The following is a 144,179-nucleotide window of genomic DNA, read 5'->3' on the forward strand; positions in this document are numbered from 1 at the left end:
AATAACTCCAAAGATAAATTTAGGACCTCCCCTCAACCTCTGCATAAAGAAAGTTCCTTTAAGTCCACCATAAGTGTCAGTCAATACGAAAAGCTTGCCACAGAATGGCCCAAAGACCTTGAAGTTATCAATCCTAACATGGACAGAAACCTTGTTTGTAAAGAGGATGGTGTCACCCTCATGCCAAATCATAAGACAAAGAAAGTTGTTGCTTACCAAGCAAAACAAAGCAAAAAGAAAAGACCAAGGGGCCATCCACTGAATTGTCAAGTTGCTAGTTGGCCAAAATGTACCAAGGCCATAAGAGTTAAGAGTTGGGTTACAAAAGGCCAAAATGTGCCCAAGTGTAAATCCTAAGCATAGCACGACATATTATTCACAAAAAAATTTCGGCCGAGTCACTTGTCCTGGAGAGACAAGAATAACGGTCAAGGTATAAGGGTCAAAGTCCGAGTTTAGGCCGACGGAGTGAAGGAGTAAGTCCCACTCACCCACTAGTGACAGACTACAATCAAGTAAGACCTCAACTCCAAGAGCCTCTCAGGTACATTCTTGGATATGGGGAGGCATTAGCGAGAGGACGGAAGGCAAATTGTCCTCTGCTTGGTCTAGTGTACAATCCATTGCCTAAGAATTCCATGACTAAATCCCCTTTTCTGTTATGACAACATCTCCAAGGTAAAAACTTGTCATCGATAGCCCATCAACCCTCTTGACTAATCTTGCACCGCATGTTTTATGCATTCATAGGTGTGCAAACACATGCATTTAGAACCTTGATTTTGTTGCTACCCTTGATCTTCGGGAAAAAATACAACAGCCAAGTTTCGAATCGCCCATCCGTACCGATTCAGTGATTCTACCATTTGGATCGCAATTGGCTTTTCCCGAAGATTGCTGATGATCTGATCTAAACTCCAAATAGAATTGGCAAAGGAGAGTACACAAGAACCCGCACGCCCAGACTCTACACAGTCGGCATGATGGACCATGCAGAGATGTGGAACCATGAAGAAGGCCTAGCTGACATGAGGGCTACTTATTATAAGGCTTTGAGAGCTAGCCCATTGGCTAACACATATGACCCAATCGGCATGGTAATCCTCTATTGCCCCATTGTGGTGCAAATAGAAGAACAAAAGGTAACCAACGTATTATTTTTCACTACATTGTAGGTGACCCCACTTTTAGACAAATGGAGGGTGATGAAGCATTAGAATTTATTGATGAACTCGAGAGATGAAACTATATGTATTACAGAACCAAGGTACATGGAGAATTGATTAATTTACAAATTAATAAATAACAAAAATAAACCATAGATACCATAACATAACTCAAGAGCATAAAATCAGAGAACACAAGATTGGGTGTAATCTCCCCCCTCATGCGTGTAGCTCTCTTCCACGACATGAGTATTTTGAGATTTCTATTCAATAAATAGTCCAAGGTGCTTGTGCGTACAAAATTGGGCTTGCTTTTTCACTTTTACAAAAATAGCTCAAACACTAGAGCTTGTTCACACACTAAGTGTAAATAATCAAAAATCTTCTAAAATATGTGCTAACAATATAGTAACGCCATGCACACCATTAGGGGAATTTTGGACTCTACTTTGAGCCTTTTTCCTCTAGAGAGAGAAAGGCTTTCGACCAATAGAAAGAGAGCCACCTCAACGGAACTTTTGATAATTAGACGTTTGTCATATATTCTTTATATGAATATATTGTTATTAAAGAAATACGAAATGCATTTGACCACACTTTATAATGTCATTTCTTTAATATATATAAAAATTAGAGTGTTATCAGCTCATTTAATAAATGGCAGCTCATTTAATGAACGGTTTTTAATCTAAAAATTTTCCTCGTTCAGCTCATTTAATAAAAGTGCTTTTTTCCTCTAAAAATTTAAAATGTTCTCTTCGAAGTTCCTAGCTCATTTAATGAATGGATTTCCCTCTAAAAATTTTGCACATTTTGGAGGTTATCTCTTCTTCCATCTCATCTTCTTCCATCTTCTTAAATCTGCTTTTATTTTCTATTTGCTTCCATGGAAACCACACGTCCTAGGCGTCACTGCTCCTCTACTAGAGCTATTATAGTATACAACAGTTTTGATATGGATAATCAAAGGTGGATTCCTACCACAATCTCTATTGGTAGTTGGATTATGTTGTAGATGAGGAAGTGAAAAAAACAAAGAATGAGTTCATCGACACTTACAAAGACAGAGTTCAAGATTTCAAACTCTCTAACACAGGAAGGAGCATTAAGGAAGTCCTTATACAACATGCCCACATGCACTTAGAATTGCGTTTGCAACGTTTGCCTAATGGAATCCCACTCCATAGACCAAACTGTAAGTAAATATTTTTACATTATGTTTATGTAATGTGTTTCATTTCTATACTTATGCTTCTCTTGTATTCATCTGTATAGATATATATCCTTCAAACTTGGTTGACTAGCAGCCTATAGATAGTATTATGGGAATCTTCGATGTTTTTCATACATCTATTGGTGAGCAGCTATACAAAGAAACATCAAGCAGGTCTTTGGTAGAGAGAGGAGTTTTCTTTTATAATGAATTTTACACGACACCTCATAGTGTTACAGGTTATGGATCTTTGAAAGCATTACCACTGCCTTCATTCGACAGTCCAGAATGGCTAGTACCAATAGCAGAAACAAGTGAGTGCTTTAAAGATATACCAAGATGTGCAAAGGTGTATAAGACCAAATGTAGCAAGTCGTCAGGTGAAAATCATTGTCTTTATGCCATTGCATGTTTTTGTCGACTTCTTTTATGTGACAAGGAGGTCAAAAAAACATCGTCAATGTTTATCTGTAAATCATAGAAACGCTTGGATTTCTTAGGTCAAAATCGGGATGTGAAAGAATTAAATGGGATTACCTGCAAAATCCATAGGAAATCTATTGTCTGTAAATTGTGCAGTAAGAACCGAGGAAAGGAGGGAATCTACAATATATACACGATTTTAAACATCGAATGGGAGATTTGATATAGCTGCACAATAAAATTACATTATATTAGTTACTTTGGACAAGCAAACCACTTTACACTCAAGATGATGATAAGGACGTAGCAAACCTTAGAACTGCTATGATAATTCTATCGTTGACCTCCCTTGAAACATTGGATAAAACATCAATCTCCTCTCCATCGAAAGGGAAAAATTGCGTGGTGCCTCGCACCAGAAGTCTAACATGAAATGAGGGGACAAAATAACTCAAAACTCTAACATTCGACTTATGCATTTCCCGAATAGCCGCTTTCTTCAACCGCAATTCTTGGAGCTCCTGCATCCTGGCTTGGTCTCCAATCCTTTGTGCGTTGAGCCTTGTGTCACAAGAATGACTAGGCTCTGTCATGTCGACGACTGGACTACGTGCTGGAATGGCAACTTTGGAATGTCGACTGGACTACGTGCTGGAATGGCAACTTTGGAACCGCGCAATGCATATGTTTCTTGACCTTCCTTAGTTCAAGAAGGACGAATCTATGTTGGTCGTATATGCGTCTCCTCATTGAACGCAGTGCAAACATTTTCTTTCCCGAACTAGCTTCTTTACCTACTTTAGGATCATTTGTAGATGAGAGCCTTGCGGTCTTCTTCGTACGCGCCATTTGAAAATAGTCATAATGTTACATGATAAGTTTCTCAATAAATACATAGGACAATAAAATAACAATAAATCACTACAACGCGATTTGGGTATATCAGATACAATCACAACACAATCCTCGCGTTGTAGTGATTTATCACGCTTAGCGCTTCAAAACACAAAATAATACAAAAACTACTGAAAAAGTTAACTTGGATAACAAAATAGCTTCAAAAATCACTACAATGCAATATGGATACATCAGACAAAATCTACATCAACTCCTTGCGTTGTAGTGATTTCTCAAATAGACCCTTTCATTTGACAAAATAACACATGAACAATACACCTAACAATACCTACTATGATGATAAAAATAGTGATTTCTCAAATAGACCCTTTCATTTGACAAAATACACCTAACAATACCTACCATGATGATAAAATAGGTTCAAATCACTACAACGCGATATAGGCACATCAGACCTAATCGTCATACCCTCCTCGCGTTGTAGTGATTTCTTGCACAAAGCGTTTCATTTCACAAAGTAAGTCATGAAAATAATTCATAGATAACATACACGACACAGATTAATGCATAGGAGAAGAAAGTATGTCCAAAACACTATAACGCGATATGGCTACATTAAAAAAAAATTGTAATTCATTCTTTGCATCGTAGTGATTTGTCAAGCATTGTCTTTCATTTGACCCAATATCTAATGAACGTAGGTAAAACATGATATATATGATTGAATATAACATTTAAGACCAGTAGTGATTGCTTGATAACTCACCAAAGAATCACGTAAGAAAAATGTTGAATAGATGTACACTTGCTTGATAACTCACCAAAGAATCACGTAAGAAAAATGTTGAACAGATGTACACTTGCTTGATAAATCGCAGAGATGGTGTAGATGAAGCACGGCAGAGGAATACACGCAGCTGAAGAAGGCAAAACGAAATGGGGGCAAAGAAAAGGACACTTGACATTTACCGAGGACAAGTACCACATTTACCAAGGACAAGTACGACACACGTGCAAAAGAGCATGTCAACACGTGCAAAGGAGGACGTGGGGCCGTACTCATTAAATAGATAATGATTACGATCAATCCATTTTTGACACGTGTCATCATATGTGCGCAGAGCATGTGATCTGTCATCATGCATGTCTGCCACATGTACAGACCATTAGTTTCCGTGAATAAATCTGACCCACATTCATTATTCGTTACTTCTTGCTCTCCTGCAATTTTTCTTGCAGTCGGCACGTTGCTTCTTGCTCTCATACAGTCTCATACAGTCAACTTCATTGGTTGCTTTATAAATATTACATCAAAGATTTTTGCTTTTAGATTTTTAAGAATTTAATTTATTTCTCACAAATATTTCATCAAATCACTACAACGCGAAGAGGGATCTTGGTGAGAACTACCGTATCCATATCGCGTTGTAGTGATTTTGCCTACAATGATAATTTGCTTGCATAAATTTCTTCAAATCACTACAACGCGAGAAGAGGTCTCGGTGTGCGAACTCTCTCAAGCATATCGCGTTATAGTGATTTGTTCTACTGCCATTCTTTTTTTGCTTTTTCAAAGATTTCGGCGTTTAGATTTTTAAGAAATTGATTTGTTTCTTACAAATATTTGATCAAATTACTATAGCGCGAAGAGGGAGCTCGATGAGAACTCTCCTACCCATATCGCGTTATAGTGATTTGTCCTACTGTTGTTCTTGTAGTGAGTTTTCTTACAATCGTTATTGGCTTTGAAATATTGCATCAAATCACTATAACGTGAAGAGAGGGCTCGGTGGTGGGAATTCTCCCACACATATCGCGTTGTAGTGATTTTGGCACATTTTTCTTTACAATTTCATTTCCTCACTAATATTTCATCAAATCACTACAACGTGACTAGAGATCTCGGTGTGAGGGTTCTCCTACGCTTATCACATTATACTGACCTTGCCTAATCCTTTATTATCTTACACAGAACTTGCGTTTCGTGACATATTTCCTAGCTTGTAGATGGATCCTTTCGGGATTGAGGCTGATGCTGGTCTTCAAGAAACCCCAGATGAAAAGTAGTTCGATTTCCTTTATAAAGTTTGACAACATCATCGCCATCCTGAAATCTCACACAGGTTTAATTTCAATTTCTCCATCGAAGACATGATCGTTTCTGCTCGTTCGTATCTTGAGGAGAAAGAGTAGCAATTTTAGTAGATCACTTCAAGTGGTACAGTCATGTTTGACGGCGTTCAGTACATGCACGTGAATGATATTGAGCCTTCAACAACCCTAAGACAAAAGTTAAACAGGGATGTCTTAAAGGTGCCAGATGATAAGAAGAAGACACACAGTGCCCCACTCACAATCGCAAGTGTCGTCTCGTTGCCTACCACTATGGATTTATCTGCTACCTGCATGTGCTGCTTGAGGATGAAAAAGTTACAAATGAAGAAATTGAGGAGAAGGCAGAGGAACCTCCAAGAGCAGAAGATGAAGTTCAAGAGATTGTGGAGGAGATAAACTTGGCTACTGCGGGAGAGGGACTTAAGTGAGTAGTTGGATATTGACGCGCTCAGAAGAGAAGACACCTTAGTGGTTACAGGTGACGAGGAGCCCTTTATGATAGAGGAAGCAGGGGACATTCCAACCCCACTACTCCCCACATTTCCTATTGGTGGTGACAAAGAATATTTGTTAACTATAGATATTCAAGCTGTGTTTGACATAAGAGAAGACTACTATTTGGCCATCATTGCACAGAATCTTGAGGAAGAGTTGGTTTGCAATGCTTGAAACCCTTTGAAGTGAAGCTTTTTAATATTAAGCCTTTCAGCTTTAAATTTTTAAAGCTTTTAAATAGAAACTTCAATTAAAGCTTTACTAAGCTTTGAACCAAAGCTATAAGCTTTGTAAAAAGCTTCACTGCTCACAATTGTAAACGGCACACCAGGGAAGCTCCACAACAGTGTGTAGCCCGCCATGGAGAAGAATTGCCGCTGCCATGGAGGAGGAGGCGCTCTCGCCGATCGAATCGTGGAGGGAAAAGGTGGGGAGGAAAATTTTATTTGAAATTAGATCAACTGCTCTAAAGAACAGCTAAAGGACACCAAAGCTTTCCAAGAAACAGTGACAAAGAAAGGGGATCATCCCCAAGGAATGAAATTTCTAGATCTCAATGTTAAGGCGCCATAGAAACCACCACAACTGCAAGAGGTAGAAAACTGCAAGAACAAGGAGAGGTTCGGCCTGCCGACATAGATCAGAGAACCATGCCACAATGGGTACATGACCCTCTACCTGGTTAGTTTAACCCCAGAAAGTTTTTCTTTGAGGTGGAGGAACGATTACAAGAAGAGATTCCATGGAATCTTTCCCACCCCTCCTAGATCCATGACTATGATGAAGTCATTCACAGGCTGGCCAAAAATCTTCCTTGCAACAAGGAGCCCATACATGGAGTGCATAGACTCAAGGTCCCGTGCTCACATGGCTTTACCTCAAGGATCCTTTAAACAGTGGATGCAAAATATGCCAAGTTGAAGAGCATGGGAGCTATAGAAGGCCAACAAAGGAGAGAACATTCAACAATGCAGAGATTGCAGAGATGAAGAACCATCCAAAGTGGCGACTCTGATGTCTCGGCAATCCTGATTGCCAGGACACGTATTGTGCTACGCTAGTAATCAATACGATGTACATGCCATTGTGATGTTCTCTTTAGAGTTCATCCTCTCAGTCTACAATTTTGTGTTCACACTCAATAATGGCAATCCACTCCACCATGTAAAGGCAAGTGCAACACTTCCACCTGATGTGGTCATCACGAACATGAAGTGAAGATCCTCACATCAATGTATCCATCTTTCTCACCTTTTGAGGACAAAAGTAGGTCTAGGCGGGAGGAGGAGAAGTTAACTTTTCTGTACACCCAAAATCTTGGCCTCTAGCCTAAGATGTATTCACATTATGTATAGGTCGTGAGCCATTGACGTATCAAATCTAGCCACAACAACAAGACTTGTACATATGGATAGAGATAGGAATTGGGCACCCACTTGCTCAACTTAAGTTGGACTTAAGTTGTGAGCAACCAGCCCAAGCCCTTTTATATGTACAACTTTTGATAATGTGAATGGAAAAACTATATCATTTCTCAAGTGCAAAGCTTTCTTCTTGTCTTGAACTCTTGCTTCTTGCTTACTTGATTATAGGGTGATTGCTTTTGTGTTGATGGAGTGTGTTAAGCGAGCATGCCTGCTTGCTTGAGTGAGAGTGTGATTGAGCATAATTGGAGAAGAAGGTGGTTCAAGCTTTCTAAATTAACCTTTGCCTTTTGGAAGTATCAGTTAGTTGATTAGAGAGTAGAGGAAGGACTTAAGCAAGATGTATTGACACACCTCTTGGCCTCTTTAGCCTCTCCAAAAAGGGACTTCCATAGTCCAAGACAAGTGGTCTAACCACTACTAGCACTATGATTCCTTGATAGAGAGCAATAAAGTTCTTGACATGAACATAAGTTCTCTACAAATTTGAATCATATGTATCTCTGTCTCTACAAAAGCTAGAAATACAAGGGAAATATATGTATGGACCTCTCTAGTATTTCTAGGCATTAAGACACCTAGACATGCAAAAAGACCCAACACAAGGGAGGGGGGGTGGGGAGGGAAGACAACACGAGAGCCAAGCCATCCAACCCAATACTAATGAAGGAGCATCTCACCCACCATCTTGTTCTTGCCAACAACCTCTGACAAATACTTCTTTCTCTAACCTTGATTTTTTTCCTTTCCCCCTCCAAAAAGTAGTGAAAAGAGCCCCATGAGAATCATGTTCCTGCTCTACCTACTATCACAAAGTTTCAAGTCCATATCCTCATCACCTTTAAGGACATGTTTGAGATGGACCTTTTAGAAGCTGTTCTCACCCTTCAAGACAACCACACACAATGTCTTCTTAAGGCATCTTATCAATCTCAGCATGTCCATTGGTGGCCCTTCGGCAAAGACAAACTTGAGGATGGGATGGGATCAAGGAGGGAAGTATGTTAACTCCTATGGTTAACGTGACTTTAAACATTTGTAGGGTGCACCCAAAGCTCTCATTTTATATCGCTACACAAATGTGCTTCATGTTAATGCAACAATGGGAAGTCATACTTACCAAGTTAATGTAACAATAGCCAACAATATAATGTAAATAGAGTAGATTAGTCTTCTAGTGAGAATACGACACCCCAAACACCCTATGGGCAACCAAATGTATAAACCAAGGCCATGTATATAAATCATTTCACAATAATAAGAATGAGGTTCCCCACTATAAAAATTGAGTCTCTACTCTTTGTGCTTTATTGCTTTAAAGGTCGCTTGCTTCTCTACGCTTGTATGTGAGTTGGATTTGGTATCCTCTTGAGAGTGTATATTTTCCTTCCTCTTCTCCATCTCCATCTCCTCCTCTACAAATTCTTGATCTAAAGAGAAAGAAAAGAAAGAAATATATATTAAGCGTCTACTAAAGGTCCAATGGGCCTATGAGACCAAAGTGATACAATAATGTCCATGGCATATCTCGTCATGGAATGGAAAATAAAACAGAAACAAAACATAAACATAGCTATCTCACTAAGGTGATACAAAATTGTCTATGGAAACTCATTATATAATACTAGGAACATAGAAACATGAGAGGAGCATCAGTCCCTATAGTAGATGGTATACCACTCTCCAAAATATCAAGCATGGGACTAGTGAGTATGGCCAAGAGGTCTCCCTCAACAACGTTATGTGGAAAGGTAGCTCAATGGCGGTGGAGCATGCCATGGATCTGGAGCTAATGAGGGGATTATGGCCAACGTCTGGGGGGGGCGGGGGCATCAAGCACGTTGGAATGCGAAGGCCCGGTCCAACGTAACTCCTCTCGGGCGAGGTGTGTCTGAAGCCACTCAAGAGGAATAGTGTGGTAGTGGGGGGGGGAGTTGAGAGAAGATTTGCATAGCTCCAACTCCCTATAGTACACACAAGCTATCGAATCCTAGACTTTGACAATGTGGCAACATTGAGGAGTGATTTATGACTAGATTTTACCAATATGGAGGTTGGACAACAAGCTAAACGATAAGCCTCGTGCAAAGAATGTTAAACCCAGAATTGAATAAATCTACCTCCTAATCTAATGTAATACTCCTAATTTCAACATATTACTATTCAAGCTACCCTATGCAATAATCTATAAACTCTAGCAGTGTCAGATAGAGAAAATATAAACAATGATGCAATTGAATAAATCTATCTCCTAATCTAATATAATACTCCTAATTTAAACATATTACTATTCTATATCTCCCTAGTTACCCTATGCAACAATCTATAAACTCTAGCAGAGTCAAATAGAGAAACTATAACTCATCCACAATAAGCTATACATCCTCTACATTGTATCATATTTTCAAATTTGAAAGACAGTCAATGCACATAGATTGACCATTTCAAATGGCTACATATAATAAAGAAATTCAGCACACGAGAGATATACTAGCGGGAAAATTGGTTACCATGGCTAAACGTCTCATTATTTTCCCACATTGGATGACCTCTCATAGAATCTCTATGGATGTATTGGCACATGCTCCCATCAAGAATGAATTTATACATAGATCACATTCTCATGTTAACATAGAAGGGATTTATTGAGATACTCAGATACTTACAAATCGTGTATCACATGCATTGAGGATTTTCAAGCGATAATTTGCACAAGAATCACAGATGCTAAAAGCATTGAAAAAACAATGCCAATTGGCCATCATCTATGTGATCTAGGTGGATGGAATTCAACAAAGGCTGATGCAAGGATCGACGAAAGTAAGAATAGCGTTCAATCCTTTTAGAATGGAAAACAATTGATTTCTTGCATGCCAAATTGTCTACAAGGCCCAATATCTAGTCCAAATTAGAAAGGACTGAGCATGATCCAACGTAGTAGAAGGCCATCTACCAAAGAGCCAGAAAAATCTGGAGAAGGAATACCTTGGAAATCTGAGCCATAGAAAATGAGAAATTTGGCAAAGGAAACTTTTGGTCTATGGACAAGACCAAAGAAGATGCATCATTGTTTCCTTTATGCAAGGGCAAGAAGGACATTTCAGTGCAACAATGTGTCTTTTTTCAAGAAGCTCTCCAACTAGGAGCACTCCCAACAAGCATCACCATTAAAAAAATCTACATTTGAGCGATAGTTTACTATGCCAACTTTTCCTCGGGTTTTGTTTCCACCAATGATTTGTCTCGGGTGAGAAGCCAAATCTTAATAACTTGATCAACAAACCAAGGTGCAAAAATAATCAACCCGTAGATCAAAGCAACATGAGGGGAAGAGAATCTAGGATAAGATCCAAGATCTATCCTATGAAAAATCAAATCCTCCACTCTTTCATAAGAGGAGTAAAAGGCTACAATTGTGCCCGTAACATACACCATAAAAGTATGCAATGCATACCTAAGTGCCAACAGCTTTGAGCTTGAGGAAAGGACAAAACATTTCGTTCAGCATCAACAATATCTTGGCAAACCTGAATCACTTTTGTAGAAAGAAAGTAAGCTTGCCGAGGGGAACGGAGAGCCAAAGGAGTAGGAAATGCATGGCTCCAAAAGATATTTTCTTGCCTCAAAATGTTACCAATCTCAAGACGTCTATTTGACCACTTAATATATTGCAGAACAAGATTCCAATCTGCAAGGAGACGACACACATAAGGGCATCAAGCAATTATGCCCTCCACATAGCCAAATAGAAGTTCCCAGTGAGTTAGCTGCCATTTGCCAAATGCATATGTATTCGTATCAAAGCAAAGAGCTGCAATCATAAGTGTCCAAGGTTATTGCTACGCAATAAAAGTCGAAAGCAGAGTGGCTTTGTGTGCCAAAACATGATAAATGGATATTCAGAATATTAAGCCCTCCATGCATTTTCAGTAAGCATATAAACTCATACTTGAGGAGTCGAAAGGCCTTCTTATATCGAGAATTATGCCAAAAGAGTTCAATGCTTTTTGTCATGAAACCAGAGATTTGGTTTAGACCATACCATAAGAAGAAGAAAAAACTAAATGTATGCCATCAAAATCGATTAAACTATTCTCAATTTGACATGAAGTGGCTAAGCAGAGACCTTCCAATATTCCAATTTAATCATAAGTTTTTGTAACACCCAATCTGTAGCATCAAGAAGTGAAAGATTCCATCCCACAAGATATCCCAGATGTCTGACATGTTGTGTAGGTGATATGATTTGCCCAGGTCATAGAATGTTGCACCATTTAACTTCATTGAGAGGCAACAATTTTGATTTTTTGAAATTGATATAAGACATGCTGCCAATCCAAACATATGCAAAGTGTTCGTGAGACATTGCAGATCTGATTGCATATTCAGCATATGCCTAATCAACCATCAGGGAGACGAAGCCCATGTAAGTTGCCAGTTTCAGTAAGCTTATCCATATATGTCGAGAAGGAATGAGTAGCAATAGCATAAAGCAAAGCCAACTTGAGAGAGAAACCTTGTCGAACAGATGTACCCAAAACCCATGGAGAGGATAAGCTCAATACAGCCAATAAATTATGTTTTGCATTTTTGGACCGTAGTCCAATTTTGCCATAACTTTTGCAATGCAATCCCATTGGACTATATCAAAAGCCTTAGCAACATCAATCTGCAATAAGAGCACATCCTGCTTGGTATATTTTGCATATTCTATGCCAACGAAGACATTAGCAATGTTATTGTTATTTGTCTATAGACACAAAACCATATTGTGTTGGATGGATACCCCTCTTTAAAATGTTTCTGAGTCGATCAATTTATAGATTACTGGCATCAAGGTAATAGGACGCCAGTCAAAGAGTTTTTGACACATACCCTTTTTTGGCACCAATCCCTCCTACCAATCAGAAGGCATGATGCTAGAATTCCAAGCCTCATTGATCATAAGCAAAAGTGATTCTTCAAGCATAGGCCAGAACTGCAAAAAGAACTCCACAATTAATCCATCCCATCCTAGAGTCTTCCAAAGTGCCTTTAGTGCCCTGTTTAGTTCCACAGCTGAAAACATGGGCTCCAAAGCAGCCGGTTCATCCATATCCACAATGTTAGAAATAGGAGATAGAAGCTCTTGCCTAGCCCTACAAATATCAGAAGTCATCTGGGGTGGTGTTGCAAAAACACGCTGAAAATGCATAACACGTTCATGCTCTAGCTGATATATATCATGTGTCCAATTGCTATCCTCTTTCATCACTCTAGATATACATTGTTTGTATGGAGACATGCAAGCTTTTGAAGAAAGCTTTGGACGAACAACCCTTATCCAAAAGGAATTTTTGGCATGATCTAACTTGCCATTTCTGAAATTTTTATCAATCATTGAGAGCTAATGCACGCTTTGCATGAGCAATGTGATCCTCCTCTTGCCAAGATGCCATGCGAATATGACTAGTTTCCTCCACAAAACTGCAACATATTCTTTAAAGATAACCATTTGTAAATAGGCAACAAAATGATACCATGCAATGTCTATGTTCTCATACATTTGTAAACAGGCAACAAAATGATACCATGCAATGTCTATGTTCTCATACATTTTACACACACGTGTGTGTGTGTGTGTGTGTGTGTATACATACATACATACATACACGTACGTAGGTACGTACGTTTGTATGTATGCATGTACAGACATACATACACATACATAGGTACATATGTTTGTATGTATGTATGTACATACATACATACATGTACATATATATGTGTGTGTGTGTGTGTGTGTGTGTACATATATTCAAATATGTGTGTATATATATCTATCTATCTATCTACACACACACACACACTCATATCTATATATATATTTATACACATATATCTATACGTATACATCTATACATACATACATATATGTATTTATGTATGTATGTATGCATGCGCGTGTGTATGTGTGTGTGTGTGTGTAAATGTAAATGCACATGTATATTTATGTGTGCGCGCGCATACATGTATGTATGTATGCATGCATGCACATACGTAGACATGCATACACTTATACTCTCTCTCTCTCCTCTCTCCTCTCTCCACACACACACACACACACATACATATATGCCAGCAAGTCCCACAGTACCTAGACTCTGTAATGGGAGTTACTTGGTCTCTGTCACGCCTAGACATATGATGCTAGGTCTTCTAGGGTCTTATCCTAAGGAAGTAGATTAGTCTTTCTGGTGTGAGCACACATATAAAACTAGTGAAAAGTGTTTTCCTTATGAGTTTACATGACACATTTTGTGCCATGTAAACCCCGGCTCGTAAAACAAAATAAATATATTTACAGAGACACGCGCGTGCGCGCATGCACACACACACACACACACACATATACATGCATACATACATACAATATATATACACACACACACTTTTTTTTTTTGGTAATATCCAGTGCAGTATATTTATATGTATATGTATATGTACACACACACACACACACACACACACACACACACATATATACATACATATGTATGTATATATACATATATATGTATACATATATACATACACATGTATATGTATATGTATATGTATATGTATATGTATGTGTGTGTGTGTGTGTGTGTGTGTGTGTGTCCTGACTCGTACAAGTTTGGGTGTGGACTTGCATTCAAAACGATTCTCATTAGGCCTGGCTTCCCATTTTGCAAAATGTTTCTATAATGTATTTGTATGTATGTAAGTATGCATCCATGTATGTGTGTGTATACGTATGCGTGCGTATGCATGTAATGACATTGGATATATGTAGACATATCTGTACACACACATACATATACATACACATATATATATGTATGTGTGTGTGTGTGTGTGCACATATCTATGTATATAAAAATGTATGTATGTGTGTGTGTATGAAAATACTTCCCCATCCTCCCAACTATAATCACACGCCTTTAGCCTCCACAAAGGCAACGATTGGAGACTGCCTGAATGGAAAAGAGGGTGGAAGTTTGTGGGGAAAATGCCTTTATAACCATCATGGAGAGCCTATCACACAACAAAGCAGGCCTTGTTGGATTTTCAAGCTTCTGCATTACAAGAATAAGGTAGGCGTGTTTCTAGACAAGAAAATGATAAAATATATATACTTTGAACTGCTGCAATAAACATTATAAATTGATTCAATCTGTTTTTTATTTTCTTTGGCATGCGATGACGAGTCCTGAATGACTGTCAAGCAACCCAAAATATGATCTGGTGAATGTGAGATCTTCCATCTTAATAAAGGCAGGGGAAGAACACCTTGGAAGCCTGCAGAGTGCCAGTCCAAAGGAGTGCCATGCTTTGTTTTCATCCCATTAAGATTTCACTAATCAGCTGAACCTTTTCACAATGCCATGCTCAGGGAAGCTTTGCAAGAAGCTTGTCAACATGGATAATGACGTCTTCAATAGTAGGACGAAGCTCGACCAGTGGTTTGAGCATCCATGTCACAAATTGATGCAGTGATTCTGGATACGGTTTCTTCAGGCCTTCAGGCCATTTTATTTGCCCACTCATTGCTGCTAGCTGCAAGCTTCCCCCCGACTCACCAAGAGAGTACTCAAAAGGAGACACCCCGTACCTGGAAATAAGAGACACAATTTTGACTATTTCGGTTTTTCACTGCACAAACATGTCACTCCCAATCACAACAAAAGGGGAGAGAGAGAGAGAGAGAGAGAGAGAGAGAGAGAGAGAAAGAGAGAGAGAGAGAAATGAAATGAAATGTTATATTAACGTCTTCAAAAGGCCAAAGTGACCTATGAGACCAAAGTTACAACCATGTGACATCTGATACACTGTCTGGGAAAGAAAAGAAAGAACTGAAGGTAAGTATCTAGCCCTACAATACATCAGTAGGGAGCATCCGGAAGCAGCAACTAGGGAGAGTGGGAAGCTAATGCTACTAGTCTATCTCCTTGAGTCAAACTCCACCATTTTATTTGCTTTAGTTGCACTAGGTTTGAGAGAGAGAAGCTGAGGGTGGAAGCAGAGCTCAGAAGCAGCGTAGTTCAGAATGCAAGGTAGAAATAACTCATTGAACAATAATTTTAGAATTGGGCTTTTTCGAGACGGAGAGGCGGTCGTTCTAGTGCATGCTTTCCCTGGGTACCACCATAATAACTGCCTAACTTCTCCATAATTTTTCCAAATCGCTTTCACAATCTGGCCGTGAGTGCTTGCGGCACATTTTGCGAGGTCATTAATTGGTAGGATAACTGCTCTATCAGTGGTGACTCCCTAGGAGCATGGTCGGTGCCCTGATGGCCCAATGGAGGAGGTATCAGGAGGGGTGGGCCCGGTTGCTGGTGCTGGTGCCGAAGAAATCTGTCAGGGTCCTCTATCTAGGTACATCATGGCTCGGCCTCCTGTCTGCCAAGAGGGTCTCTTTGTGTCTCCTGAGCTCAAGTAGAAACAATCCCAGGCATCTCTGATCCTCAAACTCCATGACCCTGCGTAACGGCCCAAAACCCTCTCGGAAGAGGCAGCGATATCTCCCTCGGATCTCATAATAGACTGTACATTGGCAAATGTAGTGTTCTTCTGTAGAGAGAGAGAGAGAGAGAGAGAGAGAGAGAGAGAGAGAGAGATTTTGAAGTCTGCTAATGGTGGAAGTGGCCTATGAGACCAAAATAGTAGTGTGAATAGTCTTTGCAAAGGAATCCCCTAAAACTACCAATACACACAGAAAAAGAAAGAAAGAAAGAAAGAAAGTTCTATTAAAGTTTAAACGTCTTTAAAAGGCCACACAAGTCTATAAGACAATAACTCCCCGTAGGCCTGTGTTCATCATAGATAGTCTTTAAAAGACCATAAAGGTCTATGAGACAATAATTCCCCATGGGCATGTCCTCATCATCATAAAGGCAGGTGTGCCTGGGCTGAATATCCTCCTGCTCATGGGCATGCCATCTGGCCACCTCCTGTGGTGTCTGGGTAATGTACTCTGAGTAGCCTCTGTGATGTGTCTCCTCATGATCTCTGTGCTCAGCATAGTCTCTCTCGGTGGCGACGCATCCCCAAGAGAAATAGGCATAGACATCACTGGTCCTCATAGTCCATGATCCTAGAGAGTGGGCCAAGGCCCAAACCACCCCCCCTGAATAGGCAGTGGTATCTGCCTCATATCTCATAGGACACTTGGGCATATGCATATGTACTGCTCCTCTGTCTCTACCTCCCCCATGGTACATCTTTTGCAAATCCTTTTCTCCTCCTCCATGCCCTCGTCTCTCCATGTCTATCCTCAACCTGTGAGATGATACCCGAATTTGGTCACTGGCTAGCCTCATAGCATGTGACGTGCGTCTCTGTAGGTAGCTTGGACTCTGTATGAATAATCTGGTGTGAGCTTGAGCAAGTGCTCTTTGTAGAAGCAGGATTTAGGGGGTAGCTCCTGTGGACCTAACCATGTGGTGTGGGTGTCTAATCTAATCAAATCTGTGCAGATGAGGTGATTGATCTCTCTGTGGGAGAGGGGTAGAAGAGGGCATCAAGACTGTAATCAAAAGGTGGCGAGTCATCAATGTTCAAGGTATGTGAGGCAAACCAGCTCCTAACCCGTGCATATCATGACCATGTCGCACCCACTGCTTCCAACCTCCGCAACGACTCCAAGGCTAATCTGGGAAGGCAACCACTGCCTAGTGTATATATCCCATGTAGGTATATCACTGTTTGGAAGAGCACATACAAGGTTGGTGGTGCAGCACAGCAGAGAGAGCAGCCCCCAGGGCGCCCACCGGATATGTGCCAGGGCAGAGACAGCACTGCTGTGCGCTGACAGACCCTGGGGCGCCAGAAGATATTGGGCGCTGGCTGGCTGCCATGAGAGAAAAGCGGGACCTAGATATTTTTGGAGGGTTGTCTAAAAACACCCTCAAACAGAAAGCATCCTGTTTGTTTTTAGCAACCTTCTAAAAAAAAGTCCTTGGCCACTTTTAGGGAGTTCTAGAAAGGGGCACCCATATTTTTAAAGCAAAAAGCACTAAGTTTTTTTTTTTAACGCTTGGGTTGCCACCTATTTAAAAGAGCACATAGCCCTTCTTCAATCATAAAACCTTGAAGTTTCCTTACGTTCGGCATGGGACAAAGCAGTGAGGAGCAAACTATGCAACTCTCTTCTTGTACAAGGAGCTCAGGAAACCTTTGGTAACTGATTTCACGCGATATTCTCAAGTTTTTTTACCTATGGTTCAAGCTTTTCTTCCCTTGCTTTTCTTTTTTTTTTCCAGAAAGGAGACTTCTATTAAGTATGAAAAAATTTTACAAAATGGAGATTTCACACCAAGCAAACCAATCAAGAGCCCTATGCTGCCAATAGAGTTCTGAATGAGAGGATGTGAAAAGGATACCAATGTCCCACTCTCTCATAAACTGGCCGCACTTCCTCTCCGCCGCCCTCGAAGATCCCTGGACTCTGGCCCAGGTAGGCATAATGGTGTGAATAATATCACTCCAAATCCTGCAAAGACACTGAGAAACAAGAACGGGAGTACCCTCAATGGCCTCAGTGCATCTAGCCTTCCAGATATTCTAGGCTGAGATGCTAGCAATAATCTCCCAAGAGCTGTCTAACCTCTGTGCCGGAGGGACAAAGTGTGAAAGTGGCAAATCCTGAAGACAACACTGCCGAGCAACTCCTTGCCTAACCATAATGGCCAAGCTCCTGTCAGTCCCCTCGAATCTCAGCTGAGGCCCAAACTATGTCAACCAAATGATAGAACCAAAAGAAATGATAGCATCCCTCTTAATCCTATCAAAGAGGTGTGCAATCGCAGACCAAACCCTCTGTGCTTCCGAGCATTCCCATAAACAATGGTAAACTGACTCCAAAACTCCTACACATCTAGGGCATGCTGGGCAAGCACTAGTAACAGACCTCCACTGATTGGTGGCCAAACCACCATGAAGAGAAACCCAGATAAAGGAGGAAATCTATGGCTTCCTATAAGAATGCCACAATCTCCGCCAAAATACACTCTGAATGTCAGTCGAAATGCCGTAAGATTCCCAATGGGTTCTAAGAGTAGACACTCAGATTGTGTCCCAAGATAAGATGTCTGGCATTCCGCACCGTATAACTGAAAAAAGGCATGCTTTTCAAAGGGTTACAAGCATCCTTCCACTCCCACTCACCGGGGTCCCAATGCAAATGTCTGATAGGGTAGCCACCATACAACCAAAGGCTAACACTCTTTGTGATCATCCCGGGGGGGGGGGGGGGGGGGGGGGGGGGGTCAACAACTCTGACTGGACGAATCTGGGGGCCCTCAATAAGGTCCTGCACGTCACATCTCTCCAGCTGCCATCCATCCTATATAGAAAAAAAGACCGGTACATCATCCTCCCTAGGCAAGGGGAGAGCCATAACCTGAGGAGGAACACCTGTGCCAGAAAAAACCCCAAACCAAGAATGATGACGGCCATCCAAGAAAGATCCAGTAATCCAGTGGTTGGGAATGGTTACATCAATCTGTGCAATCCTCCGGCTAGAGCCTCTCAAATGTTGCGTGAAATCCAATCTCTGTACCTCGGTGAGGCTCTGAAGCCTCTTCCAAGCTAGCACTGTGGGGCATAGGGTCTCCCACCCAGCCCAAAGAATATACATAGCTGCCCCAAGAGGCCTACCATGCACATCTAAGATCAAATCCATGTATAGGCAGGACACCCCTCTGATCCAGTTTTGGGAAAACCCCATGTGTGCCATAGTGCCCTCCAAAAAATCCCAATCCACTCTGTCACAAGCTTTTTCAAAATCAAGCAAAAGAATGGCAAGAGGCTGCTTACTAGACTTTGCCCACTCGATAGCTTCCCAGAAAGAAAAGATGTTATCAAATATACTCCTTCCTTGGAGGAACCCATTCTGTGTATCATGGATAGTCCTTTGGAGAATCGGCTGCAACCTTACACTCAAGGCTTTAGCTAAGATTTTATATGCAGATCCAAGGAGGGTGATGGGCCTCCATTGCTTGATGTCAGTCTTGTCCCCACTCTTGGGGATAAGGTGAATCAGCCCCTCTATGAGGTATGGCGGCATCATACCCGACAAGAACATTTCCTGAAGGGCAACAGTGATAGCATCTCCAATATGATCCCAAAAAAGAATAAAGAAGGCGAGAGAAAGACCATCATCCCCTGGGCATGAACCACTGGAAAGAGCATGCAGTGCGTGAAGGAATTCATCCTTCGAGAAAGGGGCATCCAGAGAAGAACACACAGCATCTGTAATGAGCCTGGGCATGCACTCCCAAACTTTCTGCTGTGCCACATCTCTCTGAGGAGAGGGCACCTCTGCAGTCAACAAAGACCAATAAAAATCTAAAGCAATACCCCTCACCTTATCATGCTCAATTTGAACCTCACCCTGTGAATCCTGCAAGTACCTCACAGAATCGCTACTATGGGAAGGCCTGTGTGCTGAGAAAAACTCTTTCTTGCATCTACCACCCATCTGAGTCCAAAAAGCCTCGTTCGCATGAAATGCGAACTCAGTCCTCCTGTCCATGGCCAACTGCAGCTCTGCTCTAACTATGGTCAAGAGGTCTGTAATCCAAGACGCATGTGTTCCCTTGCTTTTCTGAAAATTCAGAATCAGCACATGTTCATCTCCATGTTTTTTGGCACTGACAGAGATACACCCTTGCTTTTTTCTCTCTTCCATTCATACCCATGGAGCCCCTCTCCTTTACCAATGATTTATTGGATCATGAGAGGAACAGGAAGATACAAGGGCAGATGTTGGGGAACCTGGCCATGATCCTGAGTTTGGCCACCATACCAACGCTTCGGAACAAGCCTACTGCTTGGGCTAGTTTCGGGCACATGTTTAGGGATGAGTTCCTCTAGGCACAAGATGAGTATGCTGTGGTATCCAGGTTTACACAGCTGGATATGAAGACCACATGTCCTTTGACACCTTTTTTGCACAAGTTTAGAGAGTTGCAGGCGAACACAACGCGTATGGATGCAGTCACCTGGCGTGGTTTCTTTATGTGGGATTTGTCCCTGGATCATAAGTTGTAGGTGAGGAACAATAATTGCAAAACACTCGAGGATGCGATCCGTTTTGCAAAGGTTTATGAAGAAACACTTGCCGGTAAGAGTAAGAAGAATGTTCCTCAGAAGCAGAAAAGCTCAGTCAACTCTGAACCAAAATCCAAACGTAAACGTAAGTTTAGGTTTGTGAAGGCTTCCACAACTCAGACTTCCGGAATCGGGTCAACCCAATTCCAAGAAGACTCAGAGGACCGAGCAGAGCCTCCAGAACATTCGAGAGGGCCGGTGCTTTACTTGTGGCCAAACAAGCCATTGGAAAGGGAGCTACCCTCGAGCGCAGAAAGAGCAGATGCCTAAGGGAGCTCAGTTAACCCTAAGATTACTTTTGTTTATACCACAATTCTTGATCATAGTTCTTGCATGGATTGTAACTTCAGCTAGAAAGTTTTTTAGGCATCTCATAATTCACAAAGTGCTGAAGAACTCCAAGGGCCAGGACAGCCAAAGGGAGCCTAAAGCTAAGGTGAAGTTTGAAGGTCAAGAACCATATCATCTACAGGCTGAAGGTTTACAGCCAAGGAAAGATCTACAGTCGAGAGAGATTTGGACCTCCCTCTAGGATCATGGATTTTCTAGACCAGAGATGTCCGCAGACACAGGGAATCCCAACTGCGGCCCAGATCAGCTGCACCCGCCCGAGGACTAGCACAAAGAGCTCTCACTGACTTCTTCCAGACTAGAGCGCCGAGTGCAGACCCACCTGCTCCCCTCGACCTCTAGGCTGATGCAGGAGCCAGGCTGAGAAGAGTAACATTAGATAGTGCCACTGAGCTATGCAGAGCCTAACACCCCTGACATAGTTTCTGCTGCCCACGCTCACGTCACCTTAGAAGGATCAGAGCCATCATTTCCCACCACGGTAGGACTTTCTCCCACCCTGTCAGCCTCATTACATAAGGTACCATGTTGCAGCGCCAGATATTCTTGGCTGATGCAAGAGCTTGGGGCTCTTTGTTGTTTTTTTTTTCGGATATTTTCTTTTAGTTTTACTTTCAATACCATGATGATGTATTCCATGGACATGATGTAACATTTTGGTTTCATAGGTCATTTTGGCCATTTGAAGACGTTAATACAACTTTCTTTCTTTCTTTTTCCATCTCTCTCGGACTCTTACTTCCGCTACATTGTGTAAATCGTCAAGAACCAAGGTGCTAAATATTCGTTAGCCGAAGTATAATCCTGTATGTAAGCTTCCACAAGTTATAGTGGAATCAGAGCTTTTCCTTATGGTAACGAGATTCAACCAAGAAAAAAAGAAGATTTCTTTTTTTCGTTTGTGTGGTTGGTTTTGAGACACTGGTTGCACTGACATTCTAGTGTGACTCCTGTCCCTCGAAGGACAGTCGGTTTATAGCCTCCGAAAGAGACCGGGAACGTCTCCCACACACACAGTGGATGGTATTGTTGCAGTCCGGGAAAATCCCGACCACTTCCACTATGGCGAATTTCGACGATGAGAGAGAATACCAGATTCCTACAGAAACTATTTTCTCGACAACGACTGCTTCCACAAGCCAGGTCATCATTGATGACACGAACGCCATGTTCCGGGAATTTATGCGCATCATAGCACAACAAGGGAAACACATGCAAGCATGGCTTCTATACATGCCTTGGAGAAACGGATACCTCTTCAAGAAGCCTCGAAACCCATTCTCCTCCGCGAGTCATCACCAAGATCCCCTCCCAGAACCCTTCCCAGATCCATGCTTCGGCTATCTCCCTTGAGGAGTCAACACAACATTCCCGTGCGTTATATGAAATGCAAGTACAGGGGGTAGAGCTTTGAGCACAAGCAGTAGCCCACACTGCCACACTAGACGACCAACGACGACACATGGAGCACAAGCGATACCTTGCACTTCTCGATGCAAGGTCAGTACCCGCGACTTCTCCGACTCATCTTAGGGAGAAGGTGAATTTCAGCAAGTTATAACGGTAAACTCGATCCCACAACTCTACATTCTTGGATTCATCAGTTTGAAGCCTACTTGGCCATTGGTAGGAAGTCAAATACAGAGAAGGTGGTGTTAGCTAGTTGCTACATCGAAGGGAAGACGTCTCATGGTAGACTCATTGGGCCCAATTCAATTCCAACTATGGAGTTGCTGACTACAAGTGGGACCAATTTGTCACTGACCTCAAGAAGTGGTTTCTATCGCCTCATTATCTTGAACGACTTAAGGACGAGTATAGGAGTTTGTGCCAGAACGCGCTACTTGTCCTACAATTTGCAAATAAAGTAACTCACCTGGCTTTATAATTGCAGAAATCAGACGTAGACAAAAGAGGACAATTCCTCTACGATTTGGACAAGCAAACCCAATGGGACGTACGCATGTTTGAACCCAAAGCTTTTAATCAGGCAGTTTCGCTTGCACAAAGTGCCAAGATGAAGTACAACAACAGGAAACAGAAGACCTCCTATCCCGGAGTAGCCAAGGCAACCCACTGTCTCTAGCAAGGGCTAGAACTAGACCCACTCAGGGTCTACTTCCGGAGCATGTGGCTCCAAGAACTCAAACAATGGACCTCGCCTTACTCCAGACTAGAAGGCTCTGGCCGACAAGATAGGTGGTAAGATCAGTCCTGACAAGAAGGAACAATACAAGGAGGAGGGGCAATGTTTCTTGTGTCATACGAAAGGACACACTTCAAGGGCTTGCCCTAGGAAGATCCCTGCTCAGACCACCACCCGACCTCAACGGTTGCCGTGGTGAGCCAGCCTCCAACATCAACCCCCCAGGTTGTTGCTAGTCCTCGCGCTCCTACACCTTCAGTTGGCGCCATTGTCAGCCGAGCTCAAAGATAGGCAGAAGGGCAACCATGACCCAAAGAATGAGTGAAATGAATTGCTCAAGACTCAAACCCATCCGGCATTCAATGGGGGTGAAACTTTGCGAGTGGGTCCATGGGACTGCTCCCCCCCCCCATTGGACGCCGAATGGGCATGATGGTGTGTTGCCACCCGCTCTTTTTTGCATTGCACCCAAGGGATCCCCTAAGCAAAAAATCTTAACTTGAGTTATAGAGTAAGTTTTACGTGTAATTTGGTAAGGTGTACAAGTCCCGTACATGGTCTTGGTCAGGTGTGCAAGTCCCGCACATGAAGCATTGCTAGTCCGTACTGTCAGTCACCCTCTAGAATGATGACAAGTGTTCCGGGTGTTCGGCTTGTAGCCAGACACCAAGCATCTAAGGAATAGCATGTAGTTGCATGTAGGTAGAAGGGGCAGCCCTGTGGGCCACCCCAGAAAGGGTTTAAGACCATTGCCTACAAAGGGGGTAGCCCTTGTGGGCCACCCTAGGGGCCAAGCAGACCCATGGCCAAGCCCAACAGCCACCACATGGCTGAGTATGCTGTCAACCAGGCCTAGAGGGCCTCGGTAGCAAGGTGGCCAGGCCTAAATGGGCTATGGGCCAAGTCGGCCAGCCCACAAGGCATAGTCACAGGAAACGGCCGTTTCAATCCCTAGAAACGCGTTTCTCTGTTTCAGGACCCCATCCGTTTCCATGGCCGTTTCTCGTTTCCCAAACGATCTTGTCACAGGAACAGGCCGTTTCCACCCCTAAAAACTCGGTTCCGCGTTTCCATTCCTCGAACGTTTCCGTTCCCATTTCCCGTTTCTGGTGACTATGCCACAAGGCCTTGACCAACCTGTCAGCCAGCACCCACGCAGCCTGGACAGCAAGGCAGGCCAGCCAGCATATGAAAAGCAAGGCGGCCAAGTTCATGTGAAAGGCGCCTAGAATATGGCATATAAACAGGTCGTGTGAATATTCAGCGGGCCAACTGCCTCCTAGAGCAAACCGACCCCAACAGATTTGAGACTATAAAAGCATTGGCTAGAAAGTCTTTTAGGCATCTCATAATTCACAAAGTGCTGAAGAACTCCAAGGGCCAGGACAGCCAAAGGGAGCCAAAAGCAAAGATGAAGATTGAAGGTCAAGAATCAGATTATCTGTACAGGCTGAAGGTTTACAGTCGAGGGAAGACCCACAGATTTGAGTCTTTTTCTCATCATTCAATAAAGCAACTACACAATCCTTGGTGGGAGCCCTGTAGAGGATTTGGGACCTAATCGGGTGTATTGTCTTTATAGTGATCCTTTCCGAGGGGAGCTGGTAGAGTACGTCAGGTCATATGTCTACTTGGGAGTTACTTTCATAGGACCACGTTTCTCCCTGAAGGAGGCAGCAGCAGCTAGATTAGCTCGAGGGCATGCAGCCTTGGGGGCACTTGAGAGGCAATGTGCACACATACAGTTTCAGGAGCCACGCACCAAATCGTGGCTATTTGATACGCGCTTCACACCCACCCTCCTGTACGGAGCTCCAATTTGGGGGCCGAGTATACATCACAAATCTCAGAGGGACAGATGAGGGATGGAGGCAAATGGAGAGACCACTGATTATGATGATTGCCCGCATGATTCGGAGCAAATCATCAGTACCACACGAGATTGTTCAGGCTGAGCTGGGTGCCCCACCAGTAGTAACCGGGGCCCTATTCCAGGCAGTTACCTTTTTACAGCGGCTATGGGAGCTCCCTCAGCAGAGGTACTCCCGATTGGCATTGCCCTCATCCATACAGTTGGCAGAGGATGGAGATACTCATTGTTGGTACGCTCAGATGAGATCATGGTTTGACCTACATGGTTTGCACTGCCACCCTTTCAGTACAGTCTGGATTGTCCATTTTTGGATCTCACCCGCTCAGAGCAAAATCGCGTGATCAGGATGGATATCATCAGAGTGGACACAGAGAGGACATGGACTAGCCCCTTGAGCCCTTGGGCACGAAAATGGCTCATTACAAGAGCCATTTTCTACACCTCTCACCGCATGATTTTATCACCCGTCCGGCGTACATGAATGTACACCTATCACATGGGATACGTTGTGCCATTGGACAGATCTGGACCTCATCACACCAGCTGCGGATTGAGACAGGGCGATATGTGCATCAGATCGTGGATGACCGCATTTGTCAGCTATGCTACCAGAAGGTAGAGACAGAGGAACACTACATTTGCCGATGTACAGTCTATTATGAGATCCGAGGGAGATATCACTGCCTCTTCCGAGAGAGTTTTGGGCCGTTACGCAGGGTCATGGAGTTTGAGGATCAAAGATGCCTTGGATTGTTTCTACTTGAGCTCACGAGACACAGAGAGACCCTCTTGGCAGACATGATGTACCTAGACAGAGGACCCTGACAGATTTCTTCGGCACCAGCACCAGCAACCCAACCACACCTCCTAATACCTCCTCCATTGGGCCATCAGGGCTCCGACCACGCTCCCAAGGAGTCACCACTGATAGAGCAGTTATCTTATGTCGTGCTCGTCGGCCACGCCCACCAGGATCCCGACCACGGCATCCTCACCATCGCCAGATCAGAGCCATTATTGCTCGGCATCGGAGGCGCCTACCTCGCTTCTATGACCTCTCCATTCTAGACAGCCCCATGGCGGAGATACTTGATCTAAGGAGAGGGCAACACTTCAACTGATCAACATACATGGATCTACCTGATATACATTTTTTAGTATTTTCCAGTATTTTCTACAGTTCTGTTCTTATAACTGTAGGACAATCAGTTTATTGTACTTTTTAGTCTCATTTAGTTGTTCTCTTTGATGAGACACCAACTTCAGATGTATTCTCAGTTTTGGTCTCATAGGCCACTATGGCTTCTAAGAGACGTTAATATATCATTTCATTTCTCTCTCTCTCTCTCTCTCTCTCTCTCTCTCTCTCTCTCTCTTGCACTCTTACTTACGCTACATTGTGCAAATCGTCAGGAACCAAGGTGCTGAATATTCGTTATCCGAAGTATAATCCTATCTGTAAGCTTCCGCATGTTACAAGTTATCACTATATAAGTGATGCCTTGGATTACTATTTGTGAGTCAGTTGTGCAGTGCACTTTTGATGGGTCTGTGCCTGACCAAAGTTTTTACTCCCGCCGTGGACATGGAAGATCACAGATAGTCTTGCCGCCGAGGGTCCCTATGGGCAGGCGCTAGTGGTATGGGACGCCTATGCTGACTAGCATGTATTTGTGGAGTGGGACCTTAGCCCCTGGCTCAGGGGTGGATCGACGTACTAATCCTACGGTTGGGTGGTGAGATTGTCTGCACCCCTTCTATTTGGTTTCTCTAACCTTGTGTTGGACTGTGTTTAGGAGATCTTGGTTGGATAGGCCTAGAAGGTCTCTTACAATATGTAAATGTATGTCCTTTTGCTGCTGCCCTGGAGGTGTTGAATAGCATGACTTTGGTTTTCCCTAGGTTTACCGTGAGGTCTCACTCAACACAAAAGGCTCGCAAAGCCTCCAGATGCCTTTGTAGCCCATCCTTTGAATCTGAAATTAGGACTGTCATCGGCATAGAGGAGGATAGGTATTAATGTATCAGCTAGTGCAGATCCAAGCCCTCTTAGCCTGTCAATGAAGCTCTCAATCTCGTCAATGTAGAGGCCAAAGAGGGTGGGTGATAGCAGGCAGCCTTGATTCACCCAATGGTGCTCCTCATCTGCTCTGGCATACCTCCAGGTGCCCGAACTCTCCCTGTCACAGACTCGTATAATGTGAGGACCCCCCATATCATATCTGCTGCGAGAGCAAGCTCCTGGAGCCTTTTGAATAGAGGAGCCCGTGGGACACTGTGAAATGCTTTGTAGAAGTCCACAAAACAACAATAGACATGCCTGCCCCTATGCTTGGTCTCCTCAACAAGAGCTCTGAGAGTGAAGATGTGGTCTAATGTCGAGAACGATCTCCTAAATCCCGCCTGCCCCTTGGCTTGTTGCTTGTGTCTCTCTACATGGTGCTGATTTCTGCCTCTAGGACTGAACCAAAGACTTTGGGTAAGGTATGCCCAATCATGATGGTGCGCTAATTGGTGGCGTCAAACGCATCCCCGGCTTTGTGGATCAGAATTACAGTGTTGGTGGCCGAAGATGAAGGAAGACCTTGGCATATGGCAATGTTGAGAAGTTCAGCCAGGAAGGGTGCCGATGTGTCACATGCATGTATAATGTGCTCAGCTTGGAGATCATCATGGTCCTTGGCCTTCCCGTTTTTATGCTTGTGTATGGCCCTAGTGACATCGGCCACACAGAAGAGAGAGGCTCTGGTTGGTCAGGATAGCTGAGATGTGTCAAAGGTGGGCTGGGCTGGGGGCTGGGACATCATAGAGTCTTTGTGCATACGCATGCCATGAAGCTGGGCCTGTGATGGGAATGGGAGGTCTCCTATCCTCCAGCATCTGCCATGCCTTGGAACTATCTATACTTAGAAACAATCTGTAAAACAACTCCTCCCGCTTAGCCAAGAAAGCCCTCTTCTTGCGCCAGGTAAACCATTGAGACCTTCTCTGTGCTTGGTGTGCCGCCGTGATGATTCCCCTTGCTTGATCTTGGCAAAGTTGCAAGGGGTAGGTTTTACGTTCCTCGTCATACCAACTGTTTTGAGTCATGGATCCAATGTGGGGCTCGATTTTGTTGGTGAGTAGTGCAAGAGTATGTGGCTTGGGCTGATTCATGGAGGATAGATGAGAGCTGAGTGGTGATAGTAGCTAGGGGGATAGTGTGCAGGTTAATACTTGAGAGGGTGCCATATGTGATCCCCATATAAGTCATGGTGGAACTGGACCTTTGTGTAAGGAGAGGTTGGAGTGGGGCAGGGTACTGAATAGGGCAGTCCTGAAATTGTGAAAGCAAGGTATGTGTGGTCAGCCCCAATGGGGGGAGGGGGTATAATAAAGACCTTTATGTGGGATGTGAAGGCTGGGGATCCAATCAAGTAGTCGACTGTACTACTCCCTCCTCCATGAGGGAAGCATGTGAATGCTCCAGAATCTGGCCATCTAGATATGCCATTGTAAATGAACAAGTTATGTGCCGCACCCATGTCTAGTAAGGCTCTGCCCACTGCTGTGAATCCCATGTCCTTTGAGGTCCTGTTGATGCCCATTTCAGTGGTGCCCATTTGAGTGGGTCAAGCTCATACATGATGGTTGGGTCCGATCAAAATCATATGGCCAAGATTGGTAGCTCTATGTCTGCATTGAAATCTCCCACAATAGGATATCTCCCTGTGGGGAAAAATCTGTAATGTCACTGTAAAGTGGCATGTACAAGGAAGAGTCCTGCAAGGAGAATCTCAATGTGTTTGGTGGGAAGTAGCATACAGCAATGTATAAGCTCCACCTTTTCGGAAAGCTGAGCTTGACCCAGATGAATCTAGCTTCCTCGTCCCTTGACCATGTGGCTGAGATGGTCTCTATACAGTACCGCCACTCCCCCCTGATCCTCGAACCCCTCCATCAGTTCTGGTTTCAGCTCTATATGCAGACTCCCATGTTGTTCCATTGACCGCCGGAAGACCTCTCTCCAAACTCTGATGAGTCTCAGTGTAGAAGACCAGTTGTCTCACTGTATGTCCCCATAAAACCGCCGGGATCAAACACCAATGTCACATTGCAATTCCAAACTGCTTATTTTCAGAATGTCCTTCGTCCCATAACCTTGCACCATCATTGGTGCCTTTCAGTGATGATTACCCTTCCATCTCTATAGACCACCCATTTACTTTGAGCTTGTGCTTTTTGGACCTCAGCCATGTGCTCTTTCCTATGTGCCACCTGTAGGGGGGTTAAGTCATCTCCTGTATAGATCTTTGTTCCTCGCAGGAGAGGTCTCTTCCTCAGAGAGAGAGAGAGAGAGAGAGAGAGAGAGAGAGAGAGAGAGAGATTGTATATACATATACATACATACTCTTTAGTGCAAATGTCACAGTGAATTACTGACTCCTGCCCAAATTACTCTGCTGTTGCGGCTGCAAGTTCACTATATGTATAGACCATGGAATTACACGGCAGGTGAGGACTCTGTCCTCTGAAGGTTATGTGGTGAAGTGTTCTCTGGGGTGCTCCACAGGAGCTTGTTGGGAGGTGAGGAGGTGAGCTGCGTGCACCATTATCTGTGTTTGTGTGTGTGTTTGTACATAGGGGATGCTCGGGAGATCAAGCGGTAGTTTCAGTTGCGAGCCCTAGTCCAAAGACGAGTCGCCGATGTAATGCTTCGGAGTGGTCAGAGTCACTTGTGCATGTCCCGCACATGTCAGTCATGCCATCCCTACACAAGATTGTAACCCTTTCAAGTGATGGAATGGTGTCAAGGTGCCGCGTACACTTCCTAGGCTACTTGGCTCGATGGATGAGCACTGGTTGTAGTCAGATCATTGTCAGAGTATGTGCCTAGGTGTATATGTAACCATTGTCTATAGTACTAGTGACATAAAGATCAAGTGGGCACTTGGTAGGGAACTTTTCTAAGGTTTAGGATATCCTAAATAGGAGGCAATGGACCCACGCCCAAGGGCACCTCGACTAGAGCGGGACCTCCTGTGAAATGATTGCATCGAAGGCTTTTTGCTTTAGTCATGTCCAAGTCACTGCCCAGCCCTACTCAATTTCATCCTAGAGAGGGCACCCTAGGGTAGACTCATCAGGTTTCAAGAGCAGGGGAGGAGCCTTCACAGGGAGCCTAGCCTCTCTTCAAAGAATGCAGGAGCAAACCCTAGATAGCCCATGACTGGAGTCACAGCTCGAGACAGCCCTCACGGCGGAGATATGTTCGATTGAGGAGAGGAGCATGGAGTTCAGGTATCATGCCCTTGGCACAAGGCTTGCTCGGTCTTTGCTCCCCCCAGAGACCCAGGACAGATGCCACCTCACTGGGATCCGGGGCTGAGAGCTGATCATCCTCGCCCCATCAACTCAGTCATCCCCCCGATTGGCAGACCCCTCTACAGGATCTCTCCCCCCTGGAGTGGTCTTCACTCACCATGATATCCCCCTAGCCGTCCTCGGTCCAAACCATGGGCCTGCACTCATTTTTTCGGCAAGCCCCCAGGGCTGGCTGATTCTCTCCCCCACTAAGCATTTTAGTGGCAGGTCTTGTCAGTGGGTGAGGATTATTGGTTTCCACGATCACCAGTGAAACATTAACCTTCCTCCGGCCAAGGTGGCCCATGACAGATCTTGGCGACTTTGGCTTTGGGAGAGCTGATCTCTAACGTGTGTCCAATGGGACTCAAGCAAGTGGAAGTGGCACGACCTTTTCAGCCTAGGGGGGCCTGACCACCCCCTTCTTTCATTACACAGCGAGGATGGGTCGCGGGATGTCACCATTTGGCCACCCAATTGGTCCACCCGTGTTTTCTAATTGTGTATGTACATTTGACTGATGTCCATGGCAGTTGCATATGCCGGGGATTGATGCCACTCATGTGATACTGTGGACTAAGCTTTCCGCTGGGACTTGTACCTGTGTATACATGCCCGGAAATGCCTATAGGATTGGTGTTTCATTGGGTTTGGTACCTCGTGTACTTGCCTGGAGCACGTCTATTTTGGTATAGTTTCATGAACGGGGATTGTCCATACCAATGTTGCATTGCATAGCATCTTTATGTGCTTGCTTGCAATTGAAATTGCATGTTGTTTTCATGCAATTGAAATTGCATGTTGTTTTCATGCTTGCCTAACCAATGTGTAGTTCAAGGTAAGGGGACGCTCGCCCGTGAACCGTGCGTGTAACTGTCTGCAAACATGGTTTTGTGGCATGTGATAGGTGGTAAGTATTGGTCATAAACCTAGCTTTAGGAATTAGCACTAATTTATAAGTGGGTGTGTACACACTTCATTAAGTTTTGGGCGACCAAAACTTACTTATAAGTTATGACCTCTGTGTTCGCACACATTAATGTCCCGAGGTGGATATAACCCAATATCCACCGCCGAGACCTTATCCCCTTTGTACAAAGGGAGCAACCAGCCATGTGTCTGCTCTAGCTTGCACCACAAGCCACTTGTCCTCTCTACCTGACACCTAGAGTGGACAACTCACTATCTCTCTTCCCACTCTCTCTAGAAGTAGGCGCCCCCTTCATGAGGCCTCTTTGGCTGTCTTTTCTGCACTTTCTCCTTAGCAACTCCACTAGAAGCAGGCGCCCCCTTCATGAGGCCTCTTTGGCTGTATTTTCTGCACTTTCTCCTTCCCAACTCCATATCCAAGCTTTCTAGTGTGTTTTCCAAGCTTCCAAGTGTGTTTCCAGGTGGTGTACACTCTTCCACACACTCCCAATAACTGAAATTCAGCAAAACAGCTCTTATTTTTGCTGTAATTTCTTGTCTTTCTGCTGAAAACCCTAATTTCAGTCCTCCTTTCTCATCGTGAAGACTTCCACTGTCAGCAACTCTACTTGCAATTTGGTAAGCTTTGATACTTAAATATGGAAGCAAGTAGCAGGAGGGTCCAGGGAGGAACCGGACTCCATGTTCACATACCCTATGTAGTGTTCTCGTCTTACGTGCTCTCTTGTAGATTGTTGTTACCATGTGTTGGTGGAACAATAGAGAGCAGATGGTAGGGAACATGGGCACTTGAGAAGGTAGTGTGAGTTACAAGTCTATACCGACAACCACATTGTTTGCAATACTAGTTTCATATGCATTGGTATGGAAATCTGGTCATAAATGCATATGTCAAATGCCATTGCGGGCTGAAAATATGCATGCACAACACGTGCAACATGGGCTGCAATTTTCTGTTGGTGCAGGTATTCCACGTATATCTCATGCCACTCATGCCTTCGAGTGTGCGCGTAAGGGAGAAGCAATGGGTGAAAATGCACCAATATGTGTTGAGGGGCCAGCCATGCCTCATGCCTTCAAGTGTTCTCGTGAGGGAGAAGCTATGGGTGAAAATGCACCAATGTGTGTTGAGGGGCCAGCCATGCCTCATGCTTACAAGGCACATGTATCCATGCCTAATGCATCACTTTTTGTTCCTAAAATGATGCCAGTCCCCACAGGGGCTGTCCCAATGGACAAACATGCGAGAAAACATGTTGAGATGAAGGCTAATGCATCAAAGTCTCGTCACTTCAAAGCCGGAGACAAATCTGTGAAGTTTGACACATATCATGGGAAATATAATACATCAAAGGCACTTGCTTTTATTGCCCAGTTTTATATTGCTTTCAGTGATGAGGATTTCACTCAAAAATCCATGATCCGACATGTAAGCATGTTCATGAAAGGCACTTCTGCCCATCGGTGGCTCATGGAGAAGCTCTCACCGAATCCTGTTAGATCATGGGAAGAGTTCAAGGAGAGGTTCTATGCACAATTCTTGTCTCCCAATGCATTGAATGAGATAACAATGAAGTGGGATTGGGTGAAGCAGAACGAGACAAAACTGTAAAAGAGAGGTGTGCACATCTGACACCACATATAGGCCGACGCACACCTCCCCCCCCCCTTGGAGTATTTTACTACCCAAGGAGAAAAATATCATGTACAAGCTTTGAGGGCCTTACTCTCCCCACAGGAGATGCTAGATTATCCATATACAACAATCATTCGACCATACACACACGCTCATCAAAAGAAGCCCCAAAATACCATGAATGTGTATAAACCACCTCTTCCCGTGAGGTACTAATCTTCCCCATCACCATGGGTCTTCGGGTAGCTATTAAACCGGTGTAGAAAAAAGAAACACCAAAGCTTAGCAAGGAGAGTCGTCCCCCCCCCCGCCCCCCCCCCATGTTGTTGCGTGAAGCTTCGCCAGGCCTCCGTCTTGCCCCAGCCTAGCCCCCACCGCTCCCCCCACTTCACCTTTTCCTTCTTCCCCCCCCCCCCCAATAGAGCTAGGAAAGCTGCAACTGTTACTGGTGGCCCATTGAGTGATAGAGGCCTTACCCAAGACTACCCAACAGAAGATCCGGGAAAGTAGGGCAGCACCAACCACCTTGCTAGAGTTCCAAGATCTAGCTTCTCAACTAGAGAATGCACGCCTAATGCTCGAACGTGAGGTGAGCTCGGCACCTTCTCCAACCACATCACTAGATGACCCCGTGACTCAACTGAAGAGGGAACTGGAGGCTCTGAGACTGAGTGAGAAGTCCCAAAATGAAGAGAGCACCCTGCCCCAACTCAAAAAAGAGATCGAAGAATTGAAGACCCGGCAAGAGGCTAAGAAGAGGTTGTGGTGTGCCATATGCCAGTCTCCTAGGCACACCGTCAATGAGTGCCCGAGGAGACAGTACTGCTTCTGCTGTGAGAAGGGTGGGCATGAAGATAAAGATTGTTACCATCTAAAGGGGCTCCGCCCACTTCATCACCAGCAAACCCCAAATCCCGCTGCACCAGCTTCCAACCCTAGCCACTATGCCACCACTTCCCTTCGTACCCTGCCAACCTTCCAAGCTGTCACACCTTCCTTTGCCAACCTTCTCCTCAGGTAACTTACCTTTCCACCACTCATCCCCAACCACTTGCACCCACCACCCTGGTAGCCGCTCCCACCAACCACCCTCCTCGTCGTCCCCCTCCACCCTGCAATCAGCCGGTAATGGGTTACAGACACGGGGAGTATGGTCACTACCAAAACCAGCACCCCCAACCTGAAGGAACACCACCACGTCAGCACTGCCCGGAATCCAAGGATCATTATACCCAGGATTGCCCCAAGCAATGGGCATCCACCTCAACTAACTTCACCTTCCAAGGAGCCCTAGCCACCCATTTGGTCTCAATGGGAATTCCACCAACCACTTCCTCCACTGTACCTACCCCATCTTATTCCACCCTGAGTGTCCCCCACTCCCGTACCATCCATCTAGTGAACCCACCAACGGCCACAGTGGTAACCCGTGCACAGAAGAAGGCCATGCTGAATGCAAACCCTCTGGAGGATGAGCAAGAAGATGCCACTGTCCCGGTCCCCCACAATGTCATAGATTGGTCCTTCTTGCAAGCTTTCAGGGATCTCCAAGGCCTTCCTCCATCATCTAACAAACCAGCTTCATCTTCCTTCTGGCAACCCAAGCCACTGTCACCAGCCTTTTCCATTCACAATCTGCTAAGGGACTGTAAGGTGGCGGTGAACCTTTTTGATCTTCTGCAGATGAGCCCCAGTGTGCGACAACTCTATGCCCTTCTGGAGGAGCGAGACTGCACCGCCTCATAGTGGTGGGCCATCTCTTCTTGAGGGTGTACGCATTGCGGGATGCAAGGGTATCATCCATACCAACCCCTCTCACAGATTACCGGAGGGTGGGCCATCTCTTCTTGAGGGTGTACGCATTGCGCTCACCTTGGTGGATCCAATTCGACTGTCAAGGTTAGCAACATGCTCTTCTGTCCACCATCACCAAGGCCACCAGCCAACCAAGAGAACGCCATGCACCCTGCAACAACAAGATAAGAAGGAGATGTATGCACTTCTAACCTTGGTGCATGTGACATTTTTACAAAAAGTATTCAACAAAATCTTGATTTAAAAAACACAAATCCCCATATAATCTTGCTTATTCAAAAAATGTGAAGAAGGAGAGCAGTAAAATGAGAAAGTGTGTTCACTTTGTTTATTCCACACAGCAAGGCATTTCAATTCAGCATATGAGTTTCAAATCGGTCTCACATGATGGCATATAGAGTGCATCCAAGAGACCAAACGTCTGTTCTTTCATCAATATCACAATGGCTTGGACAATCCCATAGCTCAGGAGCTCTATATGGAGCCGAACAATGTTCGGAGGCCCATTCCTGCAAATCAACCAACAAATTACCAAATTCAAACAAAACCAGAGGAAAGCACATAAGGGAATCATGCACACACACATGAATACGCGCATGCACGTGCACACACACACACACACACTTGTGTTGCCTTTTTTACATGCATAAGGATTTTATTGCGAAAGAGCAATAGTAAGATCTTACTAAGAACTATGTTATCTGTATATAGGAGGCAGGGCACTATCATCTGAGCTAGCCATGAGCCTCCGTTTGATGCCATCACTCCCCACAACATTGCTGCTGGAAAAAGCTGCTCCCGCAAATGGCCCAAAAGCCACAATCTTGAGACTGAGTCAAAAGCTTTTTAGAAATCCATACAGCAACAATAGACCCACACTTGTGTGTCCTCACCTCCTCAAAATGAAAGCCCCAAGAGTGAATATGTGATCCAATGTCAAATATTTCCACTTGAATCCTCTCAAACTTGTGCCCTCTATCGTTGTATTTCTCCCAAGGAGCAACTTCCTATTAAAGATCTGCACTAGGATGGCAGCCACAATGTTGCATCCATGCGTAAAGTGCTCCATGCAGAGATCCTCATGATCCTTAGCTTTACTATTGTGAAGCTTTAATAGGACTTGGGTGCCAGAGCCATGGTGAAAAGGGTTGCCGATGTGGAGTTCTTCAACATGTTAGAGGACCCAGAGGACAGGCAGGAAGGAGGACTCAACACTATTTCTAGGGCTGAGTACTCCGCTTCGGAGGAGTTGGATACTCACCACGAGAGAACCTGACCCATGGCAAGCCAATGTTTGGTTGCATCCACGGAAGCCTCCACTTCTCTAGATCAGACAGGAGGATGCACGAACCGAACCTTTCACACATTGACAGATTATGTGGATGAGTCGGCTTGCAGCCGCAGGGGCATGATTGGCATCATTGCAGGCACCACTCTCTCAGACCATTCCCCTGTCCTCCTCCACCTAGAGGACCCCTGGAGACCAGAGAGGCTGCAGAGGACCCCTGGAGACCAGAGAGGCCGCAGAGTGCATGCATCCCTGGGACCTTGATTCAGGACATCAAGATAGGCAGGCAGGTGTCAAGGAGATCTGGGAAGCATCAACCGGAGATTGCAGCCCTCCCTCCCCGACTTGATTCGTGGTACACAGACCGGTTTCGTTCAGGATCAGAGTATCCTAGACAAAATCTTCACCTTTTGCCGACCGCGTCGGCTAGATCTGATTGTGCTCCTTAAGTTCGAGAAAGCCTATAACAAAGTAGATTGGAGCTTCCTAGAGGGAACGATGTGCAGGATGGGTTTATGTGGGTCCGAGGTGTATCAAGACTCTACTCGCCTTCTCATAGCCACGTTCTTATTCAAGGTGCTAGAGGTGACACATTTCTACTTTCACGATCAGTCCAATCAGTCCAGCAAGGGTGCCCTCAAGCACCTTATCCATTCCTTTCCGTTGTTGAGGCCATGAGCAGCTTTCTCGCCGCCCAAGATACCGGACACCAGGGACTGCGTCTCCCCATCCAAGTGCAGGGAGCTTCTTGCTTCCGAGTTCACTGCCAGCATAGCCAACATACCTGTCGGGGGGCGAGGGGAACCTTGAGAGATTCGCTGAGGCAATTGAGATTTTTTGTGGTGCATCCGGAGCACAGATCAACCGGCACCAGTCGTGTGGATTTTGGGTTGGCTCGTCGCCTGCCCTGACTTGGCATCCAGTCAGTGGGTCTTGAGGGGAACTCCAGTTGATTACCTTGGATGCAGGTTGGCATTGACATCTCCGTCGAGCAGCAACTCACCCCCCTTCTTCTGAGCATTCAGAAGAAGCTGTTATACTAGAGTTCGGCTAGGCTTTCCCTAGCCGGCCAGGCAATGGTGGCAAGCCATGTTCTTTTTGCCACCATGTGGTACAATGCTGGTCTTTCTCCCGAGCAATGGGAGATCGGTCAAAGCCAAGGTGCCTAGAGAGTGATCATTCAACCGCGACGCAGAGGGGGCCTAGGCATCATCAACCCCTCCATTCAGAGCAATGCCCTGCTAAGCAAGTTGATTGTTCAAGGTCTTCTTCCGGGCGGCAAGCGCATTCTAGCGTGCCAACGCCCCCGGCCCCTGGGCGTCGGCCATGATCCTCATCAACTCCACATCCAAGACATGCTCCACTGCCATCGAGCTACCTTTCCACATGACGTAGCTGAGGGAGACCTCTCGGCCATACTCATTAGCTCCATGCTTGATATTTTGAAGATTGGTATACCATCTATTCGGAGCTGATGCTCCTCTCATGTTTCAAGTTTCATGCTTCATGATCTTGGTATTCCAGGATGAGATTTCCATGGACAAGTTTTGTACCTAGTGAGATAGTTTTGATTTGTTCTATTTCATTTTCCGTTTCACAATGAGACATGCCATGCACGTTACTTTTTCACTTTGGTCTCATAGGCCCATTGGGTCCTTAGTAGATAATATATCTTTCTTTCTTTCTCTATCTCTCACTGTGCATCTGTCATCCTCAAAGTTAACTACATAACCTCTTTTGGCAAAACAGGAGACTAGCAACAGGTTCTTCTTTGTCCCTAGCACATAAAGTACATATGAAATGCTTAGGTCAGCACAATCTGCAACTGTGAGTATGATCTCATCAATGCCTTAGATAGGATAAGAAGAGTTATTTAATTAAACACGTGACTTTCTTCCCTTCTTCTCAAGTTCTTTCTTGAGGTATGCAACTCTGGCCTCATTCTTTGCTTGATACATAGTTTTAAGAACATCCCATGCACATTGTGAAGTCTTGCATAACCGAGAGATCAAAGCTATGGCCTGCGCATCACATGCATCCCATCTTCTCTCTTCCTGAGTGGAAAGGGCAGGTGCCAGAGCTTGCTGAGCACCTCTGCCAAGAGTGGCAAGTGCAATGTCTGCAAGATGGGGCACTTATGTGCACAGCCATGCACAATGAGCACAAACTGCCACCAAATGCAATCACCTGTACTTGTCCTATGCAAAACTGTTGCAAGAAACGGAAGCCCCAAATTCTGGTAACTTTTGCAGCTTCAACTTTGTGTGTGCAGGTACAAAATGCCACGCCAGCACTAAACAACCACCTTCGAACATGTTCAGGTTAGCATGAAACCTTTGCTCTGATACTGAAAGTTGGCACACAAGAGCTTAGTGTTAGGGCTTGTGGGCTTTCTTCCTTCATGGATATCGGCCCGCAGCCCCTCTCAATGGCCCTTGGACCCTAGTGTGCGGTGGTGGATCTTCACGAAGGTCAGTTCTCAGCTCCTCTTTCAAGAACCGATTTGCAGCCAGTTTGATCAGAGCTTGGGGTCATCACAAGCTTGCCCTCACCTCGACCACAAATGAGGAGAGACTCCACCAACCCTTGATTTGGAACCCCCCTGCAGGACGCTCACTCTCACATTGCCTCCGGGCCCCTTAGCACTGGTCCCGCTCAGTCTATGGTAGAGTGGGCCAACTTCATGAGACTTTCCCCAAAGACGCAGCACGGACGCCTCGCTAGGATCCGGGGCAGAGAGCAGATTATCCTCGCCATCGATTCACCATCCCTCTCGACTGGCAGACCCCCCTCCCCCCCAAACATGCGATGGCTCGAAGCCTTCACTCGTCATGATATCCCTCTAGCAGGCTTCAATGCAGATAGGAGGCCCGCGCTCATTTTCTCCTAGAATGGAGGAAGTGCCTCCATCTGCATGCCATGCATACCAAACCAAGTGCTCACCTCGGTATACCAACACTGTGTGTCTCTGTCTAGTGCCAGCTGTCTCAAGGACTCTAGGGCGGCCTGGGGTATCTGTCTGGCTGGAGCTCCCATAATCTGTGCAAGTACATCACTGTCTGGAAAATAGCCTCTGTCACAATCGCTACAGCCCCTATCTCCGCCCGCACAATCTCGTGCGTGAGATCATGATCACTAGTGGGCTCTCCATCAGCTTCCACCCATCATATACATCCTCCCTGTCTCGGCTCTTGAAACTGTATCTGTGAGCACTGCCTCTCAAGTGAGCCCAAGGCTGCATAGCCACGGATCAATTTGGTTTCGGCTGCCATCCACATAGAGAAACACAATCCAATAAAAGTGATCCCAAGGTATACATAAGAGGTCACATGCTCCACTGGCTCCCCAATATATGTAAATTGTTGTGCAGATCTGTGTATCCACTGCGAGGAGGAGTTAAAGATCATAACCTTGGTCTTCCCAAAGGTTTACAATGAGGTCCCGATCCTTGCAAAAGACCTGTAATACATCCAAGTGTCTCTACAGCCCCTCTGATGAGTCAAATGAGGACAATGTCATCTGCATACAATAGAATGGGTATAAAAACTCCTGCCAAAAGTGCTCCTAAACCTCCGCGTCTGTCTATGTAGTCAACACCTCATCAATGTAGAGCCCAAATAGAGTGGGAGATAAGGGACAGCCCTGTTTCACCCAATAGTGCTATGTATGTCCTCTGATTCTTCCCCTAGGGCCCGCACTCTGCCAATGACAGACTCATAGAGTGTGAGGATCCACCAAAGCATCTCTGTCGGTACTCCCATGTCCTGCAGTCTCCTCATCAATCTGGCCCATGGGACTGTGTCAAAAACCTTGCGGAAATCCACAAAGCAACGGTATATCCGGTGCCCGTGTGCTCTCCCCTCCTCAATGATACCCCGTAATGTGAAGGTGTGGTCCAGTGTGGAGTGCCCTCTCTGAAAACCTGCCTGCCCTAGTGCTCTAAGTCTCTGCTCCTCCGCCCATCTGCTGAGCTCATGCTCCAAGATCGATCCATAAATCTTGGCCTATGTGTGACCAATCATAACAGTCTTGTAGTTACCAGGATCCATGGGGTCACCTACTTTCAGAATGGGCACAATGATATTAGAAGACCAACTGGCGGGGAAACCGTCACATAGGGCCCTGTTAAACATATGAACCAGAAGTGGAGCCAATACATCCCTCACATGTGAGAAGTGCTTGGCAATCAGCCCATCATGATCCTGTACTCTCCCATTCTGCAACCTGTCAATAGCATCTCTCACCATGCTCAAGTGGAAGGAGGTGTGGGGGGACGAGGCTCGGGAGGGTGGGGGAGAGGTGGTTGTCCGGGGACATGGTAAAGGGCATGCCATATGTCGAGTGAGGTGATCAGGATCGGTGGGCAACAATCCTGGAAGAGCCTCCAAGCCTCCTTACACTACCGCCCCAAAAACAACCGGTATAGCTCCTGCTCGAGGTGAGCTAGGTAGGCTCGCTTCTTCCTCCGTACGAGACAGCAGATGATCTGTTGTGCCCGCTAGTGAGTGGTGGAGCCCAGAGCGACCTCCCGCTGTAAGTGGGCACAGGTCTCACGCCACTCTTGGAACAATCCCTCTAGGTGGTCCGGGGGTGGCTCTAGTGTGAGGGAAAGTGGCTCCGGTGGATGTGTGAAGGGTGGCTGCAAGCTGTGTGGTAAGCTCATCAAGTGGGATGTGTGGGTCGAGGTCGGAGAGGGTGCGGAAAATGTGGTCAGAGTAGACGGAAGAGGTATCCCTGGTGAAGTGGTATCTTGGGTGGCGGTGGTGTGGTAAGACCAGTGTGGCTGGATGGTGTATTGGCATGTGAGGGAGAAAGCTAAGTATGCACGATCAGCTGCAACATCAATGGGGCGGGGCGAAATGGTAAAATCCAAGATGAGGGGTATCAAGGAGAGAGAGCCCACCAAGTAGCCCACCGTACTAGCTCCATGTCCAAAGGGGTAGCAAGTGAAGGCGCTAGAGCCAGGCCACCAGGCAAGGCCATTATAAATGGCTAATCCATGAACTCCTCCAAGGGCTAGGAGGTACTTCCCATAGTCTGTAAGGGCTTTCATGTCCTGTGATGTCCGCTCGAGATCTGTGCCCATGGTGTCAATCCCCTGGTACATGGGATCCTCTGTCTCAAAGAAAGGTACCTGTGCACCAGCAGCACGGGCGTTGAAGTCTCCAGCAAGGAGGATATCCCCTAGATTGGAGAACTTCAAAATTTCCTCAGAGTGGTAGGTATGGAGACTCCCCACGGGTGGCATATTTGGATGTGGATGGTGCAAAGTAGCACACTGCAAGGTTGCCCTCTCCGTCCTGATCCTCACCCACATGAACTGTGCCTCTAGTGCCGCCTACTGTGCTTGGTTATGGGCGGTGGACGGACTCCCATCTATATCCCCGCACCTCACATAAACGGCTTCCCTGGCACTGATGTGTCTCTGTATAAAAGACCATGTCACGACCTCTAAATATTGCTTCGAACAGACCTGCATCTATTCGTAGACCGCCATTGCAGTTCCAGACCGCAATCTCTAGTGTGGTCCCATAGGTCACGCACCGTCATGGAGAGCGCCGCTCGGTGATAATCACCCTCCCTTCTCTGTACACTGCCCACTTTCGTGCCCTACACGCTTCCAGTATGCGAGGCATGCACTCCCTCTTGTGTGCCACCTGGGCTGGTGTAAGGTCATCCTTAAGGTAAATCTTTTCCCCTTTTAATGTCCATCTTTTGGCAAGGAATGCCTGCCTCGCCTGTACCCCCTCAAACTTGAGGATGAGTGCACGCTCCTTTGTGGTGTCAGGAATCTCCATCTTCCTGCATAGAGCTACGGTGTCTTCCTTCGGCGAGACCCCTTCCTTCCATCCCACCACTCTTGCATTGAGTGCTCGGATCTTCCTTCTCTTCTCTTCTCTTCTTCAAGCGTGTCGTTGATGATATTCGGGATTGATGGTGGGTTTCATTGCCTCTTGGCAACCTCAATCCAATTGCCCGCTTCTTTGACTTGTTGCTGCGTCTTCTTGATCATTTCAGCCCATGTATCTCCTTTATTGGCCTTCTTCTCCTCTTGGGCTTGGAGGGTCTGTAATTGCTCCCTAACTGTATTCAGCTCCTCATTGAGGGATGGCTGAATTTCACTTCTTCATATTGGGTGTGTGCCCTCAAGTGGTGGTTTTCCTCTTTAACTATGGCTACTTGAGCCTCTAAATCCGAGATTAGGGAGGCTTGGTGGCTGGTTTTATCCCCTTTTTTTCATTACACCGCGAGGATGGGATGCCGGATTTAGATTCATGTGATAGACACACCCCGGCAGCAACAGACCCCCTTCAGCCCGGAGAGCCTGACCGCCCCCTTTTTTCATTACATGGCAAGGATGGGATGCCGGATTCAGATGCATGTGATAAACGTACCCCGGCAGCAGCAGACCATTGGCCTCCCCGGGCATATTCCCCCCCGCTTCCTCGGAGTTTTTGGGAAGCGTTTGTGGGACAGGTTTCAGCCAAGGAAAGTACACTTTTCCTCTCGCAGTTAGCCCACCGCAGTCTCGTTGTCAGCACTAGGTTGGCCATCAGAGGATGACTTGCACAATGTGTGCATTGCACCAACCCCACGGAGTCACAGAGCAACAAGTTTGGCAAAGGATTCTTCACCTTTACACGATGGTACAAGATACCCCGCACATTATCAACTGGGGGCAATAGCATGGGTTACAGAGACCGGCCCCACCCTCTCTTATGAGGAGGCTGCAGGGGGCAAGCTCTACGATTATCCTACTGCAAGATAGAGTCAATTCCTACTCCCGACTTATCTTCAGAGACTTGGACTCCCAGCACTTGTCAGAGATGGGAGATCATCACTAGCATTGCTGCTTGGCATATATGGTCGGCCAGTTGCAGTGAGGATGTTGAGGGCAGTCACACCCCCCTAGGCATGCATGAGGAGGATCTAAGTTCATATATGAGCATCTTTCGCAATGTAAATGAGATTAGGTTAACATCTTTTGTTTCCCTCTTCTCATATGTGGTTTGCTACTTCATCAGGATTAGCATTATCTAGATTGCTTAGCATTAAACATGTGTTTGTCTTCCATCGTTAGCACTCATGTGACATAGGTATACCTATGGAGGTCAACCAAAAGCTATCTATAAAGGAATCTTCAATGCTCACGGATAAGAATTATCTACAAAGGCTTGTCAGGAGTCTCATATCAATAGCCAAAACTCGGCCCAACATCAAACTTTGTTGTTAGTATTATGAAACGATTCTCAAATCAGCTTTATTAGAACCATCAAAAGGCAGAAACCTGTACTGCTACTGCTTCCGGCTTCTAAAACAGAAACCATCATAAGAATGTAAGGCTAAAATCTTGATTCGAGCGTGGATCTGCGAGCTTCCCCCCTCCTGGGTTTTCTCGCTGCCTGCACCCTTCCCCCCATCGCTATCGCCCCCCCTCCCCCTCTCTACCCACCCCCCTTGCCCCCCCTCGCCCCCTGTTTCCGCCTGCACATCCCGCTTCCATCCCCCGCATTGCCCCCCTCTCCCCCCCGCTGTCTGCTCCTGTTGCGCACCCCCGCACAACACCCCCCCCCCCGGGCAGCTCTCTCTCCTTTCCCTCCTCGTCTCTCGAACGGGCGGCCGGAATTCCATCCCTTCGCATTTGTATTGCCTTGCCGGAGACAGTGCCGCATGTCATATCTATCTCGTGCCTTCAGGGCGACCCCATCATTCAGCAAGTGGAGTACTCAGGCCTTCCCGGCCAATGTTCTATTTGCAGACAGATGGGCCACCTCACCCGAGCTTGCCCTCGGCGCCGGTCCAAGAGAACCACCCCCCCCCCCTCCCCAACAACCGGCAGTCCCCATTCAGATCCTCATCAGGGGATAGAGAGAGAGGCAGGCTCTCAAACAGCTAAGCACCAGAACCCGACCGTGGACAACCCTACTGCCGGAGAGTGGTAGACCATTGGCCCTCGCCACGGCTGTCAACAGACTACCAGAGCTGAACCCCGCCACCGCGTGCGCAAGGCTAGCAGAGTACAGGAGGATTCGGTTCTATCAGAGAACCATTTTGAGCATTTATCGCAGCACCCACCCGTCAGCAATGGCCCCCTCCAGTCACTACGAGGGTCCCTCCGGGCCCGCCAGTTTGGCGGCTGCTTCCCTGCCAAGATTCCTCCTTCGGTTCTCAGTTTCTAGTAAGGCCAGCTGGCCCCACAGAGCCCCCGACGAGCCCTTCCCAACAGCCTCCCTCTCTGATGGATCACTCCCATCCGCTCCCTTCTCCTTCCTCTCTGCCTCCCCAACCCCCTCTGCCCCTCCCCCCCCCTCTCTCCATCCTCGCCTCCGACTCTCCCCGCAGCAGTCACCTCTACCCCATCCTCTTCCTTTGAGCCCGCACTCCCCCCTCCCTCCGCCTCTCCAGAGCACTCTCATCGCCCTCGCTGATTTTTGCACAAGGCAGCTCAGAGAAGATTGCAGGGATTTCAAGAGCACGAGAGGAGCCTGAGGGGGGGTCTTGTTTCTCTTCAACGTCTTCAGGAGAGTTCCCCCGCAGCCCGTGGATTGAGAGTCAGCTTGTTGCCGCCCGTACAGAGATCAAATCTATCAAGGAGAGGAGGGTGGAGTACAGGTACCATGCCAAAGCTTCCTTTTGGCGGCGGTAGAGTCACAGGGGACTTCTTTGAGATAGCAGGCCCTCACAGGTGGAGAGATGGTATTCGTGTGAGGTGAAGAGATGGTATTCGCAGGTTGCGTGGCCAAGATGCAGCTATTGTTTCTAACCCGTTCTCCCCCCCCCCCCCCCCATGTGAGAGCCATCGCCACTGATTTTTTTCAATCTCTCCTCGTGGGTGCCCCATTATCCCCTCAGGTGATGGACGTCCACAAGAGGGTCTAGCGGCACACGAGAGAGGTGGTTCCCCCCGCTTTTTGGTCCTCCTTATTGACTCCCCTCACCGCAAAGGAGCTGGCGCAGGCATTGACGGCTCTTCCTAGGGGCAAATGCTCGGGGGTCGTACAAGCTTCCAGTCTCCTTCTTTCTTCGCCACTAGGACCTCATGAAGGCGACCTTCAGGCAGCCTTCAATGTGATTATGACCACAGGTGGCATGCCAGAGAGGCTTTCAGAGGGTTTGATACACTTGTTTATTAGAACCATCGGAAGGCAGAAACCTGTCACACTGCTGCTGCTTCTAGCTTCTGAAAAAGAAACCATCGTAAGAACGTAAGGCTAACAAAAGCTTTGTATTTCCTACATCACATCCAAGCATACCCATCCACATCATTATCAAGCACTCCCCTTCATGTGCTATCAAGGGCCTAAATGTTAGCCACCTTTGCACACCACCAAGGGCATCCACAGCATCATCCAACAGATAATCAGAAACCTTCACCAAGAGAAAGAGCAACATCATCTCAATGCAACATTTTTGCTTTAAATGCCTTTTTCTAGTTATACATATACACACGTGAGCGTACATGTATCAATGCATGTTTGTGTGTGTGCAACTAAACAGACATGTGTGCTTAGTATATACAAAACATGGTGTATTGTTTTAGGCTCACCTGCACTGCAAGAGCTTCAGAACGTGACCGAACAGACCTCCGTGCAGGTGCTGCACTACCAAAATCCATTATCACTGCAACTGGAGTTTCATCTTTTCGGTTCAAAATTAATACATTGCCTGGCTTGAGATCGTTGTGTGCATAAGGGGGATCCAATGTATGCATGTATTTCAAACCTGCACAGATCTGCTATCAGCACAGCCATCAGTCAAAGGAGCTTATAATTGACTTTATTCAAAGCACACTATAGAACAACACAACAAGCTTCAAATCTTAGCAAACCCTTTCAGCTTAAAATTTTCCAGATATTACCAAAGCATAACAACCAAATTTCTATCCCATGAGCCAGGTCTATATCTTTGATTGGCTGTCCAGCGGCACAAATCATAGCCTGTGGGAAAAAAGCTGGTGAGCTTGCTCTTAAATAAAGAGATCTTGCCATCTCCAGCTCAGCTCTTAAATAAAGAGATCTTGCCATATCACTTAGGGACTGCTATGTAACTTACAAAGAAATAAGACTTGATAAAGGACTTTGTCTCCTCTATCCAATGATCATATGGGGAGGGCCACCACACGGCGTTGTGATGCAAGTTGTCCAGCTTGGTATTATATATATATACCTAGATGAATCGAGGAACATGCCCAAATTCATCTTATAAGAAAGTGCAATTTATAACCTCATGGTAGTCATCCAAAAGACAATAAACCATCAACCCCATCATGCATAGTATGGACTAGATACTATGACATCCCCACTAACGTCATCAGTGCCCAATAGTGGGTGTAGAACTTGGTATCAATATATGCTCCCCCACACACACACCCCATGCACACACACACACACACACAGCATATATTCATACAAAGTTCTGTGTACTGAGTTTCTGTCAAAGCTCTGGAGATACAGGACAGACTCGGCCATAGCCTAGCACCAAGGATCATAACCAATAGAAAGAATTATTACAACAAAAAGGTAGTTGATAGGGCATATGCACCACTAAAGATAGAAAGAATTAACACAATATCAACTGGCTGCACCTTGGACGAAAACTTCACAATGTGAAATTTGCATGTCCGCTAATACAGCATAAAGATATACCTAGATGAATCGAGGATGCCCAAATTCACCTTATAAGAAAGTGCAATTTATAAGCTCATGGTAGTCATCCACAAGACAATAAACCATCAACTCCATCATGCATAGTATGGACTAGATACTATGACATCGCCACTAACGTCATCAGTGCCCAATGGTGGGTGTAGAACTTGGTATCAATATATGCTCCCACACACACACCCCCCACGCACGCGCACACAGCATGCATTCATACAAAGTTCGATGTACTAAGTTTCTCTCAGAGCTCCAAAGATACAGGGCAGACTCAGCCATAATGAAGCCTAGCACCAAGGATCATAACCAATAGAAAGAATTATTACAACAAAAAGGTAGTTGATAGGGCATATGCACCACTAAAGATAGAAAGAATTAACTGTCACGTGCACACCCGTCAGGTGTACAAGTGGCATGGCATCATCAACCATTAATCAGGACATTTAAACATTATTCAGGCATTTTCAGGACATTTAAACATTATTCAGGCATTTTCAGCATATGCAAACATATGTTTGGGGCTGTTTTTAGTACCAACATCAGTACATTAGCCATCTTCAGCACATAAAGGCATTTAGAGCATTTATGGCATGTAGTCGGGGCTGTTATGATAAGCCAACAGCACCTCTACAGCAGCTGACAACATCCATAAGCATTTGTTGCATTTATTGCAGGTCGTGAGCATCTAGGAGCTGGCCGACAGCAGCAAGGCTGGCCGACCAGCAGCTCACCATATATATAGAAGCGCATTATTCTTCAGCAGGGAGGCACCTTTCTCTCAGCGTTTCCACCTTGGGAATATAGGGAGTCTCCAGCATCAGCATATATTCAGCGTTAAGGCAATTTCCAGCACATCATCATCATCAAGCATCAGATTCAGTCCATCATCTCAGCTTCTCTTTAGCGTTTCCTTCCCAGGAGACAAGGGAAGTCAACAGGACAGCAGTTCACTCAGCATATAGTCATCATAGGCAGCATATTCAGTCCATGATCTCATCTCTCCTCAGCGTTTCTTATCCATGGAGCAAGGGAGAAGCAGATCAGCAGTTTAGCCAACATATTCAGCACATAGTTCATCATTCCTACCTCCTACATAGAGGGAAGCCGGCATCGAAGGGTGGACCTCGGCATTGGAGCAAGGAACAGTCCTCATCATCAGCATTCACCATATCCCTCTCATCCCGAGAAGGATCTTCATCTAGGACAGCATCATAGATCTATTTAGATCTCATTGTAACCCATTCATCTAATATAGCTGCATTGCATTGCAATGACACTATTTGTCTATCTCTTAAACATCATTAAGTGAAGTTTAGTTAGCCTAAGGTTGTGATTACTACGATCAATCTCTCACATGTCACATTAACACAATATCAACTGGCTGCAACTTGGACGAAAACTTCACAATATGAAATTTGCATGTCCGCTAATACAGCATAAAGATATACCCAGATGAATCAAGGAACATGCCCAAATTCACCTTATAAGAAAGTGCAATTTATAACCTCATGGTAGTCATCCACAAGACAATAAACCATCAACTCCATCATGCATAGTATGGACTAGATACTACGACATCCCCACTAATGTCATTAGTGCTGCCCAGTAGTGGAATTAGAACTTGGTATCAATATATGCTCCCACACGCACACCCCCCATGCACACACACACAGCATACATTCATACAAAGTTTTGTGTACTGAGTTTCTGTCAAAGCTCCCCATGCACACACACACACAGCATACATTCATACAAAGTTTTGTGTACTGAGTTTCTATCAAAGCTCCGGAGATATAGGGCAACTTGGTATTCACAAACCTAAGGTAAAGTTATTTCCTCCATAGCAAAAAGGAAAGCAACAATTCATTGCCCAACTCAAGTGCTTGGCCACCACACCAACTGTCCAGCCGCCCAAACCTAGTGTGAAGCTATTTTCTCCTTAGTGAAAAGAGAAAACAAAGAGAACAAACGTGCCCTTGCAAGTGTTGGGATTCTCAAAGCCAAAGGAGGAAGAGGGTGTTGCCTTCTATCCCATTCAATCTATGGAGAGATGCGAGGTACATGTCATCCCTATCTATATTATTTGGGGTGCTATTGCATGGTTGACTCAATCTAGCCCACATACGATTGGTTGCATCAATCCACTCCCACTCACGACGACGAGGATCCAATGAAGATATCCAATAGGAAATCCACCATACAACCATAAGCACCATTAGGCGGAGGGTCAGCATGCCAGTGCTTCCTTGAGCAACTAACTACTATCACTGGATGAAGGAAACTGCCAAGAATAATCTCCTCGATGTCACATTTTAACAATCTCCATCCTGGATAGATAGAATAAAAAACATGATCTCCCTCCTCATCCTGATCCAGCAATGCTAACACCTGTAATGGCAAGGATGATGTTGATCGTGAAATGTGCCAGTAATCCACTCATGAGGTATAGCTGCATCAATTTGATCGATTCCTCTAAGACTCCCTCTGAGGCGCTGGGTGTATACAAGTCTCCAATCCATAGGAAGATTTTTAAAAGTTTTCCAAGAAATAACTATCAATACACATCTCTCCCAACCTGGCCACTACATATATCCACACGCAAAGGTCGCCCAACCTCATCTCTAATTAGGTCATTTCACATAATGGGCTATCTGTCAGCCTCATCCTATGATCTAGGAACCCTCATCTCATGTTTCTCCAGGCTCTAATAATGGCGGCTGTAAGTGGAGAGAAAGGTGCCCTATACTATGCCTCACTAAAGATGAAATGTGAATTGAGCATCCAATCTCCACCATCACGAGGTGTACAACAGAAAATGTGAAACATAAAGAAATTCTTCCAATGCTTAGTGCCTAAACGAAACCTCTGACCATTGACTTGCAAAGCAAAACTCTACGTTGTATATCCGGATCTACAATATTGCCCTTTCTTTTCTCGAGTGTGTGTCTAATGTACCATTCAAGCCTCGTCAGAGAAAGTTGTGAGCTAATCTCCAATGCATCCATGAGAGAAGCACCAACATGAGGCAATGAACCAGGCCGAGGCAAGCAATACTTGGTTAACTACCAATCTAGAGGCCAGATCCAAACTCCTAGAACTCCAATGAAGAAGCTTTTTTCTTATGCTCATAAGTACTGGTGCAAACAGTTGTGCCTTGACACCCCAAATATATGGCAATACAACACCCCAGACCTATGCCAATTAATGAGCCCCCGCAAAACTCCTCCAATGCAATCCGAAAGGAACATAAACATGTGTGAGGCCTCGATGTTATGTACCTAGCACTAACCCTTGGGGCTAGGGACTAATCTAGCAAGGCTAGGAGAGACCTAGGAATAGCGAAAGCAAGCGGTTTCAGGTGGCTAGTGTTCAAATTTAATAAATCCAAGGTTACTGGCTATTTATGACTGGATTGTTATTTATAGCAATAAGCACTATATAAGTGAGTCTTGGGTTATTATTGATTCATTGTGGTCTGGACCTAGACTAGAGACTTACTCATGCCATGGACATGGCGGATCAAAGGTAGTCTTGCCGAAGGCCCTTGTGGGCAGGCACTCATGGTATGGGACGCCAAGGCTGACTCGCATGGACCTGTGGGAATGGAACCTTAGCCCCTAGCTCGAGGGTGGTTCGCAGTCACGAACCTACGGTTGGGTGGTGAGCTTGCTTGCACCCCTTCTATTTGGTTTGTACTAATCTTGTTTTGGCCTGTGTATTAGGGTTGTCTATGGGAGGATCTTGCACTTGACGGAGGCGGAAGCAAAGCAAGGTTTGCGTGCCTTTGGCGTCATAGGAAATCATGTCGTGAAGCCCTGGTATTCTTCGTGATGTTGTTTTTATGGTTTGAGCGTTGGTGCTTTTATGATCTTCTATCATGTATGGTTTTGAGGGTAAGAGGGATGTGCGAGGAGAAGGTGTATGCGTGCTGATTTTCTGGAGATGCAAAGCATGGGCATAGCCATGTGCATAAGACCCTCGTGTAGCGCTCTCTCTTGGGCAAACCAACTCGTGTATATTATGCTTTCTCTAGACTACATAGGCTGGATGTACTATTTGCACAACCAATGCCTACAGTCACATAAGCAGGTGTGTAGGGAGAGGGCCCGGGCATCAGCATGTGTGGGAATCTCCATAAGGCGGGTACAACAGAAGCGCAAGGCTGTGGGGCCAATATGGCCGCATGTGATGTGCAGGTAAGTACCCGGGTCAGGCCATGAGCAAGGGGTAGGGTGAAGCTTGTGTGCAGGGCGACCCGATCCACAAGAAAAGGCCACCGTTTTTTCCCAGAAAAACTCATGTATAGATAAACGTACACAGGCCATTTTGGCAAAATGGGCGCCATTTTTTAAATCGAAAAAAACATACGCAAGGATTCTGGGGAAAAAAAACACAAGCGGAAAAAAAAGGGCATTGGTTTTTTTTGTTCAAATGCATGCGCAGGCCTTTTTTTCTCCGGAAACTAGCGCTGTTTTTTTTATTTTAAAAAAACCATGCGCAAGTACCTTATGGGTGTGTTTTTATCTTAAACGGGTATGCTACTTTTATGAAAGCAAGTTAAAAAAACGTTTCCTTTTAAAGCAAGCATACAGATCATTTTTTAAGAGAAACATGTGCTATTTTTTGGGAAAAAGCAGTATAGTGTAACAAGACCTGGTTGGGAAAGGACTGATCACACTGACTCAGCTTTGTGGTCTCAAGGAAATTTTATATGGTGTGTACCCTAGTTGGTATAGGATGCTAGGATCTGCAGCATGTAGAGTTTCTAGGTGTGTGTATATTTTCTTACCTTGCTATGTCCTATCCATCGAGAATAGTTACCTACAATAGACAGAGTGTACACAAGACTCTAACAAGGAAATCGAAAGGGTAAATTGAATGGGGTTGCTACGATTGGGTAGGTGAATCTTTCGCCCAAGTTTAGTGCTGACTCAAGATCTACAACATGTAGAGTTTATGGGTGTGTCTATATTTTCTTACCTTGCTATGTCCTATCCATTGAGAATAGTTACCTACGGTAGACAGAGTGTACACAAGACTCTAACAAGGAAATCGGAAGGGTAAATTGGATGGGGTTGCTACAATTGGGTAGGTGAAACTTTCGCCCAAGTTTAGTGCTAACTCGGATGATTCCCTGAGAGGGTTATATTGGGCCGATGGGCATTTCATTCAGTATGGCAATAGGTCCAAGCGGGAGCTCCATTGATTTAGACTAGGACTCAGGGGTCATTCCACCAGTTAGGTGGAGGTAGTCACTACCATTTACGGAACTAGTTGTTGCTCCGAGATTATAGAGTCTGTGTGCCAGATTTTGCTGAGGTTAGGGGAGGAATTCCTTAAGATGGTCATAACACTCCTACAGCAGGTCATCTGGAGGATTCGACGTAGTTGTGGTTTTCTGATCATACTCTGTCCAATGGGCAGACGAAGAGGGTGGAATCACGGTTTGCAGGTTATGTTTTGTGCATACGGCTCCAAGCGACCATTTTATTGGAGGCGGTACATCCCTATTGTCGAGTTTGCCTATGATACTACTGAGCATATGGTTCTAGCAATAGCTAGAATATGTTTGGTAGGAGTTGGGTTAAAACTGAGATTCCCTAAGAGCTTGACAGCTTGAAGAGGCCCAGTTGTGGTGCCAGATACTTAGGAGACTTTGAGATGGTATGATATCCCCTAGGTACGAGGATTTACCAGATCTTGAAAAGGATGGGCATTATGTTGCAGCTAGCAGATATTTGTCTTCGCGATTTCAAGTTTCCAATTCCATGAGGAGTTGGAGGATTAAAGGATGGGTTATATTCTTCAGGAACCTGAGAAGGTTCTATTTTTCTGTCTTGTTCCCGCGGTCATTGGTTGCAAAAACAGCAGCTTTAGTCAAGCCAGTTCCTTCATGCATGTATAACCTAATTTGATAAACAAGTATAACTTGATTTCAAAGACAGTTGATGCAAGTAGCTAGTTTTCTTCTCCATTTATTTCCAAGAGTGGAAATGTTGTAAGTGGGAAGAAACGTTATGTTCTTGGCATTAACCCTTGGGATTAGAGACTAATTCAACAGGGTTAGGGGAGCCCTTGGATTAGGGAAAGCAAGCAAATTTAGGTGGCTAGGGTTCAAATTTAATAAATCCAAGGTTATTGGCTACTTATGGCTGGACTGTTATTTATAGCAACAATAAGGACTAAATAGGTGAGTCTTGGTTATTATTGATTTATTGTGTTCTGCACCTGGACCAAGAGGCTTACTCATGCCATGGACATGGCGGATCACGGATAGTCTTGCCGAAGGCCCCTTTGGGTAGGCACCGGTGGTATGGGATGCTAGGGCTGAGTGGCATCTGGCTCGCTGGTGGTTCGCAGCGCGAACCTATTGTTGGGTGGTGAGCTTGCTTACACCCCTTCTATTTGGTTTATACTAATCTTGTTTTGGCCTGTGTATTAGCATTGATCTATGGGAGGATCTCACACTCGAGGAACATAGTAATATCATCAGCAAGCTCAGAGTCCAATAGCTTGTCCTTACTACGCAAGTGCACACTCAAACCAGAAACTCTAGTAGTGGAGCAAAGAAAGATGTTCATAGCCTCAGCAACAATGAGATATAACATGGGGGGCTAAGTGTTCGGTATTCAGAGTCTCGTGTATGTGAACCAGCATGTCCCATCATCTGCGTGTGTACCCCTGTTTATGTGTCCTTATATGTGTGTGTGTGAACAGCCCTTAAAGGGGTGAACACTCACTTCTCTAGTTGTGTGTGTGTGTGTGTGTGTGAATCCACTCTTAGAGTGGTAAGCATAATCTCTAGATATTTTGTGTGTTTGACATAAGCAATGATGTCATGAGCTGAAACCTTTATACCTATAAATGTATTGTACTTGATTGAAGAAATACAACATCATTTGAGTCGTGCATTACTGCTTCCTTCTTGAGCATTATTCTCTCTCTAGCATTCTCTCTCTTCTCTCTCTCTATTTCTCTGCATTGTTAAAATCATGGATACCATGTGTATGTGCATGGCTATGGTGATTAATAGTAATCTTACATTAATCTAGTGATTATGTTAATCTGGTGAAGGGCAGACTCGGCCATAGTGAAGACAATTTAACCTAGTATTAACTATTGGACACTCTTTCCAGACACTAACCTGCCTGAAGATACGAAGTACTGTTACCGAAGTAAAAAACTCCTTCTTCCCTTGCATTGTTGTCAAAACATCAAGCAAAGTGCCCTCCAAACATACTGGAAACAGCAGATATGCTTCTTGATTCCACGTCCCTTCTTGCGGACCCTGTATCAAAAGAAGACCTGATGACAGCATGAGAATCACAGCAATTATCCTTTGAAATCACCCAAATATACCTCATGTCATATTATCACTAACTGATCCCAATTAACCTTTCTTAATGCAGATCCGCTCCCTTAGCGAGTCTTTGATTAATTATCCTCAAACCATCCTTTATACAAAAATCCTAAACATCTTTCCAAATTCACCTTAGTCCTTTGCTTTTTATTCCCATGCCAACACCAAGAAAACATGCAGCTTTGTGAAGCTCCGAGGAAAGGAATGCTTCAAACATCACCTTTACGGAGATTATGGCATGGTCTATCAGGGGTAATAAGTTGGGGTGGTTGAAGAGAGAAGTCACATGTATCTCCTTTTTCACCAACTCCAACTGCTCTCCTGTTTGAATCACTACTTTCTTCAAAGCATACAGGCCATCATCTGCAGCAAAATTTGGTTGTTTTATTAGCACCTGTAGGTTTTTACTTTGCAAGAGGATAATGTCATCCCTACTATACCAGCAAGAAAACATCAATTCAGAAACAAGATTTTGAACAAGCATGATGATAACAAGCATCCTCTAGCTCCTTGTGGCAGTAGATTCTTTTAGAATCTCGATCAAGTTGGAGGCACTTTATGCATTACGATGTAATATAGAACTTTATGATATTTTGAGAACATGAGATTAAGACTTGGAAATTTGATTGGAGGGGTTGAAACTTTCATCATGCTATGATGAAGTGTCACATGTGCAGAAGCTCTGTGTCTTCTTTCAGCCCTAAACACCTTTCACACAGGAACAAGTAGATGGAAAACACAAGCAGAGATGCAGAGAAGAGAGAAAGAGAGAGAGCTGTATTTTCAGTATATTAATAATGTACAAAAAGGTACAGATTCTTGGCAAACCATAGGCTGCCCATGAAAAGGTAATCTGCCACTATGAAGTCTTATTCTATGATTCAAATCCCCAAAGGAATGAATGACTAATGATTCTTGGCTGAGCCTTTTTATAGGCCAAGAGACACCCTCATATGCTGGCCGACTGCTTTCGGCCAGCAGAAAAAATACATAAAAATAGTAACTCTGCTGCCGACCAGCTGTGTGGTACTCTAGTTCTCTGCCGACCAGGCCCTGATCAAAAAAATATCATTTCTGGTGTCCTCCAGTGCCCTGCTCAAGCCTTAAAATTTCGGTTTATCTGCTGCCCTTCAGGGATTAGCCCTGGGATGAGCATGTCCATGTGCATGCACATGACATGAAGCTTTTGTAGTGCCATAATGACATTCGATTAGATGAATCCCTACCTAGTATAGGGCTCTGAAAGGGCGAATGTCTCTATTATATCAGGGAAGAGCAGTTATGTCTTTAAAAATTCACTTGATAGAGAAATGACAAAAAAAAAGGAAGACATAATGACAAAAAGAGAAAAATGAGCTCCGCCTCCATCCTCCCCCAACAAAACCCTCTTTGTGCAAAGCCAGGTGGATGTTGTTGGCCCCTTGTGCTACCTTTGATTCCCATCGGGATCGCCCTCAAACAGACCCTCACCTCTACAAGTCCCATATGATTTCAATGATTGCTACAATGCTCCAACATGTAATCCACACGCCTGATTCAATTACAGTTGTTAGCTGGCTCACCAGCCAACCATAGCTCCGGCTAAAGCAACATCAAGCTTGAGGCTAGACTCAACCGTCATCAGACCGATCACAGTGCCATACCAAACCATGGCGTGCCATACCATTGCACCTCAACATCCAGTTGTTGGGCTAGCACTGACAGGGTCTTGATCCTCCCACTTGGAGACTCCTAATTGTGAGCACTTACTTATATAGGCATAGAGTCCTAGTGAAAGCTCCCTATTATTGTAATAGGCCCTTCGCACGCATTTGAACCTAGGTGTGACAAGGTCTTTATCTATCGGAAGTCCTACCACTTAGAGACCCCTGATTATAAGCACTCAACTAAACAGGTATAGAGATTCAGTAAGAGCACACCCCTATCATTGTAATAGGTCCTTTACACACAGGGTGCACCCAAGGCACATCTGGCCTGGCCTCAATAATAGAGTCGTCTCATTATGATCTTTTGGGCTCATAGCATATTCCCTCCTTTAAACTAGACCTCCCCGTCAAATGTTGAGGTTTCCAGCAAGGAAATTGAAATACCGCTCCCATAACAACCATCCAATGCTCTTTCTCTCTCTTTGGAAAATCTGCAATCCAAGAACATTTCTAATCCTTCATGCACGCTCTCTGTAGAGAACTTCCAAAGTTATCACTGGAAACAGACTATCAAATGTTCTTCAACAGAACAAGTTCACAACATGACCTTACCTATGAGCATGCTCGTCTTATACTGTTGATTTCCAAACTCGGCAAATGGAAGAGAATCTTCCTAACCAAACGATTTCCCACAAACATAAGTTTGTACATCCATACAAACGTCTGTTTTTTCCACTCCATCAAATTTACAAATTCTACGCGATCCACCTTATTGCTCAGTTCAGTATCCACATCCATAAAAATTTAATGCCAAAAGAATCCAACAACCTTACTCTCTATCCTAACCTAGTTATCTAGCGAGTTTAAACTTCCCCTCAAACAAATAAACTAATTGTAATGCCTTAGTGTCCAGGAGCTGTGAAGCCTCCGCTTAGCTGAGGGTTGCCACCCCCCCCCCCAACCACCACCCCAGTCCTCCCCCCGTGCTTTCCTCCTCCCTCTTTTGCTTTATTTCTCCTCTACTCCCCACACCTCTCCTCCCCCGCATCGCCTCTGCTCCCCATGCTGTTTGCCCAAGACCAGCCCCAGCACATCCTCACCCCCTTTTTTCTTTTTTATATGCTTTTTATGCTGTGCCCCATTCTCTCCTGTTGGCTGTGTTTTCCCCCCTTTTGTTTCTGAGTTTTCCTTCTGCGCACACCCCTCCATCCACCCCCTTTCCCACACCCATTTTCCCCCTTTTTTCTCTGCTTTTATTCTGTGCCCTTTCTTTTTCTTTCTTCTTCTGTGTTCTGTGTTGGCTTCCTTCTCACCTTTTCTTTGTTTTCTCCAACGCTTCCCACTACTCTGTTTAGTACATGTTTTGCTTGAGGTAGCTGTGAGTGCTTCTTAGCTTTCCACCTTCAAGGGACTCCATGGCAGCCGCTCCACCTTCCCCAAATGAGGCCTCCCTAAACTATCATTTTTCTGATGCAGACCTCCAGAGCTGCTGTCCTTGATTATGCCCTCTGTCATGTACATGCTAATCCCAAGACTAAACAGATAAAGAACAACATTAGAGCCAGAGTTAGGAGCTGGTGCAGCTTGTATGAGCAAGGAATACCTTGTGGAGGACTCAGGAGGCTGTCGGCCAGCACATAGATGTTATGCTTCTGTCAGTTGCAGTTGCAGCAAGAATTTGTCCATGGACTGACCGACAGCAGGTCGGCCAGTCAATAAGGTGTTCCATGGCCTATATAAGGCACCAATTGCTCATTGTTAGGATCACTCACTCCTCTAGGGAGTAGGGTCATTAGACTAGAGTTATATTAGGTGTGTTTACCAGCTTTTGAGGGGCAGCCAAGGGCTTGCCAGATGTATCCTTTTTGTATACTATGAATATACTGAAACTCAGCTCTCTCTCTCTCTTCTCTCCATCTCTCTTGTGTTTACCAGCTTTTGAGGGGCAGCCAAGGACTTGCCAGATGTATCCTTTTTGTATACTATGAATATATTGAAACTCAGCTCTCTCTCTCTCTCTTCTCTCCATCTCTCTTGCTTGCGTTTTGCATCAGGTTGTTCCAGTATGGTGTTTAGGGCTGAAAGAAGACTCCCAGAGCTTCCGCATGTGACATTGGTATCAGAGCATCAGGCTCAGCAAGGCTAAACACTGATTCAGTCCCGATGAAGGTGCACAATCCAAGGAGAGTAACACAAGACATGGAAGAAGTTCCCAGGAGGTTGGTTGGTGGTGTTCCAAGGGGAATGGCAGTCCTATGAGTCGGGTGCCACTTGGGGCATACCAAGAAAGGCTTTCAGGCAACGGTTCCAAGAAGGGAGGATAATCCTCCAAGGGGTGGAGTGAGAGTGCCAGACTCAATATCCAAACTCAGCTCTCTCTCTCTCTGTGATATGCAGCGGAAGTCTTTGTAATGGAAGATCCTGTCACACAAATGCTCACACCGTCTTCTGTATCCTGAGTTTCGTGAGTTTAGCAATCCATTTCAATACTTCAAACTTTAAAGAGATGAGAGAGAGATATGAGAACTGTACACCAGATTGGGTCCCGAATTACCCCCACTGAAGGGCCCCCTATCCCGATAAGACAGTATTTGCTTTATTTCTTTAGAGAGAATGACTGTGGACTGTAGATAAGCCAAACGCAAGATCTCGGAGGATCGGAGAGTGGCTGATCTGTACACTGCTGTAGAAACACCTCGATGACTTGATCTCGAGCCTATGCACTCTTCCCAAGGGCATGAGGAAGGGCTGCACACCTGAGGCTGAGAGAAGAAGAAGGTGGACTATTCTACACTATGTTAGAATGCTGAAAACACTTATGAATGCTGTGTTACCTTCACCAGATGACTGCTGCATGTGTGGATGATGCATAGAAGGCTGGACACTGATGCAAACAGCAGATTCAGGGCTGGAAACTGCTGTAGACTGAATCTCCAAGGCTGGAAACTGCTGTGGACAGAAACGCTAGCCTGTAGGAGATGCTGTGGACTGAAACGCATGAGAAACAGGGCTGCAAACTGCTGTTGTACGGCTGGAACAGAAACGCTGGACTGCTGTACGGCTGTGCAAAAACGCAGGGTTGCTGAAGCTGCTGAATCTGGCGTTGAACTGGGCTGAATGGTATGCTGAATCTGGGCCTGAACTGAGGCTGAATCAGGGCTGAATGATGCTGAAGGCAGGCACCTAGGGCTGACTAAAGCTATGGTTCTCAAGGGGCTGGAGAAGAAAGCTTATGGGCTCTAGGGCTGGATTAGTCTTGGGCTGAAAGCAAGGAGGAGGAGAGCTCTTAGCACAATGAAGACTGAATGAGAAAAGAGCCTCTAGGCAAGCCTATTTATACTAACTGGAGGTTGGTCATTTAATAAAGTTAATATTTATAAATGCCCAATAATGCAAATAATGCTAAATAAATACTAATAAATATGGAAAAAATACCAGATAAATCCCAGTAAATTCCCTAAGGCTTCGGGGATGTTCTAAATGATGCACACGCATATGAATGCATATTATGCAGGATGCAGAGTGCTTTCTGATGCAAACCCTAAGGCTTCTACTGACTCTACATGCATGAATGATTCTCTCCAAGTGGGTTAAGGGACTTGACTGACTGATTGACCCGCTAAGGCTGAGGAATGACCTACGTAGCTCGTGCCTGACTTATCCTGGACTAAGGATGTACAATGGGGTCACGGCGTACGACAATTATCATCCTATTGGGTTCTAAAACTGTACAACTGTTGCACTTCTGATGATGAGCCATCTTGTCACCATGCACTGAGTGCAGAGTGCATGTGACATTCCCTCCTGATTAGCTTGGCGGCAGGTTCATGGCTTCCAAGTAGTTCGCCAATAACTGGGGGTACTCCTGGAAGAACTCCTCGTCGAGCCATACGGCTTCGTGGGTGCCTCGATCTCGGAATTTCGTATAGAACTGACGAATCCGTCGACCGGAACCATGCTTCCATCGATGAAGAAGGATCTGCTCAGGCTCAATCACTTCTGCCTCGTCTACCACGTCTGGCTGCTGTTCATCTGAAACATCAAACACTTCTGGACCAATATATGGTTTTAGCCAAGAAACATGGAAAACATCATGCATTGTCCAACTGGCAGGCAATTTTAACTTCATTGAGACATCACTTATCTTCTTAACTATTGGAAAAGGACCAAAACTACGGAATGAAAGCTTGGGACAACGTTTGCCCACTTGTTTCAATCTCTGCTTCATGATACGCAAATAGACCCAATCCCCTTCCTTGAAGTGGACATCTCGTCTAGACTTATTTGCCTGTCTGCTATATGCTTCCTGAGCTTTGGTCAAGCGGTCCTTGACTGACTCAATGATCTCGGAAAATGCTTCCGTGGTTTTATTAGCCTCTAAAGATGGAGACACCATTCTCGTCAAAAGAGAAGAAAAACGGAGACCAAAGGTTGCTTCATATGGAGTCCGTCCGACACTGGATGAATGCGTGTCGTTCAAGATAGCTTGGACCAATGGAAGATAGTGCTCCCATTTGGACTGCTGGTCATGACAGTATGACTTGAGGACATCAAAGGCCAACTGGTTATAAATTTCTGTCTGGCCATCTGTCTGGGGATGGAATGCACTAGACAACTGCAACTTAGTTCCAAAGTTTTCAAATAATGCCCTCCAGAAATGCGAGGTAAACTTGGAATCTCTGTCTGATGTTATGGTGCTAGGCAAACCACAAATTGGATACCAATGCTTGAGAAACAGACGGGCTACGTCCTCGGCTGTGGCCGTATGCTTGCATGGGATGAGCATGCAGAATTTACTAAAGCGATCCACAATGGTAAAACACTGAGTGTTACGGGATCCAGTGGATGCTGGTAGAGGCCCTACAAAGTCCATAGATATGTCGATGAAAGGTCTGTCCGGGATAGGCAAAGGTTGAAGTAAACCTGCCTTCTTTGTATGGGGAACCTTGACTTTTTGACAAATCTTACAGGCTTGTACATGTGCATAGACATCACGCCTCATCTTTGGCCAATAAAAGGACCGTTCTAATTTCTCGAGGGTACTGTTGATACCCCTATGTCCTCCAACTAAGGAGTCATGGGCATCATGGAGAAGAGCAGAACGCTTTTCCCGAGTAACACAGAGACGGTTCTTGTAGAACAACCAACCGTTCTGTACTGAATAGTGGCCAGGCTCAGAAGTGAGGGCCAAACTATACTGAGTACCAAACTCAGGGGAGTCGACATATTGGTCTTTCATACTATCCAAGTCCTTCCCCGTGATTTCGAGAATGGTAGCTTCTTGGACTGCCTGGATGCTGGACTTTCGACTAAGAGCATCTGCTACTGGGTTATGCTTATAAGGGATATATTCAATCATACCTCCAAACTGTTGGAAGATTTGACTCCACCTGGCCTGTCGATCACTCCACTGGGCACTTGGCATAGTCTGAAGCCACTTAAGTGCTTGGTGGTCTGTTTTCACTGTGAAAGCCTGTCCATAAAGAAAAGGCTTCCAATGTTTGAGCGCTGTGATCACACCCAAAAGCTCTTTGTCATATACCGAATAATTCTTTTCGGCGACATCCAACTTTCTGCTGTAATATGCCACGGGTCTATTGTCATGCTGGAGGACTGCACCTATGGCTACATTGCTGGCATCGGTGATGACCTCGAAAGGTTCGTCCCATGATGCTAACTTTAATACAGGTGCTTCTGAGGCAGCTTTCTGGAGTGCACGGAATGCATCAAGTGCCTCGCCTGTATGTAACTGAGACTTTCTGCTTGCGAGTCTTCACCCCCTTGAGCAAGTCAGTAAGAGGTGCTGCAAGGTTGGAAAACTGATGGACATGTGTGCTATAGGCCTGACAAAGACCTACGAATGAACGGATTTCTTGGGCGGTCTTAGGAATGTCCCAATCTAAGATCTCCTGAACCGTTGATGGGTCCAGTCTAATCCCATCGGAACCATGATGTAGCCCAAATACTGAACTTCCTTAACACCAAAGATAGACTTTTTGGCATTTATGTAGAGCTGATTATCTCGCAAAAGTTGCAAGACTTTCTCCACATCTTTCTCATGCTGCTCCGCAGTGGCTGAGAAGACTAGTATGTCATCAAGGAATATGAAAACACACTTCCCAATGTGGACTGCGAAAATCCTAGACATCATCTTATTGAACGTTGCTGGTGCATTTGTAAGCCCAAAAGACATGACTACGAGCTCGTAGTGACCACGCTCTGTCCTGAAAGCTGTTTTTGGAATGTCAGCTTCAAAAATGCGGACCTGATGGTAACCACTCTTGAGGTTGATCTTAGTGAAAAACTTAGCACCGTCTAAACGCTCCAAAATGTACTCTATCCTGGGCATAGGAAACTTATTCTTGATAGTGAGTTTGTTTAATGTCCTGTAGTCTACACAAAGGCGTGCAGACTTGTCCTTCTTTTGGACAAATAGGATAGGTGCAGCAAATGGGGAGGAAGAAGGCCGAATGAATCCGGCTCGGAGAAGCTCAGATAACTGTTTTTCCAACTCGCCCTCTAAAGTCTTGGAAAGACGATAGGGAAACCTGCTAGGAGGATCTGATCCAGGGACCAAATCAATGTGATGGTCCTCAAGGCGAGAGGGTGGGAGACTGGGCGGGAGATCGTCCCTAAGCATAATGTCCTGGTGTCTAGATAGGAGGTCTGCTAACTGAGGGACTGAAGATGTAAGGGATGCTACTAATGAGGGAGGGATTGTTTGAGCACGAACATAAAGGAGTGCTCCTTCTGCTCCCTTGCGGATAGCTCGTCTGGCTTGGAGATGTGAAATCAATGGGATGCCAAGAATGCTTCTATCCCCACGAATCATGACAGGCTCAAGAAAACCTTTACAAATAGTAAAAGTGTCCTGCCCCCAATCGGGAATAGGCTCATACTGACGGAACCACTGAATTCCTAAGATCATGTCACACCCTAACAGAGGGGAGACGATGAAATCTCGTTGAAATGACGCCTTCTGAACTTCAAAGGCAAACTGCTATGCCTTCTAGGAAATGTGGGTGCAAAGACCAAGTGTAAACCCGTCCACATCCAGATGATATGGGACTAATGTGTAGTTCAATTTATTAGCCAACTGGGGAGAGATGGCGTCTTCAGAACTACCCATATCGAAAAGGACTACAAACTGTCGGCCCTAGGCAGAGCCATAAGCTCGGATAAGGCTCTTCTGAGCAGCATCGCTCTCACCCTCCTGCTTAGCATCAAATACCACGGATGGCATAGGATGCATGGAAGGTAAAAGTTGAACTGCATTTGAGGTAGTAGGCGGGGCTGGAGGAGCTGGGGAGGCTGTGGCAACTGTGGCAGAAGGAGCTTTGGCAGCTTGTGCCGCTTGCCATTTGTGGCAATTCTTCTTACCATACCCTATAATATGACAGAAAAAACATCTATTTTCTGACTGGTACTTCCTTTGCTCCTCTGGAGGAAGATAACCTCCAGTAATGCCTGCTTTAGCCTTTTCATCAGGGGTTTTCTTAGGTTCTTTATCCTTCTTACCCCCTGAACTGGAGCTATTACTGCTGTCCTTCTTAGCATCTTTAGAAGATGCGTTACCTTTCCCTGTCTGTGCAGCTGATTGCTGCTGCTGGGGTTTGGTACTGGACTGAGATGCCTGCTTGGGCTTGCCCCCGTTGAGCTTCATTTCTTCATTCTGAGCGAGAGTCAAAGCCCGGTCATAAGTACTTGGTTCAAAGTTACGAACTGTGAACCGAATGTTGGAGTCCAATCCACAAATGAATTGCTCCATCTTGGCCTGCTCAGATAACCCTAACTGATGTGCTAAAGTAATAACCTTACCAGAAAACTAAAGCACTGGGGATCCGTTATGTCTGAGTCCATAGAACTCGTCTTTCAGACCGGTCATGTACTGGGGCGGGAGAAATCTGGTCTTCAGGTCATGGACAAAGATGTCCCAGTCAAAGGCTGTGACACCTGTGGCCTGGTCTGTATGAATACTAGACCAATGCTGCCATCAAGTGACTGCCTCACCAGTGAGATGGGGAGCCGCTAAGTGGACTTTGTCTTGTGGGTCTGTGATCTTAGCTAAAGGAAAATGAGCATTAAATTGATGAACAAATTGATTAACTGAAGAATGATCACACTTACCATCATACTTACTGAAATTTGGTTGACTGCGAATGATGGTGGTTGATGCTGCTGCGGGATGCTGGCTGGTGACACCTATGACTGGGGAGACTGAGGAGAGCTGCTGATACCTCAAGTGTATGGCCTCCTTTTCCCGTTGGTGTTCGAGCAACATACGTTCTCGATCAAGCTCACGTTGGTGTTCCCGAGCGGCGAGTTCAGCCTGACGTCGGTCTTCGTCGATCCTGCGTTGGGCTTCCTCATAGTCCCGTCGTTCTTCTTTTTCTCTTCTCCTTCAGGCCTCGTCCTCTCTCCTTTGTTGTTCCATCTAAAAGAAGAGGGAGATGTAGTCAGGTGTTGCTGGAGGTGTAGAAGGACGTGCTGCTGCTGCCTCCAATAGTTGGAGACGCTCCATGAGTAGCTGGTTCTGAGCTCTAAGAAGAGCTATGGTGTGTGCTGTAGGCGGAAGAACAAGGTCTCCTTCGGGGGAGACGTCTTCCGGCTGATGAGTACTCTCCTGTAGACATGATGCTGAAGTCGGTGGTCGTGCCGGAACGCAATCTAAGCATCCAAGGATGCCCCCACGCTAGGATACGGTGTGTGTGGACTATCTGAATCTGATACCAATGTGATATGCAGCGGAAGTCTTTGTATTGGAAGATCCTGTCACACAAATGCTCACACCGTCTTCTGTATCCTGAGTTTCGTGAGTTTAGCAATCCATTTCAATACTTCAAACTTTAAAGAGATGAGAGAGAGATATGAGAACTGTACACCAGATTGGGTCCCGAATTACCCCCACTGAAGGGCCCCCTATCCCGATAAGACAGTATTTGCTTTATTTCTTTAGAGAGAATGACTGTGGACTGTAGATAAGCCAAACGCAAGATCTCGGAGGATCGGAGAGTGGCTGATCTGTACACTGCTGTAGAAACACCTCGATGACTTGATCTCGAGCCTATGCACTCTTCCCAAGGGCATGAGGAAGGGCTGCACACCTGAGGCTGAGAGAAGAAGAAGGTGGACTATTCTACACTATGTTAGAATGCTGAAAACACTTATGAATGCTGTGTTACCTTCACCAGATGACTGCTGCATGTGTGGATGATGCATAGAAGGCTGGACACTGATGCAAACAGCAGATTCAGGGCTGGAAACTGCTGTAGACTGAATCTCCAGGGCTGGAAACTGCTGTGGACAGAAACGCTAGCCTGTAGGAGATGCTGTGGACTGAAACGCATGAGAAACAGGGCTGCAAACTGCTGCTGTACGGCTGGAACAGAAACGCTGGGCTGCTGTACGGCTATGCAAAAACGCAGGGCTGCTGAAACTGCTGAATCTGGCGTTGAACTGGGCTGAATGGTATGCTGAATCTGGGCCTGAACTGAGGCTGAATCAGGACTGAATGATGCTGAAGGCAGGCGCCTAGGGCTGACTGAAGCTATGGTTCTCAAGGGGCTGGAGAAGAAAGCTTATGGGCTCTAGGGCTGGATTAGTCTTGGGCTGAAAGCAAGGAGGAGGAGAGCTCTTAGCACAATGAAGACTGAATGAGAAAAGAGCCTCTAGGCAAGCCTATTTATACTAACTGGAGGTTGGTCATTTAATAAAGTTAATATTTATAAATGCCCAATAATGCAAATAATGCTAAATAAATACTAATAAATATGGAAAAAATACCAGATAAATCCCAGTAAATTCCCTAAGGCTTCGGGGATGTTCTAAATGAGGCACAGGCATATGAATGCATATTATGCAGGATGCAGAGTGCTTTCTGATGCAAACCCTAAGGCTTCTACTGACTCTACATGCATGAATGATTCTCTCCAAGTGGGTTAAGGGACTTGACTGACTGACTAACCCGCTAAGGCTGAGGAATGACCTACGTAGCTCGTGCCTGACTTATCCTGGACTGAGGATGTACAATGGGGTCACGGCGTACGACAATTATCATCCTATTGGGTTCTAAAACTGTACAACTGTTGCACTTCTGATGATGAGCCATCTTGTCACCATGCACTAAGTGCAGAGTGCATGTGACACTCTCTCTCTTCTCTCCATCTCTCTTGCTTGCGTTTTGCATCAGGTTGTTCTAGATGGTGTTTAGGACTGAAAGAAGACTCCCAGAGCTTCCACATGTGACAGCCTCTCTGGAGGCCACCATCTTGGTGGTCAAGTTTACTGTGGCTGTTGTCACTTACAAGTACCATGCTGTTCTTCAAGAACTCTAGTTGAATGCTGTGTGGGGAAAATCAGTACTCACAACAAATAGAAGCTTCACAATATTTTTGTACTTTGGAATATTCATGTAATTTAAAATATTGAAAGTTGTTTATGGATTATGGATAATCTGGCTTGTTCTAGTGAAGGAAAGCCCTCATAGCTTATACTTGAAAAAAAGTACTCCTTGAATAATAAAGTCTCTAAGAAAGAAGGCGGGGGGTGCAATGTGGTGTCTACAACATTGTTATCTTTCCAGTTGATGTGATAATTGTGCCTTTGCCATTTCATAAAGTGCTTGATCGCATTAGAGTAAAGGAGCTTTATATGTATATACCTAGATGAATCCAGGAACATGCCCGAATTCACCTTATAAGAAAGTGCAATTCATAACCTCATGGTAGTCATCCACAAGACGATAAACCATAAACTCCATCATGCATAGTATGGACTAGATACTACGACATCCCCACTAATGTCATCAATGCCCAATAGTGGGTGTAGAACTTGGTATCAATATATGCTCCCTCACACACACACACACACCCCCACGTGCGCACACATGCAGACACACACATAGGAGCATACATTCATAAGAGCTTTATATGAGTTTATTATCAGATGAATTCACACCATTTTAAAATGGATGGACATTTTATAAACGGGTGGGCATGTCAGAATATGGGCATTCATTAATACGTATGAAAGGGGAAGAAACACGCACCTGCATGAAGTGTGGCCACATTTGTGGTGTGCATGGCTTCCCACACTTGGCACCTGATTAACCACCACATGGGGCCTGGGGCCTTTCTGTGCACCACCTTAATGGACTGTGGATGCACTGTATCGAGCTACCTGTGGTCGAGTTGCTACCGTTGATCACCATCAAACTGTCACCCTTGTACTTGACATACCTCTCGTTTGGTGGTGCCATCCACTGTATGGGTTGTTCCATCTGTTATACATCTATTGTACGGGCTGCTCCATCTACTGTACAGTTTGCCCCAATATTGTGCTTGTTGCACCTCTGTACCTACCATACAGATTGATCCCATGCGCTGTACCTACCATGCAGATTGATCCCATGAGCTGTACCTGCCACTGCACCAGGCGGTATCTTCTAAACAATCTTCCCACGTTACCTGCTGCACGGGCTGCTGCTAGTGCTGTGTACTTTGCCGTACATCTCTTGTACTAATTACTGTGGCACCGGAAGTTCCTATTGTTCTACAAGAACTACGATTGAAGGCCTGTGTGGGAAAGATCAGCAATCACAAGTAGAAGCTTCAAGATATTTTGTATTTTGAAGCATTGGAAGTTGTATATGAACAATCTATTAGGTTTAGGGTTAGCAGCCTGGAGACAAGGCACACGTAGGGTGCAGCAGATACAGTCATGAAGCTCTTGGAAGAAGAGAAACGTACCACTCGATAATGATAAGTGTGCTTAAAAAAGAAAATACAAAGGATAATAAGTACACCCAATAATAAGAGATGGAGGGTGTTCCCATGCCAAGACAGAAAACCTCCTAGTGAGGGAAAAAGTGCCCCAACTAGTCCTAGAGCGTTCACGCACCATTGCCCATGACATAGATGTCTACAAAACCCCCTGGGGTGATGATGTGAACATGTACAAGGATATGGCTCATCAATCCCCAAAAGGCAATAAGCTTAAAGCTTTGTGGAAAGCTTCAAGCTTTTCACAAGGAAGAGCCTTTGTAAATAAATCTGCCACATTGTCACGTGTAGAGACATAAACCAAGCTGGTCTATCCTGCATGGAGCCTCTCCTTGACATAATGATAATGCACCACAATGTGCTTCGTGCGAGCATGAAACACTAAGTTCCTCGCAACTACCAATGCACTCTGAGAGTCAGTGTAGATAGGAGTGGAGGGCTGTTGTGTCATACCTCCATGCAAGGCAACCAAGGTCTCTGTATCTTGCCTCATGCAAAAAACGTGAGAGAGAAGAAGATGAACTCAAGAATAGCCAAAACAAACCTAGCTTGGCATACCATGTTTAACCACCCAACAATTATATATCCCAATGACCCCGGGCGTCTAGTGTGTACCTAACCGGCCCCACACTATACTCACGCGCCCCTTGTGTCCCCGCGGGTACCTCCATGCTATACATCGCTGCATCTTTGGCCTACAACCGTCACCCACGAACGTTACCCGTTCACACTTATTATTACAAGCAATGATGTGCAATCGTATGCCGCCATTGGTTTTCCCATGCATTACTGGCGTGTAAATCCTGCGTATTAATGTGTGCACGTCCCACGTGTTGCCACATGTAAGGGTCGTAACATTCTTTCCCCCTTTTAGAAATCATCATCCTCAATGACAAACTGAGGATAACGCTTACGAAACCGAAACTCCGTTTTCCAAGTTGCATCTGTCAAGGGATGTCCTTTCCATTTTACAAGAAACTCGCAAACAGTACAATTTCGCAATCGTCTTTCTCTTCGTTCCAGGATCTGTTCTAGTCCATGATCTTCTTGATGAAGTTCCTGCAAAGCTATCATACCATCAACTAAATTATCACCGTCGTGAAGATAACGCTTCAATCGAATACTAGGTGGACACGACAATCTTGTGGTAAGTCTAACTTATAAGCCACATCTCTGACTCGTTTCAAAATCGTCCACGGCCCACAATATCTAGGTGACAACTTAGTAGATTTACCCGCACAAAGTGTCTCAGTTCTCCAAGAAACAAGTAGAAACACTTTCTTCCCTTCTTTAAAAGAACCAGCTATCCGCATAGGATTAGCATACTTAGCAACTCGATTCGTAGCTTGACGGATATAATCTCAAGCTCTAGATAAATTTAACTACATCTGAGACAAAAATTCAGTTGCACTGGGTGTCTTCTGAGGTAATCCAATTGTACCTGGCATCAATGGATTATAGTCATAATTCAATTCAAATGGAGAAAAGTTTGTAGAGGAATGCTTGTGCAAATTATAAGCAAGCTCCAATAAAGGCAAATACTTTTTCCAATCGCTCTGTCGTTCGGTGACATAAGCTCTTCACATATCCTCCAAGACTTGATTGACTCTCTTGGTCTAACCATCTCACTATGAATGATCTCCGCTACTCATGGAGAGTTGTGTGCCAAGTTTACTAAAAACATGCTGCCAAAAATCACCTATAAACCACGGATCTCTATTCGACACAATGGATTCTAGTAAGCCATGTAATCTAAACACATTGGCAATAAATAATTCCACCACTTGCAAAGCTTCAACCTTGTTCGAAGCAGGAACAAAATGTGCCATCTTAGATAATCTGTCCATAATGACAAAGATAGCATTACCTTTCCTGGTTCTGGGCCAAAATCCATGAAAATACTCCCATTTCCTCTCTAGAATAGACACACGCTCGAATTTAGTAACCTGACACTGTAAACAATGTGTCACATAATGATTGACATGTTTATTTAACTGTGGCCACCAGTAGAAATGTCTAATGAGCTCAATTGTTTTCTTTATTCTCGGGTGTCCAACACATGGACTATCGTGGCATTCTCGCATCACTAATACCCTCAAATTATCTGAGTCCGGAACTCATACCTTGTTGTTCCTCTTGAGAATTCCATTCTCAATGGTAAATCTACATTTACCAGACAATAAATCAGACGGATTTGATTCCTCATCTACTTGGCTAGCCTTATTCCATAACGATTGACCATACGGATCCGTCTTTTGAGCTTCACGTATTTTACGAATGATCTCATTCTCGACTATACTGAAACTCATCTGATACATTATACGAGACAATACATCGGTAACAACATTTTCTTTTCCTCGTCCACATAGGATTTCCATGTGAAACTCTTGCTTCAATTCGGCCCATCTTGCCTGACGGCCTCTTAAATCCGACTGGTTACAAAAATACTTCAGTGTATCATGATCCGTGTATACCTTAAACTCAGCTCCATACAAGTAATGCTCCAAACCTTGAGTGCATGTATAACTACATACAATTCAAGCTCATGAGTGGACCACTTGCATTCCGAACTATTGAGTTTCTTACTTTAAAAGCGCCTTTTTGGCTCAACATAGCTCCTATGGCAATACCACTGGCATCTATCTCAACGACAAAAGGTAATGATGAATCCACAATCTTCAACACAGGTGTAGTTGCAACCGCCTACTTTAACTTATCAAAACTTTGTTGTCGAATGTCGGTCCAGACATACATAGCGGTAACTTGTAATAAGTCAATCAATGGTGTTGCTATTTCATGATAGAAAATAATAAACTTTCTATAAAAACCAGATAGTCCTAAGAAATATCTGAGCACAGTAATGTCCTGTGGAACAGGCCAAGCCAAGATTACTGCTACTTTCTTCGGATCCATCTTTATGCCTAGCGCCGATATAATGTGTCCCAAATACTCAACTTCCTCTTGATATAGGAAAGTCTTTTGTTTATTGGCATACAACACATTTTCCCTAAGCACGCCAACTACTATAAAAACAAGTGTGGTTCATGCTTAAGTAAAGATTTACTATAAACCAAAATGTCACAATAAAATCCACCACAAATTTGCCCCATGAATGGCCTAAAGACATCATTCATTAGCATTATGAATGTGGCTGGCACATTAGTAAGCCCAAATTGCATTACAAGGTGCTCATAATGACCAAAACGAGTACAAAAAGCAGTCTTAGATACATCTTTGTCTTTAATACAAATCTGATGATATCCACTTTTTAAATCTATCTTACTGGAGACCTTAGCTCCACCTAGAGCATCTATCAAATCATCGATCCTTGGCATTGGATATCAATGTTTTACAGTAAGTTTATTTAAGGCTCTATAATCAATACACATTCGATAAGAACCATCTTTCTTCTTAACTAGTAAAACCGGAGAAGCCAATTTTGCTAGGTACTCCTCAATCACCTTCGACAACTCGTTCTCCTCGACCAAACTCATCCGGTACAGAGGTCTATTGACCGCAGTTACACTAGGCACAAGCTCTATTCAATGCTCCACATTTCTATGCGGAGACAAAGAAGAGGGCAACTCAGATTTGAAAACATCCAAAAATTCTATCAGAATTTTTTGGTTGAAGTTTATCATTTAACCACAAAGCAAATTTACGAACCTATATGAAATCTAGTAAAATTTGGGGTACTGTCATAAGCACTTCTCGATTCTTGTCTACATACTCTTGAACTGTAAGATTCTTCTAAGAGATAAAAAACCAAGTATCAAGTGCCCTACTCTGCTCATCTAGTGACACAAAATTCTGAATAAACATATCTTTATACTCCTCCCAAGTATTCGGGATTGCCTTGTCCTTTTGAATTTTCCTCCACCAACAATGAGCCACATCTTGTAAATTATATACAACGTGCTGGATTCTAATGTGCTGATCTGTGATATCACATAAAGAAAAACATTGTTCCCACTTAGAAAGCCACTGATCTACTACATCAGCCATATGAGAAGGGAAAGTGACAGTGTACTTTGGTGGTTTCAATCTTTTAATGCAAGTTTTGGCTTTAATCCCTTTTTCGGAGTACCCTCACGATTACCCAAGGGATGGGTATCCAAAGGCGGCAGCGGCGGCTAAGGTACTATAGGTGTTACCGCCACCATTAGTTTTCCCACACAATGTCCGTGTGTCCCACACATTATTGGCATGTAAATCCCGTGTATTAATGTGTACACGTTCCACGTGTAAGTCCCATGTGTTGCCACATGTAAAGGTCGTAACATATTGTCCAACACTAAGATCTACCAAAAGGCGTCTAAACCACACACTCAATGGTAACTATAAATGCTGCCATGTACTCAGCTTCGCAGCTAGATGTGGCCACTAGCAATTGTTTCTTGCTAAGCCATGAAATGCATGAACCACCAAGCCTTGAATCTCCAACACAGTGGACTCTTCCAATGTCTGAATGGTGGCCTTCCAACGAAGAGCCTTACCAAGGACATTCTCATTCATGCCTCCTCCAAACTATTGGAAAAGTTGACTCCACCTGGCTTGCCTATCAGTCCATTGGGCACTAGGCATGGTCTGCAACCATTTAAGTAGCTAGTGGTTGGTTTTTCACTCTGAATTTCCTCCCATAAGAGGAAAGGTTTCCAATGCCTGAGTGTTGTGATCACTCCTAATAGCTCCTTGTCATACACCAAATAGTTTCTCGAGGCGGCATTCAACTTCTGGCTATAATAAGCCGCTGGTTTGCCGTCTTGCTATAAAACAGTGCCAATGGCGAGATTGTTAGCGTCAGTCAAGTGGTCATCCCATGACACCACCTTACGAACTAGTGCTTCTGAGGCCAATTTCTTCAATGCATGGAAGGCCGCAAGAGCCTTGTCCAACACATATTCACTACCTACCAGGGATCCTCCCAAGGATTGTCTAATACACACGCATAAACAAGATTAGAGAAACCAAATAAAAGGGATGCAGCCAAGCTCACCACCCAACCATATGTTCACGTCCACAAACCTTCTCCAAGCCAAGGGCTAAGGTTTCACCTCCAGGGGTCCATGCCAATCAGCCCTAGCGTTCCATAACACCAGTGCCTGCCCACAGGGGCTCTCGGGAAGACTACCCGTGATCAACCATATCCATGGCAAAAGTAAGCCACTTGGTCCAGGTCCAGACCACAATGAATCAATAATAACCCAAGACTCGCTTATAGAGTGCTTATTGCTGCTATAAATAGCAATTCAGTCATAGATAGCCAATAAGCTTGGATTTATTAAATCTGAACCTTAGCCACCCGAATCCACCTGCTTTTCGAGCTCCCCTGACTTGCTAGATTAGTCCCTAACCCTTGGATTTAGTGCTAGGTACGTAACATTCCATCCCACTTGTGGGACATTTCCACTCTTGGAAAAAATGAAGGAGAATCCAGCTACTTACATAAACTGTCGTTGAAATCAAGTTTATACCTGTCTATCAAATCCATATAGGAACCACCTCGATTGAAGCTGTTCTTCCTCCAACATATGACTGTGGGAACAAGACAAAAAGGCCAAACCTGCTCAGGTCCTTGAAGAACATAAACCATCTTTCAATCCTCCAAGTACTCGTGGAATTGGAAACCTAAAATCGCAAGACAATTATCTGCTTGCTACAGCATAATACCCATCCTTTTCAAGATCTGGTAAATCCTCGTACCTAGGGGATATCATGCATCTCTCTCAAAGACCCCTAAAACTATCAGGCACCACAACTGTGTTTCCACCAAGCTATTAAAGTCTCAGGGAATCTGGGTTTTAACCCAACTCCTACCAAACATAATCTAGTTGTTGCCATAACTATATGCTCAGTAGTATCATAGGCAAACTCGACCATAGGGATGTACCTCTCGCAATAAAATGGTCACCTGGAGCTATATAACCAAAGCATAACCTCCAAAACATGATCCCATCCTCCACTAGGATAAACACCATATAAAATTTCTGTAAGACTTTTAAAGTAGAGTAAGGGTGATCAATCCTTTCCCAACTAAGTCTTGGTGCACTAAATCTCCACCCCATGTCACGGTCCACCCTTCAGGTAAACCACAAGAATAAACAGTGAAATAATTCATACATGTCCACACGGCCAACAACTCTCGTCCTAATGGAGCACCCACAGGGAAATATACCATGCAATATGTCTCAATCCTGAGATATTCCGACTCCTGTTAGGCAATCTTGTCCTCCCCCAGTTGGCTCGTCATGTAAGATGCAATACACTGGTTGAGACCCTGGGATCCAACAATCCTGTGTGATCAACCCACCATCTAGCTAGAAGACCACAAACTAACTCAACAGAGAAAACATCCGTGAATCCTTGCACTGATGCTTCCTAAACCAGTGTCCCCCAAACGTCTAGTTTAACCGTTATCAACTGCAATTAAACTTCGGATGAAAGGGTACAAACACAATGAAACACTTCATAAAATGTCCCAATAAGTTACAAAATAGAGGGTGGGATTGCAAAATCACCCTTCGAACATATTGGAGCGTCTTCCATTACAAAGGACAAAACATGAGCTTTCCAATCTACATGCATGTATAACTTTGAATAGATACCAGTTAACTGAGACACACACCTGTCCCAAATTTGTCCATATCCCGCCGCCAAGTTCACACAATATATGCGATCGCTCGGTTGCATCTGCACTCCCAACTTCTGACAAGTTTAGCATTAACGAAGTCGTGAGTGCTACTAGGATCAAAAAGGATGTGCACTCTCTCCCCTTACACCAACCCATACATACATTTAGGACCAAAGTCTGCCATGCTGAACACACATTCCATGCAAGCACTCTGACCTAAATCAAGAGTATCCACGGAAGAAATTTGAGGGTTGCGTGTTACTTCGGTCAAATGAGCTGCCTTGCTCTTGGTCTTCGGACAACGCACCTTCATATGGCCCTTCTGACCGCAAAAGAAACAACTGTCCTTCCTAATGTTCTAGAGGGTTTGCTGGCACTTTTGATCCTTCTTCAGATTGGGTTCACTCAAAGACTAGGTTTGGTTCTTTGATGAAACGAGACCCAAGCAGGGGTCACCCCTTCCTGGACTCACTTCTCCAATTAGCACTTTAATATACACTCTTAAAAGACAATAGCACAAGACAAAGTAGCAATAAAAAGTAATTAACAACTCTGAGCATAGATAGATGACACCACACTGAGGCCAGAACGGCCGCCCCCCCCCCAAGGATTGATATTATTACTTGGGAGAATTTGTTACAAGTACACGGGCCCAAGGCCAGATTTCCAATAAGCAATGCACGATGAAAAACAAAGTATCAAACCCAAACATGTTTGTTGATGCCGAGTCTGCAGTCACCAAGGGCTGCCCCGTCCATAGCACCTTCCAGAGTCACACTCCGCGTGCAATCCACCCGTCCCTGGCACTACGGATCACGCCGTGCCAGTCCTAGCGATGGGGCACCCTCACGGAGTTGACTCGGTGAATGGAAGAGGAGTCCAGACATAGGAGAGCAGGAGAATTCCTCATTCTTCGCGATGAAAATCTTTTGGAGCCACCGTACAGCCAGTAGGAAGAGTGAAACAACTTGGGCCACTTGTAGGGAATGCGTATGACCTAAATCCACGCGGATTACCCCAATGGTCTGACCTGAATCACACGTGGGAGTGAAGAGGGCTCCTGCTAACTGTTTTGAGTACACACGTGAGAGAAAAAGAGAGCTGTCCAGACCTGAATCCACGCGTGGAAGTGAAAAGAGAGAAACTGTACCATTCAGTCCATGGGAAAAGGGTTCCAAGGCTGCTGTACGGCCAGAATCAACAGGCAATGATGATTTTTGTACTTCCTGTACCTGCTGTACCTACTGTACGACCAAAATCAGCAAGAAATGAGGGTAATATACCTGCTGTACCTGCTGTGTGGTTCAGTCCTCAAGCAATAGATGGAATAGGAGCTGTACGACCTGTTTCATGAGAATATTGAGTGCTCCAGCTGCTGTACAACCTGTTTTTCCCTAAATCCCAGCAAGCAGTTGTGTTTTTCTCCTTCAAAATGCAAGGGAGAGGGCTGGAAGTGAGGCGCCTTCCTCCCATGCAAAGGATTGGGTGTGGTAGGTGGGGTAGGTGGCCAACCCCCACCCCACATGCTATAAAAGGGTGCCCAGGCCAAAAGAAGGTGCCCACACTTATAAAGTGTCCACCTACTTTTAATGAAGTATGAAACCTGTAAGTTATAAGACTTATAACTTAAAACTCTTATTAAAATAAGGATTTCCCACCTGTTCACACGCCACAAAACCTGTCAGAAGACAAGGCATTCCACGGCTCACGGGAGGGCGTCCCCGACCCCTGAGCTAGACACACATGTCAAGCATGCAAACGAAACCAGTTCACGCGAAAACATTTCAAAGGCAGGCAAACATGAGTGCACAATGCAACATTGTTAAAGGATAATCTCCGTTCATGTACTTGCACAATACTTGACATTTCCGGGCACAAACAGGCCCACCGGAAAGTCAATTCCAGGTACACACACAGTGTACAATCCACCCGTCCCTGGCACTACGAATCACGCCGTGCCAGTCCTAGCGGTGGTAATCCAGAAACATACACCGTGTGCAATCCACCCGTCCCTGGCACTACGAATCACGCCGTGCCAGTCCTAGCGATGGAGCACCACTACGGAGTATGCTCATCCAGAGCCCAAAGCTCACACAAGAAGATAAGAGGACCATTAGATAGCTCAATGGTGACATTTGAAGCCTTCTCAGAATTAAATTTCGTTTACGCCTAGAAGCCTACTCACGGGTTTCTGTGGTTTGAGGTTTCTGAGAGACATCTTTTTGAGTCTGGCCAGCCATCATCTCTTCATAAATCTTAGCATACCGGATGGCATCCTCCAGTGTCTTACTATGATTATTCTTTACCTAGAGCTTGTGTTCCCGTGCCAACCCACAGATAAAGAGCCCACACAATGTTGTGGCGTCCATGTGTGGCGGCACTCGGGAGTGCAACTCTCTAGATCTCTGGAAGTACGTGTTGAAAGATAGGTCCTTCATATCCAAGTCCGTAAACTTGGCCACGATATCAAACTCATGCTCTGCCTAGAGAAACTCATCTTGAAACACCGTCTCGAACTCCGCCCAAGTACTCAGTTTATTCCTAAGTTCTCTCCACCATGTCAGAGCTTTCCTCTTCAAGAAACCCTAACCATCTAAGCTTCTCGGCTGGCGAGAATGGGTGGAACTCGAAGTGTACGTTCCAGTAGCGGTTGAGCCAAGAATTGACCACCTCATGGGTCCTCTCCTTTTTCTCACCCGCAAAAGCCTTGGGTGTGAAAGAACGAGCTACTGCTACCGGCCCCACAGTAGCCACTACACCATCGCCCACGTTGAAGGACATCATTGTGCGCGAACACAAGACTAGTCAATGAGTTCTGATCGCCCAAAACTTATCTAGAAAATGTTGGATCTCTTCCCGAAACTTTGTCTGGAGTTGTGCCATCTTCTCCTCAAAGTAAGTTTTCTCGCCCTATCCTACCACGTCCTGCTGCACTTCCATGTGTTCCCCTGACCCTTGAGAATGATCTTCCTCGTGGTCAGAAACCTCATCAACGAAGTGGAGTTGTGCCGCCATGGTAAAGGGAGAAATAGGAGGGAAGGAAGGTCTGCTACTGCAAGATACCCAATGAAGTAACAATTTTTGAAATAATAAGATATCTTATTTAAGAGAGATTTTTTTAAAATATGAAAGAGTTTATCTTTTCCAAGATGATAAAAATCCTTATTTGAAATTTCAGGAGAGAAATTATGCCTCAACATATAAATCGTGAATTATTGAACGATGAAATTGACGAGTCTTACATAATCTCAACCTGCATCCTTCCAAGGAGACGGGAATAACTTGGCTGAGAATGTGCGCAATCAGGTCGATGCAATGGATGATTTTTTTTACATAGCTAGTTAATGAGCGTAGTAAGATGGATTCAACTCATTTAAAGCTTGCTAGTGCATGATCTGGATGGAAGAACCATGTTGAATCTAACCATATGAATCAAGACCAATTAAGATGGGATAACTTGAAGATGTACTTATTTCAGAGATATTGTCCACCAAAGTATGAGAGCACAGGATGAATGAATTCCTAGAACTCGCATAGGGAAGGGAAGTCTATTAAAACCTATCATCATGCTTATACAAATCTTATGCACTTCGCCCTGCCTATGAATGATGCTACCCACCTTGATAGATTTGTTAGGAAGTTGGATTCTATCCTGCCAACAAAACCTTAAAAAATCCTATCCTACCAGCAAAACCTAAAAAAGCACCTACTTCTTGCAGATCAAATACACGTATGGTGACCACGAGATACCTCGCTCAGGTGACCTTGAAAAACACAAACGACATGCAATCCTTCCTTTTCCCCACCTCCGCGATTAGGTAAGCTCTGATACCAACTATGAGGGGCTCCTCCCAAGGATCACCTCATACACAGGCATAAACAAGATTAGAGAAACAAAATAAAAGGGGTGCAAGCAAGCTCACCACCCAACCATAGGTTCACATCCGCAACCCTTCCCTGAGCCAGGGGCGAAGGTTCCACTTCCAAGAGTCCATGCTAATCAGCCAATAGGGACCCTCGACAAGGCTACCCGTGATCCACAATGTCCATGGCAAGAGTAAGCCTCATGGTCCAAGTCCAAACCACGATGAATCAAAAATAACCCAAGACTCATTTATATAGTGCTTATTGCTGCTATAAATAACAATCCAATCATAAATAGCCAATAGCCTTTGATTTATTAAATATGAACCTTAGCCACCCAAATCCGCCTGTTATTCCTAATCCCAAGACTCCAAAAACCCAGCCGGATTAGTCCCTAACCCTTGGGTTTAGTGCTAGGTACATAACACTCCCTTGACCAGATCTTTGAGAGGTCTACAAGTTTGGACAACTTGTCCATTTGGGTATTGTAGGCTTGGCAAGCAAAGACCCACAAATGACCTAATTTCCTGAGCAATCTTGGGAATATCCCAGTCCAATATAGCATGCACCTTTTCAAGGTCAAGGCAAATACTGGAACGAATGATAACGTATCCCGGTCTAGTATAGCATGCACCTTTTCAAGGTCAAGGCAAATACCAGAAGCACCAATAATGTATCTGTAAGAGGCCTCCCAGACCTGTCCAATCAAGATCTCTTAAACACAATCCAACACACGATTAGAGAAAACCAAATAGAAGGGGTGCAAGCAAGCTCGCCACCCAACCATAGGATTAGTACTTTGATCCACCCCCGAGCCAAGGGCTAAGGTCCCACTCCATAGATACATGCCAGTCCACACTGGCATCCCATACCACCAGCGCTTGGCCACAGGGGCCCTCAGCAAGACTATCTGTGATCTTTCATTTCTACAGCAAGAGCAAAAACTCTAGTCCACGCACAGACCCACCAGAAGTGCACCCCACAACTAACACACGAATAATAACCCAAGGCACCACTTATATAGTGATAACTGCCGCTATAAATAACTAACCTCCTATAAATAGTCAGTAGCCTAGTTTATTAATTCTGAACCTTAGCCCACTGTATCTACTTGCTATCTCCTAATCCCAGGGCCGCCTAATCCTACTGGATTAGACTTGCTAATCCAAGGATTAGCTCTAGGTACATAACATACTTCCCCTCCTAAATGTTTCCACTCTTGGAAACAGAATCTATCTAATAAGAAATCCAAGGAACCAATATTCTATACTAGTAACTCTCTCCCAAGTTGAGTTCTCTGTCCTATCTTTCCACTTACTTTTATACTCAGGCATCAACTTATTCCTAAGTTGCTTTTCCTTCAAATCAATCACTACTTCTAGTTAATGTGGAACATAGGGCAAGTCCTCAACCTCCACAAGTTCCTGAGAAGTCACAACGCTATCCTCAACTCCCAGCGTCTCTTTCTGTCTATTGACATGAAAGATTGGATAAACTTTCACATTATGAGGCAATTCTAGTCTATAGGCTATCTCTCCAATCTTTTTAAGGATCCTGAAAGGTCCACAGTACCTCGTGATACCTTTCCCATCCTAACGTCTTTGAACTCGTGGGTACTTGCAAATACACCAACATTCCCTCGGATAACTCCCTCGGCCAACACTGCCTATCAGCAAAAAACCATGCTCTATCTTGAACACTCTTGATAGAATCTCTATCTCTGGCTAACATCTCTTGCATATCAACCAAGGAATCCCTAGCCGCATCATTCTAAATACCCTTGAGTCCCTAGCTACCGGAGATCTTGGTTGGTATCTGTACATCAACATAAACGGACTATAACCAATGGCCGCATGCTTAGCACTGTTATGGGCAAACTCAACCATCGGGATGTACCTCTGCGAGTATGATGGTCTCTTGGAGACATATTCACAAAGCATATCCTCCAAAACCAGATTCACCCTCTCCGTCTGCTCGTCAGTCTAAGGATGATCAAAGAAACTCAAACTCAGCTTGGTCTCCCATTTTTGGAAGCCTAGTTGCCAGAAGTGTCAAGTAAACTTCGAGTCCCTATCACTCACTATATCACAAGGTAAACCATATAACCTGAAAAGTTGCTCAACAAATTGTTGTGCCAATTCAGGAGTTGTTACTGTTTTCCTTGTGGGTAAAAATCTTGCCATCTTTGTCAATCTGTCTACCACCACCCAAATGGGATCATGCCCTCTGCGAGTGCATGGTAAACCGGTGATAAAATCCATGGATATACTCTCCCATTTACTGAAAGGAATCTCGAGAGGATGTGGCAGTCCTCCAACCCTAAGGCACTGAGCCTTGTTCACCTAACATTGACGACACTTTACCACTAGTCCTAGACGCCTGCCCTCATCTTGGGCCAATAAAACATACATTTTACTACATCATATGTTCAGTGTATGTCATAGGCTTGTTGTACACCCAGATGACCTATTGTAGGAGCGTTGTGACAATCAAAGGATCCTCCTCCTAATCTCAGCACTATCCGACACGCAAACTCTATCGTTTCAAAACAACAATCCATTCCGAATAAGATAGTCACCACCTGCTACCAAAACCGACCAAAATATCTATCAGTCTCACATAGCTCTCTCCAGGAATTATAAAGGTCAGCTTGAATCTCGATGAAACTCAACAGATTGACCTCCCCAATCCGACTCAAAGCATCTACAACCTAGTTCAAGCTACCTAAGGCAGCCCCAATCGCAAAATCACTCGCATCAGTCTCAACCCCGAATGGTTCGCTAGGATCTGGTATGACTAGAACTAGTGCATCTCTCACCATCAGCTTGATCCGGTATGACTAGAATTGGTGCATTTGTCAGAATACGTAGCGGAGATGATGACCAGATCTGGGAACACAAGAGCAAAACGCATGCAGAAAAAATACAGCACAAGAGAGAGAGAGATGTAGGCGTGTAACTCTGCTCTATATACACAAGAAAATCCCGGGTATGATACACAATGGTATGGGGGGCTGGGGGCCTATTTATATGCCCCCACATCAGCAGTCGGCCTGCTGTAGGGCAGCCCACGACTGTATCAACAGTCGGCCAGCAGCAAATGAGGCCCACGACTGCATACATCCAATCGGCCAGCATCCTGAAGTCCACGACTGATGTCTGGGCAGTCGGCCAGCTACTGGTCCTCCAGCCGCCTCAGGGCTACCTCCCAAGCCACAGAAAAAATGGGAAAAATAGGGGAAAAATGCGGAGAGTGGGGAAAAATGATAAAAACACCTCATAAGGGCGGGCACACCCACAACAAAGGCCCTGGTGTATAAAACTAGACACAAGATGACTTCTAACACCCCCTTTCAGCTCCTGGCTGTGAAACCAACCACAGGGAGCTGGGGTGCCGCCTGAGCAAATCCTGAGATAGCGACTTCGTGAAGAGGTCCATCGTAATGTCCTCTGTCGAACAGAACTCTAGCAAGATGTCATCAGCAACGATCTGTTCACGAACAAAGTGCCTCTTGATGACCATGGGTTCCTCCAGTGGAAGCCCAAACCTGCACTGCAACCTCTGCATCCTCACCACCTCACAAGCAGCAGCACTAGCAGCCCGGTACTCTGCCTCTGTGCTCGACAAGGCAAATGATGACTGCATCTTACTGCTCCATAAAACTGCTCCTGGGCCTGAAGTAGATCTCCTGGTGTCACGTGCATCCCGCACTTGGATGCCACGTGGACATTCTGTACAGAAGGTGCAGGACCTGGGATGGTGAACTGGTCCCATGTGAGCCCAGTCCGGGACGAGTCAGCCAGGGATCCATCTCAGTCGTCCGAGGTCACGTGTGCATTGTCCTGCACATGAAGCAGTGCCAGTCCGCGCTGTGAGTCTCCCTCTGGAATGATGTCAGATGTGCTGTGTATCTGGTTTGCAACTGGATGCCAGGCCTCTGTAGGCATGTAGTTTGCATGTAGAGATGGGGCCAGCCCATAGGGCTACCCCAGTGTAGGTATTTGCATGTGCATACTTAGATGGGCATGGGGGGGTGTAGAACCACCCCCAAGGGGCCAGGAGGGCCCAAGACTTTGCCCACCAGCCAAGGCAAGGGCTGGAGGGGCAGTCGGCCAGCTCCAGAGTCTCTGGACAGGCAGCCGACAGAGGGTTTAAGCCCTAGACAGTAGGCAGCCAGGTGTAGGGGCAGTCCCCACACCTATGCGCAGCATGCCCAGCAGCCAGGGGCTGTCCCAGAGTCATGCGCAGGCTGGACAGGTGTGAAAACACTTAATTATGGTGTGAAAATCATTTATTGCACAAGACTCAGTCGTGGGTGCTTCCTGAAGCCAGCCGACTGGATGCAAGAGGGGGTATAAATACCCCAGCCCATAATCCCATTATTCATCTCATAATTCACCAAGAGCCTCAAGCATTCAAGGGCCAGGACAGCCAAGGGTTTGCTAAAGCTAAGGGGTGAAGGACTGAAGGTCAAGGGCAGGTTTTCCAGCCAAGAAAAGGTCAAGTACTTTGTATTTGTTTTCAGATTTACATCATTCTAATAAAGCAAATACACCATCCGTGGTGGGGGCCCTACAGAGGGTAATTGGGACCCAATACTGTGTCCTCTCCATCTCCCCTTTCTCTCTCTATTTTCTGCACATCGTCTTTCAGTTTGTGCGTTAATTCCGTCGCGAAAAGAGTGCTGTTTTCTGAGTTTTGAAGTACCGATCCTTCTCCGAAGCTTCCGCACATTACAGTGGTATCAGAGCCTACTTCAAGGACGAAGATTCAGCAAAGAAAACCAGAAAATTTTTTCGCTCGTGTGGTTGGTTTTTAGACGCCGGTGGACTACCCCTTTCGGAGTGACTCCTGTCCCTCGAAGGACGGTTGGTTTTTAGCCTCCGGAAGCCTCCGGAAGTCTCCCACACAGATAGTGGATGGTCAGATTGCGTTCCGGAAAGGAACTGCATTTTCCCGCTATGGCGAACTTCGGTGACGAGAGAGAACCAGAACCATGGGACCAGAGTGCACCAGGCAGCCCAGCTAGGGCACCCGGCTTGAGTGTACAAGACATGTTCCAGCAGATGATGCGAGCAATCGCCGACCAGACAACCAAGTTGGACGAGCAGAAGGCGCGGATTTTGGCTCTGGAGGAGCGTTCTCGCTCTCCAGCGTCGCGTTTTCCATCTCCTCCTCCCTCTCCTTCCGTACCCCAGATACCAGATCCTCGTCACAGGGACCCTCTCGAGGGGTCACAGCCGCAATCAAGCTCCTTGCTTGAGATGCAGATACGGGCATTGGAGATTCGACAACGAGAAGACGAAGCCATGCGACGAGTGGAACACGAGCGTTACCTCCGAGCTTTGGACGCCAGATTGACACCGGCGGCGCCCTCGAATCATTTTCCCGAGAAAATGAACTTCAGTAAGTATAATGGTAAACTCGATCCCACTACTCTGTATTCATGGTTACATCAATTTGAAGCTTACTTTGCCGCAGTTAGGAAATCAGATATTGACAAAGTGATCTTAGCCAGTTGGTATTTGGAAGGTGAGGCCATTCCTTGGTGGACTCAGTGGGCTCATGCCCACACCAGATCAGGCATGGCAGCTTATGGGTGGGACGAGTTCGTCCGTGACCTTAAGCAGCGGTTTTTACCGCCCCACTACCTTGAGCGACTCGAAGACGAGTTCAGGGGAGCGCGTCAGAACGCGCAACCAGTCCTTCAGTTTGCCAATAGAATTTCGACCTTGTGTCTACAATTAGGCTTATCTGATGCGGACAAGAAAGGGCAGTTTTTGTATGGCCTGGACACGCACATCCAATGGGAGGTGCGTATGTTTAGACCAGCCACCTTTGAGGACGCACTCTCGCTTGCGCAGAGTGCAGAAATGAAACACAATGGTGGCAAGCCCAAGACTTCCCAGCCGGCTTCTCCCAAGGCTAACACCTCGGGGGGCAAAAGCCAGAACCAGACGGGGTCTTCCCCAGGACAGAGCCCGGGAGCCTCTGGCTCCAAGAACTCGAACAATGCGTCTAAGCTTACTCCAGACCAGAAAGCGGAGGCAGGCAAGACAGGTGGCAAGTTGAGTGCTGAGGAGCTTGCTCAGTACAGGAAGGAGGGTAGATGTTACTTTTGTCACACAAAAGGACATACTTCTCGGGATTGTCCGAAGAAGCCTCCAAAGGCCGCCGCCGCCTCCACAGCTTCCGTGGTGAGCACAGCTCCCACACAGACCCCAACGGCTACCCCTAGTTCTTCAACCCCCGGTGCTTCAGTTGGAGCAATTATTAGCCGGGAGCTCGAAGATAAGCAGAAGGGCGCCCATGACCAGGAGTATGAGCGCAACGAATTGCTCAAGTCCTTTGGCTACATAGGTGGCCAGAGAGTCGTTGTCTTGTTTGACAGCGGCAGCACGGAGGATGTGATCACGGAAGAGGCCGCTAGGCGTGCCCGTTTCGAGCTAACTCCGGTTGACAAACAAGTTGAGGGTTTTAGCACAGGTATGACTACGAGCGTCAAGTATGAAGCTCTAGGTGCTAAATTAGTGATTCAAGGCATAGAGTTTGTGCGTGACTTTATGGTTGCCCCTCTTGTAGGAGCAGACATAATTTTGGGTATCCAGTGGTTTCACAAGTTCCTTCCTGATGTCAAGTGGGACAAGCACACGTTCCAGATCGATCGGAATGTGTCAAACACCCCTGTGACCATTAAGTGTGAGCCAGGTATTCCAAACTTTCCGCTCATAAGCCACTTGCAGGCTAAGCGAGCAGTCCGGAAAGGCGCACAGTGTGCGATGATTTACATCCAGACAGCCCAGACGGTGGCCAGTGCTTCCGAGAAGTACTCGGTTCTCCATGAAAAGTTCCAGAAGATTTTTCTTCGGGACAGTCTCCCTCCCCAGCTTCCCCCGTCCAGACCGGAGGATCACAAGATTGACCTCCTCCCAGGCTCGGAACCCCCGAGCAAGTTTCCGTATCGCCTTTCTAAGGCAATGGAATCGGAGTTGGACCGCCAACTCCAAGAATTGTTGCAAGCTGGCTTCATCCGCCCCAGCGTGTCGCCGTTTGCAGCACCGATCTTATTTGTCAAGAAGAAAGATGGGTCTTCTCGGTTGTGTGTCGATTATCGTGCACTCAACAAGCTGACTATCAAGAGCAGATTCCCGATGCCTCGAATTGATTATATTCTCGAGAGGCTGAATGGAGCTAAGGTGTTCTCTAAATTGGATTTAAAGAGTGGGTACCACCAGGTTCGGATTGTTGAGGGGGACATCCCCAAGACAGCTTTCCGTACAGAACGGGCCCACTATGAATTTGTGGTCATGCCATTTGGTTTGACGAACGCCCCAGCTACATTTAACCGCATGATGATGCGTATTTTCCGGGAGTTGATTGGAGTGTGTGTGTTCATATTTTTGGACGACATACTCATATTTTCAGCTACAGTTGAGCAGCATGACATTGATGTGGAGAAAGTCCTTAGGTTGCTGGAAAGCAACGAGCTCTATGTCAATGAAAAGAAGTCAGAATTTTATCTGTTCCAGGTGCATTACTTGGGATATATAATCAGTGCCGAAGGCATTCGACTTGATCCGGCTAAAGTGGCCGAGATTGTTAACTGGGAAGTACCTCACACTGCTTATGACATTAGATCATTTGTGGGTATATGCCAGGCGTATTCCACCCACATTGACAAGTTTTCTGATCTCTCGGCAGACCTCACCGATCTGCTAAAGGGAGTGAAAACAAGGAGGCAAAAGATTCGAATGACTCCACGAGCGTTGGAGGCATTCCAGAACCTCAAGGTGGCTTTGTCAGAAGCGCCTTGTCTAGCCCTTGCCTCGTGGGACGAACCATTTCAGGTGATCACCGATGCGAGTAACATCGCAATTGGAGGTGTGTTGCAACAGAATGGTCATCCAGTAGCTTACATGTCTCGTAAGTTACTGCCCGCCGAAAAGAATTACTCAGTCTACGATCGTGAACTCCTAGCAGTCATTCAGGCCTTGAAACATTGGAAACATTTTCTATATGGCCGTGAATTCGAGGTTCGCACTGACCATCAGGCATTGCGCTGGATTCAGACGATGCCCAGTGCACAGTGGAGTGATCGACAGCACCGCTGGAGTCAAATATTCCAGCAGTTTGGTGGCATGATTGAGTACCTTCCAGGAAAGGCCAATCCAGTGGCCGATGCTTTGAGCAGGAAGGGACAAGTATCTACGATTCAGACCACTAGACTAGACCTTGTTGGTACAGGACTAGAAGACATGAAGCACACGTACGCGGATTCCGAGGAATTCGGTACACAGTGGGAACAGGCATTGGATGCCACAGGACCATGCCATTTTCTGATACGCGATGGTTGGCTTTACTACAAAGGCCGACTGTGTGTCATGAAATCATTCCGGGCAGCTCTTCTCCATGATGCCCATGACGCCATTACAGGTGGTCATAGGGGCATGAATTCGACTCTGGAGAAGTTAGAACAGCAATACTATTGGCCAAAGATGAGGCGTGATGTGTTTACTTATGTACAACGCTGTGACATTTGTCAAAAGGTGAAAGCTCCTCGTGGAAAGAAGATAGGGTTGTTACAGCCTTTGCCGATGGACTTTGTCACAAATCTGCCTCCCAGTCCGAGGTAGCGTAATACACAGTGTTTGACTATTGTTGACAGGTTCAGCAAATTTGTGATGCTTATTCCTTGCAGGGCCAATGTGACCGCCGAGGATGTTGCCCAACTATTCATTCGGCATTGGTACCCGATTGGTGGGATTCCTAGGACCATAGTGTCAGACCGAGATGCCAAGTTTACCAGTCATTTTTGGAGGGCATTGTTTGATAATTTTGGTACTAAGTTGAATTTTTCCAGTGCATTCCACCCACAGACAGATGGCCAGACAGAGATATACAACCAGTTGGCCTTTGATGTGCTGAAGTGTTATGTCCACGATCAGCAAGGTAAGTGGGAATCGTTTCTGCCTTTAGTTCAAGCTGTTTTGAATGACTCTTTTTCTTCAGCTATTGGCAGGACTCCATATGAGGCAGCGTTTGGAAGGCCTTTCCAGTCGTTGTTAACCAGGATATCGTCTTCAGTACCGGAGGCGAACAGAGTGACGGAGTCTTACCAGGAGATCTTAGAGTCCGTCAAAGACAGATTAGCTAAAGCGCAAGAGGCCTACACTCGACAGGCCAATAAAGACCGAAGGGACATGAAGTTTTCGGAAGGAGATTGGGTATATCTTCGGATTATGAAGCAAAGATTAAAGCAGGTGGGCAAGCGATGCCCAAAGTTGTCTTTCAGGAGCTTCGGACCATTCCCCATCCGGAAAAAGATTAATGAGGTGTCTATGCAGTTAAAGCTACCTCCGAGTTGGACTATGCACGATGTATTTCATGTCAGTTGGTTGAAGCCATATGCAGGTCCACCCCCTTCAGCGGTCAAAGACGAAGCGGAACCAGACATCATTGATGAAGCCGAAGTAATGGTTCCAGAACAGATCCTTCTGCACCGTTTCAAGCATGGTTCAGGCCGAAGACTACGACAGTTCCTCACGAAGTTTCAGGACCGAGGAACTCATGAAGCGGTATGGCTCGACAAAGAATTTTTCGAAGACTATCCGGCTTTATTGACGGATTATTTGGAGGCTATGCAGCTTCCGTCAAGTTAAGCAGAAGGGGATGTCACGTGCATCCCGCACTTGGATGCCACGTGGACATTCTGTACAGAAGGTGCAGGACCTGGGATGGTGAACTGGTCCCATGTGAGCCCAGTCCGGGACGAGTCAGCCAGGGATCCATCTCAGTCGTCCGAGGTCAGGTGTGCATTGTCCTGCACATGAAGCAGTGCCAGTCCGCGCTGTGAGTCTCCCTCTGGAATGATGTCAGATGTGCTGTGTATCTGGTTTGCAACTGGATGCCAGGCCTCTGTAGGCATGTAGTTTGCATGTAGAGATGGGGCCAGCCCATAGGGCTACCCCAGTGTAGGTATTTGCATGTGCATACTTAGATGGGCATGGGGGGGTGTAGAACCACCCCCAAGGGGCCAGGAGGGCCCAAGACTTTGCCCACCAGCCAAGGCAAGGGCTGGAGGGGCAGTCGGCCAGCTCCAGAGTCTCTGGACAGGCAGCCGACAGAGGGTTTAAGCCCTAGACAGTAGGCAGCCAGGTGTAGGGGCAGTCCCCACACCTATGCGCAGCATGCCCAGCAGCCAGGGGCTGTCCCAGAGTCATGCGCAGGCTGGACAGGTGTGAAAACACTTAATTATGGTGTGAAAATCATTTATTGCACAAGACTCAGTCGTGGGTGCTTCCTGAAGCCAGCCGACTGGATGCAAGAGGGGGTATAAATACCCCAGCCCATAATCCCATTATTCATCTCATAATTCACCAAGAGCCTCAAGCATTCAAGGGCCAGGACAGCCAAGGGTTTGCTAAAGCTAAGGGGTGAAGGACTGAAGGTCAAGGGCAGGTTTTCCAGCCAAGAAAAGGTCAAGTACTTTGTATTTGTTTTCAGATTTACATCATTCTAATAAAGCAAATACACCATCCGTGGTGGGGGCCCTACAGAGGGTAATTGGGACCCAATACTGTGTCCTCTCCATCTCCCCTTTCTCTCTCTATTTTTTGCACATCGTCTTTCAGTTTGTGCGTTAATTCCGTCGCGAAAAGAGTGCTGTTTTCTGAGTTTTGAAGTACCGATCCTTCTCCGAAGCTTCCGCACATTACACCTGGTGTCCAGATCTCCTCCCCAAACTGAGTCACTCCAACCGTGGAGTCGGACTCCATCCAACAATCCCTCTCCTGTGTACAAGAGTCCATGATCCTTCGCATGCCGCAGAAACCACAGGAAACGCAATCCTGCCTCCCAAAGAGTCATCCGCAACCATGAGCTCAACTGCCTCATCAGGAAGCTCCCGTCCAATCTGGTGTCCATCAACCAGATCAATGAACCATTCTGTTTCTGAGTCAAAGAGGCATCACACAGCCCACAAGGATCAACACCTGTTACGGTGCACAAGCAAGTCCTGGAAACCTGCTGAAGACCATTCAAGGCCTTCTGAAACCTGTCAACCACCCCCTCTGAATCCGGAACCACAAAGCCTGGAGAAACCACCTCCTTCTGCAAGTAATCATCTGCCACCTGCCTGGCTTTCCGAAAGGTCCCCGTAGAAGGAACATCCTCAACTATTGGAGATTCTCTGTCCCGAATACGACGAGACATCAGAGCATAAGTGACCTGTTCAGTTTCCTCTGATTGACGAACACAAGAACTACCAGCATCAGTACTGGAGAGAGGCAACTGCTGCCACTCATCACAAACCTGAGGACCTGGGAGAGAGAGTGCTGAAAGCTTGTAAACTCCATTCTCCACTCCGCCTTCCCAAACCACTTGGCCTGTTGCTTTGTCCCGGAGAGCAACAAAATGCTCATCAAACTCCACCCGTACGCCAGTCTTGCAAACCTGATGCACTGACAACAGATGAAAACCAAGTGCCGGAACATACAACACCTGGGAGGAATGCTTCCCCCCTCTGCCATCGGGAACTATCTCCATCCTGCCCTCACTGTGAACTGGGATAGTGGATGTATCCCCAGTAAGTATGTGACCAGAAAGCTTGCAGAGATCCTGTAAACCGGAACGGGAAGGAGTCATGTGCCTTGAAGCACCACTATCTAGAATCCACTCCCGAGTATCCGTTGCGGAGAGTCCCAATCTCCTCCCTGCCTGAAGAAAATGAAACATCGGTGTCCACCACCTCCAGGTGCACAAAAGCCGGAGTCTTCATGATTGCTACTGAGGAATCTTCACCCTTCTCGGTCTTCCGCTTGGGACACTGCCTCCAATAGTGGCCTTGCTCGCCACAATCATTACAGGTCCTCTCTGCCTTCAGTTTCTCGCGGTCAGCATCGGACTTCTTCTCAGAAGACTTCTCCGATGAAGCCTTCCCTTTGCCCGAGTTACGGCCTTTCGACCATTGGCCAGTTAAGGCCTCCGAACCTCCACCCTGAGGAGGGTTCGTGAATCGTTCCTTCTGGTCCAGGACCATGGGTACAAGCTCCTCCCACGTGATGGTGCTGAGCCTGCCACTAGTAATCAAAGACGAGTAAAATGCTGAGTATGAAGAGGGCAAGTGCGACAGCAACGTTATGGCCATGTCCTCTGACGATATCTCCTTCCCAGCCTGAAGAACTTCCTGCTGAAGAGCCTGCAGCTTGTTAATATCCTCCCGCATCGTCGACGACTTTGCAGGGATCATAACCCGCATCTGTACTTCCAAGGAAATCCTCTTCATGGGCGATACCCTATTGTAAAGTGAGGCCAAATGCTGCCATATACCTCTGGCCAGCGTCATATGCTTTACATGATTGATTACCTATGGTGTGCAGTTGAGAAAGATAAACGAACGGACCCTGGCGTTGACACGATCCCACATCCGTGTCTGAGCCTCCCGGTCCTTTCGGATCAACAGTAACTCCCCTTCCTCTACTTTCGGCCGTGGAACACCAACAACGACGAAATCGGCGAGGTCGTAAGACTTCAGAACAGATTCCATCATAACCTTCCATATGCCGTAGTTACTCCCGTCCAACTGACGGTCCACCGGGAACGTGGAGAGTGTCGGGATCTTCACATGTCTCTCAGCCATCTCAAACAGATCTGCCATTGCGGGGATGTCCTCTGAAAAGGGTGGGTGGATAGGAACAAAGAAGAACTAATACCTGCAAGTGGCTGTCCAGCAAATCAGCCCGCCGTCCTCTTGCTTCTCCTCTTCCCGAACAGTCCAAAACAGTCCACCAATCAGCCACACAACAGTCCCCCTCTTGCTCACAAAAATCCCAAGAACTATCTAGAGCCTAGGGCTCTGATACCATGTCAGAATACGCAGCGGAGATGATGACCAAATCTGGGAACACGAGAGCAAAACGCATGCAAAAAAAATACAGCACAAGAGAGAGAGAGATGTAGGCGTGTAACTCTGCTCTATATACACAAGAAAATCCCGGGTATGATACACAATGGTATGGGGGGCTGGGGGCCTATTTATATGCCCCCACATCAGCAGTCGGCCTGCTGTAGGGCAGCCCACGACTGTATCAACAGTCGGCCAGCAGCAAATGAGGCCCACGACTGCATACATCCAGTCGGCCAGCATCAAGAAGTCCACGACTGATGTCTGGGCAGTCGGCCAGCTACTGGTCCTCCAGAAGGCTGAATGCTGAAGAAGACTTCGGGATGCCTTGGACTGAAGGACAATGAAGTGCTTGGCTGTAGATATGTATGCACAAGTCAAAGACCCAAGCACACATGTCTCTGCTCTTGTTTACTACTAAAGATGTGTGAGAATGAGATGATTTTAGCATGGGACTAAAGGCGCCTTATATATGCCTACCCACATGCTGGTCGGTTTCTAGAAGCTGATATCGGACTGTTTTAATCAGCTCATGACTAGATTTAAATTAGTGTGATGCAAGCGCTTCACACGTGTGGTGCTGGGCTTTACTTGCTGCTAACCGCTGCTGCTGCTATGCTGAATGTGCTGCTTATGCTGGCCGACATGCCTCTCCTAGGCTGGCCATGCTGTGCCAAAAGCTGGCCACTATGCCAAGGCCCCTTTGTGGCTCTTAGGCAACCCTTATGGGTGCCTTAATATGGCTGGCCCTAAGGCTAGCCAAGCCTATGAAACCTACATGCCTCTACAATGCTTCTACCCTAGGATGACTTACATGCTCTGTTCTCCAAGTGGGTTAAGTGACAGACTCCAACACCTAAGGCTTGGAAAGACCTACATAGCTCGTGCCTTGCATGTTCCTGGACTAGGGCTCACAATGAGGTCACGGCGTACGACACATAATCCTAAAAAGGTTCTAAATCTGTACAAGTATGGCAATGATGAAGAGCCAGTGTGTCACATGGCACCTCACTGCATGGGTGCATGTGACAGCCCAAGCACCTATCAAAGGGACTCATCCATTTGATCCCGAAGGAGTGTGGGGATAGAGTCAAGATTTGTCATTGGTGCCCGTTTCCCCCTCCCAAGCACAACTTACAAAATCTCGGTCAAAGCCATCAGCCTCCAACTCTAACCTTACTTTCCAGACATTATTCATGGCACGTAGATTAGATGGACTTTATCGAAGGGGGGAAGGGCCAGGGGAGGGGGGAGGGGGGGGAGGGGGGGGAGATGGGGGTGTTTCATCTTGGATAACCTCTTCACCTTTTGAGAGGCCACTGTAGCAGCTGAGACCCCATGGTCATGAGGCAATGCTATTTCTGGACTTCAAGAAGGCCTACACCAGAGGGGATTGGGCCTTCTTGAAGCGCAGATACACAAGGGAGCGCTTCGCCATTTCCGCTCAGTTCGTCACAGCTTCCCCTTTGCCCCTACCTGTTCTTCGTGAATAGATACACAAGGGGAGCGCTTCGCCGTTTCCCGCTCAGTTCGTCACAGCTTCCCCTTTGCCCCTACCTGTTCTTGACTGTGGCAGAGGCCAAGAGCAGCTTCCTCATGGGTCAGCATAGGTTGAAAAACAGACCCCAAACCGCATGTTGAAATCTGCCTGTTTTTGCTGTCCAAAGCTTTGCCCCATCTATTCCCAGCCTGCCATTCTCATGCCCTGAGGTCTCAGAGAATGTGCCTTCCCATCTGCAGCAGGAGAAGCTCCTCCCTTCTGGGTCTACGAAGGGGCAACCTATGGGTTATAAGCAGGCCCCAAACTTGCACTTCTTTGCCCGTGCTGAAATCTGCCTGTCTCTGCTGTCCAAAGCTTTGCCCCATCTATTCCCAGCCTGCCCTTCTCATAGGGCCTTTGCAGCCGAGATTTGGAAACCCTGTACCTATGTGCAACCCTAGTCCTCAGTGTCACTCCAGCCTGTGTCTTTCACAAATGGCCAACATTCATCCACTCTCTCATAGTTCCCCAGTAGTATGAACCATGCACCCATGCTGGAAATGATGCATGTGCCAACAAACAGTCTTTGGCCACCTGTAAACTAGAGGTCTCATCTGGCTTGTTTGTAGCTAATCTCATATATGCTTGGGCACCTTGACATGTCACTTGTGGGAGCTGAAAGGCCAACAGCACCGATACACTTGCAATCTGTAGGTCACGTCATATTAACACTGAAACATCATCATCACATTGGTAATCCAAAGCATGCTGATGCCAATCCATCTGAGGATCACATTATGGCCCTCGGTCTTCAAGTCCACTTTCTTCTAGTCTTCAAAACCACTCCTCAATGACAACACATTTTCAAATCTTGATTCAAAGATGAAGCCATGGGTTCTTGATACAAATGGTGTTTAGAACACACCTTTTTCTTCTAATAGGGCCTCATTTGCATGCTTTAAATGTATCATCATTTGCAGAACAAGGGAGCACTTTATACATTTTCCATAGAAAGCCACAGAGAAGTCACAGTTTCCACTTGATTGAATGGCAAAAGTGGTTTTTGAGGGTTTATTTCTTTTCAAAATGCCAAGGCTCGATCTTTGATACCTACATCAGCAGGCCAACTCAAAACCAATCAGCCAATAGGCTAGAGCCAGCTGCTTTTTGTGTTTTTATAAGATGACCGACCACTTTTTATTGCATGTTAAAATGTTTTTTAATGTTTCACAATTGGCCTGAAAGGTCATGTGCAAGGGGTACCTAATTTATATCAGTCACCCAGGATTTGTACTCAACTCCGTCCATGCTGCATATGATTTGACAAATAAGCAGGCCACCATCTTTGTTGAAAGCAAGGAGCCTTCCACACTTGGCAAGCCAGGCTATGACCATGGCTATCTTAGCCACACCCATGGGTGATAATACTTATAAATAAATCATTTGCTAGCTCTGCCCTGATAAGCCCTTAGTAGGACTGCTTCAATAGTATGTGGTTAGGGTTTGTATGATTAAAATCCATCGAAAAGCTTGACAAAATTTTCAATAAGTGTGTTCTAGATTTCTTCTCATATTTTTTTCTTTATTAAAATATGCATAGTGATGAATTTCGCCAGTAGATCCCATGGACTAAATTCCAAAATTGAACAAATGCCAATGAGTGTGCAGCCTAGCGGTGTGGTTTTGTGATCAGGAACGGGGAGTTCCCCAGTTCAAATCCCCGCAGGTTCCCAGCAGCACCCAGGCTGATTGTGGCCATAATTGTACCACCATTGACGACAGACCAAGGCATCTTCAGGTGGGCACTCAAGCTGCTACTACAGATGGATCTCCTGAAGGGGGGGAAAATGAACATACCAAACAAAACAGTAATTAAAGAAGAATCATCCGATCAGAAGATTTAAGGTTTAGGGATCCACCCAAAAGCTTCACCAATTTCCCTCTTTGGATTTACCAGATCTACTAATGCTTGAAAAGGATATGCATAACAAAAAATTATTTCCAGAAAATTTTGGGGAATACATGGAATTGCACTAACCAGCGGTCAAGGAAGGGTGGGTCGGTTGCTTGCCAGGGCGCCCACCAGGCTGCTCTTTTACAAGATAAACAAAAGAGAACCCTCCTTCTCCTAATGTACGGACAATTCTGAATCGTCTCTCATTGATCCATACATCCGAGCCTCCACTGACCGCATCGTAGAGAGCATTCAAGCCCGAAAATGTGCAGCCCATCTTGCTTGGAGATGTGGGTTTTTTATGCCGCCATAAAGCTTGTGGACACAATTCTACACTGATGTGGCCACAGATCCGAGCACACTTCTGCTGCTATATAGTCAAATTGCAGAGAAGAAGGTGAGCTGGGCGCAGATCAGGACTAGACTGCGAAGAGATCATGCATGGGGTCCAACGTATGATATTATTATTAGTACTTGCTAGCACCTTGAGAGTTATATGCACTCATGATATGATCATCTGTACATATATATATATATATGTATCTATATATATATATGTATATATAGATATATATACATATATATCTATATATATATGTATATATACATATATATCTATATGTATGTATGTATGTATGTATGTATATTTGCACACACAAGGAATTGTGTGCATGTGCTTGCTTGCCTCTCCAGAGTGGTGGACGTGCATATGGTGATCAGATGTACTTTCTTACATACACGAGAGCTTACTCATGTTTGCAACACATCAAGAAGTGTATGCTCATGCTAACTCCTTATAGGAAGCACGTACCTGTGTTTGATTGTTTCTGGAAGGGCTTTGTGGGGTGGCAATGGCACAAACACACAGTTACTTAAGATTATGAGAAAACAAAATATATATATGCATCCGTATGTGCATGGTGTGTTTACTTATGTACACTTTATCAATGTGAGAGGTATAGGTAATTTTGCTTAATTAGTATAGGTAATTAGGAAGTTTAAAGTTTGAAAGATTCAGTGATTATGTTAACTTATTACTTAATTATATTTAAAATTTTGATTTTATCTATAACTTGTTGCTTATATTAAAATTTTGCTTTTTCTTGATAGGATTCATAATAGTTTTCAATTTATGTAAGAAATCTAATTTGTTCTCGTTAATTAGATTAATTTTGGGGTAGATTCAAGAATTGGAATTTTGTGCTTGATTGGGACTATGAATCAATTATGGAATTTCTTAATCAATTGCATTGATTAGACCCATGATTTGCTCCAAATATACCTTAGGACTTGCTAGATTAGTTGAATATTTGTAAGTAAATAAGTAATTCATAATTGGAATTAATTAAGGCTAAATGTATACCTAATTAAGAGGGTAATTATATCTAAATATTCATTGAAGGGCTTGGTTTAATTTCCTAGCAAGTCAAAAGCTGGTGATTAGGTGTGGACTAATGCTCTAATTGTAACTATTGGCACCCGTAGACCCTTAATAAAGTTGGTGATTAATGTTTAATACCTATTTAAAGCTATGATTGAAGCTTGAAGAGCCACATGATTAGCAGAAATACCCACATTCAATCATACTAATGATCTCTCCAAATTAAGGGGGGATGTCACCAAGGGAGCTTGGTGGAGGGAGTTTTTCTCGGCTACCCTCTCTCTCTACTTTGAACACTCTCTCTTACTCTCCCCACCACCTCCCAGCCAAGCCCAGCTCCTCCTCTCCAACCTTGCTCCTCTCTCTCTCCCTCCCCCCTACCATCTCTTTCCCTCTCTCTTCCGTCTCTCTCTTCTAGCACACTCTCCCTCTCCTCTCTCTCTCTTCAACCGTCTCACATCTCTTCGTCTCTTCCCTCTCTCTCCTCTAGCACACTCTCTTCTCTCCCTCTCTCAAATCAAAAAGTAAATTCTATGCTTGTCAAATTAGAGGCCAAAGAAGTGGCTTTTTAATGCTTTTATGCTATTTAAATTATGAAAAACTTAGGAATCAAGTCCATAATTGGATATTGATCCAAATGATAGTTATTCTATCATATTGTATTACTAAAACTAAGAGATGGTTGGAGAGAGAGAGAGAGAGAGAGAGAGAGAGAGAGAGAGATATGAGGGTGGGAGAGAGGGCAAGGGAAAGAGATAGAGAGAGAGAAAAAAGAGTGAAGGGAGAGAGAGGATGGAGAGATGTGAGATCATTGGAGAGAGAGATAGCTTAAAAAACATTTTAAAATAAGCATAAATGTAAACTTTATGTGTTTAATTACTAAAATTCATTAGAGAGCTTCAATTGCATTAAAGAGCCATTCAATTGAATACTTGTCAAGCTTGAGAGGGGTTGAGAAGTGAGAAACATTTAGAGATTAAGAAAAAGACCATAAAATCACTCTTTACCTCTTGTTTTGCTTGATTCTTTAGTCATTGGAGAGGCCCCCAACCAATCAATTGGTTTAGTATGTTGATGAAGAATCCAAAGAAGGTTGAAGAGAGAGAGAAGCTCCAATCTCTCCAAATTATAGAGGATTTTTAGAGGATAATAAAAAGTATCATTATTTCAGTACAATACTGGCATGGTATAGTTCACATATTTTTTTACAAAGGACAAGATTTGGACCAGTTTGGCTCCCTTTTTGATCCAGGAGAGATAAAAATATCGTATTATTTTTTAGTTTAAAACTCCTCCACACATGTAAAATAGGCGCCTCCTTGAAGAGGCCCCTTCTCCTTACCAAGGTGTCAAAAATGTATCATTATACCCAAAATATCTCATTTTTTTAGTAATATTCATAGTTTTTTACTAATAAAACGTTGTACTCAGTCAACTCTTCATCTTATGTGGGCATTTACTCATTTTTGGGTATTTTTCTTTTATAAATTGGATTTATCTCCTCCCTACACTTGGATTAATCCTATTGGCCCATAGGAACCCTAATTGGACCATAATCCAAAAATTTCTGAAAATCTAGCCCTTAGGCTAAGGTCCTTTATACCTATTTTCAATTAATTCCAATTGCACATTGGAAAGTTCTTTTTGAATTTCTGTTTCAGGGGAAACCATTTTAGACACTAGAAGGATTTTTATATCCAAAAATATCTCAATTTTGGATTACCTCCCTCTAGACATTTTCTCTCTCTAGGCCAAAACAGGGTAAAATAGAATCTTTCTTTTATTTCAGAGAGGGGAATAATTATAAGATTAGAAGGGAAGGTTCTTACACCTGTACACCTCAAAAGCTGGAAGAAGGAATCCAGGCTCAAAATTCGCACTATTCTGGCACTGCTCCCCCAGCCACTCAGAATCATTTCTGATGCATTTAATCACGTTGAGTACATTGATTATGAGAAACAGTGATTTACAAGATAAAAATACGTTTAATCATGTGTAAAATACATTATTTGTCATCCAATCCATCAGAATTGCTCCTGAAGGGCTAGGGAAGTTGTGCCAAAACAGTGCGAATTTGGGCTCTACAGCAGCGGTGCAGGCTCAAAATTTGCACTGTTCTGGCACTGCTCCCCTAGGCTCCCAGGGTCATTTCTGATGCATTCACAAAAACATTGATGGTATAAACTAGAAAAAACAATGATATACTTAATGAAAATAAGTTTGTAAAAATTGTATTGTATTCATAATAAGAAGTGTATTGTATTCATAAGTTTGCAAAAATTGTATTGTATTCATAATAAGAAGTGATACATCATCTTTACAAAAGCTTTCTTACAATATTGAGCTTCCTTCTCTTGTTATTGGGAAGAGTGTGCTCAAGGAGTGATTGGGCTATCTCTTGAGGATCCTCTATGCCTATGCTTTTGGCTATACCTATACGAGCAAGAAGCTTACCCCTAAATCCAGAACCAAAAACATCGAAGGCAAGGGATTTTTTAATCAGAACTATACATTTGGTGCGTTCAAGGCGTTGGATGTAGGGGCGGGCATATTGTTGAATGTACTTAAGCAGCTCAACAGGCACCCATCGATCATTGAGGCAATGGAAAATGAGATGGAGTGGGGAGAGCCACGTATTGCTCCATGTATGCAATCTGCGTCTCATAATGTTGGGACGCAAGGGCGAGCGACTTTTCAAAGTCGACTTCCTCACGAGAGAACATGACAAAGAGCTCGCTCTTTCCTGCCCACGGGGTGGTGGAGAGGAACTCACAGAAGTTGTCAAAGTGGGTAGCCATGTGAATGCAAAGAGATAGTGTGAGCTCGTGCTTGGTTTCTATCGCGTGAAAATGAGAAAGAAGGCACCTTTATAGTTAAAACTTAAAGTTTGGCCTTTTCACACTAGACTGCTAGACAAAAAAATTACACTTTGTAAAAATATTAAGATTTTAATTAAATAAAGATTGGTTTAAAAACAGCCTGCTACAAAATTACAAGCATCTCATCTAATCTAAAATTGTTATAATGTCTTCATTTTTTACCCCTCTTGTGACATTTACTTCATGTTGATCTCCATCTCCTTGTTGACTTGAAGCTTGTCATTGCCTTCACCTCGATCCTGAAACTCTTGCCCCTCACGTGCATCAAAACAAAGGCTATTTTCCCATATACTCAGTTCATCTTCAAGCTCTTCCACATGCCTACTATGTGTTGGTAGGGCTATGCACCTTGCTGCTGAAAATTCAAGGTCCCCCATTTGCCATGATTTTGAGACCATGGTTGTCCCCTCCTTACGCTTCCCAATCTGTAAAAATATAGAATGTGGCACAATAACCAGAAAGTGTAAGGGTTAATTCTAGACATGTAGTGGAATCAGATATGCCTTTCTTCTCATCAACTTGAAACTTGACTCTTCCACATTGTCAAAGCCCATGATGCTAAAGTGTTGATGCAGGTCTGCTAGACTCCAATGCTTGCTTGTTGTGCCACTCGCTCAATCCATCCATTTTGCATCATCACAGCTACCTCAATAGGCATAATTTCTTCTTCTAAGGCTTGAAGTGGGATCCATGTCCCGTGCTTTTGCATCCATCTTTGGTAGTGCTTGCAGACGCATGTACAAAATAGAGCATGCCTTCAAGAACCTGAAAGACACTGTAGAATCTACTATATTACACTTAAACACATCACCTTGATGTGACCCCTCATTAACCTCCCAACCCTTGATGTGATCCCTCATTAACCTCCCAACCCTCTCCTAGCAATCCTTGAATGAGGTCAGACCATACCTCCTTACAAATATACATTGTTTTTGTTTGGTGCATTGGCATGGAATTGAACATGTGCACAAAAACATGTAAAGGACAAAACCAATTTAGCCCTACTGACCTAGATGCCTTTGAAAACTTGAGTGATGTCTTGATATCACTTACCATCTTAAACTTTAAGCATAAGATGGCCCAAGCATCAGGTTTGGGCCATTCAGGATTGTTAAGAGGGGGGTTGGGGATCTCTTCTAGCTTGCCAAATAAACCTGGTTTTTTATCTACAAAATATGAGTGAGAAAAGAAAAAGATATTGTTATGTACAAGATCACTTGGGCTTTGAGATACAAACATTGCCTCTCTAATGGATGCATGCATAGCATAGAAAACTCCAGTGAGGCTTTAGAGGAGTGGTTGTTCCTCAACATAATTAGAGGGGAAAATATCTGTAGAGAGACATAAGAAAATGGAGAATCATAAGAAAATTTGAAAGAAAAAATCCAATATTAGCATGTTGTTAAATCTGTGTTTATGTTACACTAACAATTTAAAGGAAACCTTGGTCGTTGGCCTTGAATGTACAGGTCTCCAAGGGTATACACATGTTGCACTATGGCAACCAATCCTTCCTTCTTAGTATGCTTGAAGCCTTGTAGCCGCCCCTTCCACCAATGATGTAGCATATTCCCCAGTAGTTGACGCACTCGATGTGGCCCCTTAGAGCTTGGCTGCATGTAGACCCAAGCCCCAACCCTGAATCTTGTTGGAGCCCAAACTCCATCCTCATCTCTTGTGTTATGCAGCACAAGCTCTTCCACCTTCTCCCTAGGTCTTCTCACATTACTGGAAGACGCCATGATGGTAAGAAAAGAGAAGAAGGGAAAAGAAAAGCTTGTTTTACAACAGAGGAGTGGAGAGGAGAGAAAGTTCAGGGTTTTCAGTGTAGCAATGGAAAGCTTAAAAGAGGGTTAAAGTTTGAGAATAGGCTTCCTGAACCTAGAGTAGACTAAAGAGAGGGATAGAGTTTCTGCAGCAATGGAGAGGGAGGGAGCTTGAGAGAGAGAGAGAGAGAGAGAGAGAGAGAGAGAGATTGAGAGGGAGGGAGCTTGAGAAGGAGGGAGAGCTTGAGAGGGATGGAGTTTCTGAAGCAATGGAGAGCTTAAAAAAGGAAGAAAGAGGGAGAGGGAGCTTGAGACTGAGGGAGCTTGACAAGGAGGGAGAGCTTGAGACTGAGGGAGCTTGACAAGGAGGGAGAGCTTGAGAGGTATGGAGTTTCTGTAGCAATGGAGAGCTTAGAAGAGGAAGAAAGAGGTTCAAAATGAGCTTTTCAATCCTAGAGTATGTTGGGGGAAAGTTTAAGAGGGAAAACACACTTTTGGGAAAAAATTGAAAATTTTCAATTTTTAGGGTTTTTAATCTGCGCGATTTTAGGTGGGGGGACCTCTAAGTTTGGGCCCAAGAGGTAGGGAGACAAGAGTAGTAATTAGGCCCCATTAGCAAACCAAATCCTAGGCCCCCTAGGGTCAAAGAAGTCAAAAATGTGCACCCAGCCCTCTTCCTATTGGTCCATTCCTAATCAAAAGTTAATCCAAGAGGCTCCAGTCTGAGCATTTTCTATCATCTGAGTCATATTAATGACCTTTGTTTTGATGCAATAATCTCGAAGCTCCTTGGGTAACCCACAACAATAAGTCTCTATCTGCTCAACCAGTGACACGGGCCTAAAGGATGTGACTGGTAGCAGAGCATCCCAATTTTTCTTGTTATATTCTTCCAGATTGTTACAATCTCTGGGATCTAGTCGATGCCAAGCTATCATAACATCCACCTCAAAAGTCGGTGTCAACCATAAGGAAGAGAAGATTTGCTCAAGTGCTAGGTGCTATTCCTTGATGAAGAAGTGTCGACCACCATTGAAGAGCATTACCCTTTAGGAAAGAAGCTACCTTTCGTACCGTAGATGCCTCTGTGAAGTTACCACCAGAAATGAATCCAAAAAACTCCTAATGGATGTGCATGTGTATGTGAAAGAATGGATGTGGATGTGATGTAAAGGGATGTGGATGTGTATGTGAAAGAATGGATGTGATGTAAAGAGATGTGATGTGACCTAAATACATGTGGATGTGAAGTGATAGATATAAATGTATGGATAGATGTGGGTAGTCATACATGTGAACAATTGGATGGATGTGGATGAATGAGATGGATGTGGATGAATGAGATGAGATGTGTATAAATGAGACATGATGTAGATAGATGTGATGTGATGTAATGTGGATAGAATGCATGTGATAGGATGGCGATGAGAATGAATGTGATGGATATGAATGAATGTGATGTGATGGATGTAAATGGATGTGATGTAAATGAATGTGACGGACGTGAATAGATGTGATGTGATGCGAATCGGGATGTGAATGAATGAGATGTGATGTTATGTGAATCGGGATGTGAATGAATCATGTATGTGAATGAATGAGATATGATGTCATGTGAATCGGGATGTGAATGAATGAGATGTGACATCATGTGAATTGCGATGTGAATGAATAATATGGGATGTGAATGGATGAGAGGTGATGTGATGTGAATGGATGAGAGGTGATGTGATGTGAATCAGGATGTGAATGAATGAGATGTGATGTGAAATGGATGTGATGAGATGTGATGTAAATTAGGATAGATGTGAATGGATGATATGTGATGTGAATGAATGTGATGTGAAACGGGATAGATGTGAATGAATATGATGTGATGAGATGTGGATATGAGTAGATGCGAGTGGATGAGATCTGATGAGGATAAATGAGGAAAGATGTGAGGAAATACAAAATGATGTGATGAGAATGGGAATACATATAAAATGAATGTGGATTAAGTAATGTGGATTAATGTGGAACAATGTGGAAAGACGTGAGTTCATTATAGAAACTGCATTTATGACCTGTTTTTAAATGATTGTTTTATGTCAAGAATGCTGGGGTAGCATTTTGACCGTCTTGTGAATAAGGTCGTGGGAGACCTAACTGATAAAGTTACAACAACTGAGGGAGAGTCAACGGAGGATGTCTCGCGTAGCAAGGTCGACCGACTAGCCTCCGATCGATTTAAATGGTGAGCTTCTGGTACAGTGGATGAGGGACCAAGGAAACGGCCTATGAGTGAAGCGCTAGGTGACCTGCGAAGGATCCTAGAGGGTGCTGACCATACGGTGCTCGGGCTCTGGGTCACCGAAGATACCCACACGTGCGTCGAGGAAGATATTGGAACAAGGAGTAAGAGTTGTTTTCTGAAACCGGGCATGGATCTGGTTGATTGACCTTGCTGGTCTTCAACGGATGAGTTCATGGCTCTTTTATATGGATCTGTTGGTTGATCTTGTTGATCTTCAACGAAGATTCCATCTGGATTTTTATAAGTGAATATATTGCCGGGTACTATGAGCTAGGAACTATCGAAAAGGCCCCTGAGTGGACAAGTGCTGAGCATTCTAGTTACCAATGATGCCATAGGTACACCGATGAAAGAATGATTGGATCAACCGGATATTTTGGAGGATTATCAGTGATGCTATGATTTCATTAAAAGATTGTTCTTTCATAGATACACCGATGAAAGAATGATTGGATCAACCGGATATTTTGAAGGATTATCAGTGATGCTATGATTTCATTAAAAGATTGTTTTAAATTCAGCCGAATCTATGAAACATGAAATTTCATATTGGGTGTGTAAGTGGTATAACTAGCTTGAAGTTTGCATGAAGTTCTAGCTAGGGAGCCTCGAAACTCTTTTCCCTGGTACCCGGGACAAAACCTAACCAAATTCCTAATTGGATCCCATCACTACAGTGGTTGGGCAGTTGGCTAAACCATGGGACTCAATGGGGTTAAGCTGGACTGATGGATTCCTAAAATGAGACTCAATTATGTTATGGTACGATAGACGAAGTAAATCCCATAGAAATTGTTCTATGGAAAAGAATAGTTTTTCTCGGTTCGATTTTGGAAGAACCGACGGACTAGTTTCTTGTTCGGATATCCTTGGGCGAGGCCCTAAGTGAGGGACCCTGCCCCACGCGAGAATTGCTACTTCAGCAGCTAGCACCCCCGAATTTGTTGGCCGGAGGGGGCAGGGATCTTTCAGCTGGTATCTGAGAGAATTGGCTGAAGTGGATCAACCGAGAAGCCAGAAATGTCAAAAATTTATGAAGTAGCAGTAAAAGGTTACAATTGTGTGATGAAATTCATACAAATAGATATTTAGAATGAAATTCATAAATTGATAATTGGGTCTTCAAATGGAAGTATCGCAATTGTATGAAATCCCTGACTTGCTCGAGACCTAGACATGATGGTATTTACCTTATATGTCCAAGGACCATGACTACCCGTATATACCGAGGGTATAACTGCAGCTCTTTACTGGCAGTATATACGAGTAAATCTAAGACCTTGAAAGTATAAGCAAAAATGCTATCCAGATGATAAATTCGAATGTGGTTCATATAATTTCAAAATTTTGGTTGAGAATTGATGAGTTGATTTGGATTCTGATTGAAAAATGACGATTCCTAAATTTTGGTTGAAAAGTGATAAGTTAAACAAATCCACAATGAGGATGAATGGGACGAATCCCAGTAATGATGTTAATAACTGGAATGGCGATAATGACTTCAGCAAATCACTATGAGATTAGTTGATTGTGCTGGGTGACAGATTGCTGCCATTAACCTTTGAACTCAGTAGCTCAAATTAAGGGATGACAAATTGAGACCTGCATAACTGAAATTCTCGTGGAGGAATGTTCAGGTCTGATGGGACAATTATTGTGTTAAGGATATGAATGATATTTTCTGAATAAATTGTTATCTGATAATGAGTTCTATATGTTCTTCTCATAGAAGGGATCTTTATCCCATGATTCTGTTGGGGTGACCAGACTATAAAGAACCCCATAATTAGTTGGATCTAAGAGTTGTCCTCCCCAATTTGCGAGATAAGGACATCTCGCGTTTTTTAGGTGGGGTAGGATGTACCGTTGTTGTAGAGCCCAAATTCGCACTGTTCTGGCATAGCTTCCCCGGTCCTCCAGGAGTAATTCTGATGCATTGGATGACAAATAATGTATTTTTACACATGATTAAAGGTATTTTTATTTTATAAATTACTGTTTTTATAATTAATATACTTAGCTTCATTATCAATGCATCAGAAATGATCCTGAGTGGCCGGGGGAGCAGTGCCAGAACAATGCGAATTTTGAGCCTGCACCGTCTCGCTGCTGCAAAGCCTAAATTCGCACTATTTTGGCATAGCTTTCCCAGTCCTCCAGGAGCAATTATGATGCATTGGATGACAAACAATGTAATTTTACACATGATTAAAGTTGTTTTTATCATATAAACTATTGTTTCTCACAATTAGTGTACTCAACTTCATTTAAATGCATAAAAAATGATCCTGAGTGGCTGGGGGAGCAATGCCAAAATAGTACAAATTTTGAGCCTGCACCGCCGCTCTGCAGAGCCTAAATTCGCACTGTTCTGGCATAGCTTCCCCAGTCCTCCAGGAGCAATTCTGATGCATTGGATGACAAACAATGTAGTTTTGATTAAAGCTGTTTTTATCTTATAAACTATTATTTCTCACAATTAGTGTACATGCATCAGAAATGATCCTGAGTGGCTAGGAGAGCAGTGCCAGAATAGTGCGAATTTTAAGCATGCATCGCTGTGCAGAGCTTAAATTCGCAATGTTCTGGCATAGTTTCCCCAGTCCTCCAGGAGCAATTCTGATGCATTGGATGATAAACACTATATTTTTACACATGATAAAAGGTGTTTTTATCTTATAAACTAATGTTTCTCATAATTAGTGTGCTCAACTTCATTATGCATCAGAAATGATCCTGAGTGGCCAGGGAAAAAGTGCCAGAACAGTGCGAATTTTGAGCCTACATCGCCGTTGTGGAGGCCAAATTCGCACTGTTCTGGCACAGCTTCCTCAGTCCTCCAGGAGCATTTCTGATGCCTTGGGTGACAAACTGGCACATGATAGACACTCCATGTACAAACATGATGACACCGAGACATTGTAAGAGAAACTTAAAATTTTAATTATCAGAAGGTTACAAATGAAAGCCAGATAGGCTTGTTACAAAGGGGGCTTTGAAACAAAAGAGTTGCTTCAAAAAAAAGGTTAACATCTAAGATCTCTAGATCGTGTCTCGCTCACCTCGAAGGCGCCGAGCTAGTTGCATGTCCTTAGCAGATATGGTAATCCTCTTTGCATGTATTGCAAGGAGGTTGGTGTCTTCAAAAAGCCCAACAAGGTAAGCCTCGGAGGCTTCTTGCAATGTTTCAAGGGCAATCCCCTGCACACGGAACTCTGTTCTATATCGTTGGAGAATCTCCTTGACTGTGCAAGCGAAAGGGGCTCTTCTTATCAGCAACTCAGTGTTCCTCTGATAAAACTTGATTTCTTGTAGAGCCCTATGCCCTTGGCGCATCCTTCTCCTTGGAGCTCTCTGTGTTGTGATAGTGCGCTGGCGAGGTTGGGACTTCCTTAGCTTGAAGAGCTTGACCTTTCTACGCTTGCGTGCACTTGCAGGAACCTCCTCTTGGTCTCTCTCATAGTCTAAATCCTCCTCCTCCTCCTCCTCTTGCTGTGGTACCTGTGTATCAAGTTCTTACCGCGCGGGTAGGTAGGGGACCCCGTCCTGGTAGTAGGGTCTTGCCACCTATGGTGTTGCGCAATAATGTAGGAATGCTTTCACCAACCCAGTCGAACTGCTCATCATCGACCTCTCTGTCTTGATCTCTGAGGTGGTTGCATTGTGGGGTCTTCTTCACACGCTGGTTCCCACTAAAAGGGCCGTGTGCGTTGGTGTTGCTATGGGAGAAGGGTTGGACTCTGGTGATCCCATTGAGCGTGTCCTAGAATCCAAGGGGTCACTCTCTTCCGTGGTGTTGCCAGTATGTGGTGGTTGGGTGCCTTGCACTATGTTTTGTGAAGGCATGGTAACACGTGCGGTGTTCTTGGTGCATGCCATATCTATGTACGACTATGCTAACGTGGTGATGTGCTGGTGTCCTTACGTGGGTGTCTACGTAGATCTTGAGCTCAAGCTCTCTAAAAAAGTGAAATGAAAATGAAGTGAGAGAAGGAACTATTAATAGTTTTTTTTAAGGGTAAAAAAAACCTAACTAAACTTATTTTCTTAGCCTAATTACATCTAGATTTATGCTGGTGCGTGCACAACCCAACGCCTCCCTTGTCTTCTCATTCATGTATGCCAAGCACCATGCCTATGGGGAGCATTGGTCTGCAAGCATTCAAGCTGAGCATGACTTTTTGCAGCCTTGCGTGCCTCTTGCGCAAGCTTAGATTGTTGGTCCCTCTCCCTAACCAATACCCTTCCAAAGGTTGTGCGATAAAACCAATTGAACATCTCTTGTAGATAGTTTGTACGTATTCCTCCTGCAGAAGCTCCACCTCCATGTCTTGTATTTTTGAAATAAACCCCTCTTGCTTTATAATGTGATTTCTCCATCCCTTGGGTACTCCACATGTCGAGCGATCCATACTTGTTCATGAAATAAGCACCATACGCATAAACTATGTGCTGTACACATGACAATAGAATTTAATTAGAAAACGTCAAGGTTAAAACACCAGTTTATTTTTTTACTATACAACTTACCATATAGTGTGTTACTTTACTCTCTCCCCCCAAGCACCTAGCACACTTTTGGTGAATTCTATGATATGTTGTTGGAATGATGCTCGTTCTTGGGGAGTTGTGCTACTTTGATTCATAATGCGAACCATGTTATTGAAATTTATCCAAAGCTGTTTGCGCATATTTACAAGACTGGCATTGGACAATCTACATTTGTGGTGATTGCACACAGGTCTCTCCAGAGTCCCCAAGTCTTCTTTGAATTCTCTATGTTTGCTGGCTTCTCCAAAAATCTCCTTGCCTTTGATCCAATCATGGAGACCTTTTGAGCAACCTCGTATGACATACCAGAGGCCTGCTTATTCATCTCACTGAGATGATGTTTTAAGTCCTTCTTGACATTGTAAAAGGCTGAATTGTGATGCTTGCAATTGAGATTGGAGAATATGGGTTTGCCAAGCTCCACTTGTAGTCAATCTTCTGCAGTATCCTAACAAGCCAAGCTCTCCTTCACCAACAAATTGCATAAAAGATGATAAATTGCAGAAAGAAGGGTTTGCTCTTAATGGAGGGTCAACTGGATAGAGATGCCCATCAACCCAAATATCTACATTTTTCTCCTTAGCTATCCTACGAGCTTGGACAGATTGTGCATCAGTAGGATGGGTTTTTTTAGAGCTGCCATACTCTTCAGGAATACGAATGTGTAAATCAACCTTCCGTTTTCTAGCTTCACAAGGGGCTACACACACAGCTTGCAAAGGCTCCATAGCTGAGCAGAAGGGCTACACACACCGCTTGCAAAGGCTCCATAGCTAAGCAGAGGAAGAAGCTAAAGCAGAGAGATCCTTAGAGGGAGAGAGAGAGAGAGCGAGAGAGAGAGAGAGAGAGAGAGAGAGAGAGAGAGAGAGAGGGAGTGAGTGAGAGAGACTGTTAAAACTTTGTTGTTGCAGGTTTAACACAAATTCGTTTTTCTAAGTAGAAAATGATATTTTTGATATACAAATATACTAACATGGAGTTTTTCATCAATAAATTACATTTATGAGAAAATTTAAAAAATAATAGTTTTTGGGGTCCCCACAATTTCGGGATCTCATGGATGTAGTGGTTCCTGACAGTTAGTTATGTTTATAGGGTTGTGGGGACCTGACAGTTAGTTATGGATGTACTGACTCCTGACAGGCTTCTGACGTGACCCTTGAATTACAAGCTTTTTGGAGGGAAAATTTTATTTTCATCATACATATTGGTTGGGTGGTGTTTTTTCCACCTCAAAATGTAAAAAAATAAAAAATAAAAAATTTTCACTTTTTGGGACCCACCTAAATACGAGAATGTTTTGCTGATGTGGAAGGGAGATATGGTGGGAGTTAATGAGAAAGGAGATTTCAAACTGATAAGAAAGATTCAATTTGTAGAGAGTGAAGATAAAAAATTCAAAAAGTAAGAGAGAAAGTATGAGAAAAGTCAAAAAGTAAGAGAGAGAGTATGAGAATATTCCCTTTAAAAAGTGAAACTAGTGGGGTATGGCTGATGTGGCAAGGCAAGAAATAGGGGTCATCATAACCTTTGTGTCCCTTAAGCTCTGCTTTTTAAGCTCTAATCCCTTAAAATTAGAAATCCTTAGGAGGCCCTTTTTGGGTCCTTAAAATTAGGAATCCTTAGGAGGCCCTTTTGGATCCTTAAAATTAGGAATCCTTAAGGAGGCCCTTTTTGGGTCCAAAAAATTCCTAATGCCCTTCTTTCACATACATAACCACATCCATTCTTTCACATACACATCCACATCCATTCTTTCACATACACATCCACATCCATTATTTCACATATACATGGACATCCACATCCATATCCATTCTTTCACATACACATCCACATCCATTCTTTTACATACACATCCACATCCATTCTTTCACATACACATCCACATCCATGTACTTCTCATCTCACCCTTTCATATTTCCTCTCATATCATTCTCATCTTATCATTCACATTCACATCCACATCCACATCCACATCCATTTTCATTACATCACATCTTATCACATCCATTCACATCCTATCGCATAACATTTTCATCTTATCACATCCTATTACTTTACATCTTATCACATCCGTTCCACATCCTATTCCCATTTAGTAGTTTTTACTACTTTGATACCGATAATGGGACTTTTTCTAAATTTCTGCCAATTGCTTGGCCTAGATAAAGGTTCTTTTTCTCGATGACTATTTCCATATTCTTTCTCAATTCCTCAAATGAATTATATTCAATATTCCTCTTTTGGAATAGAAGAATTCATGGGATTTACAGAAATCAATTCTACCCATATTTTCACTTTTGATAAATAATCATAAATTGAATTATACTAAGAATTTCTATTTTTCCCATTTAATTTCTTGGACCTCAAATATCATGGGCATTCCTCTTTTTGCATTTGATTATTTGCATTCCAATGTCATGGGAACTCCTCTTTTATCATCAAATATTTCTCATAAAATAAATTCATATAAAATAAAATATCCATTATTTCAACATGCTAGGAATTTCTCTTTTCCCATTTAAATGACTAAATTCCAATTGTCATAGGAATTTCTCTTTTATTAGTTAAATATTTCTCATAGATAAAATAAATTTATCTAAAATTCATATTTAAATTTAAATAAAATATTCATTAATTCCAATATGCTAGGAATTTCTCTTTTCCCATCTAAATGATTGAATTCCAAATGTCATAGGAATTCCTCTTTTATCATTTAAATATTTCTCATAGATAAAATAAATTTATCTAAAATTTCTCTTTGAATTGAAATAAAATATCCATTAATTCCAATATGCTATGAATTTCTCTTTTCCCATCTAAATGATTGAATTCCAAATGTCATAGGAATTCCTCTTTTATCATTTAAATATTTCTCATAGATAAAATAAATTTATCTAAAATTCATCTTTGAATTTAAATAAAATATCCATTAATTCCAATATGCTAGGAATTTCTCTTTTCCCATCTAAATGATTGAATTCCAAATGTCATAGGAATTCCTCTTTTATCATTTAAATATCTATGCATGAAAAAAATTTAGCTCAAATTCTTCTTTAATTTTTGAATAAAATATCCATTATTTTAGTATTCCAATTTTTCCTCTTTCCTCATTGGAATACATGGATTTCTATTGTCATGGGAATTTCTCTTTTAAAATGAATTACTAGAAATTTCTCTTTTTTCCAATTAACAATTTATATATAATCTTAATGATCAAAATTTCCATGGTTATGATGAGAATTATTCAATTAACCTAGGATGATTAATCCTAGAATATGGTAGGAAGTCCTCTTTTCATATTATGCATGAAATTTATTTATGTGTTAATTTTTCAGAAATTTTGCCATAGCTCCGCTGCTATTACTGATAATTTTCAATAATAAAGCATAAAGTTTTAGTAATATAATATGATAGAATAACTATCATTTGGATCAATATCCAATTATGGACTTGATTCCGAAGTTTTTCATAATTTAAATAGCATAAAAGCATTAAAAAGCCACTTCTTTGGCCTCTAATTTGACAAGCATAGAATTTAATTTTTGATTTGAGAATTACTTCATGACAAGCATCATTTGAATATAGAATAGGTCATAGGAATGGCCATCCTTTGGGGGGAGAGAGATATGCTTAAAAAATATTTTAAAATAAGCATAAATGTAAACTTTATGTGTTTAATTACTAAAATTCATTAGAGAGCTTCAATTGCATTAAAGAGCCATTCAATTGAATACTTGTCAAGCTTGAGAGGGGTTGAGAAGTGAGAAACATTTAGAGATTAAGAAAAAGACCATAAAATCACTCTTTACCTCTTGTTTTGCTTGATTCTTTAGTCATTGGAGAGGCCCCCAACCAATCAATTGATTTAGTATGTTTATGAAGAATCCAAAGAAGGTTGAAGATAGAGAGAAGCTCCAATCTCTCCAAATTGTAGAGGATTTTTAGAGGATAATAGAAAATATCATTATTTCAGTATAATACTGGCATGGTATAGTTCACATATTTTTTTACAAAGGGCTAAGGATATATTTATAGGTGAGGGAGGCCTCTAACCAAGTCCAACTAGTTTCTAAAATTTTCCAGGTTCAGTTTGGTTGAACTTGGACAAGATTTGGACCAGTTGGGCTCCCTTTTTTATTTGGTTTGATCTAGGAGAGGGAAGAGATAAAAATATCTTATTATTTTTGAGTTTAAAACTCCTCCACACATGTGAAATAGGCGCCTCCTTGAAGAGCCCCCTTCTCCTTACCAAGGTGTCAAAAATGTATCATTATACCCAAAATATCTCATTTTTTTAGTAATATTCATAGTTTTTTACTAATAAACGTTGTACTCAGTCAACTCTTCATCTTATGTGGGCATTACTCATTTTTGGGTATTTTTCTTTTATAAATTGGATTTATCTCCTTCCCACACTTGGATTGATCCTATTGGTCCCCATAGGAACCTTAATTGGACCATAATCCAAAAATTTCTGAAAATCTAGACCCTTAGGTTAAGGTTCTTTATACCTATTTTCAATTAATTCTAATTGCACATTGAAAAGTTCTTTTTGAATTTCTGTTTCAGGGAAAACCATTTTAGACACTAGGAGGATTTTTATATAAAAAAATATCTCAATTTTGGATTACCTCCCTCTAGACATTTTCTCTCTCTAGGCCAAAATAGGGTAAAACAGAATCTTTCTTTTATTTCAGAGAGGGAAAAAATTATAAGATAAGAAGGGAAGGTTCTTACACATGTACACCACAAAAGCTGGAGGGAGGAATCTTACATCCTCTAGACATTTTCTCTCTCTAGGCCAAAACAGGGTAAAACAGAATCTTTCTTTTATTTCAGAGAGGGAAAAAATTATAAGATAAGAAGGGAAGGTTCTTACACATGTACACCACAAAAGCTGGAGGGAGGAATCTTACATCCTACCCCACTTAAAAAACGTGAGTTGTCCTTATCTCGCAAACTGGAGGACAACTCTTTGATCCAACTGATTCTTGGGTTCTTTATAGTCTAGTCACCCCAACAGAATCCTGGGATAAAGATCCCTTCTACGAGAAGAACATATAGAACTCATTATCAGATAACAATTTATTCAGAAAATATCATTTATATCCTTAACACAATAATTGTCCATTAGACCGAAATTTCCATCTGAACATTTCTCCACGGGAATTTCAGTTATGCAGGTTCTCAATTTGTCATCCCTTAATTTGAGCTACTGAGTTCAAAGGTTAACGGCAGCAATCTGTCACCCAGCACAATCAACTAATCTCATAGTGATTTGCTGAAGTCATTATCGCCATTCCAGTTAACATCATTACTGGGATTCGTCCCATTCATCCTCATTGTGGCTTTGTTCAACTTATCACTTTTCAACCAAAATTCAGGAATTGTCATTTTTCAATCAGAATCCAAATCAACTCATTAATTCTCAACCAAAATTTTAAAATTATATCAACCACATTCGAATTAAAAGCATTTTTGCTTATAATTTCAAGGTCTTAGATTTACTCGCATATACTGCCAGTAAAGAGCTGCAGTTATACCCTCGGTATATACGGGTAGTCACGATCCTTGGAATTATAAGGTAAATACCATCATGTCTGGGTCTCAAGCAAGTCAGGGATTCCATACAATTGCGATACTTCCATCTGAAGACCCAATTATCAATTTATGAATTTCATTCTGAATATCTATTTGTATGAATTTCATCACACAATTGCAACCTTTTACTGCTACTTCATAAATTTTTGACATTTTTGGCTTCTCAGTTGATCCACTTTAGCCAATTCGCTCTGATACCAGGCTGAAAGATCCCTACCCTCTCTGCGCAACGAATTCAGGGGTGCTAGCAGCCGAAGTAGCATTTCTTACACGAGGCAGGGTCCCTCACTCAAGGCCTCACCCACCACGGATATCCGGACAAGAGACTAGTCTCTCGGTTCTTCCGAAACCGAACCGGGAAAAACTTCCCTCGCCCGGAAAGCACGGGCGATTCCTATGTGATATTTTTACTCTAATGTAGTCAAGAGCCTTAACTAACTGAACTGATTCGATCGAACCCATAAGTTCCACGGTCAGATCAAGGAAAAGACTTGCACTTGGATCATAGAGACCAACGCTTTTTTCCTCATTGAGAGGACACATGCGTTGATTCTTTTCCATAGAACAATTTCTATTCGGGATTTACTTCGTCTATCGTACCATAACAGAATTGAGTCTCATTTTAGGGATCCATCAGTCCAGCCTAACCCCATGGAGTCCCATGGAGTCCCATGGGTTAGCCAACTACCCAACCACTGTAGTGATGGGATGCAATTAGGAATTTGGTTAGGTTTTGTCCCGTGTACCAGGGAAAAGAGTTCCCAAGCCCCCTAGCACACGGAACTCTGTTCTATATCGTTGGAGAATCTCCTTCAGTGTGCAAGCGAAAGGGGCTCTTCTTATCAGCAACTCAGTGTTCCTCTGATAAAACTTGATTTCTTGTAGAGCCCTATGCCCTTGGCGCATCCTTCTCCTTGGAGCTCTCTGTGTTGTGTTAATGCATTGGCGAGGTTGGGACTTCCTTGGCTTGAAGAGCTTGACCTTTCTACGCTTGCGTGCACTTGCAGGAACCTCCTCTTGGTCTCTCTCATAGTCTAAATCCTCCTCCTCCTATTGCTGTGGTATCTGTGTATTAAGTTCCTCTCGGGTAGGTAGGGGACCCTGTCCTGGTAGTAGGGTCTTGCCACCTATGGTGCTGCGCAATGTAGGAATGTTTTCACCAACCCAGTCAAACTGCTCTTCATCGGCCTCTCTGTCTTGATCTGTGGGGTGGTTGCATTGTGGGGTCTTCTTCACACGCTTGCTCCCACTAGAAGGGCATGCATGTGTGTGCGTTGGTGTTGCTATGGGAGGAGGGTTGGACTCTGGTGATCCCATTGGGCGTGTCCTAGAATCCAAGGGGTCACTCTCTTTCGTGGTGTCGCCAATATGTGGTCGTTGGGTGCCTTGCATTGTGTTTTGTGATGAAGGCATGGTAACACGTGTAGTGTTCTTGGTGCATGCCATATCCATGTATGACTATGCTAACGTGGTGATGTGCTGGTGTCCCTACATGGGTGTCTCCGTAGATCTTGAGCTCAAGCTCTCTAAAAAAGTGAAATGAAAATGAAGTGAGAGAAGGAACTATTAATAGTTTTTTTTAAGGGCAAAAAAAACCTAACTAAACTTATTTTCTTAGCCTTATTACATCTAGATTTATGCTAGTGCGTGCACAACCCAACGCCTCCCTTGTCTCCTCATTCTTGCACGCCAAGCACCATGCCTATGGGGAGCATTGGTCTGTAACCATTCAAGCCGAGCATGACTTTTTGCAGCCTTGCGTGCCTCTTGCCCAAGCTTAGATTGTTGGGCCTGCTCCCTAACCAATACCCTTCCAAAGGTTGTGCGATAAAACCAATTGAACGTCTCTTGTAGATAGTTTGTACGTGTTTCTCCTACAGAAGCTCCACCTCCATGTCTTGTATTTTTGAAATAAACCCCTCTTGCTTTATAATGTGATTTCTCCATCCCTTGGGTACTCCACATGTTGAGCGATCCATACTTGTTCATGAAATACGCACCATGCGCATAAACTATGTGCTGTATGTTGAAATATACAAGTGAATAGGGTGTGTGTGAGAACAAGCCCTTGGTTAGAGGCTGTAAAAGAGCACGAGTAAATGTGAAAGAACCTGTGAAAAGGTGAGAAGAATCTACTGGGAGAGAATAAAGGGTAGCATGAGAAGATTTAGGAAGTGTGGAGATATTCTGGGAAAAGTGAAGAGGTGGAGAGAATCAAGCAAGAGAGGTGGAGTGAATCAAGGAGAAATCAGTGGGATTAGATGCTTGGATGTAAACGCTATAAATTGAGGCATTGCCTAATGAGAATTTGTTGTTTTTTTATTATCCATGCCTACATTAAGCTATTTGCTAATTACATCTTAATTATTTACTAATTATATCTTAATTATTTACTAATTACATCTTAATTATTTGCTAATCACTTTGTTAATGATGTTGATTCTAGTATTTGATCCACCATAGCTCATCACATTGCTCTAATTTCAACATGGTATCAGAGCCATGCCTAGAATCCATTAGGTTTATGAGCCCATTATCTAATTAATTAGGATAATTAGAAATTAATCAAATTTTTAGTTATTTTTCAACTCACCTCTTTACCCCCCAGCCAGTGGGTGGAGGAGCTCTAGCTCCTTGCACACTCAAAATTAGGCCTATTTCTTCTAACCCTAGCTAGCCAACTCATTCTACTCTAGCCAGTCGAAACAACGCAGCAAACCGCCACCGAACGAGGGAGAATTCACAAATTTAGCATGTGCATGTTTCTGGGAGAAATTTGCAGATCTTGTCTTCATCCAATCAGATTGCTCTAATTCCTCTTAGCCCCGGCGGGGGTTTTCAAGCATGCTCTACAAGCTGGTGAAGTCAGAATTCAATTTGCTCTACAAGTCTACGATGAGATCCAAGCTCTTCATCAAATCTGCAGAGCAGCAGGTGACTTTGGTAAAACAGAGATTAAGCATTCAATATTTGGTCAAATCTTGTGTTTCTTGGCTTTATCCTCTACTAGACTCATTGCTATTGATGTCTTTGAAAGCATTTGAGCTCATTTGAAGTCTAAGGCACCAGATTTGGACTCCCCGCATACTCTGTTTTTTGCACACAAAACAGTGGATTAATTTGCTAATCAGTGATTAATCAGTACTAATCACTGTATTTTGGTACAATTGAGAATTTAAATTAACCATTAGGTATCTGATACAGATCCCTATAACTTCAGATTGCAATTCGGAGTTGGTTTGGTACTCCAACCATTCCGTACAAATTGGTTACCCTTGATTTAATGTAATTTCTGGTGATTTTATGCTGATAAATTTGTTGTAATCATCTCTTAAACACCAGATTGAGTTGTAAAAGGGTAGACACTACCCTTGAATCTTAAAATTGGATCAAGAGGTAAGACCCCCTTCACATCATCATGAGTAGAGCACAAAAAATAGCCAAATTTAATGGGGAGCAATTTTACACATGGCAGACAAAAACCATGTATTTGCTCATGAGGAAAAATCTGTGGGGGGGGCTACTTTAGTCAAGGTCACGGGGGGCACTTGTAGTAAGCCCCTTGGACACATAGAGAGAGAGAGTGTCAAGGACTATGAGTTTAGGGACTTGAGGCACTGGTCGCCGGGCTATCAAGTAAGAGAGCAACTTGGTATAGGGTCCTGGTGTGCTAGGAGTATTCACTTGAGGGGAGGTGTTGAAATATACAAGTGAATAGGGTGTGTGCGGGAACAAGCCCCTGTCTCTAATGGGAATACTGTCACATGTGCCAATAATGCTTCTTACCCAGTGAAGGGCATTGGTAAAATTATGCTTACTGCTGCAAATGGCAGCGCTTTCACACTTTTAGATGCTTTGTATGTGCCAGGGATAAAGAAGAATCTATTGTCTGTCTCTGCGCTTACTAGACTTGGATTTGTAGTCAAATTTGTGGATGACAGATGTACTGTTCATGATTTGACTTCTGGTGATACAATTATTGCATCTGGCACCTTGTTTCGTGGGCTGTATAGGCTCAATTCTTATGACAAGTGTGTGGAAGATTCAGCAAATGCAGTTTCTGATGAAAAGGCAGTTTTAGATGCAAAACTATGGCATGCTCGTTTTGGTTATCTGAACTTTGCTAGTTTGCTGCGTTTGCAGAAATTTGATATAGTTGCTTCATTGCCCCCTCTTGAGGCACCATTGAAACATGTTTGTGAAGGTTGTATTTTGGGCAAAATGCAGCGTTCTGCGTTTCCAAAGGATGGTTCTGTGCGGGCCACTCGCAAATTGCAACTTGTACATAGTGATGTATGTGGGCCTATGCAAACTCCGTCATTTGGTAAACACTTGTACTTCGTGACTTTCATTGATGATTACTCAAGGCATGCATGGGTATATCCACTGAAGGCAAAGTCCGAAGTGTTTTGGTGCTTCAAACAGTTTTTTCTTATGGTTGAAAATGTATCCAATTGTACTGTGGGCACCCTCCGTTCTGATCGAGGGGGAGAGTACTTGTCTAAAGAGTTTGATGCATTTCTGGCTAGTCGTGGGATAAAACACCAATGTACAGTGCCGTATACCCCTCAGCAAAATGATGTTGCTGAGAGAAAAAACAGGTCACTTATGGAGATGGCACGATGTATGGTCAAGAGCCAAGCTTTGCCACATGCATTTTGGCTTGACGCTGTCATGTGTGCTGCATATGTACTCAATAGGTGTCCCACTAAGGCCTTGCAGTCTATTACTCTATACGAAGCTTGGCATGGCAGGAAGCCTTCTATTGGTCACTTGCGTGTCTTTGGTTGCTTGGCCTATGCTTTAGTGCCTGTGCAACAACGCAGAAAATTGGATGATAAGGTTGTCAAATGCATTTTTGTTGGTTACAGTGCTGAGAGCAAGGGTTACAGATTGTATCATCCGCAGTCAAAGCGTATCTTGATTAGTCGAGATGTTGTTTTTGATGCTGTGCAACCTTTGTTATCATGTACCAAAGAGACAGGTGTGAGCTCACGGGATGTATTTGATACATTGTTGCCTCTGTTTACAGGTGGGAATTCAAATGTAAGTCCTAATGAGGCAAATATTCAGCCTATGCAAATTTCAAACGACATCATAGATCAGCCTATTTCTGATGCAGATTTACAGGATGTAATTTCTGAGGATAGGGCTGAAAATGAGTAGGCTAGAAATATGCCTAAATGGCTGGTGCAAACCTTGCGTGATAGTAAAATTGATGTACCTATATCTAATCGTACTCGTTCAGGTTTTCAGCATGCCTCTTATGCATCAGATTGTTATGCTTTGGCTGTGTCTAGTATGTGTGAAGAGGAAGAACCTCTTTCATTTGATGAGGCACAAAAATCAAAAAATTGGTTGGCTGCAATGCAAAGTGAATATGATGCTATAATGAAGAATGGTACATGGTCTTTATGTGATTTGCCTATTGGTAAAAAGGCCATTGGATGTAAGTGGGTTTTTAAGTTGAAACGAAAGCCAGATGGCAGTGTTGATCGCTATAAGGCTAGACTTGCTGCAAAGGGTTATGCTCAAGAAAAGGGCATTGATTTTGATGAGACCTTTGCTCCCACTTGTCGTATGACTACCATTTGTAGCATTTGTGCATTGGCAGCTCATAATGGTTGGAATGTACATCAGTTGGACATAAAGACTGCGTTCTTGAATGGAGATTTACATGAGGAGGTGTATGTATCGCAGCATTGGGGTTTTGTTCAAAAAGGGCAGGAAAACAAAGTGTGCAGGTTGAAAAAGGCTTTATATGCTTTAAAGCAAGCTCCATCTCCCCTCCTTTGCGAGAGAGAGAGAGAGAGAGAGAGAGAGAGAGAGAGAGAGAGAGAGAGAGATTCTTCGACATGGATCTACAATCAATAATCCATAGTGTATGCCTTAAGATTTCTTCAACTTGTCATAATTATATTGTAAAAGTATCTTTTAAATGTTACATGACATGGAGTGATCCATCAACACGGATTAACAAAGACGTCTTTGACTTGTCATCATTATATTATACAAGCATTAGATGACATGAAATGATATGAATCTACAATTAACAATCCATAGTGTACACCTTAATTTCAGCAAAGAAGATGTCATCGTTATATTATGAAAGCATCTTTGTAATGTCATATGCATCTAAGGATCTATACATCTTTTGCATCTCATGAGGAAATTGGAAAATAAGGCAAAGTCTACATAAATGAGCTAGCACTAGGAATGGGATTCCACAGGTCCCTTACTCTCAGTACTCCCGAGCAGAGCGCCTAGTGAAGAGAAAAGGCTTACTAAGTATCAAACCCAATTTCTCATGTTTGTAACTCACTCTCATCTTCCCATTTTATGCAATATAATTGAAGTCTATATTAGGGAATTTGGAAATATCCCAATTTCCATTTTAATATGTTTAGGACAAACTAGCCAATAATAGGTCAATAAAATGTATTAACTTCTTTTCTCCAAACTGCATATTTGTGATATTGAGGCTTACAATACTCAAAGCATACTATATTTAAGGAAAATCTTATGGGAAATTCTTATTCAAATGCACATTGTATACTATGAATTTTATGATCACACTCATCATGTTGCCTCAACCATACATCGAAAAATATTAAAAATGACTTTTGATCAATTCAAAGTCATTAATTAATGAAGAGACCCTTTACAAGGATAACATGTCCTACACCAAACTCAAAGTTCACAAATATCTTCACTTTCAACGAACTTAACATTACATCCACGAACATTATACTCATCATTGAGTGTGTTAACTTGATGACATCCTTATGTCCATTTATATAGCTACTAATATGGCATCAATTATCATATTTGTTTGGCAAAGATAATAATGGAGATAGAAAAAATGCCATTTGCAAATCCAAGAAAAAAATGATTGTAGATAGATCGATCATTAAATATAAGTCCTTACCAATGACACTTATAAATTTCCATGACTATAAAGAACCAATTCTCATTTTACAAAATAGATTGAATGAAACATAATGACACATGATAGAAACTTAATATTGATAACACATTACAATCAAAACTCATAGTCGACAAAGAGCTCATCTCCTACCTTGAGGTTACATATAGATTCAACATAAACATATCCATATTCAAGGTTATTTATTGACGTGTGAATTTGTTTATGCGCCAAGGTGACGAAGATGGAGAAAACACATATCTCACATTCTCTTTCTCACTAAAATCCCTACAACTATTTATGAAACAAGCCAGAGCTCCATCTCGAACATCACCCACAATATATACTTGATCCTCTCTTTGATGTCAACTATTGAGTCCTCAACAATGGAGTACCTTCTTAATCTAGGGTGCATGAAACACAACATATTCTAGTCATCGGTCAAATGAATAAATTTAGATTAGATGAATAGACCTTGATCAGCACCCACAATTATCGAGCTCTTAACCATAAAGGCAACCTCATTAATGTAAAAGACTTCACAATTTTAAACTTGCCAATGAGGCGGTTGTAAATGGTTGTCATTGTTATCATAAATGTAAAGTGGAGAAACGTCAAATATCCTTGCCACTAAAAACAACCAAAATCCATGATCATTAGTGTTTGCACTAGGCTAAAAAAATATTAAAGAACCTAATTAGTGTCTGCACTTGTGGTATGCTTGGAGTTATGATATGAAACCCTTAGCTGCAACTCCTGTGATAAACCTTTTCTTATAACCTAGTTGTTCGGCATAGTGCATTATAACCATTTCATTTAGTTTTGACACTGGTGGCATTTTTTTTAATATCTTTAATTGTGCATCTAACTCGAGAGCGCATAGACTTTTTGCGTGGTTATGGTGATTATTTTAGGGATGCCTTACCAAAAGAGTTGCCACTTGAGCGTCCCAAGGATCATCGTACTGATGTGATACCTAGGAGTACGCCCCCGAATAGACCTCCTTATAGGGTGAGTGCAAGTCAACATAAGAGATTATGGCGCAGGTTAATGACTTGTTTGAGAAAGGGTTGATACACCCTAGTTCATCTCTTTATTGCTCACCTATGTTGCTGGTACACAAGAAAGATCGGACGTACAGGATGTGTATGGATTATCGTGCCCTTAACAATGTGACGATAAAGAACATGTTCTCGATACCACTATCGATGATATTTTGGATAAGTTAGAGGTGCAGCATGTTTTAGCCGCATCCATCTTAAGAGTGGATACGGGTGGCCCCGCAGGATATTTACAAAACTAATTTTCGTACGTAGTTTGGGCTTTATGAGTTCTTGGTGGTCCCGTTTGGACTTACCAATGCTCCTACCACATTTAATCGTATGATGGATAGTATCTTCAGAGCACATAGAAAGTTACTTTCTTCGATGGCATCATTGTGTTCTCTAAAGATGAAGAGCAGCATAAGGAGCATTTGGCCATAGTGTTTGAAGAGCTTCGTTGCCATAAGCTCTACATTAATGGCAAGAAGAGTGAATTTTTCTTTGTTGAAATTCATTACCTTGGTCATATTGTATCCAAGGAAGGGGTACGTATGGATCCCGCCAAGTTGCAAGCTATAAAAGATTGGCCAGAATTGAAGAATGTACATGAGATCAGGAGCTTTCTGGGATTATGTTCATATTATCGCTAGTTTATTAATCTCTTCGCCGAGATTGCTTCGCCTTTGCATGATTTAACAAAGAAGAAAGCTACTTTTCACTGGGGTGACAAGCAAAGGAATGCCTTTCTTAAGTTAAAGGAAGCAATCATGACTAGACCGTGCTGATCATTCCAGATTTGCATAAACCTTTCTCGGTGGAATGTGATGCATGTGGGAGTTGTATTGGTGTAGTGTTGAACTAGGAAGGCCATGTAGTGGCATATGAGAGCCGTCAGTTGCAATATGCCAAACTCTACTGCTGTGGGTTTACGAGAGAAAGAGTTATTTTGGCAGTGATTCATGCTCTCACGATGTGGAAGCATTATCTTTTGGGAGCTGAATTTACTATTAAGACTGATCATTAGAGTCTACGGTATTTTCTTACACAGACTAAGCTATCTGAGAAACATATGAGATGGACAAACTTCCTATCTACGTTTCATTTTCAGATTTTACATACTCCTAGTAATAAGAAGAATGTAGTGGCCAATGCACTATCCTAATGAAGGCCTCAAGTAAGTGCTATTACAGTAGCCTATCAGGACTTATCAGATATGCGAAATTCTTATCATACAGATGATGATTTTTAGCATATATGGGCTGGTTTTCAGCAAGGTATAGCAGCCCCGGATTACTCCATACGTGATGGCTGGGTATTTGATGTTTAATAATCGCTTATGTATACATAAGGATTTGAGGTAGAAAAAAGTGATGGATGAATGCCATGCACCGCCTTATGTAGGGCATAGAGGAATCCTTGCCACTACACAGGGTTTGGAGAGATACTTTTTCTGGCTAGGAATGCGTAAAGACATAGATGACTATGTGTGCCAATGTAGGGTTTGCCAAAAAGTTAAATTTGACAGGCATAAGACTCTGGGGTTGCTTCAACCGCTCATTCCAAATCAGCCTTGGGAGGGTATTGCCATGGATTTTATCACAGGTCTTCCTAAGACGTAGTAAGGGAATGATGCCATCTGGACTATTATGATAGGTTCAGTAAGCAGGCACATTTTATCCCGGTACGGAAGACCATAAATCCAGAGCATATGGCAAAGATATTTATGGCACAGGTTTTCAAGCATCATGGTATGCCAAAGACGATTATGGGGGATCGTGATCCTCGCACCACAAGTCTCTTTTGGCGAGCATTGTTTGATAACATGGGAATGAAACTGAATTTCTCTTCTCCATATCATCCAGAGACAGACGGGCAGAGTGAGATTCCAAATTTAGCAGTGATTGATCTTTTGAAATGCTATATGGCTGATTGCAAATCAGATTGGGAGAAGTATTTGTCTCACTGGTAGAGTTTGCTTACAACAATACAGTGCATACTTCTACGGGCAAGGCACCCTTTGAGATTGTTTATAGCAAGATTAGGATTTGGATACGGCCTTTGCACAAGTCTGGACAGCCATATAGAGATCCCAGGATAAGCATAAGAAAGCTGCAGATAAGCATAGAAAGAAATTGAATTTGAAGGATGGAGTTTGGGTTTTATTAAAATTCCAAAAGGCTCGCCTTCGCAAGCAGACGAGGAAAGATGGTAACTATTTGAAGCTATCTTGCAAGTATTATGGACCATTTCAGATCTTGGAAAAGATCAATGAGGTAGCTTACAGGCTGGTGTTGCCAGATCATTGGTGGCAGATTCATAATGCTTTCCATGTCAGTATCTTGAAGAGATATGTTGGTCCTGAGCGGTGGAGCCGATTATGGAAGGTCAACCTAGGGTTGATAAACTAGAAGAGGTATTGCAGCCTGAGCAGATTGTTTTTCACAAGGAGCGAAAAGCTTCTAGAGGCAGGCTTGTCCGTTAAGTACCTTGTGAAGTTCAAGAACTATCCAGCACTTAATATGCAAAGTGGATGGACAAGGCATATTTTAAAGATTATCCAGATCTTCTTACGGCCTACTTGGAAGCTTTTCAGTTGCGGGCAATTGATTAGAAGCCAGGGGGAATGTCACCACTTCTCTGGCAGACGTCTGAAATGATGTCATGATTTTAAACATGTGGAAGGGCTCCATGGAAGGATTGGTATCCTGGTGTGAGTTCCTGGCATGATTTATGAACTCATGGAAGGGTGGTAACCCTGGTGAGTTACTCTGGACTCATGGAAGGGTGGTTACCTTGGTGAGTACTTTTTGGTCCTGTGTGGACGACGCCTGTGAACGGGCTAGTCCGATGTACAAGATGTAAGTTGGGAGATTTCATCCACTATGTTTGTGCAACATCATATGTATGTGAGTTGCACATGCATGGATGACTTGTTTTTGATGCCTGGACATTGCTTGGTATTTTGCGTGTGTGATGCCTGGACAACCCGTGGATACGAGTGTGCACACCTGTTTGGGACTCATATGGTTTCCTTATGTGTTTTGCAGGTGGTAAGTGTGCACACTTAACCCAATTTATTCATTATTTCATGTTACTAAGGTTTATTGGGTTGCAGGGTTCACATTCACTTAAAGTGTGGGCGGACACACTTATAATTTTATAAGTGAGTTCATATCAGGGTGGAATATTTTTAATGAACCAAAGCCAAATATGAGAGATGGGCACATGGGAACTCCCAAAAATCTCCATGAGTTGCTATTCTGGGTGTGGGAGGGCCAAAGTGGGCAAGCCCTGACTTGTAGAGCACTCATTTGGAAGTCGTGGGCTGTTAGGAGATGTTTTGATGGGAAAAACAGCAAGTTTACTCATACGCATAAGCTACAGGTCGAATACATGCGAAGCACAGGGGTCGGGTCCCAGGGCTGGCTGGTTGCTATTTCTCTCTCTACAAGGCAGGTCGACTTCATCTACAGGGGCTTCACGCGGATCGATTTGGCTCTAGGAGCTTGCGCATGGTTGTTGGGACTATTTTTGGGCTTCTCTGCTAAGAATAGGGCTTGGACGGAGTGAGTAGAGTCTCTACAAGAGCTGGCCGACTGTTATAAGGGCCATTATTGGCTGTTTTTATAGGTTTGTATAGGAGGTTTCTCGTACGAAACTTGAGCAAACATGTCCCTAGACAAGTACCAGGCCTAGGGATGTGATCTGGCGGAACCTGTGGGTGGCCAGCGAGCTAAAACCATGGCTGGTTACTATTTTGCAGGTTTGGGACAGCACTTTGTTAGAGGGTTGGTGACCGCTCTATTAAAGTACAGGAGTGGTTGGTGATCACTCTACCCTAGTTGGTGATCGAGGGTGTTCTACAGGAGCGGTTGGTGATCGCTCAACCTTGGTTGGTGACTGAGGGTGTTGCAACAGGAGTGGTTGGTGACCAAGGAGTTGCAGGTAATGTGTTTACCTATGTTTCCACATTTGGATAAATCTGGTGTCGAATGGATGAGTGTGTACTCTCTGGGCACCCGCATCTTGTACATATAAATACTTCTGTTGGTAATAATGGTACCACAGGGGGGCTGGCCCAACTTCAACCCCTAGTGCTGTGTCATGTGCAAGTTGGTTTATGTTTGTAGGATGTATATGCTCATGTAATGTTTCACAATGATGTTAATCATGTATATGCCAAGAATGGTTGATGTATGTATGCTGTTTTGGTAGATAGTGAATTAGTTTTGAAGCTCTTCTTGATGGCACAATGCCATCAATCAAGCATCAAACACCAAAAAATAAAGAATTGTTTTAGAAATTGAAAGTTCATAATTAACCTAATTAAGCAAAAATTGAAACAATTAGCCTAATTAAGTAAAAATTATTTTTGCTTAATTAGCCTAATTAAGCAAAAATTATACAAAATTAAAACAATTGATGATAAAACTCGTACCTACTAGGGAGGTCGTGGGACTTCAACCTAAGCACTTGGAGGTTGTCCTTCCTTCATCACCCATCGATCAAAATCAAGAAAATAAAGGGAAAAAAATGGTTAAAGTTAGCAAAATCCACAAAAATCCCTTACTCTAGTCACACTTTCACCACACTTATCACTTCAAATCCTAACTCTCAGTCAATCTACCATAAGTTTTGTAATTAATGGGCAAACAAAAATAAACAATGGATCAATAGAGTTTCTCTATTCCACTCTAGCACTAGTTCTACTCCCCAGCACAATGACACCTCTTGTTCAAGGAAGTTGTAGCTTCACACAACAAGCATTGAATTCACCAAGGAGTATAACCTGTCTAGAGCATGAAAGCACATTGAACCAAAGACTCCATCCCATGATAAACTTAAGATGGAGTGGAGGCCTAAAGCTAGGCCTGTGACACTGCCACCAAAGCTTGGAGAGCCTTGGCTACGATTCTGACCAAGCTTCAAGAATCAACAATTCTCCCAAAGAATTTGGAAAGCTCAAGGAAATCCCCAAGCCTTAAGATGCAGCACCAACTCCCTAAGCAACTCCCCAACCACTACCCCCATTTCCAATCCTATCAGTATAGGTCCCAAACATTTTTTTACATTAGTTAGTTTGGCGAGAGGGAGAATGGAAGTTTTTTTGAACCTTTGTATAGGTGATATAATATTTTTTTGGGTTTTGACGTGTGGCAATGGGAGGGCCCATGCTCTCAAATTATCTCGAATATTCTGGGTGCCGTGAAAAATGCGTAAGCGAGGGAGGGAGGAGACATAAGCCTAAGAGAGCCTCCTGTGCACACATGCTCTGCCTGCTCTATCTTTGCACAAGCTCCTCGTCTCTCTCGCGAGCTTGCTCCCTGGTCAAATCTCTCTCCCTTGTGCGATTCCTGGCATTGAGGCTAAGGCGTCGCCTATAGTATATGCCAAGGTATAGGCATTAATTTATTTATGTGTAATTCTACTCATGGGGTGTACCAGATATCAACCAAGTTTGGTCAAGGTACAAATAGACCCACAAGGTCTTGAAGCACCCCCACAAGCCACGTTGGAATACCAACTTTGCCAACTACAAGGCCAAAGCCCACAATCAAGTACTTTATTAAAGTTAGTGGTAGCGGCATCAAAATTATCATCATGGATAAGCAAGCAATTTTTTTGTTATTGCTCATTGAGCTTGCAAGGTAACCCCTAGAACCCTTAGATGCTTCACTTGTACAAAGATAATGTAGTTGGGAATGCCTTTTTAATTTAAAAGAACATCAAAGAAAGTAGAAACGAGGGAGAAAAAATGTCAAAGGAAGGAGGTTTTGTTGTAGAAGAGTCCCTTCAGAGAGAAATGCCAAAGAAAGTAGAACAAAAAAAACATCAAATATAGTAGTTTCAAGTGAGAGAAAACTAAAGAAAGCAGCTTAAGAAGAAAGTAAAAGTGCCCATGAGTAATGCTAGAGAAAAACCCCAAAGTCGGGGCCAAAACTTGTCAAAATCTAGCCAAGTTCAATTTGCTCATCGTCGGGTTCAAAATTTCATTAACTTTGATTTCAAATTGGCTTGAACTCATCACATGCCATGTCATAAAGGCCGTCTTAGTTTTCTCAAACCAATTTCAAAGTTCCAAAACCATCTAGGATTGAATCTAACAAAACCCGATACTCCAAGTCATCTTCCACATCATAAAGACTCTCTAGAGTTCAAATTTTTCAACCAACTACTCGCTCACGTTTTAACCCATCTACTACCATCACTCACACCAAGTTTTCATCAATGCTCTAAGTACGATCCTCCGTCTTTTTTTGAGAGCCATTAGTTGTGGGACCATTAACAAAGACTCCTCATGTGGGTATTGAGACCCAAGACAGGTAAAAGAACACATGAAACCCAATATACATTAGTAAATTTGATTTTGCTAGACTCCATTGGAACCAAGGGTTTAATGCAAGAATCTATCATGAAATAGGTAAAATATTAACTCAGCTCTTAAAGGAATCTATAATTCCTAATATGGGAAGAGAAATAGAGACTAAGAGCAAGAATCTATCATGAAATAGGTGAAACATTGACTCAGCCCTTGAAGGAATCCCTAATTCCTAATATGGGAAGAGCAATAAAGACTAATGTTGTGAACTAATACAATCAACCACAACTGGAGTAAGAGAGACTCCAAGTGGTAGAAACAAGGCTAATCAGAATACAATATGGGAAGAGCAATAAAGACTAATGTTGTGAACTAATACAATCAACCACAACTGGAGTAAGAGAGACTCCAAGTGGTAGAAACAAGGCTAATCAGAATACCATATTGTGGTACTACATACCAATAACAATGCTAGGGTTTTAACATAAACCACCAGTCATGATGGTTGTGGCAAGAAGGCCAAAGTGAGAATTCTAAGAGTTGGAGTTACTCCTATATGAGACCACTTTGAATACCAAATAGCTCCATATAATGTAAGGCCAAAAGGTGGATACATACCACTAACTTTACTAGCACATCATCTAGCTACAACCCTAATTGCAATAGATATGTTGAGATTAGAGCAAGAAAAGGAAAGGGGAGAAGCAAGAGAAGCAAGAGAAGTTGCAAGAGTCCAAGAGGGATACAAATCAAGCTAGCCCAATTGGCTACATTGTTGGATAAATTTCAAGGAGATATGGATCCTAGATAGTGTTTGGATACTTTTGTGCAAATATGTGAAACAGTTGGTGAGCTAGATGACTCGACTAAGGTCAGGGCATTTAGCTAATCTCCAACTAAGAAACATTGCTTGCTAACATTTACCAGTGCATTTCTCATAACCTTAGAAACCTTTCATCTCTAAGGTGCATTCTCCCTCCAATCACTTGATTTGGACTAATTTGAGTGAATGGATAGAAGAGGGAAATTTTGGATTGATAAAGTGATTAAGACTAAATGATGCTTACTAATTAAGCATCCTAGAGTGCATAGATGGTGGTAAGTTCTAATACCAACTTGAAACTTGCAATTTGAGAGTGATTAGGGTGGATAGTAATGGATTAGGCTTAACATTTTGACATAATCTAAGTAGATAAAAATAATTATCACTATGACAATAATAACAATGCTAGAGAGTCGATCCAACTTACACAATTTTCATTAGATGGGGAGCCTTTAAATAGGTTGAGGTACATAATCATTACTCTATGACTTAGCCTAATCCTCACCTAAACATGCCCTAATCATCTCCATTGGTTCTAGGCCCACATCCCCTTGATTTGAGGCCCATTCATGTTGATTGAAGGCTTTTATGCTCTCCACATGCTCACTTGAAGTAGACGCCTTCGTCCTATCTCATTTAACATCTTTTCAGATTAACATTACTTCCTAACACTTACCAGTGTGATTTCGCATAACCTGAGCAACCTTTAATCTCTAAGTTGTATACCATCCACCACTTCTTCCCTCACTCCTTTCCTCAATTCTTCATTGCTTATTTTCAAACACATCCATGGCACTACTATTGGAGGTGGTCAGTTGCTTTTTATTCTTTTACTATTGGAGGTGGGCGGTTGCATTTTATTCTTTTACTTTACTAACTTAGCATGCTTGAGCATTATAATCTTAATCTTGTGTTCTTTTGGACATGGTATCATTGTTTGTGAGTTGTGTCTATGAGTTGAGAAAAAGATAAGGTTTCTTTTCTATACACCATAAAATTAGTTTTTTAATAATTAATGTTGTTTTTCATGCATTGCAAGGATTGATCACCAAAGTAAATGTTGTTTGTTTGTCAAGTTCCCATCATTTTTTGCATTTTGAATAATTAGCAATATGACAATAATAACAATACTAGAGAGTCAATCTAACATACACAATTTTCATTAGATGTGGGGGGGCCTTTAAATAAGACAAGGTACATAATCATTAGTCTATGACTTAGCTTAATCCTCACCTAAACATGTCCTAATCATCTCCATTGATTCTAGGCCTACCTCTCCTTGATTTGAGGCCCACTAAATGCTGATTGAAGACTTTTGTGCTCTCCACATGCTCACTTGAAGTTGATGCTTTCTTCCTGGGAATCAACCATGCCTTATTAACATCTTTTGAAGTTTACATTACTTCCTAACATTTACCAGTGTGATTTCTAATAACCTTTGGTCTCTAAGGTGCATACCTTCCCTCACTTCTTCATCACTTATTTTTGAACTCATCTTTAGCGTTGCATAGAGGCAATCGGTTACCTTTCATTCTTTTGTTTTACTAACTTAGCATGCTTGAGAATTACTTAATCTTGTGTTCTTTTGGACATGGTGTCATTGTGTGTGAGTTGAGAAAAATATAACATTTCTTTTCTATACACCATAAAATTTGTTCTTTTTTAAAAATTTGTGTTGTTTTTCATGCATTGAAAGAACTCGAGTACCAAAGTAAATGCTTTTCATTTGTTGTTTGTTTGTCAAGTTCCCATCATTTTATACACTTCTGTGTTTTTTTTCCTTTTTGTAAAAAAATACAAAGTGCTTTGCAAGTTGACAATTAAATGATGTAGAGATGAATTACACAACAACAAAAATACAATAATTAGTCATGGTTTATATTGTTAAGAAGTATCGACATTATCTTTTGGCGAAACAAGTTTTTATTCTCGTGGACCTTCAAGCTTTGTTATACTTTGTGAATAAACAAATGTCATATTGCAAGATGTCAAAAATCATGAACTATGAACTAACCATGGGAGGAAGATTTACTTGACACAACATTATTATCCAAAAAATTCCAACATGTATACTTCCTCATGAAACCCTTGTAAATCCAAAGAAAAACATGCCACATGGTCAAGAAACACCCTCCATAGATAAACCTTGTTGTTTCATGTAAGAAAGTGGTTGCCATTTAACCTCATCCAAGAGTAAATGCTTCCATTTGATGAGGAATTCTTCAATGCTCCTATTCCTCAATTCTCTTATTCTTCTCCCAATAATCCTCTCCAACTCATATACGATCTCCTCTTCTTCATCCATGGGTGGAAGCTCCTCCATCACTTGAGGTACAGGTCCCACAAATTTCTTAAGATTGGATACGTGAAATACATTATGCAGTCTTGTAGAAGTAGGCAAATCAAGCTTGTAGGCTAAGTCACCGACCTTCTTAAGCACCAAATATGGCCTATAATATCTATGAGCAAACTTTGGGTTGGTGGAGCCTTTGATAATGTCATATAACGGCTCTTTGGAAGCTTCGACAACACATAGTCACCCTCTTAAAACTTCACATTATGTCTATGCTTATCCGCATTTGTAAGATCCCCGTCCCCACTGCGCAACAAATTCAGGGGTGCTAGCAGCGGAAGTAGCACTTTTTGCGCGGGGCAGGGTTCCACACTCGAGGCCTCGCCCACGGATATCCGGACAAGAGACTAATCCATTGGTTTTTCCAAAACCGAACCCGGGAAAAACTTCCTTTGCTCGGAAAGCACGGGCGATTCCACGAGGATAACTTTTCCCTAACATAGTCAAAAGCCTTAATAACTGACTGAACTCATTTGATCGAACCTGTAAGTCCCATAGTCAGATCAGGGAAAAAGACTCCATGGACTCATCCGTTGAGGACCAGCAAGGTCAATCAACTAGATCCATGCCCGGTTTTAGAAAACAACTCTTACTCCTTGTTCCAATATCTTCCACGATGCACGTGTGGGTATCTTCGGCAACCCAGAGCCCAAGCACCATATGGTCAGCACCCTCTAGGATCCTTCGCAAGCAGGTCACCTAGCGCTTCACTCATAGGCCGCTTCCTTGGTCTCTCATCCACCGTACCGGAAGCTCACCATTTGAATCGTGGTCCTCGACCGACCATGCTACACGAGACACCCTCCGTTGACTCTCCGCCGTCAGCTGTTGCAACTTTATCAGTTAGGTCTCCACGACCTTAATCACAAGACGGTCAAAATGCTTCCCCAGCATTCTTGACATAAAACAGTCATTTACAACAGGTCACAAATACAGTTTCTATAATGAACTCTCGTCTTTCCACATTATCCCTCATCAGTCCACATTACTTATTCCACATTCCATTCATATGTGTACTCATTCTCATCTAATCACATCATTTTCCATCTCATCACATCAGATTCATTCACATCACATATCATTTATTCACATGTCATCAAATCTCATCCATTCACTCATATCGACGTCACATCATTTCACATACACATTCGCATTCATTATTCCACACATCCACATCCATACATCCACTTTCACATCCGCATTCATACATACACATCCATACATCCACATCCACATTCATACATCCACATCCACATCCATACATCCATTTTCACATCCCCATCCACATCCATACATCCATTTTCACATCCACATTCATACATCCACATCCACATTCACATTCATACATCCACATCCACATCTACATTCATACATCCACACATCCATTTCCACATCCACATTCATAGATCCACATCCACATCATCCATTCATCCATCTACATCAACCCACATCATTCACACATCAAACCACATCATCCATACATCAATCTACATTAATCTACATCGTTCACACATCAAACCACATCATCCATTCATCCATCTACATCAATCCACATTATTCACACATCAAACCACTTCATCCATACATCCATCCACATTAATCTACATCATTCACACATCATCCATATATCCATCCACATTAATCTACATCATTCACACATCAACCCACATCATTCACACATCAAACCACATCATCCATACATCAATCTACATTAATCTACATCATTCACACATCATCCATTCATCCGATTCACATGCCGTCATTCATTCACATCCCTTATCATTCATTCATATCACGATTCACATGCCATCACATTCCTTCACATCCTATACCATTCATTCACATCCTAATTCACAGGACATCACATCCATTCATCCATTTTTATTTATCTGATTCATATCACTTCCATCCATTTACATCTATCAGATTCCATACATCCATCCATTTACATCTATCAGATTCTTATCACATCTTATCACATCTATTTATAGAATGTGAGAGAATTCTAATTTTTTGATATAAAGATTCTTTACGCATCTAATTAGGCATAAAGACAACTTTAGTAGGAATAACACTTTTATAAAAATTCTTTTATACATCTATTTAGGCATAAATTTAATTTTAAGAAAAATAACACTTTCGAATTAAAAATAAACCTTTTTATGCATTTTACTATGCATAAATTCCATTTTAATGAGAATAACACTTTCAAAATAAAAATAAATCTTTTATGCATCTTCCTATGCATAAATTCAATTTAAATGAGAGTGACACTTTTGAATTAAAAATCAATCTTTTTTGCATCTTCCTATGCATAAAATCAAAATTGATGAAAATAACTCTTTTGAAATAAAAATAGATTTCTTTATGCATCTTTCTATGCATAGAATCAAAATTGATGAAAATAACTCTTTTGAAATAAAAATAGATTTCTTTATGCATCTTTCTATGCAGAAAATCAAAATTGATGAGAATAACACTTTTGGATTAAAATAAATTCTTTATGCATCTTTCCATGCATAAATCCAATTTAGTAGGAATTATACTTTTAGAATAAAAGAATTTCTCTTATGCATCTGTGTCCGATTAACTGCTTCCTGAGCAGTTTCTACCCTTTAGACTATTTCTGTTTGGTGCAAAGGAGTGAGAATAACTCTTTCAAAATAAAAATAAATCTTTTATGCATCTTCCTATGTATAAATTCAATTTAAATGAGAATGACACTTTTGAATTAAAAATCAATCTTTTTTGCATCTTCCTTTGCATAAAATCAAAATTGATGAAAATAACTCTTTTGAAATAAAAATAGATTTCTTTATGCATCTTTCTATGCATAGAATCAAAATTGATGAAAATAACTCTTTTGAAATAAAAATAGATTTCTTTATGCATCTTTCTATGCATAGAATCAAAATTGATGAAAATAACTCTTTTGAAATAAAAATAGATTTCTTTATGCATCTTTCTATGCATAGAATCAAAATTGATGAGAATAACACTTTTGGATTAAAATAAATTCTCTATGCATCTTTCCATGCATAAAACCAATTTAGTAGGAATTACACTTTTAGAATAAAAGAATTTCTCTTATGCATCTTCCCATGCATAAAACTAAATCCAATGAAAAATAACTCTTTTAAAATAAAAACTTTCTTTTATGCATCTATTTATGCATAAATTCAATTTTGATGAAAGTCACACTTTTATAATAAAACAATTTCTTTTATGCATCCAATTTATGCATAAAATCTGAAAATCACACTTTTAATATAAAAAAATCTTTTATGCATATGTTTATGCATACAAATCATTTATGATAAAAATTACTCTTTTAATATAAAAGAATTTCCTTTATGCATCCATCTATGCATAAAAATCATTTATGATGAAAATCACACTTTTAATATAAAAAATCTTTTATGCATAGAAATCATTTATGATAAAAATCACTCTTTTAATATAAAAGAATTTCTTTTATGCATCCATTTAAGCATAAAAATCATTTATGATGAAAATCACACTTTTAATATAAAAAAATCTTTTATGCATATGTTTATGCATACAAATCATTTATGATAAAAATCACTCTTTTAATATAAAAGAATTTCTTTTATGCATCCATTTAAGCATAAAAATTATTTATGATGAAAATCATACTTTTAATATTAAAAAATTTCTTTTATGCATAAAAGTCATTTATGATGAAAATAACACTTTTATAATCAAAATAACAATTTCAATATGCTCCCTTCTATGCATAGAATTTAATTCTAAAGAAGTAACACTTTTTTTAATAAAATATTTTTAGTATGCATTTTTCTATATCTAGGATGAAAAATAACACTTTAAGAATATATACACGATGGGAATTACTCTTTTTGAATTAAAAAAAGTAAAACTTATTTTACACAATTTTAGAAAATTTTGCCATAACCTCCTTTTATGGCTGACCATTTTTTAAATTTTAACTCTCTAAAATTAATTAAAATTTCACCAAGAGTATTTAAATCATTCTAATGTAAACATTTTCTACTTATTTAAGAGAAACATTATGAAAAACTTGATTTTATCCAATAATCATTCATCTAGGATAAAGAATGGTTGGATTTACTAAAGAAGAGAGGGGAATGCCTTTTCAATGAGGCATAACATCATTATTCACTTTAAAGAAGACAAAAATCATAAAAAAACCATAAAATGAAATAGAAAAGAGAAGAATCTCCAACTTACAAGGAGAATTTGAGAGCTTTCCTTTGGCTTGATGGTTTGAGGGATCTACTCTTGTTTGAAACAAGAGTGGCCACCAATCTTTAGAAGAGGGAAGGTCAAAAACTAATGAATTATGAGTAAATTCACAGTTTTTGGCTCTTGGGAGAAGCAGGCTAATAGTGCAAAAAACACTATTAAGCTTCAACAAAGGGGGAGGCTTCTATTTATAGGAAAAAGTGAGCCTCTAACCAAGCAAATTGATTCTAGAATTTTCCAAATCTGTTTGGTCAATTTTTGACCATTTTTAGGTCAGTTTAGCTCACTTTTTGGATCAAGTTAAAACAGCAGAGAGGAGAGAGGAGAGATAAAATATCTCATTATTTAGGAGTTTAAAACTCTCCCACACATGTGAAATAGGCACCTTCTTCATGAGGGAAATTTTCCCATATTGAGGTGTCAAAGATGCATCATTTCTTCTAAATATCTCTCTTTTTTAACTATTAACCTTGTCCTTAGTCAACTCTTCATCTTATGTGAGTATTTACTCATTTTTGGGGGGATTTTCTTTATTTCTTCCATTTATCTCCTCCACACATTTGGATGAATCTGATTGGCCCCTCAAAACCTTAATTTAAAATTTTCAGAAAATCTGGACCCCCAAGATAAGGCCTTTTGAACAGATTATAATTTATTTCGAATGCACCTTCTGAAAATCTTTTTGAACTTCTGTTTTGGGAAAACTTATTTAAATATGAAGAGATATCTTTTCATCCAAAAATATCCAAAATCTGAATAACCTCTCTCTAGAATATTTTCTCTCTCTAGGCCAAAACAAGTTGAAACAAGATCTTTTATATTTCTGAAGAGGGATTTGACTACAGGGGAAGATACTGGCCATCCTGAGAGGCTGGGAAAGAATCTTACAGCATTAGCCTTCATGACATCTTGAGCCTTCTTCATGTTGTCCTTTGCAAAGTTGTAGAAGTTGTCTCATCCTTTCCAATTCATCTTTGGCTAAAAGGATTAACCACCTTGTCCTCTTGAAAAGCTATGGATGGCATATTCGCTTGGTAACCATAAATAGCCTCAAAAGGAGACATCCCAATGCTCAAATGCTTACTTGAATTATGACAAAATTCAGCAAGATGCAACCATTCATCCCATGAAGCTTGTTCAATCACGACAATAGTGTCTCAAGTACACGTCAAGCCACTTGTTATAGTATACTCTGTTTGCCCATCCGTTTGAGAGTGATAGGCTGTAGATGGAGTGATTTGTGTGCCCATGTTCTCATATAAAGATTTCCAAAAAGTTCCTATGAACTTGGTGTCTCTATCACCACACACTATGTTGAGTGGCAACCCATGTAACTTGAATACATGCTCCATGAATTGTTTAGCAATTTGAGATGCACCATATATGACCTTGGAAGCAATAAAATGGGCTAATTTGGTAAGCCGATCAACCACCACAAATATTTGATCCCACTCATGCTTAGTTTTAGGAAGACCCGTAAATAATGAAATCCATTGATATGTGAGTCCACTTCCCATCTGTAACGAGTAAAGGATAAAGTAAACCATCGGGTAGTTGATGGCTATCCTTGTTTCTTTGACATTAAGGACACTCCATCACAAACTTCTTGACATCTCTCTACATGCCTTTCCAAAAGAAGCTTTTGCTCACTTTGTCAAACGTCTTCAAAACACCAAGATGACCTGCAAGTGGAGAAGAATGCATCTCATGAAGCACTTTGGTATGTATGATGTGGTAGAAGCAAGATACACTTGTACCATAAGAGGTTGTTGTGAAGCTTGTAATGAGGAATATCTTCATGATTACTTTGCTGTAATTTCATGTAAATGTGGGCACAACCTCATGTAGGAGGTATTCCTCTTTAATTTCCTTAATCCAATCACTATAAACCTCTTCAATTTCCTTAATCCAATCACTATAAACCTCCATAATTGATGCCATAGTGCAAGTCCACATTCTTAACAATGCATCCGCTACTACATTGTCCTTGCCCAGAGTGTGATATCTCAAAATCATAACTTTGAAGAGTGACCAGTCACCTCTTTTGCTTGGGAGAGAGAGTTGGTTGGGATAAGAAAAATTTCAGTACCTTATGATCACTTCTTACCTCTTGAAGTAGGAACCATACAAGAAGTGATGTCACTTCTTGATAGCATGAAAAGAATAGCAACAAGAATCTCTTGCTCATAAACATGCAATGCCATCTCCTTTTCGGTAAGCTTTCTACTCTCAAAAGCAATAACTCCATGCTCTTGACACAGAACAGCCTAAGTCCTCTTTCACTTGCATCTGCTCTCACATAGAAAGTCTTGGAAAAATCGGGACAAACAAGAATGGTGGCCGAAGTAAGCAAGGCTTTGAGCTCATTGAAGCTTTTATTAGCAATAGCATTCCAAAAGAAAGCTTCCCTCTTGAGAAGATCGATGAGTGGTACCTCTATAGATGCATAATGCTCCATGAATCTTCTATAAAAAGAAGATAACCCCAAAAATCTTCTCAATAAAGTTGAATTACTTGGTATTGGCCAATATTTTACACATGCCACGTTCTTTGGATCAACTCTTATGCCATTCTCTCCCACTAAATGCCCAAGATATTCCACTTCATTGACCAATGAATGAGAATTTACTCTCTTTTGCAAATAGCTTGTGCTCCCTCATCACTTCAAACACTTGCTTCACATGAGATAGGTGCTCTTCTTTGCTCTTACTATATATCAAAATATCGACAAAGCATACTAACACAACTTGAACCAGAAAGAAGCCAATACCCTATTCATCAATGCTTGGAAAGTGGCCGGTGCATTTGTAAGACCAAAGGGCGTAACCATAAAGTGAAACAGTCCTCTTTTGCTCCTAAATGTGGTCTTCTCTTCATCACCCTCCTCCATCCTTATTTGATGGTATCCCAATCAATCTTGGTGAAAAATCTTGCTCCCTTGAGCTCATCCAAGAGATCATCAATGCATAGAATGGGGTACCTATTCTTGATAGTGACTTTGTTCAAGTCAAGATAATCAATGCACATGTGAAAGGACCCATCCTTCTTCTTCACCAATAAAACAAGAGAAGCAAATGAAGATTGTGAGGGTTGAATAAGACCCATAGAAAGCAAATCTTGCACTTGCTTTGCCACTTCCTCTCTTTCCACCGTAGACAACCAATAGGTAGGCTTGTTAATAGCCTTTGCATTCGATTCAAGAACAATGGCATGATCAATCTCTCTCTCTCTTAGGAGGCAAACTCTTTGGCACTTGAAAAATATCCTTAAACTCCTTAAGAAGAGCTGCCATATCTTTGTCCACATGCTATCCACTACTTTCCATCCCTTCTTGAGCAAGATGCAACACAAATAGTACCAAGAGTCTTGAGTTACCTCTTAAGTTGCTTTGGGGTGATCGAAGAGAGCTTCTTGGAATAATTTCAAGCCAATAATACTTGCTATCCATGATACATGAAACTCATAATCCCTTGTTGAAGGTTTATGTGAAAATCCCCAAGTGATGATAACCAATCACATCAATAGGACCCATCTCCAACACTACCAAATCACCCTTCCAAGTGTATGATGAAGATAAAACCATCTCAATAGAAGGACATGCCAAGCTACTTTTCTCATTTTCTCCATTGGCTACTTGCACTTGAAAGGTTATGGGTAGTTCCACCAGAGCAAGATTGAGAGAGTTAATGGATTTGGAATTGATGAAGCTATAGGTACTTCCGGAATTCACTAATATATGCACAACTCTCCCATTGATGGATCCAACCAAACATAAGGTGTTTGGACTCTAGCAACCCGCCATTAGCTCTTGAGAAATAGAGCATACACTTGCTGAAATTTCTGCATTTGTGGATGCAACTTCACCCAACACGTTCCCTTTGTCTCCTCCACCATGATCAAAAGGAAATTCCCCATCTACTTTTATGGAGTGATCCTCAAGTGACTCATCATGTGCTTCTTCATTTGCAATCCTCAAATTCTTCCCTGTCATGAGAGTCCTTAGTATCTTCCTCCTTAATTAATGAGAGGATCATAATAGCCACAACCTTCTTTGACTTGCATTTGTGCCCAAGTGACTACTATAGTATTCTTTGCATTTGAAACATAGGCCCTTGCTCCTCAACTCTTCAATCTTAGGATCATCTACTCTTTGAGTTTTATTAAAGGTTTGGGAAGGCTTCTTGTTAAAGTTATCCCCTTTCTTTGCATCAAAATAGGCTCCGCCCTTGGACTGTCCACCTCCATAAACTGTAGGGAATCTTGGAATGGATGATTGGGTTGAAGGAAGAGAGATTTTGCCAAAATAGGAAGGAGTGATGGTTAGCTTAGAAGAGTCCTTTATGGTACCCATAAGTTGGGATCTCCTATATTTGGGTTCATAAAGCTCCACCAATCTCATGGCCTCTTTGATAGTGCTTGGTCTTTGGGATCAAACAACCACCTTGATGTTGAAATCCAAACCAGCACAAACTTTTTCATCTTCCACAAACATTGAAAGCTTCATAAACTTCTTGATGTACTCTCTCACCAACATCCCTTTTTGAGATAGCTCATACCACTCCTTATGGTATCTATCAATGATTTCACCTTAATTTTGAAATAGAGATGAACCGGCATGGAATGAAGTTGGTCCCATATCTTTTCAAGAGTGGTCTTCTAGAATCCATCCTATCGGTTGAGGAAGCCTTAATTTTGAAATCATAGGTAGTCTTCAAGGAAGTCTCTTGTCGAGCTTGCCTTCCTTCCCTATGGCTTTCAACATAAGTTTCTTTAAAGGTTTCCTTGCCAATGTCAACTTGATGCTCACTATTCCTCCCTTCATGATTGTCGACTTGAGGTTGACTCATGGGTTGATTCAACCTTTCCTCCATAACTCCCATCTTTTTGACCATGGTGTCAAACTTGGAGTTCAAATTGTAGTTGATAGACTCCAACTTTTCCACCAATAGTTGAAGATGGCATCATTCGATGTGGGTTGCAAGGGTTGAGCGTTTGGCTTATGAGCACTCCCCACATTCAACTCCTCTTCAACTTCCTTTGAAGTTTGACCCATTGTGTCTTCCATATTGTCGGTGTCATGAACATCTATATCCCCACCATCCATTTCCTCAATGGCGAATGACAACTTCCTCGGTCTCTCTTTTGGCTTGCCGACCACCATGAAAATATAAATTTTTCAAAAGTGGATGATAAAATAGAGTAGAGATGTCAGAATGAGGTGATCTAAGGCTTGTTAGAAAGCTCTTAAGATGCCCTATCCATCTATAGAAAAAGAGTAGAAATTGGATGTGCCCTAGTATTCTTTGTTTTAGGATTAACAGGGATATAGCTAAAAATGAAGATTTGCTCATAAAATCCTCAGAACTTATCGGAATTTAAAGATTCTTGGCTCTTAAGAATGCTCTAGGAATATACTAAACAATGGTATAAAAGGGTTGACCTTGGTCAATGTTCAACCATTCTTTGTTTTGGCTTTTAGGTCAAAGTCAATCCTAGAGATTTGACTATCCAAATGACATCAAAATTGGGTGTACTTTGGTTTGTTGCTATCCTTAATTACCATTAAATCTTGCAAGAAATCAACCAAGAATTCAAGATTTGGAAATAACAACTCACCAATGGCCCTTAAACACCAATGCTTGGAGTTGATGAAGATTTGCTCTCTCTTTGTGTAGATTTGTAAAGAACTTTTCTTTGGTTTGTTCCCTTCAAGAAAGCTCCAAAATCTCCAAGATCAAAAAGCTCCAAGAATGTCTTCTTTGACCTCCCATGAACATTGCTAAAGTAGAGAATCCATCAAATCTTACACAATGGAAAGTGGATGAAGCAAAGAAAGTGCCTCCTGGGGCTGAAATCATCACCAACCTTCTAGGTGTTTTGGAAGTGAAGATCACCCAAACTAAGCTCACAAAAGCAACCCTAGGCTATTAGATGGTATGCCTAATGGTTCTTAAACATCTTGGAAGCTAGAAATCACCATTTTTTAGAGTTTCTTGAACTCATGGGAAGAGGGAGAAAAATAAAAAAATCTATGCTTCAAAAATACCTCAAAATGGTGCGCTCTGTGTTGCTAAAAATGTCCCCAACCAAAGCCCCAAGATTGTGTTTGCAAATGGCTATTGTGTGATGAACCTTAGCCATGGAAATCTTGAAGAAAAGTGGAAAAGAAGATATAAACATAATTATCAAAAAATTAACGTCGACAACCTCAAAAGATTTGGTCAAGTACTCAAATTTAGTCTCCAAGAACCATAGTCTCTCCAAAAATTTGGCAAAAATCAATGGAACCATGGATTGAAACACAAGAGCTCTGATGCCAATTGAAATGGAATAACCATAAGCTAAGATTTGGGACAAATCATCACATGGATTACCATGCAATTAGCAAGAATCACACATAATACCTAAGTGATTTAGCCTTTCACCAAAGGATTGAAATAGCCTTCCATAAGCCAATGTATGGTAGCTCTAAGCTCCAATGTACATTCCAAGAGTCATATGATCAAAAATATCAAAAGGTATCAAAAGAAGATCCATGAGCTCCTTTTATAGTTGAGCCCCATACCCATGCCCTAACTAAAGTTTCTACTAGAGTGTAGCTTTCTTTTAAATTATAAATCTGTGTTTATAAAAAACACCCCCATCGTATGTGTACTCATAAAAAGTAACTGGTGTGTGCCCATTAAAAACAACCCCTCTCTCCTTTTAACCCACATTTTTTCCCTATGGGACCGAACATGCAAGCCTTTTTCCCAAAAAGACACACAAGCTCATTAAAAAGACTTTTTTTCTAAAATAAGGGAATTTCATGCTTTTTTCTATATATCCAAATATGTGTGCCTAGCAAAAAATAGCTCCTCTTTTCCTAAAAAAACCATATAAGTGCCCTTTTAAAAAACATTTTTTTCCCCAAAAAAGGCTATTTCATTTGCTTCTATCCACGTGCTTTTTCTTGCTCTACCGCTACCCTTTTCCGTGTCTGTTTTGACCTGAACCTGCCTCAACTCTAAAGGGCATGGTGCCTTTAAGAGGGACCTCAAGTGGGATCAAGGGTGAAGGTGGACGGGAAGACAAATTGAAAAGATCTGGCCGTCGAAAAAAGTAAACTAGAGAAAAAAAGTAAACTAGGGATGGCGACGGCTGGAAAAAGGACGCAGATCACGGATTCAAGAGGTCGTGTGGTAATCATTTGGATTGGGTTGTAGATTTTTTAATCTTAATTATTTTTTCAATGCATTTTTCTAAAGGAATATATGGGTTTTATGTAATGGATCAATTAATGAGATTCAACCACCTTCCCAAGGTAAACTAGGTAAGAAAAGTAAACTAGGACCTACAAGAAATATGGTTGCTTTCATTTTCTCATTGTCATTCAAAATGCTTGCTTCCACCTTCTCTTTTACTCAAAGAAGCTTGCTTTCACCTCTCATTGACTCTTTTACTCAAAGAAGCTTGCTTTCACCTCTCATTGACTCTTCTCATTGAGTATTTTTATATTTTTGTAATTAAAAAATGCTTGCTTCCAACTTCTCTTTGACTCAAGGAAGTTTGCTTTCACCACTCTCAAATACAACTCAAGGTAAAGGGAAATCTTCATTGATATAAAACTAACTACGACACTGAAGTTTTCATTGGTAGTACAATCATTGAAGGTAATTTGCTCTCTCTCTCTCTCTCTCTCTCTCTCTCTCTCTCTCTCTCTCTCTCTCTCTCTCTCTCTCTCTCTCTCTCTCTCTCTCTCTCTCTCTCTCTCTCTCTCTCAGAACCTTAGAACTCTCCTCCCATTCTATCCAACCAAATACCTGCTCATATGGATCACAAAAACTCCTTTGGCACAATCCCATGTAGTCTTGTGGATGAAAAATTTCTCCAAGTATCGGCTATGCTGCATAACCATCAATTGGAAATTGTATCCCTTGGCCATACATGTAGTCTTGTGGATGAAAAATTTCTCCAAGTATCAACTATGCTGCATAACCATCAATTGGAAATTGTATCCCTTGGCCATACATGTTCAAACCAACATTCCCTAACTGCAATGTTTGATCCTCTCTAGGGACACCTTGTTGTGATGACACTCCTTTCAAATGTAGTCATCGTGATGCATGCTCTTGTGATGCCTCGTGTGGTTATAACTGCCTTGAGAATGATGATGTTTACTCTCATGACGCTCCTTTGAAATGTAGGCATGGTGATGCCTGCTCTTGCGATACCTCTCGTAACAATCCTCACCCTTCTTGTGCTGGTTATAGCTGTCTTGAGAAAGATGATGTTTACTCTCAAGATGCTCCTTTCAAATGTAGTCACCGTGATGCCTTCACCATGATGCTTACGGGTACGGGCCTTCTAAGGGTTACTCGAGGACCAATCCGGTGTCTCTCTCTCTCCCTCTCTCTCTCTCTCTCTCTCTCTCTCTCTCTCTCTCTCTCTCTCTCTCTCTCTCTCTCTCTCTCTCTCTCTCTCTCTCTCTCTCTCTCTCTCTATCTCTCTCTCTCTCTCTCTCTCTCTACATTTCTTCAGGCACGAGCATCCACGTCAGTCACCCATGCCGACACCACCGCATCGACATCAGCTCATACCAGCCGTACACAGGGGCCATATTTGCATCCTAAAACAAGAGGAAGAAGAAGAAGAAGAAGTTATTAATGTCTTGCAAAAGACACAAGGGTCTATGAGACAAAAGGTGTACAATGTGTCCATGGAATCTCACCAAGGAAAAAAAAAAAGACAACATAACAAAAAGAACTAACACTAATCCCTAGGTAAATGTAGATATGTATGGATCATCATCGTGGATATAATGTGGGTGTAGAGGATACGGGGGCGTGAGTGTGGAGAGGGAGCTATCCATCGATGTGTGGTAGGGGTCCATAAAGGATGTCCAACATCGGCGAGTGGGTGAGGAGTGCCCCTAGATCTGCAAGACCGAGGAGAAGCTGGGACAAGGTAGCAACTACAGATGCTCAGTGGCAGGCGAGGATTGAGAGAATAGTTGAAGGCAACAAGCGGAAGTAGAGGAGAGACTTGGAGCAGCCACCAATGATCCAACACTTCAGCAAAAATGATGAATGAATTAAATGGCAAAAAGCTTCTTCTATACATTATGAAGGGGCTGGTCAGCACCATAAAAACCCATGACTGAGGACAAAGTCCATGACTAGGAAAAATGCCTAATAAAAGGTGGAAAAAATATCCAGAAATATCACATAAATATGCTAAATAAAAGAGGGCATAAAAGGTATCAAACGGGGTTGGAGATGATCATTTCAACACCTCTTAGCTCCAGCACGGTGGTCCAACTCCCATACGGGTGAGGAGCTGATCAATAGTATCTCAAGAAAGAGGTTAAAGTGATTAGCTAGGTTGTCCTGAGAAGGACAATACTCCAGAGAAATGATGCCATGAGCGACCAACTCACGAACAAAGTGAAAATGAACCTCACTACGCTTGGTCCTGCCATGAAAAGATGAAGTATGTGCCAGTGCCAAGGCACTCTAGCTG

At 43.2% G+C, this 144,179-nt stretch overlaps 2 protein-coding genes across 4 annotated transcripts; both read right to left on the bottom strand.

Moving 5' to 3' along the window:
- Window positions 1–13,020: 13,020 nt before the first annotated feature.
- PK3 (serine/threonine protein kinase 3) lies at window positions 13,021–95,015 on the bottom strand. Of its 3 annotated transcripts, none has more exons than XM_086818207.1 (6): window positions 94,575–95,015; window positions 54,455–54,597; window positions 54,019–54,162; window positions 45,764–45,949; window positions 35,313–35,437; window positions 13,021–13,160 (listed from the first exon to the last, which is right to left on the bottom strand). In XM_086818207.1, exons 1-6 carry the CDS (start codon window positions 94,765–94,767, stop codon window positions 13,067–13,069), a joined length of 885 nt encoding a protein of 294 aa, XP_086674333.1. In that variant the 5' UTR covers window positions 94,768–95,015; the 3' UTR covers window positions 13,021–13,066. The 3 variants fall into 3 exon arrangements, with proteins under 3 accessions (XP_086674333.1, XP_086674332.1, XP_086674334.1); XM_086818206.1 differs by lacking the exon at window positions 13,021–13,160 and adding an exon at window positions 14,779–15,330; XM_086818208.1 differs by lacking the exons at window positions 13,021–13,160; window positions 94,575–95,015 and adding exons at window positions 14,779–15,330; window positions 56,493–56,517.
- On the bottom strand, window positions 56,889–93,775 carry LOC147624987 (uncharacterized). Its single transcript, XM_086818826.1, has 3 exons — window positions 93,462–93,775; window positions 63,202–64,314; window positions 56,889–57,227 (listed from the first exon to the last, which is right to left on the bottom strand). The coding sequence occupies exons 2-3, from the start codon at window positions 63,646–63,648 to the stop codon at window positions 56,889–56,891; spliced, it is 786 nt and encodes a 261-aa protein (XP_086674952.1). The 5' UTR covers window positions 63,649–64,314; window positions 93,462–93,775.
- Window positions 95,016–144,179: the final 49,164 nt, after the last annotated feature.

This window comes from Cibotium barometz, chromosome 24 (genome assembly GCF_041138505.1).
Source record: "Cibotium barometz isolate CiBa-2024 chromosome 24, ASM4113850v1, whole genome shotgun sequence".
In the NCBI taxonomy this organism is placed as follows: domain Eukaryota; kingdom Viridiplantae; phylum Streptophyta; class Polypodiopsida; order Cyatheales; family Cibotiaceae; genus Cibotium; species Cibotium barometz.

Coding starts and splice junctions, on each gene's coding strand:
- LOC147624987 (XM_086818826.1), bottom strand. CDS start 63,648: ATGGAGCAATTCATTTGTGGATTGGACTCCAACATTCGGTTCACAGTT. Junction 57,228..63,201: donor CCAAAGCTCCTTCTGCCACA/GTTGCCACAGCC, acceptor TGTACTAAACAG/AGTAGTGGGAAGCGTTGGAG.
- PK3 (XM_086818206.1), bottom strand. CDS start 94,767: ATGGGCTGCACATTTTCGGGCTTGAATGCTCTCTACGATGCGGTCAGT. Junction 45,950..54,018: donor TACTTCGTATCTTCAGGCAG/GTTAGTGTCTGG, acceptor TGCTGATAGCAG/ATCTGTGCAGGTTTGAAATA. Junction 15,331..35,312: donor TGCACTCTATATGCCATCAT/GTGAGACCGATT, acceptor TCTTATTTCCAG/GTACGGGGTGTCTCCTTTTG.